Consider the following 103,879-nt stretch of genomic DNA (forward strand, 5'->3'; position numbering starts at 1 on the left):
TCTTGTCTATAGCTTTCTCTTCCATGGTATACCTCATATGTTCTTGTCTATAGCTTTCTCTTCCATGGTATACCTCATATATTCTTGTCTATAGCTTTCTCTTCCATGGTATACCTCATATATTCTTGTCTATAGCTTTCTCTTCTATGGTATACCTCATATATTCTTGTCTATAGCTTTCTCTTCCATGGTATACCTCATATATTCTTGTCTATAGCTTTCTCTTCCATGGTGTACCTCATATATTCTTGTTTTCAGTTTTTATTGCCTTTTCTTGTAGTTTAATCCGGTTTTAATTTTTCGTTCTTTTCAATCTTTTTTCTTCATTCTCTTGATGTTGTTATCTTTCCTTGCTGTGAGAGTCTCATGTTGTATTCTTTATAGTTTTTCACTCACAATTGTTTTTATGAATGTTTGTAAAATGACCATACAACAGTGTTTGCCTTGACAGTTGTACCTATTCGCTAGTAATCTAATGTCAAGAGACTGTTTGCTATAATTTTTTCACGTGTTTCTTTAGCTCTTTGACTAGTATTGCAACTGTTTTTCCAATAGCACTTTTGAAAATATTTTAGGTCTGCTGGCTATTATCGAGAGGGGCGCGTGAATCAAGCTGTTTGGAAAAACAAAATTTTGACAATGGGCGAAAACCTTAAGTTCAGCGATATCAACAATATTCGCAACAAACTGAGAAGTTTAGGCCGCCTCCTCAAGGCCGTGCAGGCAGAGAGTTAAAGTTGGCATGACTTTACATCATACTACTGTCTAAAGTATTACGGTTGTTTTGTGAGGGCATCAAGAAAATCGAGCAAAAAGAGCACACAACTTTGTTTGACACTTGGTTAATATGTGAAGCAGTTGTGCCATCTGAGGATTGCGGTAGCAGTGGCGGCGTCAGATGTCGATGGTGATAAAAGTGGCGAACATTTCTTGAAGCTATACAAGGCGAGGTGAACCACAAACATCACATCGGCAATATGCAAAAGACAGAGTCTGGCAAAGCTTTATCAAGGAATCGACCTTACGCTGACCGCTGATTTGGTGAAGCTCACTAAGTATATAGACCAAGAAGTGAGCCAGCAATTAGCATCCCTTACAAATCGTGTATGGCTGGTGAAGTTAGCAATCTCAGCTCTCATATTGTTTAACAGAAGGAGGCCAATGGAAGTTCAAAATATGAAAGTAGCAGACTATAGGGTTTCTTTGGTGGCTGACGAAGAGCAGAGAGAAGAGATCACAAATCATTTGTCTGTAGTAGAGAAAGTAGTGGCTAGCAGGTCAGTTCTCTTTATTTTAGGGTGATCTTTTATTGAGATTTGATGTGGTAATAATTGTTTATCCTGAAAATTTCTCTAATAATTTGAAGCAAATAGAGATTCCAACTGTTCTATCACACACACAAAAGTCACACAGTTTAGTTTTATAATTGACTACTCAAGTGGTATATAAATGTGCTCATCAAAGTAGCTTCTATAGTATGTGTGTGCTTTGCGTGCGCTTAGAATTGTGCTATTATACGGGCCAGTGTACTTTCAGCTGTTAAACTGAACACTTAAAAGCAATGGGTACTTTGTGATATAATTTTTTTGTAATAAGCAAGGTTATTGTTTCAAAGTGTTTGCCGAGTTTTTATTTTTTACTAAAACCTAATATTCAAGAGTGTCATACATGATACATATTAGAATTAACTGTGTGGCTGTTTGGAATGAGCAAACTAACTATAACAAATTTTTTGCTGCGGTAGAACAGAAATAACTCTTGGGTCAGAATTAATCCTGCAGTTGATTTTTGCAGTTTTCCTTAGTTAATAATTATATTATTAAATAATAGAAATAGTGTAATAAAGACCAAAGTAGATTGTGTGTTAAATAGCAAAAATAAACTTTTCAATTTTTTTGTTAGTTGCAAGCAGTTTTATTGCTTGCAAATATACATAGTTGTTTTTTAAATGGGAGTAGCTCAATTTTTCTTGGTGCTTTTTTAGAATGCATTTGGTTGAAGTCAGGGGAAAGTCAACACGTCAGATAAAAGTGTTTGTCCTTGTGCATGTTCAAATGAAAAAAGCTCTAGATGTTTTGTTAGCCTTGAGACCTAAGAGGTCGCTGACTACAGACTATTTGTTTGCCCGGTATGTATATAGCAATTCTACACTATCTTACATACAGGGCCGTATCCTCCTATACTGCAGCTACTGCCGTGGCAGTACCATTTTTTAGGCTCAAAATCCCGAAACTCACGTCATTTTTGCTTGATCTTTGGCTGGTGAAACGACCAAAATGTTGTTTATCGGTTGCGTGGGGAAACGGCATTTATGTAACTTTCAGTGGACGTTTATAAAGCTGTCGTCTAGTAACGTTAAACAAAGGATATGAATGCTAGTAAGTTTTAAATATCATCAACAAGATATTAGTCGATGAATTACAATATGAAACGATTATCTGAAAGGCGTTGCTTTGTGCTAAAAGCTAAAGAAATCGCGCCTCCTTGGAAAAGAATAAAAGTTGGGAAAACCAGTCAACATCGGCTCGGCTTTCAAAACGGTAAAATAAGAAATTATTTGATCCTGCGATCGTTAGTGAGTTTTTGTGTGATCAGAATAACGATCGTTATGGTAGCTCGCTCGGCAACGTTATAGCGTTGGACTCTACCGAAAGGAATGCTTCCAAACATTTCATACGGAGACAATTGTACGTACATGGTTGTATTTTTTTGTAGTAGTAGATATGTAAATGAATGCTTATGTACAAAAGATTTTGTTCATAGAAATAAATTTAAGTTTGAGCTATGCATGTAACACGCATAGCTCAAACTACTGCTGAATGGTGTAAGAGACTACTCGTCTCCTACACCATCCAGCATTGTACCCGGTGATAATTCTACCTCATGCTAGCTGTAGCCAACCCCTTTAGCAGCTTTCATTCACATTATATTTTTAATAAGCGTTGTTAAAGACAATTTCAATAAACAGTTTTATATTTAAAAAACTAAATTATAATGTCAAATTTGCTGTTAGAACATGCGCCATATCAAGAGTCAAGTGTGCTAGATTTGCATCATTTGGACTAATTATACTAAAAAAATTTCTGAAGGAAAACCCCCCAACCCCGCCGAGAGGGCGCTCGGCACCCCTCTCGGACTCTCCCCGTAACACCATTTTCAAACATACAGATACAGCCCTGCTTACATATTACATATTTTATTTGCTTTAAACCAAAATCTAAATTTGAAGATCTGGAAAGCAAAATTATTGATTGATTTCTGGTGCTGTTCTTTGTGCTTGATGTATCAGGGAATTGTATTTGTCAGTGCAATGATGACATAAAGTAATTTTTGTTGCAGGGTGAACTCTTCCAGACCGTACCGCTGCACTGAAGCACTGAAAGAAGTGGTTTCAAAATGTGAGAACCTAGTTCATCCCCAACGTATCCATGCCCAAACACTAAGGAAATATTTAGCAACTACGTGTCAGGTAACCTTTTGCTGTCTGAAATTATCACTTTTTGTTATTTCACAAAACATTTCTATACGATATTTTTAGGTGCAAGTAAGAAGTCTGCATAATTTATAACTTTTACAATCGGTAAAACTGTAGCCACTTGAGAACTTTGTAATCAAGTCGGTGTATGTAGTTGCTAAACATTTACATTGCTCAATAAATTAGAATATGGAATTAGGGAATTAGGGATATCTAATTTTACTGGGGCGGTACACTTGCATTCCGGAAAACCTTTTAGTAGGTCTGAACAACTGGTAGAATTATGCTTCAAGTTGCTGATTTGATCGCATTACTTTTGCTGTAGTTTACCATGCTAAGCTTGGCTTTGTTTTATATGTGACTAGCTGCATTACCCGTCTACAGGAGCAGATTCACGGGCAGCATAAGGTTCATTGAGAGTTGGCTTTCATACTGTAAAACAACTCCAAATATGCAGTTACATCTCCCTCTCTCCGTCTCTCCCTCTCTCCGTCTCTCCCCTCTCTCTCCCTCTCTCCCCTCTCTCTCCCTCTTCTCCCTCTTTCTCTCCCTCTCTCTCCCCCCTCTCCTCCTCGCTCTCCCTCTCTCTCTCCTTCTCTCCCTCTTTCCCCTCTCTCTCCCTCCCTCTTCCCCCTCTCTCTCTCCCTCTCTCTCCTCCTCGCTCTCCCTCTCTCTCCCTTTCTCTCTCTCCCTCCCTCTTCCCCCTCTCTCTCCCTCTCTCTCCCTCTTTCTCTCCCCCCTCTCCTCCTCCCTCTCTCTCCTCTTCTCTCCCTCTCTCTCTCCCTCTTTCCCCTCTCTCCGTCTCTCCCTCCCTCTTCTCCCTCTTTCTCTCCCTCTCTCTCTCTCCCCCCTCTCCTCCTCGCTCTCCCTCTCCTTCTCTCCCTCTTTCCCCTCTCTCCCCCTCTCTCCCTCCCTCTTCCCCTCTCTCTCTCCCCTCTCCTCTCTCTCCCCTCTCTCCCTCCCTCTTCCCCCTCTCTCTCCCTCGCTCTCTCCCTCTCCTCCTCGCTCTCCCTCTCTCTCCCCCCCCCCTCTCCTCCTCGCTCTCCCTCTCTCTCCCTTTCTCTCTCTCTAACTTAGTTCAACGCAACACTTGCGGATAGACAACATTTTGGGTTTTTCTGTCGGGCGTATGAAGAAACAGTTTTCGGCGTGTGCCTACTTTTGAGCAGGCGACGTATAGCTGGTCATGGCTGATGCAGGGTGACAGTAAGTCGATAGCAGCTGCTCTCTTTTTTTTCACAATAGCGTATCGCAACCCTCGGAGTACTCGTGAAAGTTCTGTAATAGTAAGTTACAGTAGGCCTACTCGTAGCTGGAAAAAATTAGTAACTCGGCTGCTGAAGGAAATGAACATGACCCACTATCACGAACAGCGGCAAATCCAACGTTATTAAGTAGTGGAGATGTGGCAATTCATAGACAATACAACATCGTATAAGAAACACTTACCTTTTTGATGTGGAAATTTAGTAGGTGAGAAATGCGTTTTTCCAGTGGCTCCAAGAAACAAACGTTTACGCGACCTTCTCGGTACACGTTGGCAGTAAATATTAATTGCATGTAAATAACTACTCGTTAATTTATTTTATTTAATGAATAGTACATTTGTATAGCTGTATAGACACCTTTGTATAGGCCGCAGAACTCAGGAAAGGTGCTTTTTAACACGGCAGAAAATTTGCCGTTTAAAAAGCGTGCTAACCGGGGATTTCGGTTAATGCGCCCGAGCGGTGAAAGAAAAACAACAGAATCGCCACCCCTTTATATAAGCCGTTTGGCTCAAATCGTCAGAGAAAAGTAGCAGCTAATAGTCCATATTACGAAATTACTATATTACGAAATTACGACAATTAGTACTCATATTAATTCGGTTGGCTTCGTTTGACCGAATGGAAAAAGAAAGACCGCTCTATAATTTATTTACCGTTACTACACATTAATTCAGTTCGCTTCGTACGACCGAAATTCGTACGACGATAAAAGGAAAGACCGCTCTATAAGGCGGACAATCAATCTATCAGACAGACAACGATTGCCGTTTATATAGTAGATTAACATGCAGACTAACGAAGTGAAGATGCTAGCAGACCACTTGGGACATGATTTGAATATACACGCCGACATATACTTGCTACAATCCAGCGGAGTAGAAAAAGTAAAGGTAGCAAAAAATTTTCTTGCTGTTCAAGCCGGGTAGCTGCACAAGGTCCACAAGCTCGATAAGACTACGGAGCTGAATGGTGTGCAAGTTCCAACTTCAATCCATGGCAATGGTAAGTTATTCTTAATGATAGTTTTAACTTTTGTTGTGTTATAATGCAATGTCACTGTGCTCAACTAATGACCAAATCAAGTCTCCCAATTTCAATACATGTACATACTAGAGATGCCCCGATTCTAAATTCACCAGCCGATTCAGATACCGATCCGATATACCGATCCTAATTGAAAAATAATCCGATTCAGATACCGATTCAGATCTTTTGTGTTGCATAGATAGTAGCTCATTTTATTATGCAAATACAAACATAATGCAAAGAAAACATGAATATTATTGTATTTATTTGTTTGCATTTATGGAAAAAAATATATACATATTCACATACTGATATACCGTGCATGTAGTAACAAAACAGTCCATGTTTCTTGTAATTTGTAAATAAAGGTAATTACTGTTAGTGGTACAGTTCTATCTGTAATAACGAAGTCCCTCTTCTATTGTTGGATGAACTGCTGTGTCTGTACAAGTTTAGAGCAAATCAATGTTTCTTTTAAAAACCGTTAGTGATTCAATTATCTCAGTAAGACGTCTCTTTTCTTCCATCATTATCAATGTAGCCGAGCGTACTGAAGGGGGATTCCCTTGCAACAGATGTTGGAGGACAGGCTACATACCGATAGGGGTAACGGGGGCACAGTGGACATAGGGGCACAGTGAACACCCCTCTTTTTTCAGAAATACAATTAGTTGAGTGGTCTCACACCAGTTATAGTTCATAGGAAATGATGGCAGGGGTTTAATTTTATTATTTGATAATAGATAGCTAAAAAAGGAAAAGCTCAGGTAAGCAAAATGTAATTTTTCATGGTAAAAGTAATGTATGACATGCAAGCTAAAAAATAATGTATACATTACACTGTCATAGTTATGTATCTCTTAATGTGAACAAAGATAGGCATAAATGTTCTCTTCTTTTTTCAATATTCAACATAAACAATGGATGGAAGCTGTAAAAATTTCAGCTCAATTTTTCTCACATGGTATGGTTGGGGCACAGTGAACAATCTGAAGTGGGGCACAGTGAACATGGTTCACTATACCCCGCTTTATTCTCAATGCTCCTACACCAAAACAAGGGTAATAAAAAGGCAATTTTAAGCTAAAATACAAATAGGCTAACTTTGAAACGCTTCCCCTCAGATCTCCAGCCCTATTTGTACCAATAATAATCTCCTCAACCCACTAAGTTTAGTTGCTCAAACTTACTTTCCCTCATATATGAGACAGGTTTTAAAAGGCATTTGTTTATATATGTTATTTTTAAATAAAAGCATCAAGACTGGTACTGCTATTGAAAAAAGAGAGAGATGGTGCGTACATATAAGAAAATGGCTGACAGCCATGATAAAAATTGAACCCCTGCTGCTGAAATTAGGACTGCCGTAAAGATGGTGCTTGAGGAAGGCCTAGCAGCGCACAGGGTCGCTGAGAACCTGAAGATCTTGAGAATTATCATCACTCATTATGTAAATAAGGCAAAAGACAAAGGAATAAATAATGTTGAGTTTTTTTCCAAAAAGAAGCAAATAGAACAGTTTTTACAGTTCATCAAGAACTTTTACTGAAAGAATACCTGCTCACAGCTTTAAGGCATCATCGAGGGCTGACAGAGAAACAACTAAGAAAGTTAGCACAGGCCTATGCTAAACAAAACCATTGTAGCTATCCTCCCAGATGGGATGAGAACGAACGTGCTGGGGAAGATTGAATAAACGGGTAGTTGAAAAGACACAGAGAGTAACATTTAGCTGAATACATTGATTTTTCTTGTCACACGCTTGCTTGTTATCCAGTAAGAAATAAATAAAATTTCATATAACTCACAAAGATAAATAATCACATCAAAATCATTGTGATTTGATAACATTATGACGGAATATAAGTGATGTCCAGCGTGCCCCGTGTCATGGACCACTGTACCCCAGCCATGGGGCACAGTGGTCCAAAATTTTTATCTTATGTAATACGCAATATTTTTTACAAGGATTGGCATAAAGCCAGAAGGTTTTCAGATATGTTAGAGAACATATTTCTTTTGCTTTCCTATCAATTTAAACTTAGTTGATCAACTATGAGCAGGGAAATCTTGAGTAAGGTAAAAAATGGCCCACTGTGCCCCCGTTACCCCTACGCCACTGGGGTTACCGTTTTTTGTACAATACAAACGATGCATTGTATCGTCAGGATCAAGAGAGTGATGGATAACTTTATGCGTCGACTGTTTAAATTACTTTCGTAATGCTAGTAAATAGAAATATTACACTGCGTTCTTGTTTCCCACTTTTGTTATCTTGTTCGTGATTGCTTGCAATAAAACCTATCGCTGTAATTGGGAAATACCACACTTTTTGTTTACGTTCTGGCTAAAAAGTTTCCTTCGCTGTGTTGATCAGGCTATAGACATGAAATAAATTGTGTGGCAGGCCTGAAATTCATTAAGTAAAAGTAAGAAGCTTACAGCTGATGATTTTTTTATTAGTATAGCGGGCTAAAATACAGTTTTCTGCTAAATGGTTGATCTGTAAAAAGTATCGGAAGGTTCAGATTTTTTAAGAAAAGATCGGCCGATACCGATTCAGATACTTGACACTCATATCGGCACCGATTCCGATACCAAAATCGGGGCAACTCTAGTACATACCTACTACGCATAGCTCACTGTAAATCATAGGACTGCTTAAACAAAACATTAGACTACTTAGAGGTGGTAAATCTTAGAATTTGTAGAGGGAAACCGAATTTAAAAGTCATGTTTCTTTGGTGTTATCTCCAGATCAGCTTCTGCCATTTAGTTTTAGTTATTGGTAAAGTCTGTTGGATTGACTAATTCTTCACCCTTTCACTGCCATCCATGTACGAATTTAGCTTTTCGCCTACTGCCAGCAATTTTACTGTTAAGTATCGATTTGGTAGCGTGATACATATCCACTATTTTTTCAGTTTAAACATCAATAGGCCAAATTTTTTTTTTATTTTATGCTTTCAACATGTTTATAAATGCGCCTACGGCAGTGAAAGGGATAAAGCTAAAACAAACTAGGTGTTTTTATCGTGGGTGTCATGTGGAGCGCGGAAATATTGCTGGCCTGTGCTCAAACACACTTAGGCAATTCAGCAGGGAGGGATAACATGGGTACCCTTGCAAACAGCCAACAAAATTCTGGATCACTAATTTCTTAGGAGTTGTTAAACAATTTACGTAAATATGGCGCCTCCTAGAGAACGACGCAAACGACTTCAGCTTTTGTAAAAGCTGATCTCACTTTGACTAATTGCACTCTACAAAAAGACAAAACAAAAAACAATTGATGTATTTTAATGATGCAGTTTAACAATTTGTATATTTCATTTACTTTATTGTAGTTTTTATGATAATAAATTAATGTTTGTCATTCTCAACACGGTCAACATGCACCATTATTTACTCCTAAATGTTGGTTTTCGACTCGATATCTTTGTAATTCTTTCTGATTGTTACGTATTGAATATTTGTACTCCCAATACATATATAAACGGTCCAGTGTTCGTTTTGATGATGTTTCGATAGTAACAAAATTGTGAAATTTGTTGCTATACGATAGTAGATATTATGTTCTAGGAGGAAACAACCAATCAAAGTAGACCTTGGGTGCAATAAAGTGTTGATTGAGCAAATTTAGCATTACCTCTAAGCATCAACTCGCCCAGCAACCATTGGCACCATACAGCATGATATCGTACTAAATTTTACCGAGTGAGTTTGTGCCTTTACTGTGCAATGATAAGAAGTACGGTAATTAGTTGCTGTTATTGTTATTTTTTCAGGAGAAAACAAAACTGATTCCAGTGATATTAATGACAGTGCAGTTGACGAGTACCATACTACTGGTGATGAGACCACCACAATATCAGAAGTCGAAGAACCAGCAGCATGAAATGGTGAAATGAAAGGTTTGTTAATTCTATCACAACCATTTAATTTTTAGTTACCTAAATTGCAATACAACAGTTAAGTATTATAATACTAAATACAAAATAACAAAAGCAAGCATTGATGTTATTATTGTTTACTTATATCTGAGAAAGCCGACAATTCTGTTTTGACTCGCTGCACATAAACTAGCTTACTTAATTTTTGGGTGCAGCTGAGCAATGATATGTGATTCATCAAAATCTATAGCTTATCAGATGTTTTATAAATAATAAGTCACATTGTTTACTATTTCAGTCAGTAGGAAACGATAGAGTGCCAAAGAGATACATTGTAGAAGAATTTAACCAGCACTTGGCTGAAAAATTAGGCAAACTGCCAACAAGATCGGTGTTGGCTGCTATACACCTAATGCTACCTAATAGAAATGTTATGGTGATCCGGGCTCGAGCCAACAACTTGCTGAAGAAGGCTGCAAGATAAAATGACGGCTGAACTTTATGTTGTTGCACCTTTTTCTATTCATTGCGCTTGTTCTGTGAATAAATGTGCTCTTTTGGGAGACTAAGGAAGACCAACTTTACAGTAATGCACTGGTACAGTTCATTTATATCATGCAGTCTTATGTATTATTTTATGTACAAAATATAGTGTATGTGCATAAAAAATACCTATGCTAGATTATGCAACACCTACAATAGGTATTATCTATTGTATTGTACACTATAATGTGTTATACCAGAAACAAGCTCTAAGAGAAATTATAAACAAAGCTTCTAAAGAAAACTAAGTATGAGGGAATGTACTGCAGCGGCCAGCCTGCTGACGACTCGCTATCATATTGATAAGCCCCAAAAATATTACCCAGAACGTTGTACTTGACTAAAAATAACACCAACATACTACGCATTGAGGAATAACTCTTTTTCAGTCATTTTTCTAAAGAAAGTGACTGTCCGAGCAGGAGGTTTTATCAATATTATTACAGTTTATAGCATTATTATTGCTGATCAAATGTGAATAATACCTCTCAGTATTACCATTGATCAATCAAAACCACCCAAAGTCTAGAGATCTAAAGTTAGTAAAAATTTAGTGCTTTAGTGGTTCCAGCCCGGCTAGTCATTGTTAACAATATATTGAATTAAAAAAGAAGTTTTGAAAAGCAACAATACACTCGGGATAGGTTGTTAACGTTTTTTTATTTGTTCTACATATGCAGGTAATCGTTTCCTTTTGGTTCTGTATAAACCCAATGGGCAGGTTTGAAATCTACCCACTATTTGGGGTTGTGGTATCGGGACCATCTCTGAACCTGATGTTCCAGGTTTCATTACCAAGAAGGGAAATTTTTTTTCTTGACGCTCTGTGAGTAGCTTAAGACGAATGGACAGACACAGACAGGCTCTTATTGTACTGTATGTTAGATTGAGTAACTAAGTATGTTATGCAAGTAATTCATATTACTGCAGATACAAATGCACACCAAGCGAAAAATGCATGAGTTTCATCTTAACAACAACAGTAACTGAGTTGTTTCCATGCCTTGCTTCCAACTAGCTTATTTAAATCTGTGTATGCAGTGCAGCTGTGATATGTGACTAAATTAGAAACTATAACAGCACATATTTATAAATAATGAGTTACATTATATATTTATTTAGGTCAGCAGAAAGAGATGCAGCCTAAAAGAAATTGGATAGTTCAAAAAGCCAAGATCAGAAGATTTAGGCAAACTGCCAACAACATCAGAGTTGGATGCTATTCAAAAAATGTGGCCTGTTAAAATTACAATGATGATTTGTGTCCGAGCTAACTACTTGCTCAAAGATACTGCAGGAAAAACTGTCAGCACATTTTTTATGTTTTTGACGCTTTTTGTAATATTTCATTAAACTTTATATCTGAATAAATCTACTCTGCTTGATGACTGAGTAACACCGATTCTATGGTACTTGACTAAGTTTATTTTTCGGTATCAAGTGTAGTGACAGTTGTTGTTTTATGTACGTATTTATTGCACCATACCTTAAAATTTAACATATTATACGATATATAAGTTCTAACAACAATTAAAATACTTTCGAAAAAACAAACATACACAAAAATGTGCAACAGAGGCCAATCTGCCCACAACTCATGATCGTACCAATAGACACCATAGATATATATACCTATATATATATATATCTATATAGATATATAGGTATATATATCTATGATAGACACAAAAATATAGTACCTCATATTTTAAAATGTTGTAATTGTTTTTAGATAATTTTGTTAGTTTTCCGACATGTCGTAAGTCAAAACAGTCACTATGCGTATAAATTGTTAAAGGAAAACAAGGTTTTATGGCCTCTTAGCTGATGTGGGTGAATTATGCTACCTTCCTAACATGGTACATAATTTATGATAGCCTTTTAAAGGATATACACTGTATACGTTATGGGTACCTCTTGAACACGCGTAAGTTGAATAATCTCTTACATGTATGTACAATGTTACATGCTATCTTCTGAATGGTATATAAATTATAGCTGTATAAGTTATAATAACAGTTAAATTATAGCAACCTCCTAAATGATATATTAATAGCAGCAGCCTCATAAATAATATATAATTCATAGCAACCTCCTAAATAATATATGAATAATAGCTACCACCTATGTGAAATTCAAATTATAGCAAACTCTCAGGTGATCTATAAGTTATAGCAACAACCCAAATTATATATAAACCGGAGCAGCCTCTCAAAGACATAAGTTATAGCAACCTCCTAAATTATATAAGTTACGGCAACTTACTAAAGGGTATGCAAGTTATGCCATGCTCTAATACATAAGTTACAATACGAACATTCTAATTTATGTGTAATTTATAGCAGCCTTCTAAATGGTAACCAATATTTTTGCATACTAATTGAAGTATAAATTATGGTTACATTCAAAGTGATATGCAACTCACAATAACCTTCTGGACCATGTCCAAGTTTTGACAGTTTTTTAATATACATGTATATAAACTATGATAAGTTGATGAATATATATGATAATATATATTCTTCTAAAATTTCCTACCTAAAAGTGTCCTACCTAGATACAAAACAGCCAACAGCTAAACACTGAGATTTGTACATGTATATGTAGATATATATATACATGTTTATATTTTGTGATGGTCGGGAGTTTTAATTTCGTGCCCCTAGCTATTGTGTGAACTATTATGTTGTAGATATCAAAAATCCAAGCACTATGATCATTAAACTTTGCTAAAAATATTTTACGGCAGAAATAACAGATCCAATGTTTCCAATGTCAGAAGCTTTTGTCTAGATAATCAGCATAAGTACCTATATCCAGTCATCAGTCATATTCAATATGGTTCAACTAGACATAACCAAAGCTTGTCATCTATTGGACAACTTATTCTTATCAAACGTAGTACTTTATTTTTTACCAGTACCCAATTTAATCATCGTTCAATATGCAAGAGATGCAATCACACAACAAAAAGACTATATAACAAACAATATCAAACAACTATAATTTTCACAGAGCCAAATCAGATTATATGTGCGCATTAAAATATGTAAGGTCGTCAATATGTACGGTCCCATGTTTCACGATGAAATGGATTCTCTAAGGTATGAAACGATGAGTAAGGCTACACTGATATGGCTTTTATTCAGGATGAGTCGTCACATGTCTAGTTCAATGACCATTCTGAGTAAAGCTGCTACTGCATAGCTAGCATTGAACTGGCTCCTTAGTAAAAAACCTCAGGGTAATATTAAATCACTGGGATGAGCAAAACCACTACTGCTCATCAGTCACGGAAATGACTTCTCTCCATTATGAGCTATAATGTGATCTAATAGACTCCTGTGATTGAAAATGCTGCAAATCTCACATTTGAATGGGTTTTCTCCGGTGTGAGTCCTCATGTGACTTGAGAGATTAATGCGCTGAGCAACCCTACTAAGTGCACATCTCACATTGAAAAGTTTTCTCTCCAGTGTGTGTCTTTATGTGGTTCATTAGACTACCATGATAAACAAATTTACTGCTGCAAATCTTACATTGGAAGTTCTTCTCCAGTGTGAGTCCTCAAGTGTCTCGTCAATTGACATTGTCGAGCAAATTTACAACTGCAATTCTTGCACTGAAAGGGCTTCTCTCCAGTGTGAGTCCTCATGTGACCTGTTAGAGCACTGCGGTGAGCAAACCTATTAGTGCACATTTCACATTGAAATGGTTTTTCTCCAGTGTGTGTCCTTATGTGTGTTACTAGATGACTCCGCTGGGTAAAAGTAATGTTGCAAATCTCACACTGGAATGACCTCTCCCCGGTGTGAGTCCTCATGTGACTTGTTAGATTACTACAATGAGTAAACCTGCTACTGCACATCTTGCATTGAAATGGTTTCTCTCCAGTATGAGTCCTCATGTGGGTTGTTAGATTATGGGAGTGAGTAAAGCCTCTATTGCAAATTGTGCATTGAAATGGTTTCTCTCCAGTATGAGTCCTCATGTGTCTTGTTAGATTATGGCTGAGAGCAAAGGTGCTACTGCAAATTTTGCATTGGAATGGTTTTTCTCCTGTGTGAGTCCTCATATGGCCTGTCAATTGACATCGCTGAGCAAACTTACTACTGCAAATTTTGCACTGAAAGGGCTTCTCTCCAGTGTGAGTCCTCATGTGACCTGTTAGAGCACTGCGGTGAGCAAACCTACTAGTGCACATCTCACATTGAAATGGTTTTTCTCCGGTGTGTGTTCTTATGTGTGTTACTAGATGACCCCGCTGGGTAAAAGTAATGTTGCAAATCTCACACTGGAATGACCTCTCTCCAGTGTGAGTCTTCATGTGTCTTGTTAGATTGCTGCGCTCAGTAAAGCTCTTACTGCACATCTCGCATTGAAATGATGTCTTTACAGTGGTCATAGATACTGATTTTATTGGTAGAACATTTTGGTCTCCATGTAAAGATTTCGGTCCACAATATTCACCTATAATGCAAGAAAATGCTTATTCGCCATAAAATGTAAAATTCATTCAGAAGACTGCAAGAGGATTATGACTTCTACCTTAAAACAGTACTATGGTAAATATTGCACGCTTTCCATTAAACTTCAGGACTGAAAAGCTAGAAACATTCTGTAAAATTTTTAACAGTTTTGCGGCACACAGACACTGTAGTATCACACACAAGTATTGTCATTTCAAAAAGTGTCATTTAAACCTTCAAGTAATAAAATGGAATTGTTTAGAGTGCTCATCTCATAAATGTCCAATTTGGGTAACAATTCAAACACATGGTCTAAGTTCAGCAAACAATATCAAAACATACTTATATTATCAAGACCAACCATCTGATGTAAAACTTTCATTATGAAGGAATATTTTAAATGGCTAAATTTAAATATGTCACTATTTTTGTATACACCTTACTTTAAGCTACAACAGCTAAGCCTTAATACAGTCATGTAATTATATCAACCTTTAGATGTATTTTGGTACAAGGAATTTCTTATGCGATACTTAGGTCTATCTATCCTTATTGTATAAGCTGATATATTAAAGACTGTTTTGCTTGAAATGTACCGGTAACAGCCGGTACTTATTATTACTAAAGTAAACCTAGGTGTATAAGTATGTATTCAGAAAATTTTAACATAAAAACTGCCAAAAATGCCAATCAAAGAATTACAAACAGATGAATAATGAAGTTCAAGATGCTTTTAATGAAATTTAATCTGAGTATTCCAAAGCTGACCAATTTGGGCCAGAAGGTGGAGTTTCATCATGTGAAAAACAGCTAAAGATACAATTTTATTGTTTTAAGCAAATAGTTAACTTTCAGTTTGAGCCATCAGCTAGTGAATCACGCTGAAAAATTGGACTAGCTAAGTAAATTTATAGACACCTCTGACAACTAATACTAAAAAAGATATCTATGAGAATGGCAGGTCCCTGATGAGCAAAAGAATGACTCGATAAAAGTGTAGGTATAATCTTCAATCTCTCTAATAGGTCGTTGTGTGAAAAGTAGCTATTAGCAAGTGTCTTGAGATGACGAAAACAAGGCTAGAGTCATAATCACAGTGGTACAATAGTAACAATGAATACAACCATATAATGTCCTCAAAGCAGGTCTACGATGGAGGAATCCATTACTATATTACCATTTTGTGATGGACTTGTCGTTTAAATTGCACTCAATGTCGTGCGACGTTGTGACCTTGACATGGATAAGAAGAGGATATCACGACAGGCGCGGAGAAAAAGTGCCGAGGCAACGAGTATTGAAGATTGGTGAAGATGCAGCGAGACAGAGGGAAGAAAAAGAGTGATATACAATAAAAGTGATTTAGTCAACCATACATGGTGTCAGGAGTGGCATCAGACGGATAAAAAATTTGTTCAATGTCAGTTAAGCGCCAAATTTGCTGACGGCAGATGAGAGATCAGTTCATTAAATTTTTTGTTGTTGGTGTTACTAACATAGGCAACAGAGAGACAACTTACTGGTTAGATATGGATCGAAGAAGGTGAGAAATATGTCTAAATTAAAATTGGAACATGTAACCGGGCTGCAGCGCGAAACTCAGTTAAAAAAAGTTTGAGCTTTCTACCATAGGTTTGGGTTTAAATTGTGGAGGTAATCTTGAAAATAGAGATAACAAGAAGGCAGTAGTGGAGAGGTTCGAAAAAGAAAAAAACAAGCTCGTCTTATATTTGGAGGGCATGGAAGACGTGCGTAATAATATATTTGACTCAATGGAGATTGAGGTGAATGGGATGCAGTACGAGGTGTTGCAAGAGAAGTTCACCAATATTTTTAGGATAAGAAAGTTATAGTGGCCATGAGGCATAGGTTTTAGTGCATGGAACTGAAAAAGAGGAGATTGATAAGTTCATGGAAAAAGTGGAGGGTGAAGCAGGGACTTGCAGATGGAGGCCCTGGTTAATGAGTTGGTGATACAGATTGTTATCAAAGGGATATCCAATGAACAAGTGAGATGTTAGCCAAGGAAACCAAGTCGAATGATAAATATTTCACAACCTTTATCACAAATTGTACGTTTTGCTTGGAAGAAACATGATGGTATAAAAATAAGTATTAGTATGACTATAGAATTGTTTAACATCCCATTGCGTTGGGATTTGTCGGGCTCAGACTATGTCGATGTATGAAGTCACGGCAGAGGTGGTTAGTCAAGCCAGCTATGATAAAAGCAAGTAGAAGAGAAGACACAGCCTTCTTTTGCTACAACACATGTGAGTGCCTCTCTTCATACAGAGATTTTAGACATCTCCATAGATTAGTAATTAAGAGATGACAGCCCAAAGCGCCAGTGAGGTAAAAAGGCCTATAGAGCTTGTTAGGGAAAGCTGTGTGTGGAGATGCAGCAGTATCTAGCACCAGCAGAAGAACCACAACAAGTCCTTTAGACCAGCCTACCATGCTGCTAGTGGTGTTCCTTACAGGAACCAAGAAAAAGAAACACATTTGAAACCACACAAGAAGGTCAGATTCATTGATATCTCAAATGAAAGAAGTCATGCTGAGGTGAGCGAGGGTGCTAAGAAAGTAGCCGAACCAGTATACATAATAGTAAGGTTATGCTTTTTTTAGCTGAGGTGTCCAAAAATAAAATTTTAGACAGACAGAGATAATTATGAGAAGAGGATAGCGGGTCGAATATTGAAGGCAAAAATTCGACCTGTTATAACCTCCATTAAGCTAACACCATATTTGCCTTCATTATTGCGTGTGTTGACTGAATGACTCTCTGTTTCTGAATTGATCTCAGTGTTTACAATATAAGCATATAAATATAACATTGAACAATCTTTTCATATGCAAAACCTGAAAAAAATCATATAAATCTTATAAAGATCCTATAGAAATCTTATGTGATTAAAAACACAGTGTGCCCCCTGGAGTTAGAGATTACAATTTTCTGAAAACAACTCGCGTTTTCTCAGCTCTCTCGAATCTGTGTTAAGGACGTTTAGCCAATAAAATCCTAAAGTCTGATAACTTCAGAATTTTTCATATCTTGTAACTTAATACAGTCGACACTCGTCCCTTCGCTTCTTTAGACTTCTCTTCCCCAGACTTCCCTTCCCCTTAATTATCATATTAATTAACAGGAGAAACCTGACATCGGAGCTGTTCAACAGCAGTTACCACGATTATTTAATAAATCTTAAACTAACCAGTAGGGTAGAGATTATCAGCACCTCCATCAGAGCTTGGTTCTATTTTCACTTCTACGACTCCTACAATAAAGATGAGAGTTTATCGAAAAAGGAGGAACTTGTGAATGATAATAAGTGAATGATAATGAGAAGCTTCTTTTACATAAGTATAAGTTGTCATGGTAACTATAAATAATCCTTCTAATATAATTACCTTGATCACTGTCTATGTTTACAGATGAATCACCAGGGTCTACTTTAACCTCAATATCTAAAATATAATGTAATAATAATATAATGCAATGATAATGATAATTTACTGCCTACAAATAGAATTATAACTAAACTATGTATGCAGAAAACTCTAATAACAAATGTTGGCTCCCAACCTGCTAGTTAAAGAAATTTAGAAGAGTACTAAAAGAGTATGAAATTATGATACACTATGGGCATAGCAAACACGGTTATACCAGGCACGGTAATATAAGACGTGTCTATAAGAAACATAGTTATAGCAGACATAGCTATAAAGGAAGTAATAATAGTGGGCAAGTTTATAGAGGACATGGCCGAAAAAGAAATAAAGAAAATGAAACGGTATAAGCGTGGCTACAGAGAACATCGATAAATAGGAAAGGGGTACAGAAAACATGTAATGCGGAGAACACATTTGGGAGGGTGCTTTATTCGTGACATATATAGTGAATGTATATGAAACGAGTCAGCGAGCGATAAATATAAGATCTCTTCTTTAGCCAATCATCAGCACAAAATTTTTATATAGGTCATAATAAATGTTATCGCTCGTAAACGCCTATTCTGTGATGTCGAAGATTCTCGTTGTTAGGAATTTTACTCAATTACTAGTTCGCGCATCAACATCATTATTTTATTTACTGAATTAATTTACATCGTTAATTTACTGAATTACTGCATTGACACGTTTTATTGATAAACAAAAAATTGAAACAATGCTTCCAGTTCCAACGAAGGAGACTCAGAGTTTTCTGAGCTCAGGTGGTTGAAGATTGAGACAGACAGCTTATGGTTAGAGCTGACAGGCGTCAGCAGCATTATGCTGCAGAGAAAGATAGGAGAATGGAGGCAAATTTATCTTTAACTCTGAGTCTCCTATATATACTTTTGTATACTAAAATAAAGATAATAATTTCAGCACTCATGAATACATTTGCTAATTCATAAAATTATAACCGTTTGCTATCACGAATCATCGTTTCATAACTTTTTTATCATTTCACCTAGCTATAATATTTGCTTCAAATTTTCTTTGGCAGTTTTAGTAAGTAAATTAGATACATGATTAGAATTTATGTTCACTTTTCACTTGTAGAAAGTGAAAAAAATCGATTAACTAATGCTCCTCTTTAACTCCCAGAAATAAAGCTTCGAATTGTTGGCTTGGCTTACTTTGTTGGCTTTCGTTTAACATTTGTTCATTTTGTAATTTTACCCTTTCAATCTAACTCCCAAATTGAAAGCTTTCAGTACATTATTAGATGACATATATTTATTACATGTGGTTTATTGATTACAGAATGTTTATGTTACGCCACCAGTGGAGCAGTTGTGTCAGTATGGAAACTGCCATACATAGGAAAGAAAGACATGAATGTGTGCGGCACAACCATGATGTTTTGTTTGAGTTTACAGCAGTAGAGTAATTTGTCCTATTATATAAGAGCTGAGACTGTGAGTGGCCACGACTTGGATGGATGTTTTTAATAAAACCTTTATGCTGAAAATAAAAAATTTTTGATTTGTAAAAGTTATACCATAAAATAAAATTGTTGAAAATAATGCAAGCAAAACATGATTTGCAGAACATATTGAATACATCAAAGCCCCATTGCCACCTGTGCTGAAATCTTGTCTGATCGATGAATCTATGAGGTGTAATCAGAGCTGTATTGACAGGTACTTTTGCATAGCTCGACTCAATTCCAACGAACCACATATTAAAAGCTCAAAAAACTTTATGCTTCACGTTACTAAGTGAAAACAGGTGAGTCAGCCAACCAGGTGCATGAATGGCTTTATTAATCCTTTGCCAGAATCGGTGGGTTAAATTATTTCAAAGAAATTGACTTTGTTTTGAATTCACAATTTTGGTCAATTCATAAAACCATTTGTTTTGTACTTGAATTACTGTAACTAATAAAATTAAGCATAGTGATAAATAGTGACCAATAAACCTTTTTCTATAAAATAATACTAATAATGACTCGATAACGTTGATGATACATGACTTTTTAGGGAGGCAGTTGGTTTCGCCATATACTCGCACATATTCTTTTCAAAGATGTGGCTTGCTTATTCTATCTAATAACTAGTTTCTGGTGTAGGTAGCAACTGAAAACTTCGCTGATTCAAAGGCCGTGATGGAATAAGTTAATTCGACGACCTAATTACCGTAGACTGGTAGAATTGTAGTCGATATTCAGATGTTTACACAGCATTTAGAAGAAAATAATATGACAAAGTTTTAATTTCTCTAATTTGAGGCATTTGAGACATACAGTCAAACATGGATAACTCGTCCACGGATAGCTCGAACACATGGTTAATTCGAATATTTCCTTTGGTCCGTTCCCACGTAATGATAAATTGCTATAGATAACTCGAACTCAACACTGTTAATTCGAACTGTTTTTTGCCCAACAGCTACCGAAACGGTTGTTTTCGCTTTAGAAAATCACTTTATTCAAAGCCATAGAGGTAAACTTCATCTTTTCGTAATTCATAAGCGTCGTTATTACCACCATCGGCAAAATAGTTTTGTCAACGACTTTTCTAAAAGTTTGGTGAAATTTGATTTATACTGCGATACGATGAATAGCACGGGCTAGCCGGGTCACGCGCGCAAGAATTTTCGCCACGCACATACAAAACAAAAATCGCATGTTGTTTTGTATGTGCGTGGCGGAAATCCTTGAGTGCGTGACTCGGCTAGCCCGTGATGAATAGTTTTCCGACGTTGATTCCATGTTGAATCAACGTCGGAATGTTGAATGTTTAAAACGTCTTAAAAAATGTTGTAATTAAACGTATACGTTGTCTGAGCTACAAAAAATTATTCATCAATTGACCTAAACACAGAATACGTGTGTACATTCAATAAGTATCTATTAAAAAAGCGTGAGTGATATAGAATGTACCGTAAAACCTCGTAAAACTTCTAATTGAACTGCCTCGGAGTGTTGCTCTTAACGAATCCCAGGTAAAGTAAGGTAATCAGCATAAACTTCAAGAAAAAACGGCAAAATTGATCGTGGGTAAAACCCCAAAAGAAAAAAATGTATTTTCTTTTGAGCATTTCAACAACGATCAAGTTTTGCCAATGTCAATCTGAAAAACGTCCTGGCAATAACATCACCTCAAACAACAAACCAATCTCAAGTGATAGAAAAATCTCTATACTTTTTCATGAAAACGTTTTAAACTTTACATTAGAAGCATTTAATTTGAAACAAGCCATTTGTGCTTTTGATTTATATTATAGTTTGTATATGTACATGTATCTACTAATAAATAAGTAAATATATGGACTTGTGACAGTGCTCTGATAACTTGAATGCTCTGATAATTCGAACACTTTTGCTCGGTCCCTTGAAGTTCGAGTTATCCATGTTTGACTGTATATAATAATGTATCTGTAGCTAGATTTAAAACTGTATTCCAGCAATCATAAGCAAATACAAAAAAGAACACCGTAAAACCTCTAATTGAACACCACCTCTATTTGAACACTCCCTCCAATTGACCGCCGCCATAGAGGAGAGGTTATAAAATAAAGCGCCATGGCGTTCAATTGGAGGTTTTACGGTATATGCCAACAGAGCCGCATAGGACTAGACTTTTATCGCAATAGCCAATGTTAATACTGGAGAAAGAGACGGCCTGTTTCACTATATACATCATTTTGGGCAAGTTTGGGCATATCTTGTTTCTGACCATTTTTACCGCGATCAATTTTTGTCGATTGTAATATTCAATTATCTTGACAATGAGATCGCCTAAAACAACAAACAACATCTCAACTGATAAAAAAAATCGATAGTTTCTGTTAAATCAAACTAAAATTTGACGTACCACATCTTTAAAGCACATAAATTACATAAGTTTTTTATTACATATTTCAATACATCAGAGTCTTGGCTTTTGAATGAGCCTATATTCAATACACAAAGAATAATAGAACTATGAAAAACGGCGTGTCAAAAGTACGTCCTGCCAAAAAAACACTTGGTTCAGGTACTCAAAATGTTACGTCATAATTCTCATTTAGCCTTAGCCCTTTCGCTGCCATTGAGGCTGCGTTTTTCTGTGACAGTCGATGCTGTTAAACCCGGAGAGCGCTAATAATAAACTAAGATTCTAGATAATCAACAATGCCCGCGATCATGCTAACGCCCGACCAATACAAACACATGTTCTGGGTTAATTAATTATGCTTCAATAAATGTACTGTCGTTGATAAAGGTAATGAAATCACATCGATTAAATTATGACCTGCGGTTGCGTGGCCCTTGGACTAAATGTCAATCGCACTTTCGCGAGATCACACAATACTTGAAATTAATTAGTCTTAGTCGTCACCCTCAACATCACATTAAAAATAAAGAGCTAGTGCATAATTTCATCGGGAAAATATAGTATGGTTCTTGGAGTCTGAAGTACTTATCATAGAAATAATATGTACATGGAGAACTAATGACACTGATTCCTTTGTCATCTTCATTCGTTCTCTGGAGTTGTCCTACCTTCGCCTGCCACTAGCGACATTATCGTCATTATCGTAGTTGATAAATAAGCGGTAAGAGCACACAACAACGAATATGAGAATTGTGACATCACAATTTGAGACTGTGCCAGTAAACTTTTTCGCGGTAGAGCTCTGGGGAAATCCTATAAACACCAACCAATGTCTGTCTCACCATGGCAAACAATAGCTCATTCAAAAGCCAAGACTCTGATGTATTGAAATTTACAATAAAAAAATTATGTAATTTATGTGCTTTCAGGGCAATACTCTTCAACATATACTGTACGTAGTTTAAAAATACTCTCTACTAACCGGTTGGATAGAGACTGAAACTCAGACCCTCTGATTCTGGGTCCACCTTTACTATCAAAGCTTCCATGACAGACGTTAAATAGAGAGAACAGTTTATCTAAATAAGAAACAGTGAATACAGCCGGATAGCTTTTATGAAGAAAATCTACTAACAAAATGAATAGATAAAAATTTAATTTGTATTCAGCCCAATGATAGCAAACGTCAAAGTAAAAGTATATTATTACAAAAGACAGTAAGGGTAAATAGATTAATTTGAGGATCATTGCCAATGGTTGATCCTACTTGACCTGTTGAAACTAGTGCTGGGACGATATCGAAAATTCGTTTCGGTACAATATGATGGCGTAGCCAACCGATATATCGAAATATCGGGTATGTTATTCGGAGATGTCTTACCTGCCAGAAAAGGCTGCCATGGAAGAACAACTTTCTAATGAATCCATGTACCAGTGTAATTCTTTGAAAAATCGGGTATCAAATCGAGTAGAATATATATTATCATCAATATCGTCAAATATTGACGTATACGATATTTCAATCTGGTCAGAAAGCCCTCGGTACGGTCGGTATCAGAAAGTGGTATCGACGGTATACCGAAATATCGTAATATCGTCCCAGCACTAGTTGAAACTATCATCAAACTTTAGAGAGCTAAATTGTGCCTGTGTTATTATGGTTACCAGGGTTACCAGGCTAGTGAGCTACAAATGTATATGTATGTTAGCAAAACATCATATGCTGAGTTTCCCTACTGTAACAAGCTCTCATGTAGCAATGCAGTATGAACAATCTGTACAATATTATAATAAAGTCATCGAGTAGTGTACGCTCTACAATGTCTCTACTAACAGTTGGATTGCTTTGAAGCTGCAAGTTTTGAAGTATTTATAGAACAGGAGAAAACAACTTTTGGATCAAACAAGTAGCATATAGGAAACATCATGACCAGTGTAGAAAGATCGGCCTGTCATGAGATCAAAGTTGGCCAAAAAGTAAAATCTCAGTACAATTGTGGTACATCTGCTAAATCCTATAAACAGTGGTATGATAAAGCTTGTACCAGAAACAACCAAGATCACCTTAGGTGCCGACTCCCTACTGTACATCAGTTTGTAGTCCTGTTTACATCAGAATATTGTTTTCCATCTGTTTTATTTGTATATACCGTAAAACCTTCATTTTAACACCATGACACTCTATTTTTCAGCTCATCTCCTATAGGAACACTTTATTAGAGATGGCATTCAAATAAAGGGTGGCGTTGTATTTTTCAAACACCTCTGAAAATTTTGAGGTGATAAATTTCGCCCTTTCACGACAAAATGAATGTCGCCTACATTTGCACTTTCCTTCAGGCAGAGCAACATTAAGCCTTATGGAAGCAAAGAATTTACTACCTTACCTCCAGCTTGCCATAAATATTCAAATCATCTAAGCTGGTACATGTCTATACCAATTGATATCTAATTCTCGCAATTAACCTACAATGATCTTATAGCCTGCTTTGCAATTTGTTTGAGCTTAAAAGTTTTTATTTCCTTCTAAATTTGAAGGCATATTTTCATTTTATAACTATGCTTAACAAGTTTAATTTACCAGCAAAAAACTTGTTCAGCTTTTGATAGGTTCTTTTGAAAGAATTAAAACTTCCCATGGTCTATCTTTTCAGTCTAAAAGGTTGACTTGCAACAAAATTCACATTACAGTTATTTGGTATCAAAAGATTCACCGTGTCTTACTCTGTTGTGTTGTAAGTGCCAAATATGTGGAAATGTGATTACAAGCTCTTAAAAGCTCAAAAACGAAAAGCGGCAGTAGATTGGAATCTCTTTATTTCGATGACGTAGCCACGAAATTTGGTTATCGTCTTGTCACGTGATGTTCTCACGTGAATTGAAAGGCCAATGCAAAGCTCAATATAAAACTTATCGTAGTACTAGTTTATGACAAACACTTCGGGTTTTACCGAAGACCTCGTATCAAATATAGATGCTTGCTACTTTACAGTTTTGTTTCGGTATTATTCAATCGTCAAGTCGTTCTCTGATCATGTGACCCAATACTTCGCAAATAATTTTTGCAGCACTTTTCGATTATCACAGGTGACCAACAGGCTCGTCATGATTATCAGACAATGATATGTACTCCTTCGAGATAAGGTTAAAAAGTTTAACAATTTTTTACGGTAAGTTATAAGATATCAGTGCTAAAAGTAACAGCATTACAATGACGATAGAACAGACGCGTAAGAACAGTAGACATAGTTTTATTGAATGCGTGAAATATATTTGTGAAAATATTTCGACGAATAAAGTTGCAAGAAAGTGTAAACAGAAACCATTTCTCACAACTTCATCACATTTGAGCCGTTTTGGAAAAGGAATTCAAACTACGGCGGTCTCGTGTGGTTGCGATTTTCTGTTCGTTTTTGAGCTTTTAAAAGCTTGTAATCACCTTTCCACATATTTTGCACCTACAACACAACAGAGTAAGACATGGTGAATTTTTTCATATCAAATAACGATAATGCGAATTTTGTTGCAAGTCAACCTTTAAAGATTATAGCAGATCTTTAGGGAGTCTGTTTCACAATAAAGATACGGTCTGGTAGCTTGTCACCAGTTTTGGTTGTCGGTGTAATGTCATAGTTTTATAGCTGATGCAATTACTTGTAAGCTCGCTTAAAAGAAGAGGCCATATCACTTAAGGAGATGTTTTTTGATAATAACCGTTGTAAAAACAAAATAGTTTTAATTTAGGGTAGTTCACTCATGCTGGCCATACTTGTGCATTAACACTAATGCTATTCAATCACAAATGTATATGGTAATCGTTATAAGTATCCAAGTAACTGTTGACTGAGCTAAGTGAAAAACTAGGTGCTTGGTCCATAGCATTGTTAGTCTCACATTTTTTTTGTCTGGAGACTTTGCAAAAAATAAAAAATACAAACCTTGCTACCTGTTGCAGGAATTTTTATCGTTGTCTTCCTATGAACAAGAATTCCTACACATTACACGATATTGACTCTAATTAGAAAACATTTCACTATGTATTGTGCTGTATTATTGTATATATTTGTTTATCACAACATCCCTGTCTGTGAATTGGATTTCACGTGTACAAAGTTCAGACTCTGTTTACGACTATTTTTGTGTGCCCAGGTCGGACATTGATTTCAGTTAGAGTTAATCTTCTCAAGACTAATAGCATTGTTTCAAATAAATACTGTCAGAAATCTGACCTGCAGAGCTCTTGACGAGGTGTTCTACAGATGTCTTTAAAGTCGCTCTGGTGAACTTTCGCTATCTACTATTACTCTCTTACTAAACCTATATTTTACATACCCATTGCTAAAATATGTCAATTATGAGCGGCTGTCTACTATTGTAAACACTATTGCAGCATTTGAAAAAACTAAACAAAAACACAGAATAATTCATTTTCGATTGAATTTATTAAAGATTAGTCTTGAATTACAAAGCTGCACACATGGTATGTTTTCGCTGTAATAAAACTATAGCCATCGACCATAGTCACAAAGTGTTTTTGCCTACGCTGATATCACAAGAACATTTGCAACTCATGTAGTATCCGTGACTACTGAATAATATGTAGGCCTAATGTATTGTGATGAATTGGCTAAGCTCAGCTTTTCTAATAGCCATACGCATTGAGCTATCCCGGGATTAGTCTAGTAATGCGCAAGCCAGCTTTCATGAAAAGCCAATGGTCTAGCACACAATTTCATATATAAGCAGCTGTAAGCCACTGTTCAAAAAAAGGGTAAGAATGTGTAACAAGAGAAGATACTTCAGTGAGAGGGAGAACAAAGAGCACAGAGCAAGAAACTACGAGTTACACAGACAAGAACTACACGACTGAGAATTATGTTCTCAAACATCAAAACAGCGCGGTTACATTGATTTACCTCTGTGCAGCTTTGTGTATACATTAGTGCTGGGCACGGGTAGTAATACTCGTTGAACTCGCGGGTTTATCTTCTCTCGAGTATCGGGTAATAGATTTTGGGTATTCCGGTCCTTCGGGTTCGGGTTTTGACTTTCGAGTTCGGGTTTTGGTACACGGATCCGTCGGGTAGTGTGAACAAAAACTCGGTCTATTGCGCTCTGCGCAATAGACTGGGGCCACAGGGCATTTCTGTGTTATTTTTGCTAAGGAAGCACGACAATGGGGTTTAACGAGTCTTTAATTTAATAGATAGAATAAACCATCTCATATCTTATTTACCATACCTATTAGAGATATTGTAGTCAAGCAGTAATTACTTGTCATTAAAAGGTGAGTAGAAATACCTAAATCCAATTTTATTTGCGCAATTAGCCAAATCGGCTTCGTAAACAAATCTATTCCTTTTTTAATACGGCGCGTGTTCGCTTTCACCGATAACACATAGGTCCTTAGTCGGTTTCCACTATCGCCTTGTTAGAAACTGCCATCAGCGTTGGCAGTACAGTAGTAGCAGTGAAAATTTAATAACTCTGTTTAAATGGATTACCACAGCTAGCTATTATGGATTACATAATTCATTATAACCAAGTTTTACTAAGCCAACAAGCCTTACTAACAGAAAAAGCCGATAATGTAAAGTTTTTTCATGAGATCTGGAGCACCATCTACAGAAAGTCAGAGGTCCATCGCAAACCAAATAAAGCCATCATAGCAACTAGGTGTTTGTCTTATGCAAATACCACACTGAATGCTTGACGAAAATTGTTAGTGAGTGGAATAGCCAAGAGTTTCTCAAGTTGCAAAGAATCTCAAACTCCTGAAAAAAACTAAGGTGAGATCATAGCAAACTCATTTACTTAATACTTCGATTAATAATATAACGACTCATCAATCAAAGATTAAATGCATTGCTTCATCGAAAATCTTGCGTTTCCTTCACCTAATTATGCATTTTCTAAAACAAAGCTGCTTCTTGTTTGAGTATTGTTTGTTGGTGTTTACTGTAGTCGGCTGGATCAATGAGTGATAGGTGTTGATTATAATGAATCATTGTCAAACTTCTCAGTCCATATTTTACATATTGATTAAAAGCTATACAATAAATTAATCTTTGCCATATGTATTGTTGCTGTGTCTTTAGACACTCCGTGTTTCACACAATCAATGGCTTAATGCAACTTGTTTAATTTGTTTAGGCTAAGACAGCAGCACTACATAACATTACATGAATTAGCTAGACTTATATTATTGGGCTTCATAAATAGAGTACCTATTGTATATTTTTGTAAAAAACCAGTAATATTGGATTATTTGTTATACAGCATGCTTCTGCTGATCGTTATTTAGACTTAGCGCGCCTATTTATAAAATTGGAGACTGTAATGCTTTTAGAAACGTCAAACCAATTTCAACACAGAGTGTAGTACCTTTATGCAATTGTATGATTATTATTTGACTGGTGGTTTGGTTAGTTTTAAATTATTATATTGTGTCATGCAGAAATTATACTGTATTATTGTGTTATTACATTTTATTCTGGTGTATCGTATTATAATAACTGTATTGTATTGAACTGCGTTGCATTGAATTGTGCTATAAGATTTATGTGTTGCATTATGTTGTGCAATATTATTTATTGATACATATTTCATTGTATTTTAATTTATTGCGTTATATTGTATTGTTATAGTGCTCACATATCAATTATTACCTTACAAAAGTATGTGACCTATGAGTTAACTAAATATTGTTGTGGCAAGAGCCAAAGGGTGTCTATCTATTTTTTTCATGTAGGGCTATGCATATTGCCTACATATCCAAATCAGTCTTGTACCTCTTCCTATTTTTAAGAATGTTTTAAATTTATAGCTACATGCTTTGATAGATCAGTTTTTCTGATGGGTTATGATGTATACTTATTGCACCATAAACATAAGCTCATATATGTCTATATGACAATTTTGTATTTTGAACTCATTGTCTGTAATGGATGTGATTCTTTACTTTGTAGTCAGCCGCCAGGGACACAATATGGCAGACATTTCTCGCCGTCAGCTTAGCCACTGGTCTGCCAGGAACCCTCTTCATACTTTTTACAATAGGACCTGTACAGTTACTGATTGACAGGCTATACTGTATACCTCATTGGATACACTGTGATCTTGTGACGCAGACCAACTAACGAATAATGTTTGATTTTTTTAATTAAATTATTACATTGCTGGGCAACATGTGACAAGCATAAAATATTTATTATGTTTCTTTTAGTACTTTCCGTTAGTACATGTTATTTACTTTTTATTTAACTGGCATTTACATGCGAAATTCTTTGCTTAGTTTTAGATTTATTGTACTGGTAGCATGTTAAAACAATATGTCTGCAGTATGTTCGATGACAACTAACTTTCTGGATGACTAATTAATATTATAGAACTTTGTATGTGTATCTTTGTACATTGTATGATTATTATATGATATAGCACGTTTACCTAGGTGCACAGTCTGTTTATCATGATACATTGAAAACTTTCAATTGATTCTAGAAAGCATATCTTGCAAAGTATTTAATAAAGCTATTACATAATTATAATCTTGAAGCTCATCATCACTCTCTATCTGATTACCATCCTCAATCCCCTCAATCGTTTAATTGCTGCAGTCTACACAGCCACATAGACTTGTACAAACTCTTTTTGCATGGGCAACTGGTCTTTTAGACAAACTGCCTGGGAATAGCTCTGCGCTCACTAGGAAAGCATTGCACAGATTTCCCATCATCGTCTTTACTCTAGCCAGAGTTTGTGGGATCTGGTGGCATGATTAATGGCTGAACTGTCCACTGCCATAATGCTGCTTGGTAATTGATCGTCATTAAATGCTGACGGAAAGAAGCCTCTTGGTGGAAGGGTTTTCTCATAAGATGCCCTTGGTGAGAACAACCTGTATCTGGCATCGGCTAGACTTGTAGAATGAGGCTGGTCATAAAGATGCAGTGTTGAGCGTGTTAGTTCGTTAAACAACTCTTTATCCATTAGACTGTGGTATTTGATTATAGTGAATTATACAATCCATGATAGATAGCTTGGGAAATCGGTATAAATAGTGAATTACAGTTTTCGATTGTTACTACCAATGCTGATGAGTCGCTCGGCTGACCGGAGACATACTACAAACCTAATTGCTATCGGGGTAATTTAATAGCCCCGTACTACAACATGACGTAAATGTAGGTCTACGGCTCTGATTAGCTGGTTAGACTGATTGCACACGGCATAAGAAAGATTTTATTTTTGTATTACTACTCAACGTTTAATAGCCAATTACTCCTAGCTTATCAACTAAAATAGCAGTAGGAGACCGGATTAATAATGACTAGGTTAAAACATGCTTAAATATTAAGCTACCATAGATACTATCTTCTGCCACTTGTTAACAAGAAAATGCCCTGTGGCCCCCAGACTATCTTGACTGTTAACGCTGCGAGTACGAATGTCCGTTGATAAAAACTGTGAAAATAAATAAATTTAAAAGAAATATAATTGCTTTGTAAATTTGAAGATATGTCTGTTTAGAGAATTTAAACGTAAAATCCATATCAACAAACCCGATACCCAAAAAACCCGTAGGCAAAGAAATACCCGAGCCTAGCACTACTAGCTACCCGACACTCGAAAAAACCCGAACAGAAGGGGGCAGGTCTAAACCCGTTGGCCAAGAAGTACTCGTGCCCAACACTAGTATACATATATTGACATTCTTGCATTTACAAGGGCAACTATTTAATTTTTTACATTCATTTCAGCATTACGCTTGATAGCATTGAATTGTATTTAACTGTTCTGTCTTTTCATGCTCTCGCGCGGACAAAAACTCGGGAACTCCGACTTAAGGTCTGGTGCTCTAACCACTACACTACTAAATTACACTATTGTGGTTACACTTAGATAAAGGGCAGCAATTATCTTCACACATTCAGCCAATAAAAAAATATGGTAACAACTCATTCTGAGCATAGTTTTGTTTTTGAAAGTCTCTTACTTGTTATCGTAATTTATTTAATCTGTAGTATTTAAGCTCTATAATAGGGCTTGAATAATACAGAGCCATACTTAGTCACCAGTCACCTTGCTTACAACAATTACAGTTATGCATGAGAGCTATACTTATTTAGTATAAAACAACTTGTACGCAGAACCCACTTGCGAGTAGCTAGTCAGCACAGACTTCTTTCACAACAGTATGCAAGAGCTTATTCGCAGTGGACAGCAATTGACTCAGTCAAAGCATAAAAGGCAGACCAAAAGATGCAAATCTCAACTTGATTTTGACCAAATAGAAATTACACAAATAGAATTACACTGCACACAATTTGTATAATTTTTACATCGCTCGATATTTTAATAGTGGATACATTGTGGATTATTAATAATAAATTTATATGACTTGGTAATTCCGTTAAATAACCATTTGTAGTGATTAATGCAGTATTTTACTAATTTGCTAAACTTATATGAATTATCTTCCCAAAAACAAACAAAACTCGTAGCAGATTCGGTCAATACTTTGTAATGCATGTACATGTATATAGAAAAATACATACAAAACAAGAATTGAAAAATAAGGTGTAAAACGAAGTGCAAAACTGTTGCGTATCCTTGTTGCGTATCCTGGATGCTAATACAAAAAGGTGTAGGCTCTCAGACATTGTAAAAAATGATAATTTAGTTGTCCGATTCGTTGAGCATCAGAATCCCAACCTTTGCTTTCCAAGAAAATTAATTTTACTAAAAGTCATCTGGAGTTTCGAAGCACCTTTTACTACAAATAACCTACGTGATTGTTGGGCTCGTTACGACCTCATTAACGCCTGCCACGGTTCCGTACTGCTATTACTTCGGAAGAGTATAATGTAGTTCGTACGTACAGCGTACATGTACATATGTATACTAGTAGTAGATGCGTGCGGATTTTTGGCCCGCGACTTGTTAAAATCTGAGACCATAAAACAGCGATTCAACTATACAAAGTTGTAGGCTCTATAGAAGTTATGTTCGGTGTGAACCAGATAGTGCTTTTGAGACCCGTATAATAATTATTATCAATAGTTTTTATAGGCTTCAATTTATATTATGTAACATAGATCTTATGTATTATAAAATGATCTTTTTATGGCCAACTTGTTTTATCGTTTTGCTGCTTATCATTTTAGAATGGATGTATTCTAAATTGGATTTGAAATTTTTAAAAAGAATTGAGTTTGGTCTATATGAACTAGACCTCAATAACTATATCTCTTTTAACCCATCCCACCAAACCCGTCATGGAGTAGTCCACCCACATTTTAGGATAGACCAATATAGGCACTCTTTTTATAATAGAATGGCACCGAATGTTGTGGGTCAGGGCGTTGATGACTCCCTCAGTTTTTAATACGATCTTAGTGTTGCAACAAATTAGGTTTTAGCGTTCTTATCAATCATTTTATCTCAAATTTTATGTTCATATAATGCCCTCGGGCGTATTGGACAGATTCGAATATATATATATATTCGCCAACTAACATAGTTTTGTAAATTTTACGATGCACTTACATACTTTCCAATTGATCCTAAGCGCCAGTTCAAGGCATATAGGGTATATTAACCTGTACCGCCGTGTATTAACTGAGCTCTGAGTAAAGTGAATCAAAGTATAGTTGTTTGCATAAAATGAGGGTAATAAAGTGGTAAAAACTATATATATAGGAGTATTTATGTATCATCAGTCCGATTGTCTAAGGCCAAAGGTGATATAAATGATATATATATATGAGTATTTGTGCATATTAGTGAGTATTATCAGTCTGATTGTCTGGTTTTGACTTTGGTTTTGACTGGTTTTTATTAACTTGGTTTTTAATGCGATTGTAAAAGCTAAATCGTCACACATTTGTTCGGTGTTGGTGGCTAAATATCTTAGAATGCACGGTAGAACTACACAATATTAGTATCTCTATAGTGACTACTATTAAGTGAAAATGCATGCTAGATAGTTATTTTGGGGTAACAATACTTTTCATAATTCTGTTATTGACATTAAAAACTGTTTTTATTTGAACTGACAACACACCAAAATGAAACTAACGTATTCTAATAGACATTTAGAACTGGCAGGTCGTCCTATCTACTCTGGGTCTTTTTGCGGGTTGAGCATACCATATAAAACAATCGACTTAAGCATAGGTACAACGCCAAGTTGTTATACTTTTAGCAAACAAGCAGGCAATTAAGTAGACACAAAATAAAGCAGCACATTGTAAACCTTATTTGCACATTAACAATGTTAAATCAGCTCTATTTTATTTAGAAGCGTAACAGTAAGTGCATGAACTATTATATGCGCTATAGTTTCAAAGTGATTTCTCAATTTCAGATACACCACTATTTTTGATGCCGCTAAACGAGTGAATGTGGGAGAACGAGTTCGAAAAACTGGCTACTGGAGAAAGCTCTCTTCGCCTACTCTTTTTCTACTTTATACTCTGGGTTGCTTTGCCAATCTTTCTCACAATATATTACTATATTACTGAGCTTCTCGTAGACTGGGATGAGGCTACTGTAACTCAGACTGTGCCTAATCTAATAGCCGAGAGTGTTTTAATTCTAAATATTTTAGTATCATTTGTGGTACTGCATTCAAATTCTCACCGGATGTCGTCTGTTTGATTGCTCAACTTCTCTTTCTTATAATCATGGCTTCCTATAAGATATTTGATTTGCCAGCAAGTAATGCAATAACATGCATAATATTTTCATGTTGGGACAATACCGCTGGTCCAACAGCAAAATGCATGTGGATTCATCCTTTAACAAGCAAACCCGATCCTGTCAAAGTGAAACAACTTACAAGGCTGGCTTTAAAGACCGAAGTTACTAGAGACACTTTTTGTCCGAATATTGACTGCAACATGTACTGTCTTGTTGAGCGGTCCATTTGTGCTGTTAATTATTTGTTTGGTGCTACATGTAAGCTTAAACCTGCGACTACCATCTACTGTTTGACCTGTGTCTACAAATTGGAACAGAGGCCAGCATACCTTCGCTGGTCAAACATATTGGACAATGTTGTCAAGCAAGCTATATCTGAATACAAAGTGTTACTGCACCAGGTATCTTTTCATGTTAGTTATTTTTCAATCATTTTTCTTTTGCCTTCTGCGTTTCTCTCTAGCTAAAAAGTTAACAAATAATCTTGAATGTTCAACATTAAAATTATTTATACCACCAAAGTATTCATTACCTTATGCTAACAGTGTACACAAAAATTATTGGCTGTGTGATGAAAGTAATTATAAAATTTTTTTTATCCTTGTTGGTAAATAAATATTTATTAAATGGATGAGTTTGTTTGTAATTTAATTTCATATTTGGTCGACAGGACTTCTTACAGGGAAATATGGTGAAATCTAATTCCTTCCTTGGTGAGATGGTGGTGAAAGTTGTAGAACTCTTCCACAGGCTGGAAAAAGCCAAGTTGAATTTACAGGCGCTCAAGGTTTGTTACTATAAATTACAGTCTGTCATTATTGTGTGAACTGTTATTTTCCTAATTTAACCATTCTGTGCCTTTCTATTCCAGTACAAATATTGAGATCTGTCTCAGTTTGCACCTTGTAGTTTGTCCGAAGTTTATGGTTTTCAGCAACCCTGACTACGTTTTCGTGCTAGTTCCACTGGCCCTTCAGTGATAACATTTGATGACTGCAGTGTGTATCTGTACCCTGTAATCTTATCTAAGCCATAACTCTTCTGTTAGATCTCTCTTCATAGTAGAGAACTCACCAGTAATAATATTAGAACCTTAAATTTGTTATCTTTTTTTAACAAAACACGCTGATGTTCCAAGAATTCGTCAAGTCTTGCTTTTGCAAAATCAGAGCTATTTTCCTAATCACTTAAATGTAGGTGGAGAACACTTATTTTAATGATGGAAAGAATAGTAATGACCTTCTTTGGAAAGGAATCAATTCAATGCTGCTGACTTGTGGCAGAGCAATAGTTGTTGGCAGCAATGAGGAAGTGAGGGGTAAAGTTGACAAGGTAAAGCATTGTCTTCATTCTACAATGGCATTCGTATTGCATGAGCGAAATCACCATAAGGCAGTTTGATTTAAAATTTTGATCAAAATTAGATTTCTGGTAAAATTCGGTTATTTTACGTCAATAAACTGTTCAGTTTTGCTGTTTTTTTTTATTATAGTCATGGCAAAGCTCTATTTATGAGAAGTGGTCGTCTGCAAGATTGTTTGATTTCATCTTTTGACATGGTAAAAGTAAGATAATTGGAGAAGGCATGACCACCAACTGGCATAACAGAGTGTGCCTTTTCTACCTTTTGGTGGTGGTTTAGTATTCGCTGTTCTGAAAATTCTTGCTTCATTTGTACTGATTGTAGTGTGTGAGGAGCTTGTCTCTTATAGTACCACGAGTCTACAGAGATCGATGCTTTGTATGTGGGCAGCTGAATCAGCCAGTCATACCCAATGCTCTTGTGCAGGGTGTGCTCTCTAGTGAGGTAAGTCTATAAATCATTAGTGCATGTTGGTCTCAATATTGAGGTAGGTCTATGAATCCCGTTTGTAGGGTGAGTTTTCTAATGAGATAAGTCTGAGGCTCATGAAAGCAGAGTAAGCTTCCTAGTGAGGTAAGTTCATTGTGTCGGATTGTGGGGCTTGTTCTTTACTAAGGTATGTCTATGGCTTTTGAGTGTAGGTTGTACTCTCAAGTGAGCTAAGGAAGTCTATGAGTTTTGAGAGCAGAGCATACTCTCTCTGCTGAAATATGTCGATGGTTTCTAAGGCAAAACTGAACTCTTTTTTCATAGTATATTATGAAAGTATTGGCAACTTGACAGAAAAACAATATTTTTGATGTAAATAATGTTTTTATTTTTTCTACCAAAGGTGGTCAATAGCCATTCGTTGGTATAACATTTAATCCCAGTTTTCTCAAAAGCATCATATCAATGTCAATACCATGATATCGAGGTCAACTTCATGATATTTAGGTCAACAGTGTAATATCGAGGTCAACAGTATAATATCCAGGTCAACAGCATAATATCGAGGTCAACAGCGTAATATTGAGGTTAATAGCATAATATTGAGGTCAAAACCATAATATCAAGCTCAATTGTATATTATTGAACTCATTGGTATGATATCAAAGTTGACAGTGTAATATCAAGGTCAAAGTTGATAACACACTATCAATGTCTTCTTTGTACCAGTCTTTCATGTAGTTGAGATTTATGGCCTCACATAAAACCTCAATGCTGCAGCATTGGTGTAGCGTTAAGCAAAGATCTAGTTTACAGTGCGCCCTCGAGTTACGATGACCTTATTATATGATTGTTTCGCCTTATGATGTGGAACATGATGTTTATCACCCTCGCATCACAGCATGTTTTTCGCCACACGATATCAACAAAAAAGTTTTTCTATCCAAGTTTGGCAGTCAGTGATCTGAATACATCGGAATAACGAAAACGGCGATATGCTATTCGCCGAAATCCCTTCGACAACGCATGAAAGAGGTTCGATGCTCACTCTCTCTCTCTCTCGAGAATGGCGTTTGAATGAACTTGAATGGCGTTCTATTTAACAAACCTTCTTTTATGGTGGCGTTTAAATAGAGGTGACGTTCAATAAAAGGGTGGCATTCAAATTTTCAACTAGCTGCTCAGCATTTTTGGGAAATTAAATTTCATTTAACGAATAACGAACGATAAAATAACAACCAACATACAATTATAATACAATAAATATTTTACAAGACATATAATACAAAATAATAGGGGGATTACTGGTAAGTAATAAAATGTTTACTGTTGAAAATTGAATGATGCACCGCTATTGCAATAGTCCTCATCATTCTTTTGAACTTGCTCATCAGCATCGAATAGTTGGTTGTCATTTTTATTGCTAATGCCAGCATTGGCCCATACTTGTCGGAGACATTTCGGTCCAGTCCTAATCAGGCCGTCTGACCAGAGGCAATGAATCTTGTTATCCTCCGAGCCGTCTAGAGCATCTGTCAGCCCACATCTCTCAAACGACTTGACCATTAGCAACTTCAGATTCGTGCCTGTTCGACATGTCTACCAAAGGTTATAGGTACATTCTCGTACTGGCTGAGGAAGTTTAACACACAACGATGTAGTCGGCTCAAATGAGTAGTACGCATGTTCCAGGTGTGCTAGTTCACATGTTTGATGCGTGATCAGTGCATTTAATGTTAGTCTGCAAAACTCCATCGAAATTGCACTGGTCTTTTAATAAAATACCCCTTGTTAGGTACCTTTGATTACTAATTAGCGTGATGAATGTCAATGTGTAGCTCAAATATAGGTGGCCTTCAAATAAAGGTAGCCTTCAAATAAAGGGTGGCTCTCTATTTTTCAACTCTTATCATATAAGTTAAATTCGACGTTTATGTTACACGTGTCTCAAAAGTAAGAACTCTCTACAGTACATACTGCACCTAGTACATTGTAATGTTACATTTTATTGCAGAGCATAACCATTAAATACACTAAAGTTACTTTAGGTGACTATAGTTACCAAGGTTAACACATTATTTCGTTACTAACTTTTAATATGTACAGTACGTATACAAAACTTGGATGATTTTTACCAGGGGGTGTTTGCATTAGATATTTACTATGGTTTTCTATACGCCTCTAAAAACGACGTTTCCGCTTCACGATACCAACACTGGAACGAATTAAAATCATATGGCGGAGGTCCACTGTAAATGGTACGTTTTTCGTGTTACAATGAGTACCTCTTACTGATTTCATTGCATTTGAAAGACTAGAAATAAATTAAGAATACTTGTTATTTTTTTGTAGGATCTGTTGAGTAACCCTAGTTTTCTGCTCACCTTGTATACGACCTTTGACTACCCTGTCACTATAGTAGATGTCAGCAAGTCAAAAGTTTTCAAGACTTCCAGCTACACGTTTCATGTCAAGCATCAGTCTTTAATTAGAGAGAGACAACTCCTTGAGTTGCTCTACAGACCACTCCAGTCGAGGTACTGTAGGTTTTTTCCAGCTTGTAGCATTAGTATGTACATGTATAGTATGCAAAATAAGTTCTACATGCTTCTAAATTCAGTTTAGAAAATGTGTGTGAGGGACCCTCTAGTATTAGTATTGATGTAAAAATCTTAAAAGTAATTTTTGTTAAATCTTAAAACATGTTTGTTAAATCCATGTATGCCATTAAAGCATATGCGCATGTACATATGTATTTACATATGTGTACATATGCATGTGTATGCATGTACATGTATACACGTGCATATGTGTGAGCTTATGTATATGCATGTATGTATATGCATTCATAAATACCGTAAAAGTTATACATTTTTACATTGTATATTTAATAATAAACTTACCAATGTCCAATCAGACGAGTAGCATTCTATTTGCTATGAAAAAACCTTGGTCTTCAACCCTAGTTGATTAATAATTAATTTATTTAATTCCATAATTTTGCCGTAATAATTCTACGAATGTCTTCTCATCAGCTTCACCAGTGTTTGAATTCATATTTTGTGGTTTTTTTATGTGACTACTCTTGTAGCACTGCTCGAATGTGTTGTTTGCAGTTTACCAGGTCTGTTGAATGACTCAAGTGCTGATGTTTCTCTCTCTACTGACATCTCTCCTGCAATCTCTTCTCTCCGTAAACAGGTTTGTACGTACTCTGCTCAGACTTTACCAGTTGTTTACTCTACTTTCTCTCTTGTCTTCTTAATATATGCATTTTGTCATTGTATTCTGCAAGCGGAAAGCTTAGTCTTTCATTTAAATCGTTTGTCAGCAGATGTGATGACTACTTTTTGCTTTTTTATAGTATCATATGCGTGAGTTTACTAGCCAAATGCTCAGCATTTCACGGGTGGTCAATTAATTACCCAAATAATTTGAGTCAACTCGTTAGCTAGTACAGTGGAACCTCAGTTCTCGAATGCTTCCGTTCTAGACCAATTCGGTTTTGGACCGAAAAAATTAAGATTTGTTAGTCTCGGATCTCGAACATAAATTCGGTTCTCGATCATACCGGAGCATGTACATTAGAATTAAACGTTCGGAACAGCTTCGAAAACAGCATGGAAACATTCGTTAACAAACGGAGAAGCGAGTTACGCTTCATAAATTCTTTACAAAAAAGGAAGGAACCATCTGGGACGACGTCCCTCTACCGAAGAGATTTGCTAAAGATACAACTCTTCCAGTCGAGTCACCCTAAATTGTTTGGGAGGAAAATTCTCCTTCAAAGATTTGAAGTAAACTTGCCATTGCTGTTTATATTTTCTATTTCACACGATTTTTTATGTAACTGATCTGTTGTATTTTTCGCTGTTTCCTTATCAGTTTCTATAATCTTTTGTATTGTATATTAACGTGAATGTTTTCGATGTTTTAAGAGCAAAATGTACGAAATTTTTACCTTTTATTTTCTGTTTTCATCATCATAGATAAAAAAATTTATTAAAAATAAACACGATCTATATCTACCCGTTTTTATTTACTGTACGTAGTATACAGTACAGTTTACGGTGTAAAATATTAAAAAAAATACGTTACCGAAGTGGTTATCTCGGCGTGGAACGAATTAAAATTTACATACATTAATTCTAAAGGGAATAATTGTTTCACATCTCGAACAACTCAGTTTTCGAACAACCTTCTGGAACGGATTACGTTCGAAAACCGAGGTTCCACTGTAGGCTAAATCTTTACTAAAACAATAGCAGTGTTTTAAGCCAGCTTATAATCGTTATGCATAATGATCAACTGTGCTACTAAATAATCCCAACTTGTTAATTTTAACCAATTGTAATCACAATTTTTCATAGCTACTGTGAGTTGAACAATTGTACTGTACACTCCACACTGTATACATTCCACTTAATGTAAAGAATTTGTGAAAAGTTGTTGCTTCGTATTACTTAAAAATTTCCATACAGCGTCAAGTCGAGTTCTAAAATTTGGATTGAATAGCAAGGATCCCATTAAAACCTCTAGTTGAACGTCACCTCCGTTGGACACACCACTTTGACAATCTTTAATCTTTACGAACTCGTAATATCAATTTATCAGGAGAAGTGTCCACAAAACCGTATTTACATCAATAACAATTAATTCTCTTGTTGTCCAACCACGAAGCTTTGCGTTTTTGTTTTTTTTTAACTTTTAAAGCAACACCATAAAAATAATTAATAACTGTCTTAGGCTAATAGTAGTTCTTTGTTTAACGAGGCCTTGATACTTCGAAGTATATGTATTTAAAAACGGTTTACACTTTCGATGGTAGATGAACGACTAGTTTTAGGTTGAAGGTTGTGTTTAGCGAGCAAAGATTTTACGCATCGCATTTGTGCTAAATGCAATGTGTAAAAGTATTGCTCTTCCAAAAAATTGTTTGGATGCAAATATTGACTAGTTCAGCAGCGCAGAAGAAAAGTTGAGGTCTGAAGATGTTGTGGAAGGTATTGGATAACAAGATGTTCGTTCCATCGAAAGCAACAATCAGAATGCAGCTATCCAAGCAAACGATGCAAATATTTTTGTTTTCCAAATGGTAATTTTTGTTTCTGCATGCATTATAATTATGTGTTGTTTATGTTACTTGTTTTTGAATATATATTTGTAGCATCTAATAGATTATTGTATAACTTATAAGCTTGCAGATTTATAGCATACTGTTTGATAATATCCTTGCGGTTATATAGACTCGGCTTACAATAGATCGACGCTCATAACTCTTCTTCTGTTGCACATAAAAAGCTATTTGTGGCTGCAGACTGTAGCAAACATATCAATGAGTGCAATGAGCCTTTATGCAACATTGTTAAATATAGCTATAAAATAAAAATATGTTTTCAAATTTAGAATGAAATAAAAATTCGAAGTTCCAAATAATTGCAAAGGAGTACACCGGCTATAATATCATTGCAGGTTAATTACATGGTTTCACAATAAATTTATATCATTTTTGCAAGGTTTTAACAAAATTAACATACACACTCAAACTTGGTCAATTTGCTGCTCACATCGATGAGAATGTTTGAAGAAAAATCTGATATCAAATAAAATGCTAAAGTAAATAAGGATATTTTTAATAGTTTATTTGATTTACAAAAGCTAGTCTGCTATTAGTTGTATTCCTTTAAAACTAATAGACGTGTTGTTGTCTGCTCAGTTACCTACATATATTACATGGAAACTGATAGATCAGTAGTTGTCTGCTCACAGCTGTAATCCGTTGACACCAATAGATTAGTAGTTGTCTGCTCAGAGCTGTATTTTTTGAAAACTAGTATAATGGTTTTAGTCTGCTTACAGTTGTATTCCATGGAAACTGTTAGCTTGGCAGTTCCCTGTTCATAGTTGTAATCTTTGGAAAATAAAATAAATTGTTGTCTGCTCATAGTTGTACTTTATGACTAATAATAGGTTGTTGTCTGCTTATAGTTGCACTCTATGGAACCGAATGGACGCATAGGCTACATTGACCAGTACCTTTCATACCTCCATTCCAAGGCTACCGCAATCATAGAGTATCTCTCACCGATTATGTAAGTCTTACCTACAGATTAGCTAGATATTGATTATCATCTATGAGTACTAGCTAACAAGAGTAGTTTAAAGTGGCCAACTAGTCATGAGTCTAGTATTTTAAACTTTACCGTGAATCCTCGTGTATAAGCCACCGCCATGTACACGCTCCGAACTTTGAAGGTTGTTTTTTGAGTCACAGTTATACAGTGTGTGTATAAGCAGTACCTGACGTTTTTTCATTCATTTAACACACTTACTTTAACCTAGCCATGTGTGTCATTCGCCGAGTCAACCGTCTCTGTCTGTCGTCACACGCACGCGTTGGCTAGGGAGACGGCATTTAACCTTTCAGTGTTCTAATCCTTGCTGGAGTTGTCTTACGCTTTTAGCAAATTCCGGTAAACAAGTACCAAATCGGTGATTACATTTTATAACACATATTATAGAGAGGGAGAAAATATTATGCCACCTTTAAATTTAAAGTTGTGAACGTTGCTTTGGAAACTACCAACGGCAATGCTGCTACAGTTTTTGCATCAATGAAAAGCACCCCAAGGAATGAATTTAAGTGCTGTAAATGTCGCGTGACAGTGTCCTCGAGTAATGACCTCATTACGTCAGCACAAGTGTTGAATATTTCCTAGCATGTTATTGTTGAATAAATTATTCTATCACTTGCAATGGGTGTAGACCCCGAATGTAGTGAGAAGTTCACAGATATAATTTTTAGATTGCCTGTCTAAGCCACAACCTAAATTTTTAAACAAAATTTTAGGTTCACAGGTGCTGCTTATACACAAGAACATACGGTTTAGGGCATATTACTATAGTTCATCTCATCTGATGCATTCATCTTCCAGTCTCTCATGCACCTAATCCAGATTATATTAATATACATCTAATCCTTACTATTTTAGCTTACCATTGTTAGTTCAACTTTTATTATACAGGGTAACAATTGGTTACCCTGTATAATACAAGTATTATAAGTTTGCATACAATCTTGAAACTAAACAGATCTGAATCAAAAATTTTACTTAGAACTGTCCATGTTCTGGTACATAGAACCACAGTCTATATCTTGTTATGTAGAACCACAGTCTTTGTTGTGGTACATAGAACCACAGTCTATGCTCTGGTACATAGAACCACAGTCTGTGTTCTGGTACATAGAATCACAGTCTATATCCTGGTACATAGAACTAGTCTACATTCTGGTACATAGAACCAAAGTCTATATCCTGGTACATAGAACTACAGTCTAAGTTCTGGTACATAGAACCACAGTCTGTGTTCTGGTACATAGAACCACAGTCTATGTTTGGTACATAGAACCACAGTCTATTTCTTCTTACATAGAACCAAAGTCTATATTCTGGTACATAGAACCACAGTCTATGTTCTGGTACATAGAACCACAGTCTATATTCTGGTACATAGAACCACAGTCGATGTGCTGGTACATAGAACCACAGTCTGTGTTCTGGTGAAGGGCAGCTATATTTCCTTACAGGCCTTCATCATAGAGTTTAGGTCTGTAAAATATTTGAACTTCATTATAGGACGTCACGTCATCATTAAAGAATAGAGAAAGTGTGAATATTATGATGCTTTATTATGTATCTTGAGGTGTTGACTGATGTTCTAAAAAAAGAATCAAGGAGATTGACCCACCAGAAGCTGAGATATAGCCAGCCAAACACAGGTCTACCTAATAACGAATCAGAGGAAAAACCCTTCAAAAAATCCCGAGAATTGTGACATATGAAATCGACTTATTGGACATGTGCCGGAGCTGCGCACCCTTACCGCCGTTACGTATACTGATTGTTTTAGTCTACGAGATGTGAAACGCTTCTCGCGATAGTAGAGAATTTACAGACTAGCTCTGGTTTCTCAGGGAAACCAAGCAAAAATTGTGTGGTAAAGGCAGTCGCCCACAACCTCTTGCCTTGATTCTTCAAAACAGAAGAGCAAATTTTGACTATTGTGCCTCAAATTTTAACTTGATCTCCACGGATGCTCCGAAGATTTTCTGTTCAACAAACGGCGCGTGTATAGTCTATGTTATACGATATCCGTGATTTGCAGTTTGTTTAGAATAAGAAATGGGAATGTGAATTTTTGTTCATTCATCATCTTTCTTCTATGTACCTACTGCAGCATTCAGTTGATTTTCATGATTATCGTCACTATTAACAGACTGTAAGTTCACTACAGCCATAATTTTAAAAAGAATAACTTGACCGTGCTGCTCCTGCTGTAAGATAGGAAAACGATAACTTGTGATTTGATTTTTCTATTTATCTATTATCTTATCTATGATTATTTTTATGATTAATATAATAATCATAATGCATATTATACAAAATAATAATATAACTGCGTATAGAATAAATGATGTAACTAATATAATTTGTAGAAAATTCCAAATGATAACTGAGATTGATGATTGATTCCATTATTAGCTATAGATAAAAAAAGTCTGGACAGCGCTAAAGATGAGTCTGAATAGGGAAGCTAAGTGGGAGAACAACAAAACTGAGCTGAACTAGCAAGATAGCGAAATATTGCGAAATAATAGATGCGTGTAATTATTTCATGCTAAAACTAATCTACAAAGCAATGATTCTCAATCTAATTGCAATCTAATTCTCAGAGCAATGATTGTTAGGCCCAATTTGATTGTTCTATACTTCCAAGGATTAAACCCATTAAAACACCGTGATTGTTATAGGAGACCTTAGACATTAGTTGGTTTAATTGACCAATGGCACACAAGTCGATTTCATACGTCATATATTGATGCTAATATGAGGATTACCAAAACACTTATGTTTTTTGGTAGACCTGTGTTTGGCTGGCTGTATCTCAGCTTCTGGTTGGTCAATCTCCTTGATTGATAAGTAAATAAATAAAGATAAATAATAAAGCATAATAATATCATACTTTCTCTATTCTTTAAATAGTAAATAGGTCTACTTATGAGTTACTGTAAAACACTTGAAAAATGATCATCAGTCGCTACACGTGTGTCTTCTAGGCAGGAGGGCAGTGACAAGCTTCCTAAGTCGCATCTGATCAAATACCAGTTCATTCATAAGGATGATGCAGACGTTATGCTTGCTTTGGCTGAGTTTTTGCTGCCAGGTATTTCAAATTTAATAATTATTATTTAATAATGGGATAGCTTCATCACTATGAGGGTAGCAGTTCATCTGTTGCTGAAATTGCTCACATGTAGACCCGTTCCTACAGTCAGTTGCTGGGTGTGTAATTTTGTATTGCGTAAGCAATATTCTCAGTCATTAAAAACCCTTTCTATAGCAGATAATATGAGGTGGGGTTTTTGTCAAGGAATAAATTTATGTTAGAAAGAAGGGTGTCACTCTGTCAATTATATTGTGGTATTTGAAATCTCACTATGAAGTTACGGTATTTCGTTGTCTGTAAATGATTTGAATATTCAATGTAAATATTTGAATGTCTACGGTCTATGATAGTTCTATGTACTTTCAAAATGAAAAATTTTATGATTTCAGTGCTAACTTTATATATTCCTATTATGTAGATGTCTATGATAGTTCTATGTAAGTAATAAAAATATGATCAAATTTTGATTAACTTCACATGTATTTTGCGACACTTTGTGGAGGATAACTTCAATTATTATTTACATTAGACCAGCAGTATGGATAATCAAATAGATGGTGTCTATATGCTGAGTTGTTTCTATATGCTGGGTTGTTTCTGAGGCTGTCTTTAAAAAATAAATAATAAGATTGGTTTAATATTTTGTCTAGCGTTTGATATTTTCATCTAGTTCGCTTAACCCTAGGGCGGCCCAAGGCTGAAAAATCAGAAAAAAATTTTTGCAGTGATTACGTCTTACAATCAATATTTGACAATTTTTGATAGTTTTACAATAAAAAAGGACTTTTTCAATGAAGTCAAAATTAAGCTTTTTATATCAGCAAAAGCAGCATAGTATAGTCCGGCCAAGACTCATGTTGTAATGCTTTAGTAGACTTCATACAAAACGCTTCTGGTTAGTGAGTCAGGTAATTGGCTGATCATATCTTTACTTGAATGAAAGGAAATGGCTATCTGTATGCATTGAACCAGTAGGAGATACAGTAGACCCATCGCATTATGGCCTCTTTTTCTTACAGATTTTTCGCCTTGCAACGTGGAACACAAAGTTTGTCCGGTGCCTCGTTACGGCATTTTTCCACCATACGACATCAATAGGTTTCTTCGGAATTCAAATTTGAACAGCATTACTAGTTCGTTCTTGCTGAACTAGTTTGAAAAAGTTTTATTAAGGCCGGCTAAAAGTTATAGTGAAAGAGAGGCAAAAAGCGCTACAGGTAATAGAAAGTTGAGACGTTGACAAAATTAAGTTTAGTAGAATGTTAATACTTAGCTTCAAGTGTGTGTTTAATAAGCTAAATTCATATTAGTTAAATATAAAGTTTGTGTTACGCAGCGTCACAAAGGTGTAGTGTACCGAGCGCTTTGCTGTCCGAGTCTCCCACACCTCGGTTACGTCTGTCTCTAAGGTGAGAACTCCATACCGTACTGCGCAAGTAATGTTGCATTTTATTGCAGTTCATAACCACCGAATAGGTAACTATAGTTACTAAGGTTACTATACCATTTTATTACTAATTGTTAATATGTACAGAATGTATATAAAGTTTTGATGTTTTCTCAGGGGTTTGCATTAGATAATTGCTATAGGTTCCTATACCTCTCTATACTACATTATTGCCTTATGATTCTAACCCCAGAATGAAATAAAGTCATCTGGTGGAGCTACTGTATGTTTACAAATAATCCGGAGAATAGTTTCGCTTTGCAAAAACTTTATTTTTTATCGCAATTTATTTTTAACAATAACCAGTCGTGTCAGACGCATTACAGTTACAGAGGTTTCACTAATTTTAGATCTGTGGACTTTGGATGATTTTTATTAAACAATAGTACTACTGGAAGTGATTGTTTTCATTTCAAGCAGTAATAATAATGCCGTAATCTGTAATAATATGGATAACTCACCTGACTTGGACACACTCACGATCATAGCAAAAATGGCCGACATATTGTTTGAGCTCATTCTCCAACCCGTTTGTGGTATTTTTATGTCATTGGCTCATGTAAAATTTTATGGTGATTAATTTGGTTAAAAACATTTTTATAGACTGCGGTTCGAAATTTATGACAATTTATTCGCACTCTTGTCAAGTATTAGGTTTTATTGCATATGTAATTATGTCCCGTAAAGAAATTAATTTGGTAACAAAAGATTTAAGCTTTTCATGTCAAAAAGAGTCAAAATTCAATTTTTTAGCATTCAATTTCCAGAATAACAAACTTCTTAAATAACAAACAAACAGAATAACAACCAATAAGTTTTTATTCTTAGTTCGTTCAAAAATTTCCAATCACTCTGCTCATTGCTGTTCTAATTTCGGCTTGATTTGTTCATCTTTTTTCACCTAGTAATTCTAGAATGATCAGTAAAAACTGGAATGTTTTCAGATCAGAATATTGATAAGTATAGTTGTGTGAAGTACAATATAATGCATTTATGCTGTGAATTTTGATAGATATTCTCTTTTTACATCTATCAGTTAGTGGATTTTTGTCAAAATATAGTTAAAACTATCTGCTTTAGCTAATTTTAACCATTTTAAAAGTCAATTTTTAACACAGCATCACAAGATTTTGGGTCCAAATTTGTGCTACTCTGCGATATCACTATCACTTGTCATGGCCATGTCTTACATGTACTAATACAAACAAATGCTGACAGCATTTTTCTGCTGCCTCTGCCATATCTATTAATAGCTGTTGAAATAGTCCCCACTTTTGCTGAGGTGTTCAGAGATCCATGTTATAGTCTGAAGCTTTATTGGGCTTCCTGCATGATTTCATCAACAATTACTAGCTATGATTACCCTATGAGGATAAATAATCTTACTTATGCTCATCTATAACTTGCTATGGTATCTTATGCTCATCTATAACTTGCTATGGTATCTTATGCTCATCTACAACTTGCTATGGTATCTTATGCTCATCTATAACTTGCTATGGTATCTTATGCTCATCTATAACTTGCTATGGTATCTTATGCTCATCTATAACTTGCTATGGTATCTTATGCTCATCTATAACTTGCTATGGTATCTTATGCTCATCTATAACTTGCTATGGTATCTTATGCTCATCTATAACTTGCTATGGTATCTTATGCTCATCTATAACTAGCTATGGTATCTTATGCTCATCTATAACTTGCTATGGTATCTTATGCTCATCTATAACTTGCTATGGTATCTTATGCTCATCTATAACTTGCTATGGTATCTTATGCTCATCTATAACTTGCTATGGTATCTTACGCTCATCTATAACTAGCTATGGTATCTTATGCTCATCTATAACTTGCTATGGTATCTTATGCTCATCTATAACTTGCTATGGTGTTTTATGCTCATCTATAACTAGCTATGGTATCTTATGCTCATCTATAACTTGCTATGGTATCTTATGCTCATCTATAACTAGCTATGGTATCTTATGCTCATCTATAACTTGCTATGGTATCTTATGCTCATCTATAACTTGCTATGGTATCTTATGCTCATCTATAACTTGCTATGGTATCTTATGCTCATCTATAACTTGCTATGGTATCTTATGCTCATCTATAACTTGCTATGGTATCTTATGCTCATCTATAACTTGCTATGGTATCTTATGCTCATCTATAACTTGCTATGGTATCTTATGCTCATCTATAACTTGCTATGGTATCTTATGCTCATCTATAACTTGCTATGGTATATTATGCTCATCTATAACTTGCTATGGTATCTTATGCTCATCTATAATTTGCTATGGTATATTATGCTCATCTATAACTTGCTATGGTATCTTATGCTCATCTATAACTTGCTATGGTATCTTATGCTCATCTATAACTTGCTATGGTATATTATGCTCATCTATAACTTGCTATGGTATCTTACGCTCATCTATAACTAGCTATGGTATCTTATGATCATCTATAACTTGCTATGGTATCTTATGCTCATCTATAACTTGCTATGGTATCTTATGCTCATCTATAACTTGCTATGGTATCTTATGCTCATCTATAACTTGCTATGGTATCTTATGCTCATCTATAACTTGCTATGGTATATTATGCTCATCTATAACTTGCTATGGTATCTTGTGCTCATCTATAACTTGCTATGGTATCTTATGCTCATCTATAACTAGCTATGGTATCTTATGCTCATCTATAACTTGCTATGGTATCTTATGCTCATCTATAACTTGCTATGGTATCTTATGCTCATCTATAACTAGCTATGGTATCTTATGCTCATCTATAACTTGCTATGGTATCTTATGCTCATCTATAACTTGCTATGGTATCTTATGCTCATCTATAACTTGCTATGGTATATTATGCTCATCTATAACTTGCTATGGTATCTTGTGCTCATCTATAACTTGCTATGGTATCTTGTGCTCATCTATAACTTGCTATGGTATCTTATGCTCATCTATAACTTGCTATGGTATCTTATAATCATCTATAACTTGCTATGGTATCTTATGCTCATCTATAACTTGCTATGGTGTTTTATGCTCATCTATAACTAGCTATGGTATCTTATGCTCATCTATAACTTGCTATGGTATCTTATGCTCATCTATAACTAGCTATGGTATCTTGTGCTCATCTATAACTTGCTATGGTATCTTATGCTCATCTATAACTTGCTATGGTGTTTTATGCTCATCTATAACTAGCTATGGTATCTTATGCTCATCTATAACTTGCTATGGTATATTATGCTCATCTATAACTTGCTATGGTATCTTGTGCTCATCTATAACTTGCTATGGTATCTTATGCTCATCTATAACTAGCTATGGTATCTTATGCTCATCTATAACTTGCTATGGTATCTTATGCTCATCTATAACTAGCTATGGTATCTTATGCTCATCTATAACTTGCTATGGTATCTTATGCTCATCTATAACTTGCTATGGTATCTTATGCTCATCTATAACTAGCTATGGTATATTATGCTCATCTATAACTTGCTATGGTATCTTATGCTCATCTATAACTTGCTATGGTATCTTATGCTCATCTATAACTAGCTATGGTATCTTGTGCTCATCTATAACTTGCTATGGTATCTTATGCTCATCTATAACTTGCTATGGTATCTTATGCTCATCTATAACTTGCTATGGTATCTTATGCTCATCTATAACTTGCTATGGTATCTTATGCTCATCTATAACTTGCTATGGTATCTTATGCTCATCTATAACTTGCTATGGTATCTTATGCTCATCTATAACTAGCTATGGTATCTTATGCTCATCTATAACTTGCTATGGTATCTTATGCTCATCTATAACTAGCTATGGTATCTTATGCTCATCTATAACTTGCTATGGTATCTTATGCTCATCTATAACTTGCTATGGTATCTTATGCTCATTGATCACGTTTAACTAAAGCTGACAAGAAAAATCACCTTATCAACTGTTGGGAGTTAAAATTGGACAATTATGCTGCAGCATCCTTTGATCTAACAGGTCTGCCTCTTTCCTTAGCTGAAAAATCATTATACAGTATTATTGAAAGGAGACATGGCTAATTATGATAGGTCTACATTTTACGGATGTTCCTGTAGGATAGGCAATAATTTATTTATTATAAATACTAGCCAAATACCTGGTGTTGCACGCGTAATAAAATAGGTTAACTACACAATGAATTTGAGTAACTTACCTGGTACGCTAGTCTAGGTAAGCATATGTTTACTAAAACAATTGCCGTGCTTGCAGACGAATTAATAATCGTTCCGCTATGCGTAACTGTCGACCGTGCTATCGTCGAGCGCTTCAAGAATGAGTATTTTAACCGATGTAATGAGTATATTGACTATTATTAATCACTATGCTAAGTTGGACATCTAGTCTAATGGTTAAGATGGCTGTTTCTAGGTCAGGAGGTTCCGAGATCAAATCCAGTTCAATATGGATTTTCATTACTAGATTTTAATCTCTCTTACTGGATACAAGGATGGAAACAAAAAGACAAACAAACATTGAGATTTATATAAATAGGTGTTGTAATTAAAATGTACTTTAAGGAATGGTATTGAGGCTAATTTCCATAATGCACGTTGTTAGCTCGGCAAACTATTGTTGTCTTTGTTAAAAATGTCTACAATTATAAACTATTTGAATATAGTTTAATAGCACATATGTTTGCTGAACTAGTTTTGCTAATTCAAAGAAAGTTCAGCAATTTGGTGCATTTTACATTGTAATTATATTTTCATTCAGGTATAAGTTTGGCTGTGACTGACCACTTCATAGACAAACCAGACAGAGATTAGCTCCTTTGCAACAGTTGGGGTCGAATGCTCTAGCCTATAACAGACCATTTCTCTCAATAATATAGTGGATATACTTGGGTTTATCCGTTCAGAATAAAAATTCCGATTCAATTGCATGTAAACTAATAGATGTTCGTCTTTAATGGAGTTACCTTCTCTTTGGAATAATTGATTTTCAAGCATTTACATGTACTGTACTTGTAAAGCATGACAACTGAGCTGATCATAAACTGATCATAACCGAACCATGAATCTAGTAAGTCAAAATCTGGTCAATTTTTTAGAACTTCTCATATTACCTAATGCCTAATTATATGTATTTTAATTGCTGCTAAATTATATATTTGCTGCATAATCAGAAGCTGCAGTCAAGTCAGAACTGATCAGGTGGTTGTTGAGTATGAAAATATATATTATTTTTTACACCTGCTACAACATGTCAGAAACTCGAGTTATAATGATTGTCACATTTATTGTATTTAGTTTTTGCTAATTATATTTATTTTTACTTTTTGTCTGTAATTCCTATTGAATATATACACTACAGAGTACCAATTTTAGTAGTTGGATAGATATAACTTTATTCACGCCAGTCAATTTTGTTTGCAGCAAATTAGACCATGAGACAAAGAACAAAAATAGTCAAGTAAATTATGTGTATTGAAAGAAAAAGCTCCTTTTGCATTCTATAATGTCACTGCTCTATAATGTATTAGTGTCTAGCATAAGGTGTAGTAGGGTTCTTGGGGAAGTAGGAATATAATTGATGGTCAGGCAGATTGGAGGGACGATTTGAGTATTTTAAACAGCAACTATAAAAAAGCACATTTAGCTCCTCAACATTAAGGGTCAAATGTGCTTTTAAACATTCCCAGTTTAAAATACTCAGTAATATAAGAGTAGTTAGCTAAATATCATGGACGGTCATCAGCTATTCCGAAAGGGTGTGTATGAATTGGCAATTGTTTCCTTACCTTTCTCTGCTGATGTTTAGACACCCAGTTTCACCTTTGTTGCCATGGCAATAACATTCGCTCATGATGGTTGTTGTTTCCTCTCGCATTCATATGCCATGCGCAAGAGGAATCAAGTAGCAGATGAGCCAGAGGACTTGGCTTGTATTAGATCTTTTCAGGATGTTTGCGACCTTCGCAGTTTTGATTGTTTTCGTTACCTTCATGGTCACCTTCTGTCAATCAGGTATGTAGTTTGTAGCTTTATAGAAACTAGAAATAAGTTACTTGAACATTTTGCCACCAAAGTTGTTGCTGTTGTTGCACCAATACAAGGCTAATAAAGTAAATACTTAAAAATAGATAATATTTTTTATCGTGTAAGAGTCCTGTGGTAGGAATCGTTTATTCATTAGGAAAAGTATGTAATGCCCTACATGGTTAGAAGAGGCTACATAGCCGTGCATATTATATTAAATGGTTTAAGTAGCTCAGTGCTGTCAAAAATGTGTAGGACAGCAAATCTGAAAAAATATTGATTAATCTTTAGTAAAGAGTTCGGATTGCGCATCTTGTAGTGTGATTTTAGATTTCTTAGTTGTTTCAATGATAGGCATGTTTATTTGCCTTCTTTTAATTTCAGCTTGTTTTAAAAAGAACCTAAAATGCGCCTGTAAATAATTTTTACATTGCTTCTGTTTGTATTAAATCGATTTCTAACAAAGTAGTCATTTTGACATTTGTTCTTATAGATGCCTAAATTGTGCAACTACTAACTAAAAATGCAGATTTTTACGATTCAATGCATTTATGAGATCAAGTAACCTGCTGTAATAGTCTTTGTAGACAGATTTGTTAGAAAAACTGCAATGTTTGTTGTCATGAATCCAAACAACAGAAGAGCATCTATGGTGTTATTGACCAGATTTTTTTAAGAGCTAACTTTGTGTATTTCATACGGTAATTCAATTTACCAGTAGTCATCATTTTCTCTTCTAGATAGTCCTAACATCATATGCAGCGATGAAAGGGATAAATCGTTTGTCAATGTCTATTCTGGTGTTATTTCCGACGAAGAAAAAAAAGAGGAAAGGGACTGTAAGATGCGACTAACGGTGCCAGGAACAGTGAGAGTCGAAATCTATGTCAACTCTTTACACTTCTCTTCTAGAGATTGTACAGAGGAGTATTTTACCATTAGAGATCCTTTTGGAAGCATAGTTCCCAACACAACCCTGTGTGCCGGCACTCCAGCTGGAACGGTAGTTGTCTACTATTTTTCTGCATCTGCTCAAACTGGTTCACATGTTACTTTTCATCTCAAAATGGACAAAGATGGTGACTTTCCTCGAGATCTTCAGAGCTACATTGATCTCTCATTTAGCAGTAAGTGTGGCAGATGAGTATCTTTAGTCGAGAAGTTTTAATTGATTTTTAAAAACATAATTTTGATTCTAGTAAGGGGCGTTTTTCCAATTATCTGCACTGTAACATACAGTGTACTTAAAATATGTTCAAGTCTCAAGAGATGCAAAATATCAAATCTTTTGTTAGGAAATCTTAAAAGGTGATAACACTATTTGCATTACCTGTACTGCTTTCACAGTTCGCCTCATCATCATAGCTTGATGTTTGCTAACCAAAAGCTCCGCATCTTGTTGTTAATTAAAGATTGAATACTAACCTTTCTAAAATCTGAAAAATAATGGACCCATAATCAATAAAATATTTAGTATTGCAAAATCTGCAAATTGTAGGGTGACACAAAGTCTTCAGCCACTGCCTATCCCACTGCAGTCATAAGCAAGCCCATAGACGTATTTTCGTCTAAAGATGACTGGAGAATGTTGTGGAAAATTAATTATTTTTCCAATTTACATAAATTATCGATTAAGTTATTGCTAATAGCCGTGTTTATTTATGCCGTTCAGGGCATTAAACCCAGTTGAGTACCAGCTCAATTAAGTATGATCTACCCTACGTATTACACAATCACAAATGCATACTCAATATCGGTGTATCAGTTGGATCAAATTATTCTGCTGACCAAAGAAATTTCCTACTGGCGAAGATAAGAAGAATGCACGGGAAGAACAGGAAAACTTTGTTCTCTGTGAATTCTTTTGCGAAGAGTGAATCAATTTTCTTATGCTTTTGATGCAACACTGGAGATGAGATGTCGCCATGGAGGGTATTTATATTTTAGTTACAGATGCGTCAGCGTATACTCAAGTCGTAACAACTGCTGCAAGTGCTGCTGCTAATGGGGTTGCTGTTACACAAGGTCAGTATATACCAGCAACTCTTTGCAGAATTTGCATTTGGAGGGTTTGTCGGTCATCTTACCCGGGACAAATTCAACAAGTTGCTGTCAATGCATTAAGTTTTAGTGTATATGTTTGTCTGTTGAAATTGCACAATTGATTCCAAATATGGCAGGATTAAGATGTGCAATCACACCTTTACATGTAGAGGTTAGTCATTCCGATGTCTACTTCACATATTTAAGTCATTGTTTGTTTAAAAAAATGTTTCCATAATAGTATACAACACAGTAATTTGTTTAATTCATTCTATAACCTAAAACGCCACTTTTTAAATATAAACACTGCAGATAATTACCCATTACAACAACTGCATTACATAAAACTTTTTTCAAAAATGAAAAGTAAAAAAATTAATGAAGTAATAATCAAGAAAAAATGATTCATTTTTTGTTGAAAAAATCTCTTCGGGTGTGGAGACACATATCTGCTTAAATGTTATATCATATGTTGAAATACTCACACACTGTTGTGATTTGCAACTAGGAGTTTAACTGTACAATAATCATAATAAATGTAAGTTATATAAATTACATGTTCCCAGCTTAATCAGATATAAGCAGTTTGTTTGAGTTGCGCAGTGCATCATGTTTCTCCTATTCAGCAGGTTCTTCAGGAACAAGTACAACTAACAAGTTCCTGCCGGCAGCCATTATCACCCCTAAACCGACACTCGCTGGTTACACCACTCCTACTATAATATCATCATCTTGGGCACCTGAGAACCCTGCTAGAGGTGCTGTAACTCCCACCGATGAACCAATCCGTACAAGCAGAGCGACTACCACAGCTCCTGATTTAAATAGAGGAGGCTCAATTGACGATGATGGATGGAGAATGGACAGCAAAATTCTTGGCATTTCTATCGGGCTTGTGTCGACTGTACTCGTCGTTGTATTGGTTGTGGTTATAGTACTTCTTGTGCGCCCAAGTAGGTAAGTTGCTTACGGGGGCCAAGACTACTGTTATAAATAAGATATGAATAACTATGGATAACAACTTATAAAATAGTTCTATAGGTAGCATTTGGTGTGACGTGTGTTCGGCGTTGAACAACCTTGAAATTTGCAAAACTTATTTTTATTTATTCAAATAGCATGGAATGCATGTGGCTAAAACCTGTTTTGTTTTAACACGCTAGCAAAGCCTGTGCTCCTTGAATAGCAATAGAAATCATAAAAAGCAGCATGTTTTTGTAAAAAGGAAATGCAGTTCCAGGCTGATTAACATCGTTTACAAATTTTTCTGTTTGACATCACAATGTTTGCAGACCTTTTATAAACTGAACTTCTTAATCTGATGGTAGTTTGGAGCAGTGCGCAAGATTTAAAGCAGAAAGCATATTCGCCAGCTCATTGGCCATTTAAAAACCATTTTAGCTTACAAGCATAGGGTGGTTATTAAGATTAGGGAGTGTCTAATGGCCTCCCTTTTATGGTTTCATCCACTAACAAGACGTCTTGTATCCATAGACAATTAGGGCGGACAGGTGGAGCAGGTTTGTAACCAATGACACTTTGTTGCTGGTGCTCTATGATTTGAATGTCTGGCAACTGATTAGCATAACATTGTACTTGTTACAGCCAGAAGCCTTGCCGCTCCAACAGCTCTTGTAGCAATGCAGAGAGAGCTAGTGGTATCAGTCCCAAGGAAATTAACGTACACGCTATCTGTAAGTGTGGTTATCCTCCCATCAGTCCTAAGAAAGATACATGTTGACATCTCTCTGAGCAAAGTCAGTTGCTCTTATTATAAATTTAGAATGACCACCAGCTAAAAAACTGTTGCTAGCTGATGGGTTTATAGCTTAAGTACCAGAATAGGTATTTTTGGAGGTGAAAGTAAAAGTATTGAGCTATGTAGAGATAGTAGAGTCGTTAAAACAAAGAGTGGTAAATAATATACATTTAGGTAGCTTTCGTGGTATTTGAGCAGTTTGAAAAAGAGGCTTATCCAGACTTTTATTAAAAATGTTTTAAATCTCTCAGCTGTGAATCTGTAGCGCAGAAAAAGGGTTAACAGTACTAAAACTGCATAATGAGATGAAGTGCAGTATTAACTCTCTGTTTAAATTGTGTCAGATAATGTTTTTAAACCTTTCAGCTGCCTTCTATACTATCCTTATCGAGTATGTTGATTGGGGTAGCGGGACTCTTCGTTATAATCGCTCTATAACTTCCAACAATCTACATTTTTACGCAAAATCAAATCAAAATGAAAAACAGATTGTCCTTCAAAAATGAAGGTAAAAAAGCATTTGATGCTTGCTTAGAGAAAGGACGAAAATGTTAGTTGTTTATAGGATATATCTAAACAACTAGCATGGACTATCATCTTATTAGGGTAGTGGTTTTTATCGTTTCAGCTCGTCGGGTCCAGAGAGCTGTACCTGACCCACACGCGGACTATAGCTCCTTGTTCAGACATTCAGTTCCGGCGAGGTCTGGTCCTGTTTACTACTCAGAGATCGCCGAAGGAAATGGACATCGCGCTACCATTGCTACGGGCTTCAAACATCCAGCCACAAACATTTCTCAGACCATTAACGGCAGGCGTCAGACCGAACGACTTCTAGAGGCTGACCTTCTGAACAGCAACAACTACCATCGACTCGAGTCGCTAGCCGAAGGTCTGGCTTCACGCAGAGGTCAGTTAACGGGAATGTCAGTGAACTTCGGGGGTGGCAGCGCAAGGATAAATAAGCTATCATTTGACAGCAGAACGGGAGAAGACTACGCTGACTTATCACATGTCAAATACACTGATACCCCCTATTCGCAAGACTGTCAGCAAGAGAAAGAGCGTAAGGGCAGTAGAATAGAGAATAATAACGTAGTTGGCAGCAATGAAGATCAGTTTGGCTATGTCGTTGTGTTACCTGCTCTTCTAAGCGAAGGTAAGGGTGTCCAAGTTTTTTCTTCCAAGCATGATCTTATCTAAAATGTTAGATCAGCAGAATTGTTAGTAAACAAAATATGACAAGAGACGACAATCATCTCAGTTTAGTTTAAACAGATACACTAAACTGTGTGTAGCTAAAAATGTCAATCAATGTTTTCAAGCTTTACCATGTCTCCCATCTTATTATTATAACTTTTCTCATCTCAATATTAACTTTTCCTGCTGTCAATAAACATTCAGCAGTGAAAAAATATGCTAGAATTTTTTATAAAAAGCTGAAACCTTAAGTTCGCCAACGATAGCAATAATTTATAAAATCATTGTTGCACCAATTGACCTAAGGAGGGATGTCTGCTTCAAGGCCACTCGGCAATGAGGCAATTTATTGCAGATCCATTTTAAAACATATTTTATTTTGTTTGTCAAAACAATAAGTTATCACTGTAACAACTTTGTGTTTTTAGTGAGATGGTGCACCAGAGCTTGTGTTTTGAGTGAGTTGATACACCAGCGTTAGTGTTTGGTGAGAGGTGATACACCAGAGCTTGTGTTTGGTGAAAAGTGATACACCAGAGCTTGTGTTTGGTGAGAGGTGATACACCAGAGCTTGTGTTTGGTGAGAGGTGATACACCATAGCTTGTGTTTGGTGAGAGGTGATACACCAGAGCTTGTGTTTGGTGATTTGTTGATGTAAAGAAGTAGCTTATTCTTTTGAGTTTCCTTATAGAAACTGAGGACAAATCACCAGATCATCATCTAAGCAAGCCAGTAGAGGAGTCTGATGTCTGTGGCTGTACAGACTCACAAACTTCTTGCGAGTAGTTTAGTTGTTTCTCATATCTACACGAATATCTTTAAAACTTTATTTCAACTACTGAAATCTATAAGAGGGGAGTTTTGTGCTCACTCTGTTTTCACACAATACATGATGTTATCTCTTTCCATTCACGTAAATTCGATTTTTATTTGATTTTTACTTTTATTGCTGTAGGTAATAGTTTGCAAAACTACTTTCTACCTACACCATATTTTAATTTAATTCAACTGTTTTTGTATTTTTTTCATAAGTCCACCTGTTTTGGTCTATTATATTTGACACATGACTGTTTCCTGTACGTCACTCATTATACCTCTGACTGGGTGTACCTGATTGATTATCCCTGAACTCTTTGCTCCCTCCAGTCAATGAATATTAATTACTATTTCATGACTAGCAACATAGCAGCGAGTCGGGCCTTACCCAGACCAGATCCAGGGTCCACTGGATAAACTTGTCACAAGGCCGATGATGAATTCATCATATGAGCTACTGCTCCATTGTTTTGTTATTGTGAAATCAGAGCGTTTTCTAAAATATATAAGCGTGTTTACGTCATACTATTTTACTTCTGATAGGTTTTTGACATAATATTGTAGTGCACGAGCACACTTTGTGGAATGTCTGGATAAATATGGGCTTTTAAACAAAAATGGTCAACTCATAAACGAAATCATGGAGAACCATTCATTAAGCCCCTCTAGCAATAATGCATACAAACAATAGCTACTATTATGGTAGATGTCTGCCGAGATTGGCGTAAAGTTGGGGGCGGGGTTAATGTTACCCGCTATTATTTGAACTCTTCAAATCTGTCTGTGAGGTTTATCAGTTTAGATTAACAGCAATGTTGCTCAGTACTAGTGAACTCGTATCTCTCTCTTGCAATCGGTTGTTTCGACACTGACTGTCTCATAGCTTAAGCTTTATCACTGACCTCTGTCCAGCTCTGTCTTCCAAACTACCAAACTCATAAAGGATAGATCTAATCAACTTCATTGAGTGAGCAGTTGTCAGTCCTTGTACAAAAGAAGGGAAATAACTCTATCAATGATTGGTAATCAGTAATCAATCAGTCATGTTTATATGTATTATTATCATACACATGGTAGCTGTGATGACTAATGACAAACGTAATTCATGGCTGACATGTCATTTCAGAGTAGTGATAACTCCAAACATGCACTTAGATACTGGCAAGACTAAACATCAGTTTTGCCAGTATCCAATACCATTGCTTTTGCAGCTTTCTTAATTGATCTTTAATATAACCTTTGACCTTTGCTCAAAAGAAGGCTTATCTACTAGTTATTGGTCAACTGAGGTGATCATCAGAAGACATAAGACAACTTATTAGGCTTACAGACAACCTACAACGTGCAGGAAGAAGATTTTTGTTTAATGCAGTGAGTTTACAGCTTTTGAGTCCAAGTTTGATTTTGAGTCATGTCTCAGATCAGTTCGGACTGATCTGAAATAAAAACATCATGGACATTTATCTAAGTAAATCTAGTGCAAGTTCTTGAGGAAAAATGAGGGCATATTTCTGGAGAAACTGAGCTCCATTCATCAAGGAGAGGTCATTATCTAATTATCAAAGCAAGAGCATATAAAACAGCAAAACATAGCTCGCAAAACATATACATATAGCAATGTTTAAGCTTTCATATGATTTTAAGAACTTTCTATTGACCCAGTTTTGGCAACGTAGCTACAGTATTAGCAGAAAAGTCATCAGCTAGCAAGAGAAGAAGACCTTTCAACTACCGGATGAGAATTGTTTGGCTCTTCAACTTGTTAAGCAAGCAATTGCTATTACAAACTTTGCTGTTATGATATACTTATTATATTAGATTATGTGATGTTGTATTGCGTTGCATCGCATTGTAAGCTATATCGTACTATATTATGTGGTGATATAAAACTCTATATTATATTACTTTGTATTGTATTGTATCATATGGTCTTGTATTATATTATTTTGAAATACAGGCATCCAGAATAGTACCTTTGTCGCCATAAACTAAACACATTTCAATGTTTTTAGTTTAGCTAACTTACATTAACCAAGGTCAGTGTAAGGTCAAACAACATAAGGTCAGCAGCATATGTTGAACTAGTGAGGCTGATTATTTCTTGTAATTTTGTGTTGGATTGTACCTAGTTGTGTTGCAGTGTTTTAGATTTAGACATCACGCTCTCTCGTTTTAAGTTCTTTAAAGTTTTTTTAATTGGTTAGCATTGTGATTCAGGAATTTTAGCTGGAATATTGCGCTGGTATTTCACAAGACAGACTCCTAGATATGAACTACTGTATCGTTTTTCTCGAGTCGAAGGATGCTTCAAGAAACTGCCAAAAGAACAATTTGAATGCAATACCGTTGTATTCGGCAATTATAAATAAACTTGCTGAATGAAAAATGAGCCGAGCTGTGGGCCCCTACAAAAGAGTACCAAAAGGGAAAATTAATCATTTTTATACTTTTTCCGTATGACAATCATAAATCAAGCAGTGCATCAAGGTGTGGTAAGCCTTCGGCGCAACAGAAAAGCTAATAAATGTGAACCAACACAGGTTGAACAGCTTAATGCCGTTGCTGTGAACTATTTGTTCCATGAAGTGGTTTATAATGTATTACTTTTGCTATATTGAAAGTGACCACAAATTCATTTGGTATAGCAAGCTGTAGCTTCCGTTTGCTCATGAACTTTCAGTACTCTCCAACTGGGCCCCTATAGTTATACACATTTGGTAACTACTTGTATATGTCATGGTGATTGGATGGAGAGCATCGAGTCCTGTTTGAAAATATGTGTGGAGTTTGACATTTTGTATGGATAAGCTAGAGTCAGCAAACCTCTACAGTTGTCTTCTTACAGTAAGGGATGTATCTAAAGCATTTACCAAATATACTTTTATATCATATTATATATATTATATTATAATTTATTATATTATGTTATATAGTATAGTGTATTATATATGTTATTATATATTATCTTATTCCATGTAATATTATTGTACTTGTAAAATTGTCTTGTTAGTATTCTGCTGAACCATTTTGTTGCAGTTAACGTTGAACAAGAAGCTGTAATTAAAATATAATTTTATATGGTGCGAGTTCACACTTTATCGTTGGAAGAAACTAATTGTGCATATTTGTTATTCAACGAGTCTTCCTTTCACAAAGACCTTATTTCCAGCTGCTGGTTTCCTGGAAAGAAAGGTGAAGGTGTCATTATCTTCAAAGAGGCAATATAATATTTATGTTCTCCTGAACTAAGTGATTCAGTGCTGTTGGTTTAAGGGAAAGAAATATTTAGGAAGCTTTTTTTAGGTTTAGTGGATATTTGAGGTTGAGAAAACAGAAGACCCTGAAATAAAATTTAATTTAATTTAATTGATAAAATAAAATCAATCAAACATGATTAACTAGAATTGACTAAATTCATACAATTGCATGTTTATGAGGAAGCTGGTAATATTTATTGCGTCTACAAAATTAAAAAAAACAATAAAAATGTTTCTTTCTTTGACTTAGAAATTCTCAAACTATCTATTTTCAGCTTTTTAATTTATTGTGAATCGCTCATGAACCTGGTGTGAGTTGACTTAAACAGATAAATAGACTGTATTTTATGCAGATGTAGTACGTAGGTAATAGTCTACAGTGAAGACTGAAGCAAGCCCACTCGTATCCTACCCACTAGTCCTAACTTACGCTGTCATTTAGCTGATTCTGGCTGATCTTTCGGCTACCATAATACATAAAGAAAAGGTTTGCTTCCATCAAACGTCTTAAAAAATTTTTGGTAGTATAATTTCTTAGTAAACATTTACAAAGCGCAACATTATGTTTGTATATAAGTAGTATACGTCTGTATAAAGCATTCTAGTTTGGCAGGCCATACATTGACTTAATATGCATCATCACATTATATTAACAGTTTGCCTTTTGCCATATTATTATTATTATATTATTATTATTATTATTTATGGTAAGCACATACACTAGAATCTAATTGCAAGATATGTCACTAAAAATGTATTTCTGTTGCAAAAGTGAGCATTCTGACTAATTGCAAATTTGCGTCATATTCCAGCACATCTTATTCCAACAAATTATCTTTCCAAATCATTGCCTCTTTTTTGCTGGCTATTCCAAATGTCTGTTTTACGTCAGAGATAGGTTTTATGGTCCTTCATGGTTTGTGTTCCATCTTTTAGACGGCCGTTACAAGTTTTAAACTTATTTCAGCTTACCTAATGTGGACAAATTGTATACAACATTTAACAATTATTTTAAAAATATCATTGCTAGCCGCTTAAACTATACTCCACCTAATCTCTGTTCTTTTAAAAGAAAAAGGGATTTTAATGCTTTACATGTATGTCAAACCATTTGTCTCATTTTATTGGCTAATCATTGCCCTGTTTCTTTATGTAGTGTATAATTCTTGCACTAGGTAATGGGAAAACTTTTTGTTTAATAAAGTAATACATAATAAAGGACACTATTGGAAACAGACACACAGTTCATATATCGATAACATAACGAAAGGCAATACATTATTCCTTAGAGCTATTTATGCGTGTTCCATTCCCTGCTGTTTAATTGACTTTTGTCTCACTAATATTTGCATTTGCCTATAGATACCGCTAATACCTACGGATTAAGTTGTGGTGTACATTTGTTTGGAAGGAAAGTTTGTCACGCTCCGTGGATATGATTGCGTAGAGCTAATATTAGCACAAAGAGAAGACCGAAGTATCGAGTGTTTTATGGCTGCCTTTCGCCTGTCTGTCGTTGTATTTTACTGCAGCGCTCAAACAATGGTACACACGCAATATTTACTATAAGCAATCATGCTACATGATTCAAAGGATTATAAACACACGAATACGTGTGTGAGGATCGTATAAGCTGCCATTTGTTGTAGTCTTCATATGGCAACCATGGAGTCTTTAGAAGCCTGTCAAAGGGTTGCTTCATCTATAGGAGGTAAGGCATGATAATTTAAATAATTCTCAAAGCAAAGTTTATCAATTTTAATCGAAAATCAAGAGAAATACTGACTATAAGTGAAGTTGCTTTAACACTGAACTCACGTACTGTAAATACTTCATGTTCACGGTTGAAGTTCTATTTGTACCACCTACAGGCTCGAAACTATTGTTCAAGTTAGGAAGCTGAAAGTAAGTCAAGAAATGGGATAATGTTTGTTTGTCTGATATCAGCTGATAATAGCTAACCCTATCAGTAAAGTTTAGATAAACATGTCATGGTGAAATAACTGAAGATGTCCTAAACATAGCTGTACTTCAGCAAGAATGTTTCCTCAAATCTTTCATTCAAAAGAAATAAAAATTGTAAAAGACACCAGATTACATTTGTTGGCCATGCGGTTCACTAACGCTGTCCTGTCCAGTGTCTTTAACAAAGCTCTTGTTTGTTCAAGCAAGCATTTTACATCTGGTCATACCTTAGCTAAATTTTTGTCACTTTTAATGTAAGGTGCATGGAATGTAGTATTGTTAGGCATAGAAAAGCTTTGGCGTCTGATAGAAAATATAAAACAAAATTTAAAAAATTGGTGAGAAAATGCAATAATTTGCAGATAAGGATCAATAATATTTATAGATTCTTAGAATTGTAACTATAATTAATCTACTTCATAGTTAAACTAGCAATCATTAGCAGATTTAGTGACGATCATATTCGTGATGCTCTTTGCTTTTTCCTAATAAGTTCACATTGACATAATTTTAGATTTTTCGTTTAATTTTCATTTAAATCTGCCTAGTGGTATGAGTTTCAGTGTTGTTATAGTTTTTTTATTGTTTTTAGAAACAAAGTTATAAGTTTGTGATGTCAAACACCTTTAGTTGGATAGAGTTGAGTTAATCTTAAAAAAATTCATGGCTGCTTCTTGATGAATTCCTTATCATTACCAGCTGTAGATCGCCTTATCTACAGAATGCTTGCCTCATGGCTTGATTGTCACTGCCACTGTTAAAGGTTTTCAGTTACTTCATTTCGATATAGAGTTGTAGTCTGATCTTAAAATGTTGTGAAATAAAACGTTTGAAGTTTTGCATGTTTCTGTAATAGCTGTTGGCAGTTGATATAAGATAATGCTGATAATTAGCAGAAATCAAATGACTCTGATAGGCAGCACTTGCATAATTCATCAATTTACTTGTTACACACTCGTCATTTTAACGGCAGCAATCATTAGATATTAGGCTAAGTCAATAAGCGTAAATAAATACATGAGTGTCTAGTATTTGTATTTTTAAGTTAGTCTTACCAATTATTTAGGACACAAAATCCATAATTTCTCAACTGCAGGTCAAATGCTTAACAAGCAGCTGTCGGTTATATAGATAAATGCTCAATACGTATATTGATCAATGGCTGCAGAACATGTTATAGCTGCCTTCTCTATTTTTATCATTCTGTATAAGTATACTCTACTATTTCTTCACTCAGAGAAAATATAACAAATGAAATGAATTTAGCTATATTTCCAATTAATAAATTCTTTGCAAAATTATCTTTTTCAGAAAGTCATCATTTCCTGTCTTTAAGCTAGAATAGATATATTGCTTCTTTATGAACAAATTACATTACAGAGAATGGTACTTTAAATGCTATTTGCAAAAAACATTTATTCGATTAAGGGGCTAACAGTTGTCCTTTTTTGTTATAGGCTATTATTGCTTTATGCCATAATTTTGTAAATATTTCTATTTGAAATGAACTTATCGCCAATAAAGTAATATATGTACTTAAATAACTTATAGACTTTGTGTTTATTTACAGACAACTCTAGTATGCACTTGCTACAATATTTTGTCATGTAGAATCTGATTGTTAGAATTTTTACTTGAACCTATATGTAAAACTAATGCCTTTATGCGTGTCAGCACTTTGGGCGAGTTTAAACTTAGGCCAAACCTGTGTCTGCGGATGTCATTCTTGTTGATTTCCTTAAATAAAGTTGAGATAAATATAAAAACTTTATCCCTAATTAAAGGAACAGTTAAAATGGTATAACTTATAACAGCTATATCTGTTTTGTATGGTGCCAGATATTTTTAATAATTTTATTTTTATTATAGAGCCAGTATTTGCCAAACATTAACAAAAGAACTTTGAAACTTCACAAAATGCTAAGAATACACTGAGGTTGTTTCCTTCTGCAACTTTACTGCTCAAACTTTTTAGTTTGTGACAAAGTCGTAACAATTAACCTATCCAAAACAACTATTCAGGTATATCGGTAGGAAGCTTGCAACATGAAATCTTAATTTTTTTTAGATTGCTTCGAGCTGATGTTGATAAAATAGTATAATATGCCACCCTGTCTCTTACTCAGTGAGAGCATTACTTTACAGACTAGCAGTTTACCTCTTACTATTGGATTCTATCACCCGCTGCCGTTTCACTTTCAATTGTTAACCCATTGATTGCTAGCAACAGTCAAGCTTACCAATTCCTGTTGTATTATAATTAATTTGTGTATTTTATATACCAGTACACGAGTTATTGGAATAATTCAGTCAAGTACGTATGACTGCATTGATTTTGCTCAAGTGGCTAGCATGAATATGTACATGTATACCCATTACAATGAAAGCTTCCTTCTGTTTTAGTCTCAGAGACAATGTGGCGGCAGGGAGGTCGTTGGGTAAAAATCAAAAGGCAGTGTAGCAAAAGCCAAAGGCTGTCAGAAAAAAGTGGAACCGATGAGTCTTTTTATCTTGGAACAAGTGATGGTGAGCATTTATATTGTAGTGTAGCGATGTGTGTTGTTTATATCTATACTAGATGAATGCTCGTCGTTGCCCAGCAAATACAAAAGATTTTGCACAAGAAATTTATTTTTATTTAACATCTACAACATTTACCATGATAACTTTTACACTTCATATCATGAGTAAAGTGTTTTGTGCAGATCAAATAAACAAAGAGAACAACTAAAGCAACTATAAAGGTGTTTGAGTGTAAAATAATTAGCAAGTAATAGCTAGATAAAGTATTATTTGTTACAATGGTTACAGCCAAAAGTAAATTGATTCTGATACAGTTACAATGAACTGAAAATAAAATAAAATAAAAATTGTGAATATTTTGAATTAATATGGTGAACTAATAATGACAAAGAGTATATGGAAGTGTGTTCATAAAAAAGGTTACTTTTACTGCGAGAGCTATCTATCAAAATTTTGAATACGGCTATTCTGGTACCTCTCGATAGTTGGTACACAATCGGTAGTTGAAATTAAATACATCAGTGAAGCGCAGGAGGGTACTGTGTCGGATCTAACCGAGAGAGAATATAGAGGCAATTCCTACTCGAAAATGTCCACATGAACATTTTGTAGTTTTACAATGCTCTGTAACAGAACGTTTGAAATCAAAACAGCTCAATTGAAAGTTACAAATAAAGAAAAATGTATAATGAATTTTGAAATAGCTTTTTTCTTATTTAAAAAAAACGCAAAAGGTAATATTGCGTCGTAATAAAACATACATATTTAGCTTTAATCGCGATAAGGATACCGTAGACGAGCTACAGTAAGCCAGATAAGGACAGCTTAACTTTGTGGTTAGGTTTGTGAGTTTGCATGGTTGCAATTGCAATCATCGCGAGTTCGATTTCAGAACGGTGGGGTTCTTTTATTGCTAGGTTTTAATCGTTACAGCTGGGACACATTGACGACAGAAAACAAAAGACCAACAAACGACAAAAGACAAACCTTAAGATTGGTGTATATAGATGGAAGATAACACTGATTGACTTATTTTCTTCAACTGTGCACTTGCACAAGTTCATTTATTGATGATAAAAATAAAATGCAAACCATGGAGTATAGCCGTATAGTGGTATATATATCAGATCTCAATCTCTGATTGACTCTACTACCAATCTGCAATCTTTTTTCCTCCAAAATTGGGACTTCATTACATGCGATAAAAATGGCAAATGTCGACCAATAGCGGCAGGTGCGACTGATACAGCTGATTTGACTGTTTCCAAAATATGAGTCATAGTACTTATTGAACATTAATTAATAACCAGGAACCGCTACTTGAACATGAAAAGATATGACTAGCTAAAATCCTGGACAGCAGTTATAAAGGCTTGCCAAACCAAAACGAGTCTTAGATATATAAATACGGTGAAACATGGATAACTCAAACCTCACGGGACCGAGCGAAAGTGTTTGAGTTATCAGAGCATTCAAGTTATCAGAGCACAGTCACAAGTGAATGTATTTATCAGTAGATACATATACAAACTACATGTATATATAAAACTAAAGTATAGGTTGTTTGTTGTAAGTTAAAGGGCATCTGATGTAGAGTTTTAAAGTATTTATCAGAAAGTATAGACATTTTTATACACTTGAGATTTGTGTGTTGTTTTAGGTGATGTGACTGCCAGAACTTTTTCAGATTAAAATTGGCAAAACCTAATCGCGGTTAAAACGCTCAGAAGACATTTTTTCTTCTGAGTGTTTTACTCGAGATCAATTTTGCCAATTTTAATCTTAAAACGTCTTGTCAGTCACATCACCTAAAACTGCAAACAAATCTCAGCCCAATAGAAAAATATCTATTCTTTCTGATAATTCTTAAAACTGGACATAAGTAAACATTTATGACCAATGCAAAAAAGCATGCTTTACATCTGATCAGTTGTTTCATTTAAAAAACTTATCGAGTGTAGTCTGTGACAAGGTATTTTTTTGACAAAGATCAACAGTGTGACTTATTGTAGAAATAGATTTTAACCAGTTATTATAGTCCTTAAAACTTGTTAGCCTGTTCTAACAAAATTGGCCCATCGATAGGTACGCCTTCACTACGCACTTGTCTAAACCAAGTCAATAATACACCATCCAAATCATCGTGCGACGTTGAACGATCTCTTAGCCTTGATGAATTTTGGTCCCATAACGATCTTATTCTTTCTTTTTGTTTAATCCATGTTGACACTGCACTTTTTGGAAGATTTTCTCTTTTTGATAATGCTGATAGCTTTTGTCCTGCTTCAATTTCCTCGAGTACTTTAAGTTTGTCAGGTTTCCACACTTTTCTTTGCTTGCGTGATGCCATTGTAAAGCGGATGTCTGTTGTAGCGGACACCAAGCCACGAGCCTATTTGTGACATTTCATCTTTATGTATCCGCATATAATCACTGTTACAATATGTTTTTTGCAGGCTGTGTCTATCTTTATTAAATTTTTATCGCTAATACCTTCTAACGTTTATAGCTTGGCCATAACTAAGCGAACGTCTTAGCGACCCTATTAATCATTTTTATACGATTTCTTTTTCGGTTCCATTATACGGTACGGGGGAAGTTATACGTACACTATACGCGTACTAAAAGCGCTTTCGTTAAGAAAGCAGAGTAGTCTCAGCTCCGCGACTAGTGGAAACTCCTTCGAAATAAATTGAACGGAAACCATTTGTGAATTCGGCAAAAAAGTGTTCAAGTTAACAGTGCCGAGGTCGAGTTAAATAAAGCCATTTATAATTGCGTGGGAACGGACCAAGCAAATCCATTCGAGTTAACCGTGTGTTCGCTATATCCGAGGGCGAGTTATCCATGTTTCACTATATATAAAAAAGTGGTCGGTCACTTGTAGCTTTAGAGTATCGTATAGTAACTGAAACTAGTAACTATAGTACTAGTAAGTTATAGTAACAAATAGTAACTGCAAGTATTATATTCCAGCATAAATTGCCACTACAAAAGAGTGACAACTTAACTTCATTTTTAGGTCTCTTTTGTCCACGCGGTCCACAGCCTCTATAGGAAACTAAAAAAGTCGTAGTAAAAAGCTTGTAAATAATGTAAACAGAAAACTCGTTCACAAAACTTTGAGCATGAAACGTTGGCTACTGCAAATTGAACAGAAATCTAAACTTTACCTTTAACTTTTTATTTTAGTGTAAAAACTATAATATGTTTAATTATATGTAGCCAGATTACAAACAACAGTAACGCTTTATAGCTAATCATTGGATGCAGATTTTCTCCTAAAATCCAGCACAGATTTTACCAAATTTGCTGTTGTATAAACAAGATCAAGCTTATATATGTGTGCGTAGATGATAGATATGTTACTGTTGGCCTCATCAAAAGGTTGCGCATGATATTTGCTTGCATAGTTTGCAAACTGAGGTTGTGTGCGGGTAAAAGTATTCTAGCACAAAAATGGTTCTATGATCTTAACACAAAAAGTTCTTTTTTGTGTTTTGTGATCTGCAAGCATTAAATGCATGTTTAATGCCTTTTCTATTACCACTGATGGCCTTTTAGAACTTTAATTTTATCTTGTTGGCCATAAGTCTGACACTCTAAGCTACAGCTGCTGTTCTATACCCGAGATAAAAACTCAGATTTGTATATGGACTAGCTGTGCCACCCGGCATTGCCCAAGTATTAAAAATCAGCTTATAAACAATGAGAGGTACTGAGAGTCGCCTGTCACTTGCTATTAGCCTGGCACATTGCCAATGGATAATTTGCGTAAGCTTACTAATAAGAGTTAACGCTTCTCTTGACGTTATGCCATCACATTACATCATGACAGGAAGCGGTTGCGTATTTGCTCCCAAATAGTGACATAAATTGCCTAATAAATATATCAAGCTCGTGTGGCTGCATTGGTAAGGTGTCAGGCTGTTGAAGCGGGGTGGGGGGATCCGATATCAAATCTTTTGCGATTCAGATTCTTCATTCCAAGATTTTAATAGCTATAGCTGAAACGACACGCATACCAACTTTGAGAAATATATACCAGCTGTACTACCGGGCATTGCCTGGGTAATAAAAAGCATGGACAGAAAATTTATTTGTATTTAGCATATAACAACATTTACCATTCTAACTTTCAAACTACATATCATGAGAGAAGTGTTTTGTGTAGTTGAAATAATTAAGGAGAAAAATAAAAACAACTCCAAAGGTTTTAAAACTTTGTCAAATAACTGCACCTTTCGAGCTATTAGCTTAGCACATTGCCAATGGAAAATTCCACTAAGCTAGTTAATAAGCTAGGCTTCTAATGCCTGTACTCCATGACCTTGCATCAGCATTGTCTAGCTATAGCTATTCCAATAATAGCTATAGCAGGAGGGACACACATACATATTTTGAGAAATATATACATGTATATAAATAAAGTGGAAGCAAAGACGCTGTCGTATCAGACAGCAAACACATTGCATTTAGCTGGTCACATGCAAATTCTAGTTTATCAGGCATAAACCACAACAGTGACCTCTCACTGCTAATATATACTCTTCGAATGCTGTATATCGGCTGATTTCATACTATTATTGCTTTACTTTTAGCTTTGGCTCAGCTCTAGGGAATCAAATCATTATAGAGTCTAGAAAGCTCACTTTTAAAGCAAGATAACGAACTCACTAAATCTTGTTTAGACAAATTCCTAAAAACTTTAGCCAAACTTTCACTTCATCATAACTTCCATATCTATCAGTTAACAACTTGGCTCTCATAGTGTGTCAAACATTTATCCAATTATCAAATTCTATCACAAGTTTTACTGAGATCCAGAATTTACATGACAAATGTAGTTTATTCTTCAATAAAAACAAGTCGTAAATGGTTAGCATTTTTCATTTTAGTAATAAAACAGCTGATCAGCTGGTTGTATAATTGGAATAGTATTCTCTTTCATAGAAGTATTACCCTTGATATCATGAATTAGCTCTATTGCAAGCTGACATCTATTAGAATGTTGTAGCCTAAGTTGGCAACTGTCTGACCATAAATACTAGGGGTCTAGTGTATGTTTGCTATGTAGTATATGAAGTAGAGATACAGTTTTTTGCAAAGATGGTTGGTACTTCTATGGTGTCAAAGTGTATTGTAGCTGGACCTTGTTGAGGCAACATAGCATAGCCTGAAATGATTTACTGCTATCTGGGTTATACTAAAACTTCAACCATGCACAAGAATGACTGGTTAAACCCTGTCCCTGTGTGACAATACTTGTGTTCTGGCTCAGAACAAGTTCTTTCTCTCAGGTAGTGCAGGCATGCTGGATGGAACAACAATGAGCAGGAAGTCTGGCTTAGATGATCATGAGAGTACAGATTCTGACTGTTGTTATCTGGAAGAGGATTTTAGTGACAACGAAGGTAAGGTACTTGCTACCTTGTGTTAATGCCACTAGTGGCGTTATGTGGCTTTCTACTGCTTCAAACTGAACTTATTTGAAAGTTGCAAAATCTAAGGCTTTATAGCTAAGCTTTAGAGCTAGGCCTTATAGCCAGGCTTTATAGCAAATATTTATAGCAAAGATTTATAGCAAAGATTTATAGCAAGTATTATATCAAGGCTTTACAGCGAAGCTTTATGCCGAGGCTTTATGCCGAGGCTTTATAGCAAGACTTTATAGCAAGGCTTTATAGCAAGGTTTTATTGCAAGATTATATAAAAAGGTTTATAGCAAGGCTTTATAGCAAGGCTTTACGGTAAGGGTGAGAAAACGCTCTGTTCCAGGTATCGGTATATTCATCGGTGTCACTTGTACTATACATATATAAATTCAAAATACAGCCACTTTTTAATTTCATCTCATATGCATATCTGTTCCATTTATAATGCAGTTGTAGAATAAAAATAGTTTCAACCATAAAATGTCAAACAGAGCTGTGGAAGTTGGTAAGTTGTGATGCTTTCATTTAGTTTTATCATCTTTGTTAAAATTTAATACCATGAAAAAAATAAACATTTTTGAGCAAGTAACCGTTGTTTGTGCTTTGAGCTGTCATACTGTAGAAAAACTCACAAAAATAACTTTGTCAACTATGCTGATGCCCAAGGTTTGTCTGATTGGTGTTCATAACACCTCAAACAGTGATAGTATGCGTTATAATAGGAATTAATATAAAGTTTTTATTTATGGAAGCACTATTACTAATTTATTCATGCTTAACATGTAACGTATACTTTTGCTGCCTTGCAATACTGACAAATGGTATGAAGGTAGCAGGGTGTTACAATGATCGTTTACAATTGCAAGTGCCAAAGGTATTACTATCCTTCTCTGGTAGTCCTAATATGGACAATATAATAATTGTATGAAAAGTTTTCAATGCGCACATAGATGAGCATGTCGTAGTAAAATGCCTATAGATTTCCTAAACGGTACTTTACTTCTGTGGATTAACAGCAGCCATATTTTATCACATCCTTCATTGTATAAGACCTCGCATTAAATTGGTTGGCAGAGCAGTTCACCCTTGATGTCTTGTCGAGATTCGATTTGACAATACTGGCTTTTGTTCAAGCAAATGTAAGACATCTCATCATCATTTCAATTTTATTTCAACCTTCATTAATGCAAGGTGCTTTGTATGTAGTGTTGATGTCTGCATGGGCATCAACACTACATACCAAGTGCCTTGCATTGCAACTTGCTGCATAGAAATTGTCCACATAATAATTACAATCCAACATCTCTCACACTACCCAGGACTGCCAGTGTACTAGTTGTGATAAGAAGTAATATTTAGATTTGATACTTAAACTAGAAGTCAGTTGTGATAAAAAGTTGGTTTAAAATAATATTAAAACTTATTTTCTTCACCCAGAAAAACTGTGAAATGATTGTAATTAGTTTAACTCTAAAAACTCAATGAGTTGATAATAATTAGTAGAATTTTATGCTAACAAAAATGTCTAACAATACCGAATAACAAAATATAAGGCAACTTTACTTTAACTTGAATCAAATCACTCATTATTATAAGTAATTAATAATATTACTTAAAAAAATAAGTAATTACTGTTATAAGTAATAATAATAAGCTTTGATAAGAAATTATAAGCATATAAATTATTATCAAGGTTAATCATAAGTGGCCTATCAGTATGTTGTTTGTATGTATAGCTCTTTATTGGCAGCGGTAATCATCAACAAAAATATCTTTTTTGTTACGTGTCAAAGGAAAGAAAAACAATGAAAAAATGAAAGTCTAGAATTATTGAGTAAGTTGAACAGAAGCGATTTAAAAGTTGATAATCTAATAGTATTGTGGAAGAGTTTCATATAACTCAAGAGCCTAACACGCAGATGGACAAAGACCCAACATCATGATGATGCACGTAGTCTGGTATCATCGCCGTATCATGAAACAAGTTAACCATTATGTTAACTACACTTTATTATGCAAATTATGCATCAACTGTATAAATTAATTTATAATTTACTCAACTTTAATTCTCTTCAAAGTTCAGGATAGGTGATTTATTCCTTTTGTGGGAAACCTGAGTTATCTGAATTTGGCAATTTTAAGAGAAATCGCTAATTTGTTAACAGTGACAGTTTAAAAAAAATTAATTGTTCTGTCATAATCTTTTATTTAAAAACAAACACAAAGAAATAAATAAAGCAATGTAAAACAATTTTTTATAAAATTCACTATTTTATATGGTTGTTAAATTATTTTGCTATTAATCCGTTGCTGATTTTAAGATTTTATGATTTCTAAAAGCTGAGTTTTATGCCTTGCTGGGTTGCAGAGCCAGAGAGTATCCATGATTTAATGGAATGTATTTCTATTCGCTCGAGATCCTTTCACCTGGAGACAGTCTCACTGAGATACAACCTTCTGAGAGATGAACACGTCAAGACACTCTGTGTGACACTCATGGTCAGCAACTAACGATAGGCTATTTTTTTAAATCTGCATGCTTTAACATGTAATTCAGGAAAACTGTTGAGTGATGTGATGGCAGTGGGATATTTATAGTATGAGATAGCAATTGTCCATCATTAGGTTAAGTCTTACTAAAAATGTGAGGAAGCAGAGACCAGGGATGAGAGAAGACAAGAAAATGTTGTTAGGCATCGAACAATCGAAAACAAAAAATGAAAAATACCAAAAATAGTTTTGCTTGGTTTAATATAAAAGAATATAAGAGATCTTAAAGTGGCAAAAAATGTTGGAAAAATCAGAAAAAATTTAGGAATGAATATTTGCAATAACAAGTCATAATGAGAAAGTGACATATAGAAGCTTTATAACACTTAAATATTACATCTCACCACTCAAGACTGAACATTTTTTTACTACCACTATTTGTGATCTGTTTATTAAGCCTTTATCATATGATAACTGGTTTCGTTTCTGGATATTCATATATGTATATATGTATAATAGCTTTTCGCAATAAGCCAATCAAATAATGTTTTAGTACAACAAAAGTGTGAAGCAGTTAGATTTGAGATGCTGCCAGTTGAGTTCTCAATCTTGCCAGTACGTCTGCGAAATGCTGTCACACAATCATGTCATCACTAACCTTGACTTGTCAGAGAATTCTTTGAGGACAACTGGTCTCATTATGCTGAGGGATTGTCTTCTCTTAAACATGTGAGCTAATACATAGGTTGTATATAAGTATAAAAGGAAGATATAAGAATAGTCAGGACCTTGTAAGAGTAGCTTGGAGCAAACTGAGAAAAAACAGATAAAATGGAAACATTACTTTGTCTATTCTTAGATTATAAAGATAGTCAATAAAATAAATAGACATGCTAGTCGTTGAAATAGTCTATTCGTTTGTCAGTTGATTTTTTCAACAATTGAGTTGCTTAATATAGGATGTCTTACACTTCTATCAATAGAAGTTTGCTGCTTCTAGCACCAAAGGCTACACTGAACAGCTCATTTATATGTAGATATTTACATGTATTAACTGTAATGCATACATATTTTATGCATTCAGTTCCAACATTATTATATTAGTATTATATTATATTAGACTATTCTCTAGTTTTTTAGCTAGACTATAGTTTCTTTTGCGGTCTTTTTTATTTTTTGTTGTGCACTGCTTTTTAGTTAGTTTACTTGCTGTGGTACCTCGTGAAAAACATATTGTAAAATATGACTACTGATTACTTAAATAAAGATTGCTCATTTATATTCATACCCCTTAAAAAGAATATTGGAGCTGGAGAGGGAATTGAACCCAGGTCCTGATGATTTGTTTGAACTAATTACCTAAATAAAAGTAGGTATTCAAGGTTTAATGTGTTATTAAACTCTCCACACTCTCCAATCAGGGTGAATTCTTCTTATTTCAGTGGTGCTGCCTTTATTAACAGGCCTGAGTTAGTGCAGCATTTGCCTTACCTTGGATATATGGCTATTCAACCAATGCCATGAACTAACAAACATTATGACATATAAACTTTATTTTTAAACATAGGATGGATTTAAAAAGCTGTAAAACGATTTTGCTCTGCCTTTGGTAATATTTCATCAGATTAGTAAACTCAATTTGACACAAACTAGGAGTTATCTGTTTTTCTCTTTTCAGGGCAATTTCAAAATTGTATTTAGATTTCAATGACTTCACAGACTCTGATGCAATTCATTTGTACGCAATACTTAAGGTAAAGTATGATTCTAAGCAAATTATATGCAAATGATTTATTTGCCTAATTTTTAACCAGTATTTGTACAAAGCTTTAGTAGGTTTGGTCTACACAATTGTTCAGCTTTTTCCAAGTTTTTACGTATGATCATTGTTACAGAGGGTCAGATGAAAGAAATTGCTTCTCCACTACATTGTGTCTTGCTATATTTACATGTTGAACAATATATATATTCTTTCAAAATTATTTTGGTGTGTCAAATATTTTCAAGTACACACTGGAAGGTTTTGACTACAAATAATACAAAAGTCGGGTATGATAGAGTTTTCTTTCTTTAAAAAAATTTATTATTTTCAAATCGATTGTAGACCAGTAATACCCTTCGAGAATTAAGCATACAAGGCAACCAAATGTGTACAATCGCTGGAGAAGTCTTCCACAAGGTTTTGAAAGAAGATTTTAGCCTAAGCTCTCTGAACATCAGCTGGAATCACCTGAGAATGGATGCGGCAATTGCTCTTGTACAAGGATTAGGGGTATGTCATACAAAAAATGGCTATTTTAAGTTTTAAAAATCTTATAGAATTTTATTTCTTAGTACTCTCTTTACTATTTTGCTCACTGTTGCATTGACACATATGGAAAGTCTGTAACATATAACAGATCATACAAACAAGCTCTTGAGCAACTAAGGACTAAACTTGTAACTAAAATTTAACTGTATAAGTTGTATAGGACCTAGTAGCATAGATCACGCGCAACTAATGCTCTACAAAAAATTTTTCTATGCAAAAAGTGTTCATTGAAGGATACTTGTCTGGTTGATTCTTTCAAATATAAATTATTACGAATTTAAAATGGTAGCTGCTAACAAAAACCAAACTGGCTTATTTTTTCAGATGAACAGCAAACTGGTAGAACTAGATCTATCATGGAATGGCTTGGGACTTCCAGGATCTAAGGCTATGGCGATATGCCTTCAACTAAACTCCACACTTAGATTTCTCGATCTTTCATCCAATAGAATTTCTAGAGAAGCTTTCACCTGTCTACTGGAGGGTCTACTGGCCAATAAGGCTTTACAAATACTGAAGGTTATTTAACATGGGCTATTACTTTGAGGAAAACCTGAATGATTTGATTTCAGTACTTAACCAGAATGGAAAAGTAATACAGAAGTTGTATTCTCCATGTCTTAAAAGACAAAACTGCCCCATTAAAAACTGAAATTAAGAAGCATGCATGAAAAAGTCAATGTAATATAATTTCATATAAAAATTTACATATTTACAAATTTATGTATCAAAGAACAATGAAAAACTTATGCAATGGCAAATTTTAAAATAGTCTCCACTGTTAGTTTGGTGTCTACTTTGAAATATTTTGATTGCTTTATTCACTAGCAATTTGGTAGTTCCGCGCCCCATGAGAGATCTTCATGTATAGTCACTATATGCATCACTATTCTAGACAGTGCCAAGGTGATCAAGTGGTACAGCGGTAGCACACTTGACTTAAAATCTGAACATCTGGTTCAATTCCTGTGCAGTGATACTATTTTTCCCTAATGTTCTAAGTGTGGTTTTAGACGGACAAACATGACTCTTGTTGTGGTAAATATTCTAATTATTTAATTGTAAGTACTTAGCATGAACTCCTAGAATAAAAAGGGGTTATTGTATAACTATATGTTCATATTATAATTGGAATTGTGTAAATAGGGAAGCTAAACTGGCTATAAAGATCACCTAGCTTTTATCCCATTTAGCTCAATGTTCTGTCAGAGCAATGCAAGTACATGTAAGCGCATGAAATGTTAATTTTCCGTCAAAGGAAAAAAATGTGAATTTGTTAACACTACTGTGTCATAATTAATCGTTTTTAGTTCATGCTAACAGTTTATAAGCGGGTACCTAAACAAAAATCGCTAAATTGTTGGGTCTTTTGTATCTAGACCATAACTTGGAGGCCATGTTTACCGGTGAAAAATCCACCTTTGTCGTTCGCAAATTTGGCAAGTGTAATAATGGCTATCTGGCTCTGTCAGACTGGACGAGTTGCAAAATGCGTTTTTTCGGGTTATTCTTACAGTTCCGAAAGCGGTAGATACTGATAACTAGGTCACCTCTACTCTACCATACTGTTTGACCCAAGCATGCATCGCTAAGATGCAAGCCATTGTCGATTTTGATGAACAGTCACACAGAAAAATTAAAAAACCTAAGCACAATCTTTATGATCTGATTGTTGCATGAATTTCAAAATTGAAAACCTCTTTTTGCTGCTAAAACTTTTTAAACAGCCATAGTTCTCAAGCAGTGATAATGTCAGGGCACTCATTTTCCTGTTTGCGAAACCTTCCTTACAGCAAAAACATTTGCAGCAGATATCAATGCCGAGATATGAAACTTTCGTTTAATGATGGCTCATTATATTCATGTCAATCTTTAAAATTGTCAATCATGTTACATGCCCACATATATGCACAAAAACAAACATCACACACTCTTATCATGTGTATTAAAACAAACCTTTAATCAGCTATTACAGCAAGCCATGATAGTATAGTGGTTAGTACTTCACGTTGTGGATGTGAAAACCCAGGTTTGAATCCTGGTCATGGCAATTTATTGTCTTGCTAACCAAATTTTACATTAGTTTGCAAAAATGATCTCCAGGGTATTACAAGCAATCCACGACAGTATAGTTGTTAGCACTTCACGTTGTGGCGTGGCCTGTTTTGATAAACTGTTGTTTTTGCGGAGTTGTCCCTCGATGAGTGGAGCGATCAGTACAACTGTTGTTTTGCTCGCATCTGCTCGATGCAGGTCAACTCCGCAAAAACAACAGTTTGTCAAGATAGGTTAGTTGTGGCAATGAAAACCCAGGTTCGAAACCTGGTTTTGGCATTTTATTGTTTTGATAACAAAACTTTTACGTTAAAATACAAAAAATATTTTTAGCTAGTTTAAACGCAAGCTATAATAGTATTATATTACCATGATAGCAATTAGTAATTCATGTTGTGATTGTGGAAACCCAGGTTCAAATCCTGGTCATGGCATTTTATTGTTTTAATAACAAAGATGTAAAATTGGAACACAAAAATATCACTGTTCGAATGATCAAACAGTCAAAACATAGGCCGCCCTCTTTCCTGAGCATGCATGCAATGTTGTTCCACTAGTGTTGTTTGCATTTAAGCTTCAACTGCAGCATTACCTGGGAGTGTTTTTCATCTCATTTTGGTTTTTACTTTCTCATTCAGTCATGAGAAGACAACTAATCATCATTCATTGTATATAACTTTGTGGAGGGTGGTGTACCATAATTTCCTTGTTTTTAAAAGAAGTTATGTTTTACACAGATTGGAGATAATCCCATAACTACGGATGGGGTGATGGACTTCATGAATATGCTAGCCAAAGCTAAGTCAGGAGAAATGATGCGAGCTTGTCGGGAAGTTGATTTTGCTGTAAGGGTCAACTATGTACATCTAACTCGGTCTATGCAGGTTTAAGTTATTGTGCTGTTGTAGGCTATTCATCAGGGTGTTTGACAAAAAATATGTTGAAATTAGATTCTCAGTTGGGCTATTGCTAGTGGCAACAAAGTCATCCAATCGTAAACTGCTCCTTCTGTAGGTAAATACAGCAGGAGCAGTTTACAGTTAAATTAGAGCCCACATTAAGGCAATCTAGTAGTTTCCTACTTTCTCATATGACACCCTTTCTGTCAGATGTTTTAGCAATGCCTCTATTTTGAAGTAACAAAGCTTGGCCAATGCAAGCGTTTATCTAACATGCTTACATGTTTTTACAGTTTTAAATTTATTTCTCTAGTATTGTCAGCCATGACAGATGCTTGTTTAAACTAAAATGTAAACAGAAACTATCTTACTAAAATAAATTTTTTATTGAAAATTGGATTCTTAGCAATAAAAATAAACATTGTGGATGTACTCGAATAACCGGACTGCACTGAATAATCAGAAAACTAGCGCAATGATCAAAATGTTTTTGCTTAAGGTTAGTTATATTGTCATCAGACTTCAACTGTTTGAATGAGTTTTACTGTCTATTCAATGAAGGCAGCTAGTATGAGGGCAGTCAATAAGTCAATAGTTCTCCTGCTACTCAACAAACCATGTTTTGAAAAAATCATGTATTATATTACTAGTACGCTGGCAGTCCGGTATAAGATCACCATGTGTAATAACTATGTGCACAATTATTCCTCAAAGTTTCAAGGTGGCTGAGTGCTGCAGTGGTTAGTGGATTGTACACTAAGCAAACTATCTGAGATTGATTTCTATGTGAGGCCATGTTTTTTCCTCATGCTTTTAGCTTGGCTTCGGGCAGACAGACGGATACAGCGCTTATTATTGTAAATATTATACTCTGTATTATTATATATTATTTTTCATCATCTCTTATAGACTGCAGGTCGGGTGTTAAAACAAGCCGGGTGTTTGCTCATTACTATAAAAAGCTTTTCTTTTGAGCAACTTTCTGAGAGTAATAAGAAGATTAGAAATGACAAAAATAGAAGAATAAAATCTCAAACTCACTTTGATGAGCTACAGCTACTGAGATTTCTTCATACGCCTCATTGTGTTGTCTTTCAGCAAAACAGTTTTTTTCTAGTTAACTATCTCTCCTAGCTTCATCAACTGTTCAAACTAGCTTTTTGCTGATTGTCTGTCTTGTACCGAAATATGTAGCACCAGAATGACTTCACCTTGTAAAAGATACCCTTGGCTGAAACCCTCTAGCTGTTGAAAAGAGGTCTGTTCTGATTGGAATCGTTAGACTTCAGTTTATTCTTGAAATCATAATATTTAATCAACGCTGTAGACTTTCGCTGAACTTTAGCATGAGTTTCATTTTCCTTTAACCGTAGACATGACTTTTTTCATTTAGAGTCAACAATCTTCGAACTCATCTCTTGGAACAAGCGCACTATGCTCGTTAACAGAAATATGCAGAAACATAAAAATATGTGATATAGGGTGTTATTTTCAAATAGGTTAACATGTTAAATATAACTAATGTAAAATAATGAATTATGATGGAAAACAAACAATATCCAACAATAAACTACTGTTTTGCGACCCAAGTATCTTGTAGATTATTAATATATTAATGTGCCAACATTGATGTTTGAGGTATTATTAAATGCCTCTTGTACTGAGGTAAATACTTATAGCATCGGTTACAAGTGCAGATACATACAAATATGGTACAGTTTAAACATACAGGCCAATAAATGTATAGTACAGATTAAAAGTCAAAATATATGTAAGTTTATTAGAGGTCTCACATCCAGGCACAGGGTAAGTTTATACAGGTTACAAGTCCAGGTACAGAGTAAGTTTATATAGGTTACAAGTCTAGGTACAGAGTAAGTTTATACAGGTTACAAGTCTAGGTACAGAGTAAGTTTATATAGGTTACAAGTCTAGGTACAGGGTAAGTTTATATAGGTTACAAATCCAGGTACAGGGTAAGTTTATATAGGTTACAAGTTCAGATACAGGGTAAGTTTATATAGGTTAATAGGTTGCAAGTGTAGATACATATAAGTTTATATAGGTTACAAATCCAGGCACATGTAAGTTTATATAGGTTACAAATAGAGGGGCATGTAAGTCTACAGTAGGTCACCACACAAAGTTGGGCTATTTAAATCAGGGTGATCATATTGTCTCAAAGCTTTCCAGATAACAATAAGATGAAATGTGATTTTTTTTTCTTATTTCAATTGGGAAGTACTTTATAGGTTCTATCAGCCATTTCAATAAAATGCAATCATTTTTATGCCTCCTGCTAAAAATAATGTTAATAAGATTTATTTTAGTATTATTTTAATACTCAACATTAAATCTATGAATACACTTTTTTCTAACTAAACGATCCTGAATCTGAAAATCATTACGAAGTTTTTAATCTCTGTTGTATCTGTTTTTTAAGGACATCTGTGTTGGTAAAGAGTTTGATGCACTCTATACTGAGATACGAAGACTCAGAGACATCACGATAAAACATGGCTCCACTCTCAGACAGGTAAGCTCAGCTTACTCATACATGTATAGTTGGCTGAATCGATGTCCTTTATTTACTGTATAATCCTACAGCAGATATTATAGATAAACTTACACTAAGGTTCAGTAGATTTGATCAGAAAGTATCGGTATTTTTCTATCATTTGTGATTGATTTTGATGTTTGAGGTGATCTGGCTATCAGGATGATGTCTCAAAATTAAAATCGACAAAGCTTGATTGCGATTAAAACGGTCAGAAAACCATTACGATCAAATAGAGGCGATCATTTTGCACTCACTGACTTTACAAACAATTTTCTTAGTTCTTATGCTTAAAAAGTAAATCATGCGTTACATTAATAACTTACAGGGTCTATTTGTACTGAGATAACCTGTTAACCTACTGACCAATGTTAAATGTTCACTATCTTTACATGTTTGCTCAGTTCTTATATGATTTATTTAATATTATTTTATGGTAAATCTTAACTTGAAATATTTAAGCAAATTTACAACAAATTTTTAAAAGCTATGCCCATTCTGCACATTCATTCTTTACTCCTATCGGCTTAATACAATAAACTATTATTACCTTCACGACAGTATTGAGTGGATCAGTAATCACACTGAATGATATATGAGTGATATATAATGATGTATGATCACAACATTTAGTCAAAATACTATTATGGTTGCATGATCTCTCTCAAATACCAAATGCTGTAGACTTTCAATTTTCTAAAAATGTCTTCAGTGTTTCAATTTAATAAGATTTTGAGATAGCATAAATTATGACTTGCACATTTCAAATCTTTTACTAAAAATGACCTGGTTGTATTAAATTTTTCTCAATAGGCTCTGCTATGAAAGTTACATGTGCAAAGTGTCTAGTTTGCTGCTACCAACACTATAATCAAATTAAGTTGGAGGGTTTTATAAGCAATACAACCATACATACAGTTATGATCTTATAATGTTGCATGTCTTTTAAAAGCTAAAGGTGGAGCCTCTCTGACAGGCAATAGCATGTGATCACTGTTTGCACTGCGTCAAGAAAAGTTTAAAATAAATTTAAAAACTTTGATTTGATGTACGTATATAGATGTGATCTGCATGTCACCAACTTGGCTTTTTAATGTGAAGTCTCTTCATGTTCTATGAGTAAATTATTAAATTCAAGGTTGCCGATTGTATATATTACTTTACTGACCGTAATTTCATTTTAAACAAAAATTAAATAAATGATTTGACACATAGTGTTTAAAATACCTTTCTCTATTATGATTGCTGTTGTATAGTTTATAGAAATGCTTGAATGAACATAAGTTTAGAAAATATGTTAGAAGTGTTTGGTTGGATTAAATTTCTCTCCAACATAACCAATGTAAGCTGTGATTTTTTGTGGTGTCTAATACTAACCAGCCTTTCCTGTAACCTGATTCAATATTGTACAATAGTGAGTTGTTTGTTACAGGCTGATATGATGCAGATTGACTTGGCAACTGTAGTCCACAGTGAACAACCCATCTTTGTTCTCTTTGACTGCATGAGAAAGAGCAACCTTAGAATCGTGGATTTGTTTCACGCATTTGATAAAGATAAAAACGGCTCACTGACAAGACAAGAGCTGAAAGAGGGCCTTCTGGTATGAAATGTAGTTTATGCTATAAACAACCTTGCAAATAAGTCCTGTAGGACTTACATTAATCACTTCAGTTCTTACATCATTGGTTATAGATTTACAGATTAATTTCATCAAAAGAACAATGACTGGCAAGGGCTTTAACCAAACAAAACAAGTAATCCTTGATGATATGTTTTAATTGGTCAAGGTATCTGAGTTTGTATTAATGTGATCTTTGGAATCAAAGGTATGCATACCCATGTTCTTTTTGTAGTCTATGAGCATACCATTGAGCTCAAGAGCTTTGGATCTACTAATAAAGAAAACAGATACCGACAATGACGGAGAAATAGTTCTAACGTAAGTCCTAAACATAGCCAATATGCCATAAAAAACTAAAATTTGCTAAGTTCACATTGGGTACATCCTATTCTTAGACGCAACAACAAAAACACAAGCTCTACTGGTGATTATAGTTCCGTTTAAACTTGTGAGCTTATTTTCAATACATCAGTGTGAAGAAAACTCCCAATCACAAACAACTTTGCACTTCTGAATGCGGGTTATTTGATCGGTCTTAGCTATTAAAGCGAACAAAAATATACCAACACCCGCAGGTGTAACGCATCACAAGTGGATAATGAGAATGTACAAAAGAGATGCGCCGCCCTTATACAAATATTATCTGCAATGTTTGAAGCCTTGAAAACAACGATATTAAAGTTTTCTAGCGTGAATGCCATGAATATAGGCAACCATTTATCTAAATAATAAGAACTCAGCTACTTTTGGTTAGTAAGAGCTAAAATCATAAACAGTAATTTTTACATTATTATTAGTAATGGTCTCATTAGTTTTTTAGTAATCGCCACCTATATTTATCATTATTATATTTGTTTATTAAAGACATATATTTTATCCTGAATTATTTTGTACTTGCTTCAACTACATTTTTCATTTGAGTTATTGAATACTTCTTACTCAGTACAAAACTATTTAAATCAGATAAAAATAATGCCACCATATTTGATGTATTTGTGTTACCAGCATATGTCATATTATAGTGTAAAGTTGTAAAACAACGTCCAGTGTTAGTACATAGTTAAACAAGTAAATATGAAGGCTAAGCAATCAACAGGAACTATAACTAATCGGTGACATAAGATGTTATTTATCTTTAGCAAAAATCCATTGCACAAAAATGACCATTACGGGTATTAAAAATGCTGGATAACCAGCTTTAATTCACTCTTAAGTCTTCAGAACCCAACAAGCACTTTGCTGAATCCCAATGTTTGATGTACTATTCTGCGCACGGTAGGTCCTAACCATGAGATTCCTCATTTCTCTGACAAGTCACCAGTTTTCATCTTTCCATCAGCTAAGATGAGTTGTTCCAATGTTCAACTGGTCTACCACTTCTACCTTCATCCTGAATCTCAAATCTGTACTCCTTGAATGCTCTGGCCCATTCATAACAATATGTTTGACAGACAGCTCCAGTCATATTGTGACTTCATTCCAAAGTGCAGCACAGCCGATTTGATACTTTTAGTTTGTAAGTCTTACTGCTGCCCTTTGTTCCCGACTCAAGTACTCCTTCAGTTTGGTGGCCATGTTGAATATTCAAAAATGAAAGAAATGGAACTAGTATGATGAGGTTGTAACTCTGCAATTATTGAGTGTTTCAAATTTGAACATCCTGCAATGAATGGCACATGATTTGTGACAAAATTCCAGATACTTTTTGACTGAACCTCGTATATGTTTGTAGATCTCAGGCTATGCTACCGAGTAATTTTTACATTTTAATATAATTACACCAATTATCTTTAAAAACCAAATGTTGTCAACCAATAATATCAGCTGATATACTGTTTTAGTGACCTGATGGCAGTGCAGAAGGACTATCAAAAACATTTAGCCAAGAAGCGAACTCAAGAGCAAAGAGAAAAGTCAGCATCAACAGAAAGACGCGGAAAGGCTCTAGTCGGCTTCAAGCTTTAGAAGACATATTCTAAGTTTCATTAAGTAGGAGGGGTATGAATAGATCATTTACAGAGGCTATAGGGCATAGAGCTTGATGAGAATGAACCAACCAGAGCTAATATTATTAGATGAAGGACAATACCCAACACCATTTGTGAATACAATGTATAGTTATTATGTATGAGGTTTAAAAAAAATATATTTATGTATCTTAATAACACAAGAGCAGGTCATACAGCCGTAGATCACAAAATAAGTAAAGCAGATTCATAAGTTCAAATGATGGGATATTTAATGTGAGAAGAATGGGCTTCATGCCTTAGTCTCTACTTCTTTCTGTTTCCTCCGCCAGCCATGATCATAGCTACTCTGATAAATATGTTAATAGCGTCCATATATATTCCCATGCAGCTGCAATATAAATAGTACACCAAGGGTTAGTCAGCCATTTTAAAGAAATAACAACCCCTGCACACTTTATAACCACTAGTAAGTACCCCATCAGATGGTCAGGTGATCAGGGATGCCAATAAAGCATAGAGAATAAGTGTGTGCACAACTATTCTACAATCCATGTAGGTAAACAATTATTACAGGTGGTAATGCACCGGGCTGGGAAGTTAAGATCGCAAGTTCAAATCCGATACTATGCACAATCGTTTTTCCAGCCTCCAGCTGTGGCTTCAGACGGACACGATTCTTATTATAGCAAAGACTAGATGAATGCCCGGCATCGCATGAATAATAAAAAAAACGTCTTATAAACAGCAGCAGCTAATTTAGTTGCCATTGGCCAGTTGCCAATGGCAACTACGTTACCTGCTACAGTTTATAAGACGTTGTACTAAGACTATACTAAATGAATGCCGGCATTGCGCGGGTAATAAAAACAGCTTATAAACAGTAGCAGGTAATTTAGTTACCATTGACTAAGTTGACTAATTAGCCAATGGCAAATATTGCAAAGTGGCTAAATTGAGTAACTTAAGCTTGTACATTCCTAAACTTACTATGATAAGAGCCGTGAAGCCAAAGCGTATGGCATTATGCATCATGCTTATTTTAATCGATGTAATGACTATGTGCATAATTAGCCCATTGTATCGCAACAAGAGCCCATGTGGCTTAATAGGGTAACTTGCCGGTCAGCAGACCTGGAGGCTCCGAATTCAAATTTAGTGCAAAATGGATTTTTAATTCCTAGAATTTTATCGCTATAACTAGACAGATTAGATGACAGACAAACACTGAGAGAGAAAGAGATCTATGTATATAGTGTATACATTTGCTTACAAATTGGCTATGTAGACGGATACTTCAAAATACCAATTATTGTTAAGGGGCACCAGGATGATCTGTTGTGAAGCTAAACAGGTAGAGCATGCATGTATACTTATGGTTTGGTCATGATGTTTGACACGAAATTGTCCGGCTATTGGTCAAAAAAACTAGACACTGAAGGAAAATTTCATTTTCATTTTCAACATAACTAGCCCAATGAGACAAGAGCAATGCAAAAGGGCTCTGAACAAATACCAACATCCTGGACCTTGTGTCACTGATGTTAGGAACATGTAATTGACACATCAGTATAAAATACCGGCCTGTGTTACCATTTACAGATATAATATCGACAATTAAGTAGAACAGCAGAATCATCCCACAAGACGAGTTGGTGAAGAAATGATTGCTGAATTATGTTTAACTCTTTCCGCGAGTCGCTACCGCGAGTCGCGTTAGCAAAGTGTTTGTGAGTGACCAAAAGCCCCATAATGCAGCTTTAGCAGGCTTTGTACAAATCATTTCTGATTAATGAGTAGTTAATTAATTAGCCTGTAGTATTTGTACTTAAATGAAAGGAAACAATTATCTGCATGCATTGAGCCAATATAAAATATGGTTACAACCCATTCTGAGCGTAATTCCGCTTTGCAAAAACTTAATTTTTCTATCACAATTTCTTCTTAGCAATGACCAATAGTGTCATTGCTAAGAAGAAATTCTTCTTAGCAATGACACTATTGGTCACTAAATGACATGTGACATAAATGTGTCATTCTACTTACCACAACTACATATTTTCCCTAATTTTAGATCAAGGGACTTTGGGTGACTTTTATTGAACAATAAGTCTATCGAGAGAGATTATTTTTAGTTTTAGCACTATAATGATGCCGTAAGCTGTAACAAGATAAATCTTCCGCCTCTCACACGGTCGTACCAAAATGTTGAAAAAGTGTCTGAGCTCATTCTGCAACAGACATGGAATTTTTAATGGCTGATTTAAATTTTATTTTATAAAAACTAATTTTATAGACTACTACGTAGTTACACACAACCTTGTCAAATATTAGATGTTACCGAATATGTAATCATGTTGGGATAAAAAAATTAATTTGGTAAGAAAAGAGTTAAGACCACCCAGGAACCCAGGAGAAATAACTAGAGCTTACTTGTTGATGGGGTCAAAGGGCATCTGTGAGTTGTAGGGTGTAAGCTCCGCCCTCTTCATAACCTTCTGAGTATTGTAGAGCATGAGGCCAGAGAAAAGAGCAAGTCCTCCGTAAACGGAGATGGAGTAGAGACCAGCGCCTAGAGCGGTTGTCGGGGGCAACCACATGCCAGCTGCAACATTAGCATTACGCCGATGTTTCATGCACTATTAGCAACACCTGCTACCAATTTTATAGCACCGAAGGTTCCATTAATGTATTTTGACGTTAAAGAGTGAAGAGGGAGAGTTTGCAGCAAAACGTCTAAAGCAACGAAATGCTCAAGGTACTTGATGAATACCCAGGTAGCTATCATATAATTATAAAACATTTATAACAGACTATTCCTTCATAATATAAATAACGATTGGTCATTAAAAATACCAAATTTGTCCAAAAGTCAACGGTCAATGCTCTCATAAATTGAAATTTGAAATATTTATACAACTAGCATGATCACTAGGAGAGAAAATTATTTCTCATAAAAGGCAACACGGTTACTTACCAAGAGAAGAAACAAAGACAAGGCCAAATCCCATGCCAAGAGGTGCACCCCAGTTCAGGAACTTTTCGCTAGGAGCGCAAACAGCGATTGCAGACAGACCTGGAGAACAAAGGTTCCTTCATTGCATACTACACATACATTATACAGAACATTTAAGGCCAGATAGAACTTGGTCTAGCACCAGGATCTACGCTGAAAGCTCTTTTCACGTCTTATATGCAGCCTTACCCAGAATAAAAAGATTATATTGAATGTCTTGACAAGATGACTGTATTCAATACCAATATTCAATACCAATACTTAATGCCGATATTCAATGCCGATATTCAATGCCGATATTCAATGCCGATATTCAATAACGATATTCAATACCGATATTCAATACCGATATTCAATACCGATATTCAATACCAATACTTAATGCTAATATTCAATACCAATACTCAATACCAATACTCAATACCAATATTCAATACCAATACTCAATACCAATATTCAATACCAATACTCAATACCAATACTCAATACCGATATTCAATACCAATATTCAATACCAATACTCAATACCAATATTCAATACTTATTACAGGCCATAATAAACATATATAACAATGAATAATAATACCCATAAAACATAGAAACAGTCTATAAGCATATGTCAATAAATACTATGACATAATATTAGGTATCATCTACCTCCAACTATTCCTGATGTGTAGAGGGCAGCCCTGGTGAGCAGAGGGCCACCAAGGATACAGAGAGGAGCGAGTACTGCACCCACCACACCGCAATGTACCATCCAGGCTAAATGCTTGGAGCCAAAGCTTTCTGTGTAGGGAATGGAGTGACAAACCATAGATGAGCCGTACATGGCCGCCAGGGAGACCAGCATGCCCTGCAGATGATCATCTGATATGATAATGTATAGCAAATACTAATTTTAAAAAACGAAGACTGAATCAGCCATTGGCCATGACCTAAACTAGGTGGATTTTCTGACAGACGAGTAATTATAAATGATAAAATAGCAATATTTATCAGTTGATTTGTGGACACTACGCGCGGACATTTCCCCCAGACACTTCCCAGGATCAGTCAATTTTTATACAACCCATGACACCTATCTTATGTGTTATAATCATCAAAGTACCTACTAGCTGTAGCAGTAACTAAATGGTGCCTCAGGGTCAGTACCAACAACAAATGACTCATCCTGGTGTGTCTGAGATTCTCCAGATTTGGTTTTTTGGTTTAAATGTGTAGGCTACTTTCAGGGCAGACTTTATGAAAAACTTATTCTGAAGCAAACTATCCTGATGACTAATTGTTTATTCTCTACGGAGTCAGCTATGTAGTCAAGTACAGTAAAATAAGTAGTCAACACAAACCTGCATGCCTAACTATAGCATAAGGAATTGAAAAATTCATTTCATAATTTCACACAAAGTAGAACTGACTGAAAAGACACCAAACTAAAACTGGATATCATGATATATGATAACTTGATAAGATGTTTGATAAGCTAATGTTCAACAATCGTCCAATACCATTCTGCAGCATTGAATGTACAAACTATTGAAGGCTTTTAAAAATCTAAAAGGAGTTGTCAGCTCTTGACGAGGAAAACTGCCAATGGTTTCAAAGGTCTTCTTCCCTAAGCGCCCTGATTCAATAACTATTGCCCAAACATTGCCAGAGATGTGCACTCACAGTAACATGCTTACTCGAGCAAGTCTTAAAGCTGACTTCCTCAATGATATTGAAAAGAATTGATTATCTGGTATCTTTTACCTACTGTAGAATTGTATTGACTCGGAACATCCTACCAATAAGAATTGAATTGAGTCTTCACCATCACCATAGAGGTATTGACTCGATTTTATTTTTTTAATAAGCAAAACGACTCGCGTCAAAATGCATCAATGCTTCCCTTCATTATTACTGCATTTACGTGAAATCAATCCCCAACATGTCCTAAGTGGAACTAATAACATTGCGATCACGGATCATAATGTTATTAGTTCCACCAAAAACTTTGCCACAATAAATTTAGGAAGTTAGGTTATCTTTGTCCCAAAAACGAACCAGTCGCATAGTTTTTCCTTTCTGGAAACACAGCATAAAATTTTTGTTTCAATTTTTTTTAATTTCCGGTTTAAAATGAATGAAATAAATATTGTAAACAGCGACCTAAGCATATTTCTGCTAGTGAAACCCGTCAACACTAAACTAGTGATATTTCTGGCTATTACATTTTTATATTAGGTTAAGTGTATCTGCTTTGTGGTCAAACTGCAAAAATGATAGCGTTTTTCTTTTGCAGCCGGTTTTACTAAACTACAAAAATATTAAAAATTTCTTTTGTTTTTCAAATACATGGATTCTTGTGCAGAATATTTTGCTGATTCTGAAAATACTTTAAATTGAAGCTATATGACAGAATCTCTGCTTTTACAACCAAAATACCAAGTGTATGCCAGCAAAAATGGTAGGCATGACTTAATTCCACCAAAAAAGCAATGAAATCACTAGTGAAATAGTTGATATTTGATATACAAACAGCCAATAGACTGAGCTAATGCGTGTAGCTAAATTAGCAATTGTGGGTTATTGTTATTTTGACATATTGTCATAAATCAATTTTGTAAGAATTGATAGAGAATTGATTTTGTTTATTTGGAAGAGTTGAATTGAGTCATCGAGGTTAGGATAGCTGAAGAATTGAGAATTGAATTGCGATGTTTTGGCAATGAATTGTGAATTGAATCAATTCTTATATGACATGATGCTAAAGAATTGAGGATTAAATCTTTGATGAATTTTTTGATGAGAATTGAAATGAATCGAGTCATTTTTCCAAACCTTATAAACATCTCTGATGTCTAGAAACACAGCATCGCCCTCCCTTTATACCGATTATTAACCTTGAATAAAATGTTTATTTAAAAACTCTTGTAAGATAAAACTTTGTGCACATTTCAAGCATTAAAAACTAATTAAAAACCCGTTGTATTTATAGCGACAATTCCCTATATAATAAGCCAATAGAATTTTTCTTGATTCACTTTCAGTTAATATATTAATTTCAATCCCAGTAATTTAAGCCAGATAATGCACTTATGCAGTATGTACATAGTTTGAACTTAATCTGGTCTGAATATTCGTGTTTGAGAATAAGAGGAAGTTGCATGTTTGCAAGCGTGAGAGAATAACTCTTGGTGATCACAATGTGCATGTCCATATGTACATATAATTCATGAAGAGAGCAAGCTACGAGACTGGCAGCGTGTTCAGCCCATACTTTGTTGCTACAAATTGGAAGCTATTGTCTGCTATCATATCTAATAGAGTCACTTATTCATGAGTTCTCTTTTTAAGTCCATTAGAAGATGTTGAGAGTCGAGGGAGTTTAAAAAGATGAACTTTAATAAACGTAACAGGAAAATTTCAACCTGCTACGACTGCTGGCACAATGACGCTTGCGGAGGAATCTCCATGGGCCAGAGTATGAGAGAGATATATGTATTTTGAGTATTCCATTTTTTTACTAGTTTTTAATTTTTCATTTTTCAATGAAGAATTTTTGACCTCGTACAGTGCCTGAAACCAGAAAAGGTGAACAGTGAAAGATGAAACGCGATGTAGCAAGGGATAACTGTAACAAGACGCCGAGTTTATCTCATAAAATAAATATTAAGCCAGATCGAATATACATAAAATAGCATAAAATCTTACAAGCATTCCCTGGTAGGAGACAATACGAAGGAGGGCCGGAGTTCTAAAGACGCCTATTGCTGTGGCAGCTGTAATGCCTAAACTTCCAGCAAAATAAAGGTAGGTTGTCTTCACTCTATCCTTGATATACTGTGGCCACATCCTATGTTGAGAAAACAGGCTTACTTGAAATGAGAAGCAATCAGTATACAACACAGCATACACTGTACAATCTAACAGTTGTTGAGAACTGTACATTCTATTGTATGTTACACCGAATAAATGCAGTCTCTAGTGCTGACTTTAAAAAATGCTGCCTAAAAAAACCTTCCGAGTTGTCCAGTAGAACAGAAGATGTAGCAATTTGGGAGGGAATATTAAAATAATATTAATCAGATGTCCTGAGGTGAAATGAACCAAGATCTCTTCAGTTAGAAGCAGTGCGAGACAGTCAACAAGTTGCAAGAAGGATGACAACGATGTTGTTGTTAATCGGACTATGAATCTAGTGTTTACTCAATAAACATATCAAGTCTGCATATTTATATACACTGTGAGACTCGGATGAATTTTTATGTAAGAACAATACTTACATGGATTTCTCTCTGACTCCAACAGAGCCGCTCATGCCAGAACCATATACGCACAGAGCTCCAACCCCGAAAGCAGCGCAGCCGGCCACAACACCTCGACCAATCCCGAAAGCTGGAGACAATAATAAAAACTAGAGATTAAGGAATGACAGCATTTCAGGAAGCATGAATATAGCTCGTGTTAGTTATAATGGAAACTGACTAGCGCAATGCTTCATATTTAAACCATTATTTCATATATAAGGTGGGATTTATGAATTAGAGCTTTTAAAGAGCTAAGATATAATCATGGCCTCTTGTGCTACTAAACTGCAATAGACTACCCAGTGACCAAATACGATTCCTTTAGAAAAGTCAAAAGTTGGCACAGCTAGATGTTAACCAGAAATACCTCTAACACTAACAAATCATCATGCTCTTATGAGTATGGCTAAAATGCATTTCATAATCCACACAGACAAATATAACTTACGATTGTTACCAACAGGAGCCATCAACTTCTCTTTCAATGTTGTCTGTTTCGCACCCATTCTACCCGCAACTCTTGCCGCTCGACCAGTATTACAGGCGTTAGATGTTGTTGTGAAATTCGTCTTAAGTGGTGCACTTTGAATTCGAAAAACTGTCTGTCTAGCAGAGCTACTGCTCAGACTGCAGAACCTGGCTGCGAGCATTTTGTTTGAGTGAGAGATGGAGCTTCTAAAATGAAATACAAAACTGAGCATAAACTAAAAAGGATTTCACTTTTGTGGGATTACAAATTGATACCTAAGCTACTAAATCCACCAACTTATAAGAAGACTAATCTATTGGCAAGTTTTATGTCAATGTGACACGGCTTAAATAGTCTGTTTCATATTATAACTACTAAATAATTGTAAGGAAATAATCATGATGAAATTCATGTCTACTAGTGTGCTATACCGAACTTAGCAATACAGTATGTGAGGTGGCTGTTAAACACAATCATTTGACTTAGTTCAACTAGAGCGAGGTTAGCCAATGTGATGAGATCATCACATTATTTATATCAAATACAATTTAATGAGATAGAATAGAACACTGACATGCAATCGGTAAGGATGACAAGCAGATTTTGAAGGAAGACACTTAACTGTATCATTGTATATTTTAAATAAACATTCATTTTTCACATGATGTTGTTATGGTTCTTGGCTCATACAATATGGCGGTTTCCATATATCGCAAAGTAAGCTTTCAACATACCAGTTCATGAAGTTTGTTAAAAAACCTTAGATCTTAGAAAAACAAAGGCTTAAAACCATCCATGCTGTAGAACTAAGGCCTCGTACTGACAAACAGTCATAGCAAATCAAAAATTTTGTTCTAATGGTTCTACTGACTCTTTCGAGTTTTATCAAAGTTCGAGATCGCAATACAAATACAATTTATTATGAAATGTCAGTTGGGCTTGTATTATTATGACTTGTTCTATGACTTGTTATTATGACTATGTATTATTGTGAATATTATTAAGATTTGTTCTTTTATGAATACGCTGTAAGTTATTTTCTCCATAAATTTAGCGGCTTCGCGGAAACTAAGTTTTATCTGTGCAATGTCCAATTACTTGTTCAAAAGCAAAAGTAGTGTTTGAAGGAATTCCAACCACTTCAATAACATTGCTTGTCTCTCATTTTTCTTACAATTGTCAGGGCATGGTTTCGCTCAATATTACTTTTGGTTGAGTGAGATCAAAATCCCTAAACTTTTAGCATATAGAGTCAACGACTATTTCTAAAAATGAAAAGTTGAAAATAAAGAAATCAATGCTTAGGCGATCAGATGTACATTTCATCTCATCATCGAAACAATCTTCCAGCTTAATCTTACTACCTAGGATAAAGAAATAGCAATTAGAATGATGGATATTTAACCTAAAAGCTCAAATACAGCTAGTTACAGACGCAAACGAGCCGTTCAAAGGCCACACATTAATGAAAAACTGACTATTTGCTCGGGATTCCTCGTTCAATAATTCGAGCAAGAAACCAAGGAATTTGAATGAGGAGCCCACTTATTGGGTGACTTTTCAAACTGCAAATGTCCGAAACCATCAACCATAACAATAATGATATTATGATTTTGGTATGAATTTTTGAACCAATTATAATTTATTAATATTAATAAAGGCTTATTAGCAAATAACTGTTCACTATATACAAATTACAAAGCTATTAATAGCCAATAACTACAGGCTTATGTGCTATATACCCTATATAAGTTAAACCTATCTGCTAAAACATTACATAGCTCACCGACATTTCCCCATATGGAGAATAAAATGGTGGTATCTCGTGAGTGATTTCGAGCAGCATTAACTTTGGCTGCCCTTTGTTTGACAATTAACATAAAAATTTGTAAATAAGCTCATTACCTAACAAATATTGTATACATCAACAAAATTGCATTTGAATTATTGGTTTTTAGTTGCTTTAAGGATGACTTTGCACTCATTCATGTTCATGTTAAAGTAGAGCCTCTAGACCGCCCCGAGGCGGAAGGGGAGACCATCAGGATCAATTGGTAAAAAATGGTTAAATTCTAAGTTCGCGAGTGGTTCTCGGGATAAAACTATTTAAAAATTTATCACGGTTACTAGAAATAGCCAAAGGTTGTCCCTTGGATTTGGCCCAAGTTTGTGGACGATCATCCTTAAAGAAAGTGTCAATAAAATCATTTAATTCCTTCAAAGATGGGTCTGTTGATTTTATAATAGTATGTAAAGTTATAACCCTTTGGACCTGTCTATGTTCTTCCAAAGTCACAAGGCCCAACTGTTCTTTTTCCTGTGTGACTCCCTCCCTTCCCCTCAAATTATTTATAAAACGCGTTGCCTAGTTCTGGACCATTTCAAGCAATTGTAAACATTTCTTTTCGCTCGGGTCCCATACCTCAAAAGCAAACTCCATTTTTGGTCGACATAAGGTCTTATATGCGATTAATTTGATTTTAGGTGGTGCTGATGAGATATTTCGTTTGAGCATGCCGAGAGTCTGAACAGCCTTTGAATTTTTTTTTACTATATGCTCACTCCAATTAAAATCATTTGTTTTTGTAACTCCTAAATATTTGATACTGTTTAGGCCTACAGTGTTTAAAACTACATTGTTTAATCTGTTTGAAATCTTGGATATTAACAGCTTTGGTATTTCCAAAAATAATTATTGAACACTTAAAAGTATTAAAAGACATTTGCCATTCACTCGCCCATCTCACCAGGCTATCCAAGTCCTTCTGAAAATCTTCCATAGAAGATGAACTAGTAATCGGGCAGTGTAACAATGCGTCATCCGCATACAATCGTATCATAGATGTCAGAGTAAGCCCTATGTCATTGATATTACAGTAACCTTTCCTTAAGTGAATACGTCCAACTATTTTACGTACAGATAATCTTGAGTAGTAAGAACACTCGACATTCCACTATGTTTACTCACAAAATACAACCAAACTGTGTATGAAAAGTCATTGAATCTAGCTAGTACAAATGCAATATAATCATACAGAAACGCTAAAAAATCAAACTTAATAACAATTAGCTAGTTTTTACAGATTACAGCTAAAATTACAAGTCTCAAGCGATGTTTGAGACAATTGTAAAAAGTAATTGTATAATTAATCGAAGCGCTATAAGTAGTTTTCCAGAAACTTTATAATCTCAAAATGCTTTTTAAAACTGCAACTACGACTTCCAATACGCAGCAGGCGCATATGAGCAAAGCTATAGAGGGCGACAACAAGCGTACAACTACCAACATTATTCTGATGCAAATCAGTCGTGAATTTTCGCGAACAGTTGGTGGCCTATGGGTCTTACATCTGTTTTAGCTTAGTGATTAGGTGCTACATTATATGTTGATTTTATGGAGCGGAGGCATATAAATTTAGCGACTCAAATGAATGTTACTTCTTTTTTTCTAGCTGCATGTTGGACCTTACGTTGATAATACCGGGCGCCCATCATGTGTAAATTGATCGCAGGCGTATGTAAAATATGACATTAAACTACCGGTTCGACGCGACAAACTCCGACGTTAGTTCTTGGTACATTCGGCGGGCCCCCTCGTTAACTGTTGTAGGATAACCCACAAAAGCTCTATCTGCTACCTGTTCATCCTATCTGCTACCTGTTTATCTATCTGCCACCTGTTCATAGTTAAAAAATACTATTAGTGATGCCCCAGTCGCAGTGAAATTGATTGCTTATAAGCAGCTGTGTCGACCTGTTCTTGAATACGCAGCCGAGGTCTGGGACCCTCATACAGCCACGCATTCCGACATGCTGGAACGCATACAAAATAAAGCTGTGAGGTTCATTAAAAATATTAAAGGCAGAGATGTGTCCGTCTCAGAAGAAAAATTCATGTGTGGCTTAAAGTCTTTAAAACACAGAAGACAGCAACAGAGATTGTCTTTGTACATTAATATCGTATCAAACAAAGATACGTTTCCATCCATCCATGACACACTGACCGAAATGAACGCATCTACTCACTACATGACCACACGTTCTAACAATCTGAACGCCCTTTCCTGTGACTCTGGTCAGTTTTTGCAGGGATTCATCCTCAGGACATCTCGGGAGATCCGCACTGGGGAGATTGTAGCGGACTAACAAAAAAAAAAAAAAAAAGACCTAGTGATCGGAGGGTCCCTCTCTTGCTTCTCATGAGGCTCTAGGGACTAAACATCATCCAGATCCAGATCCAGATCTACGTTTGTTTGTCGTTAATGCATGCTACAATGTATACCCAACTTAATTGGGTTTTTGCATGAGTAAATTTTGTAATTTCAGGAATTTGTTATTGCCAGACGGGAAAAAACACAATGTTTGTACATTGAATTCAGTCAGTTAGGTTGGCATGCAAATTGTAAAATTTTATAGACTGAAGTGTAAACAATTTTTGCTTTTGGTGTTTCTAAGTTACTTTTAATACCTGTCAGCGGACAGCCAAGACAAGGTATCAAGATATCCTACCTGTCAGCGACATTCAAATCAGCAACAAAGAGAGCCATTCGTTCCCCATGATGTACCATCACTCCCGTGCAACAAACTAGACATGGACATACTAGAGTTCAATTCCAAGAGCTACCTAGTTGCAGTTGACTTCTATTCTCATTATCTAGAGCTACGTCTATTGAAACAGAAGAAAAGTGAGGATGTAATTTTGGCCTTAAAATCTATGTTTGCTGTGCATGGTGTACCACTGGAAATAGGTGCTGATAACATGCCATTCAACAGTCACGTCATGAATGAGTTTGCCAAGGAATGGGGTTTCATTATAACAACATCGAGCCCCCGATATCAAACATCTAGCCCCCACAAGAAGGCAGAAGAGCTTTCTGCCTTCTTCAGGGGACCTTTCTGCCTCCTTGAAGAAGGCAGAAAGCTCTAATAGTGATGTTTATGCAGCTCTTCTGGCTTACCGTCAGACTCCAGTGTCTGGACTTCCATACAGCCCTGCAAAGATGTTATTTAACAGGAATATTGGAGTACCATTGCTGATGACTGAGGAGAAACTCATACCGGTGGCCCCTTAAGCAAAACACCCTTTGCTTTCTCGTCAGGCTAGTCAAAAGGCCGATCCTGATCAGAGAGCCAGATCACTGCATGATGGTGAAGAGGTGCTGATGCGAACCAACAAGGAAGATGAGTAGACACCTGGACAAATAGTGGCTTCTCATGATGCTCCCAGGTCATATATTGTTGACAATGGTACCTCATTAGTCAGAATAAATAGAGTTCATCTTAAGCCAGACATGACAACAAGAGACGAACAAGCGATCATTGATGACACAGACACACAGCTGCCTGACTTGGGCCAAACAATATTGGCTACACCACGCAAGAGTAGTTGCGCCAATAAAGGTGTACCTTCTGTATGGTACAATGACTTTGATATGGACTAATCCATTGATCATGACATCTGCTGATGGTTTCGTGCAAGTTACATTAACGTTTCACCGTTAGGCCCATGTTATGCCTACGTAGTTAACTGTTATTATTTTCCAGACTTCTATGATAAGAGGAGGGATGTTATATTAATTAGTTATTATAAGCGTCGTAAACATTACCTCCGAGATACAAGAAACCGGAAACGGGTTGCACATTTTTCCAAATTTAGAAAAAGATGACTCCGATGTGAACCTCTAATTAATCTATTAACATCCATGGACATCGGGCTGGCCAGCCATATATGTTCAAGCTTTAGACAACAACATCTAAAGATAATTATAAACACTAATACAACAATATTGACTCCCTCTGCTTAACTGAAACCAACAGAGTGCCTCGGATCCAACATTTCCTTTTGTGCAACCTGCTGAAACCAACAGAAAAGAGCTGCAGCCAGCTCACCTGTTTCTCCTGAAACTAGCTCACTGTTTCTGCTGAAACCAGTTCACTTGTCTCTGCTAAAATCAACAGAGTGTGTTGAACCTAATGCGTCCTTTTTCACTATTGTACAACCTGCTGAAACCATTTACGTGGTAATGATCAGAAAGTAATAATATTTCATTAATCAAAAAGCGATGTTTTTCAAGTAAAATATTCATGCAACTTTCTCAGGAGCAAAACTTAAGCTGAACTTGTCTAACAATTGCAACAGTATTTATGTTACCTAAGCAGGCAGGCTAGAGCTTGGCAAAGCTCTAGGCTAAAGCAGCTGGGCTAGAGCTTGTATTTTCCCATACACAACAACAAAACATTGTGTAGCAACTAGCCATCATGGTGCAATAAATCAGATACTAGCAAAACATCATGAATAATTGCATTAACCACCTAAAAAACAGCGCTCTCGAGTAACGGGAAGTCATATCCTGAGTACGAAAAGTAATAAATACAGAATTTCATCTCGAGAAAAATTGTAAGCAAAATAGAAAAATATCACTTAAAGGAATCCCTAGTAATTAATAACTAACTTGAATAGATACCTCTATTATTCTAGCGCACAACCATGAACACAAATAAATATATGAACTTGTGAACAGTTTACATAAATTCATTAAAAATTGTCAATTGCATAAAAACTTTTATTAATCTCTCCAAACAGCGTTTTTCACCTTTTAGGTGAAAAGGTGAAAAAAGTGACCTATCTAGGTCAACTTCAGTCCTAGCTATATTCCTTATATATACCCTACATAGTAGCTCGGTTGTCTTATTCTCCGGCTAACTCTGTGGAGATGCTACTGGCGGCCCTTTTTAGGGTCACCACTCATTTTATAGAGTTTGTTCCTTGAAATACCTCTTTCAATTTCTTGTTTTACTACACAAATAACAGCACAGACAAACATTAGCTGAAACAAATATCAAAAAGAAAGAATGTAGAGTCTATCGAGTTTCGTGAGAGGGCATGCTAGATTGAGTGAAGTTTGTAGCTAAGACTCCTTTTATGAGCTATCTATCAAATACTTTTCAACCTTGAGTCAGGTCAACTCTTCTGCTACCAGTATCTGGTTTTAAACTAGTATTGCTGTACTTGTGTTAGGAGGCAGCTGTTAAGATCCTAAAAAAATCCATTTTTCAAAATCAACAGCCATCTAACTAAAATGAAGTCAAAGCCCATAAAAGCATTGAATCCCTAGAAGGCAGTATTCTCCTACTTCTCAGATTACCTTCAGGCATTGATTTTGTTTTTTTTCTACCTAAAGATGCTTCCAGGCTAGTGTTCAGACCACCCAAGGTAGTTTAATTTCATGATAGCTGTATGTTTCAGGACTATCAGCCAAACAACAAGGGGGACATCATATAGACATGTAAACTACATACAAGCTGTAAAGCTGACCCAAAGTGAAACCCCGACTAGCTTTTGCTAAGTTTCCTTGATAAATCTCAGTAATGAAAAGTGAAATAAACCATGCATCGCCAACTATAGCATGCACATGTCATGCACTCACAAGCACCATAAGTTGTGAGGTAATGGCATTTATAGTAAAAGCAGGCTCCTGTCATAATACACTCTGGGTTAGTGTTCTTTGTCACATTGTGAAGAGCAGATATCTAGATATACTGATGCAAGCTGGTCTCCAATTTGGCAGCCATATCATGATATATGTGTAGGTTAAGAGCGCAAGCTGCTCATTTGGCTGTATAAATATTTCATTCTCAAGGCTTCCAAAAAATTTAAACTTTGGGCTTATATGAGTTTTTGGAGACTGGTACTCAAATGTACAGACTACATATGAACCTTTTGACAAGTGTATTAATGAAGCCATCGAGCAAGTTCAAAACCAGGCAGTTTGCTTAACAATAGCATAGAAAGGAAAAGTGGCGTAATCAACAATCTTATGGACCTTAAAGTCATTATTATCAATGACAGAAAAATAATTCATAAAAATTTTTGCTGTTGAGAGTAGGACTCTCAAATGAAAACAATCACCTATTTCTCTCACCTTCCAATAGTTAAATAGTCAACCATTGAAAAACAATTGTTGTTACCTTCGCCATTCAACATCTGAGCTTCTCAGCTCTATTGCAACAGTTTCTTGCAACAATCTGTAAGAGATCTGAGGAATGGTTCACACAACTCTTAATCAGTATAAAATCAGCTGAAATACTATTTGTAACATCCTATAAACCGTTGAGCCAAATGAGGAACTGTTATATGTGACCCTTCCCTCTCTCTCCTTCCCTGCTGAAGCATTGTCTCCCCTCTATGAGTGTCTATTCGTCTTCAAGTAAGAATTGATGTGTTTAGCTTTTGTGCCACACTTGTGCTTGTCCACAGTTTATGGTATGAGTTTAGCATTAAAGTTTGTCACATCAAGATAGCTAATCACTAAACGCCAACAGTTGCGAGATTGCGTCGAATTTTATTGAGATTTTTCATGAAACATTGTTTTCTGTTTGGAGTATCGTAGATGTTAACTAGCGTGCACTTGAGAAACTGTTTAATATTGATGTAGCTCGTACCACATATTTTTCAAGTACGCTTGCAACCTTTTCTTGTTTCCATATTTGGTTGGATTTCTGTGTGCGGGCAGAGAAAAGAGAGAGAGCCAATTGTAACAAGTTTAATGAACTACTGAAATTCTGCAAGGCAGTTAGGACTATAGAGTATTGGCCAATTTTTCCAGCAAACCAAATTACGCATTGTACACTAGCCGTTCTGTGTCAACACTATTTACATTAGGCTAACAAGTCGGGAGTAAACTAGGCTTTGCTGATAAACTAAGACACTAAATTGAATTGCTCACAATTTTTGAAGACAGCTAGTCTTCGTGAAATCTAATTCACCACTGTGATCTATGTCTCTATCAAGATACTTTATGTTTGAGAATTCCAAATGAACATAGCAAAGTTACACCTGCTACATACCTGCATACATGCGTGCAGCCATAAACATCTAGGTCAAATTATCAAGACAATAACGAACAAAAATTTGAAAAGTAGTTACTAAAAATAATGGAACAATTTCAATGAGTTTACCTGGCCAAAAAAATTTAAATATTTTATTAGAACTTTTAGCCTAATAAAAAAATTTGACACATTCAAATTTGACTCTGTAAATTTATAAAAAAAAATTCGCCAATAATTGCTTGGTTTCTCGCCTAACTCACATGACTGCGCTCTAGTGTTATTTAGAGTTTTAGACATCAGCTAGTATCTGGAAAGAATTAATAATGAACAATTTTCATAAATATGTTTATTCAGCAATCTTCAGAGTTTGAATGTTGACATATTGAACTCTGCAATCAATAATAATTAAGGAGTGTAGCCCAACATTTTGCAGCAGATGTGAGAAATGATTAAAAACTTGCTTTGCTATAAATAGAAAGTTTCATGCTGTTATTTTATGGGCTACATATTTTATAGGAAATATATCTAAATTATAGGTTACCCCCTAAATAGGTAATTACATTTCATTTTATAATTATAAAGATCCTTTGGCCCAAATCATTTTGAGCTATTGCAAAGTGTTAGAATCGATGGCAAGTTATGAAATTAAATAAATCAGATTTCCTAAATTTTAGTACTCACTAATGATAATACCCTTGCTGAAGTAAACACAAGATCAAAGTATTCTGAAGACTTGCTTTGCAAGTAAAACATCATCATCATAGAGCACCATCTTGGTAAACCAATAAACCAATTCTCCTGTTTAGCTTTTGTTAATGTAGCTTCAAGCCTATGTTGTCGAATACATTGTGCCTGATATAATCAACCTTGGCTTTGGCCGATCATTGTGAACGCAAACAAATTGTACACATGGCAAACCTTTTGGCACACATTGAGTAGAAGTGAATTAAGCTATGTACGATTAATTAGACCAGAATAGAGACTTTTGATGCGGTAAGAAATAAACACTGGATGTGGTTAGTTAGTTGATTGCTATGATAACAAATTTTATCATACCCTGTTTTTTATCAGGTTTATTTTGTGTCCTCATTTTAGTGTAACATAACCTTTTTACTACTCTAACGAATAAAACCATGTTATGTAAGTGAACAAAGCATTGTTCCTTGCAGTCGGAATGCTGAAATTTCTGCCCAGGTCCATCTTTGCCGGAAAAACTATAGTGTCCCATCTTCCAAAGTCAGCACTTCAAATACCATTCTACAGGAGCATGTCAAACACTTCAGGCAATGAGATAATATCGCATGAAACAACATTGGATGGTCGAACGATTTTTTGGGAAAAGGCTGGCATTGGAACTCACAATGCATTATTTCTTCCTGGAGCTATCGGCTCAACCAGAACAGACTTTGGTCCTCAACTTTCAAAGATGGACGGAAGTAAGCTGTCTCTGTACTCATGGGACCCATCTGGGTATGGAAAAAGCAGACCGCCCAACAGAACTTGGCCTGATAAGTTTTTTGACAGAGATGCAGCAGACGTTAAGGCGTTGGTAAAAGATATTGGTAATATTTTTATCTTCATCCCTTCGTCTAAATTTATAATTTTTTCATTGTTAAGCATAAAGTTTTTGTACTTTTTACTGTATTCTCTGTTGTCTACTTGGCACACAAGACAACTAATATATTGATAATACATATTGGTTGTGCCATAACACTTATGGAAGTTAAATATTCTAATGAATAATATTTTGGCCTTGTAATTCAAAGAATAATTTTATTTTTGTTCCACAGGCATAATTTAGACAAAAAAGAAATATTTTTAATTGATACCCCATTTAATATGGTAAAAATTAAAGTAAATTTTGCTAGGGATGCACTTTTAATTGATGTTTTTTTGGCTTCTTGATAATATTTGCGGAGACCAATCTGATGTGATTTTAAAAATCTACAATCTGTCTCCAATTTTGCATTTCAAAATTTCTTTCTTTCTCAAATATTGCTGTAAGGATTATATAATTGTAAAAGATTAGCATCCAGATGTCTAATACTGAGACATATTTGCTTTTATAATTTTATAGGTTTGGAGAAAGTTTCATTAGTGGGCTGGAGTGATGGTGGTATCACAGCTTTGGTAGTAGCAGTTCTCTA

At 35.3% G+C, this 103,879-nt stretch overlaps 7 protein-coding genes and 1 non-coding gene across 11 annotated transcripts in view; 6 read left to right on the forward strand and 2 right to left on the reverse strand.

Annotated features, from left to right (window-relative positions):
• Positions 1 to 12,991: 12,991 nt before the first annotated feature.
• Positions 12,992 to 23,064, reverse strand: LOC137386791 (gastrula zinc finger protein XlCGF57.1-like). The gene is made up of 4 exons (XM_068072939.1): positions 22,973 to 23,064; positions 18,092 to 18,148; positions 17,896 to 17,958; positions 12,992 to 14,678 (listed from the first exon to the last, which is right to left on the reverse strand). Exons 1-4 carry the CDS (start codon positions 23,037 to 23,039, stop codon positions 13,744 to 13,746), a joined length of 1,122 nt encoding a protein of 373 aa, XP_067929040.1. The 5' UTR covers positions 23,040 to 23,064; the 3' UTR covers positions 12,992 to 13,743.
• A 10,299-nt stretch (positions 23,065 to 33,363) lies between these two features.
• On the forward strand, positions 33,364 to 51,561 carry LOC137387496 (guanine nucleotide exchange factor C9orf72-like). Of its 2 annotated transcripts, none has more exons than XM_068073934.1 (9): positions 33,364 to 34,094; positions 34,364 to 34,480; positions 34,891 to 35,025; positions 35,381 to 35,500; positions 37,838 to 38,022; positions 38,602 to 38,686; positions 41,474 to 41,577; positions 44,604 to 44,710; positions 50,960 to 51,561. In XM_068073934.1, exons 1-9 carry the CDS (start codon positions 33,678 to 33,680, stop codon positions 51,010 to 51,012), a joined length of 1,323 nt encoding a protein of 440 aa, XP_067930035.1. In that variant the 5' UTR covers positions 33,364 to 33,677; the 3' UTR covers positions 51,013 to 51,561. The 2 variants fall into 2 exon arrangements, with proteins under 2 accessions (XP_067930035.1, XP_067930036.1); XM_068073935.1 differs by having other exon boundaries at positions 34,376 to 34,480.
• A 531-nt stretch (positions 51,562 to 52,092) lies between these two features.
• On the forward strand, positions 52,093 to 58,568 carry LOC137387555 (uncharacterized). Of its 2 annotated transcripts, none has more exons than XM_068074012.1 (7): positions 52,093 to 52,212; positions 52,965 to 53,351; positions 54,172 to 54,249; positions 54,894 to 55,224; positions 55,873 to 55,961; positions 56,655 to 57,185; positions 57,919 to 58,568. In XM_068074012.1, exons 1-7 carry the CDS (start codon positions 52,110 to 52,112, stop codon positions 58,011 to 58,013), a joined length of 1,614 nt encoding a protein of 537 aa, XP_067930113.1. In that variant the 5' UTR covers positions 52,093 to 52,109; the 3' UTR covers positions 58,014 to 58,568. The 2 variants fall into 2 exon arrangements, with proteins under 2 accessions (XP_067930113.1, XP_067930114.1); XM_068074013.1 differs by having other exon boundaries at positions 54,897 to 55,224.
• Positions 58,569 to 62,965: 4,397 nt separating this feature from the next.
• Positions 62,966 to 75,503, forward strand: LOC137387923 (leucine-rich repeat-containing protein 74B-like). Its single transcript, XM_068074439.1, has 6 exons — positions 62,966 to 63,011; positions 65,669 to 65,791; positions 71,089 to 71,202; positions 73,592 to 73,722; positions 74,267 to 74,442; positions 75,392 to 75,503. Exons 1-6 carry the CDS (start codon positions 62,966 to 62,968, stop codon positions 75,501 to 75,503), a joined length of 702 nt encoding a protein of 233 aa, XP_067930540.1.
• A 385-nt stretch (positions 75,504 to 75,888) lies between these two features.
• On the forward strand, positions 75,889 to 85,214 carry LOC137386819 (leucine-rich repeat-containing protein 74A-like). Its single transcript, XM_068072973.1, has 7 exons — positions 75,889 to 75,985; positions 76,349 to 76,543; positions 78,817 to 78,924; positions 81,422 to 81,514; positions 82,968 to 83,138; positions 83,392 to 83,477; positions 85,001 to 85,214. Exons 1-7 carry the CDS (start codon positions 75,950 to 75,952, stop codon positions 85,122 to 85,124), a joined length of 813 nt encoding a protein of 270 aa, XP_067929074.1. The 5' UTR covers positions 75,889 to 75,949; the 3' UTR covers positions 85,125 to 85,214.
• Positions 78,003 to 78,074, forward strand: Trnah-gug (transfer RNA histidin (anticodon GUG)). Its single transcript has one exon. It is a non-coding gene; the product is annotated as a tRNA-His (tRNA).
• Positions 85,215 to 85,287: 73 nt separating the features above from the next.
• LOC137386818 (growth hormone-inducible transmembrane protein-like) lies at positions 85,288 to 93,105 on the reverse strand. The gene is made up of 7 exons (XM_068072972.1): positions 92,883 to 93,105; positions 92,411 to 92,522; positions 91,839 to 91,980; positions 88,800 to 88,998; positions 88,104 to 88,202; positions 87,560 to 87,731; positions 85,288 to 85,517 (listed from the first exon to the last, which is right to left on the reverse strand). The coding sequence occupies exons 1-7, from the start codon at positions 93,082 to 93,084 to the stop codon at positions 85,433 to 85,435; spliced, it is 1,011 nt and encodes a 336-aa protein (XP_067929073.1). The 5' UTR covers positions 93,085 to 93,105; the 3' UTR covers positions 85,288 to 85,432.
• Positions 93,106 to 102,405: 9,300 nt separating this feature from the next.
• LOC137387437 (valacyclovir hydrolase-like) overlaps positions 102,406 to 103,879 on the forward strand; it is a 9,640-nt gene continuing 8,166 nt past the window's right edge. For both annotated transcript variants that reach the window (XR_010977908.1, XM_068073862.1), the window contains exons 1-3: positions 102,406 to 102,508; positions 102,902 to 103,294; positions 103,810 to 103,879. The exon at positions 103,810 to 103,879 is cut by the window's right edge and continues 77 nt beyond it. Coding sequence is in view for 1 of the 2 variants with exons in the window: in XM_068073862.1 (XP_067929963.1) it covers positions 102,907 to 103,294; positions 103,810 to 103,879 (458 nt within the window). In the remaining variant the exon portion in view is untranslated. The remainder of the gene's footprint in view (positions 102,509 to 102,901; positions 103,295 to 103,809) is intronic.

This window comes from Watersipora subatra, chromosome 2 (genome assembly GCF_963576615.1).
Source record: "Watersipora subatra chromosome 2, tzWatSuba1.1, whole genome shotgun sequence".
In the NCBI taxonomy this organism is placed as follows: Eukaryota; Metazoa; Bryozoa; class Gymnolaemata; order Cheilostomatida; family Watersiporidae; genus Watersipora; species Watersipora subatra.

Coding starts and splice junctions, on each gene's coding strand:
- LOC137387923 (XM_068074439.1), top strand. CDS start 62,966: ATGGAGTCTTTAGAAGCCTGTCAAAGGGTTGCTTCATCTATAGGAG. Junction 65,792..71,088: donor TTATCTTGGAACAAGTGATG/GTGAGCATTTAT, acceptor TCTTTCTCTCAG/GTAGTGCAGGCATGCTGGAT. Junction 71,203..73,591: donor GGATTTTAGTGACAACGAAG/GTAAGGTACTTG, acceptor GCTGGGTTGCAG/AGCCAGAGAGTATCCATGAT.
- LOC137386818 (XM_068072972.1), bottom strand. CDS start 93,084: ATGCTCGCAGCCAGGTTCTGCAGTCTGAGCAGTAGCTCTGCTAGACAG. Junction 91,981..92,410: donor GGAGTCAGAGAGAAATCCAT/GTAAGTATTGTT, acceptor TTCTCAACATAG/GATGTGGCCACAGTATATCA. Junction 85,518..87,559: donor CCCTTTGACCCCATCAACAA/GTAAGCTCTAGT, acceptor TTTATATTGCAG/CTGCATGGGAATATATATGG.
- LOC137387496 (XM_068073934.1), top strand. CDS start 33,678: ATGGCTTCCTATAAGATATTTGATTTGCCAGCAAGTAATGCAATAACA. Junction 34,481..34,890: donor TGAATTTACAGGCGCTCAAG/GTTTGTTACTAT, acceptor ACTTAAATGTAG/GTGGAGAACACTTATTTTAA. Junction 35,501..37,837: donor AGGGTGTGCTCTCTAGTGAG/GTAAGTCTATAA, acceptor ATTTTTTTGTAG/GATCTGTTGAGTAACCCTAG.
- LOC137386791 (XM_068072939.1), bottom strand. CDS start 23,039: ATGGAAGCTTTGATAGTAAAGGTGGACCCAGAATCAGAGGGTCTGAGT. Junction 18,149..22,972: donor TTTCAGTCTCTATCCAACCG/GTTAGTAGAGAG, acceptor ATTATATTTTAG/ATATTGAGGTTAAAGTAGAC. Junction 17,959..18,091: donor AAACATAGACAGTGATCAAG/GTAATTATATTA, acceptor TCTTTATTGTAG/GAGTCGTAGAAGTGAAAATA.
- LOC137386819 (XM_068072973.1), top strand. CDS start 75,950: ATGGATGCGGCAATTGCTCTTGTACAAGGATTAGGG. Junction 81,515..82,967: donor ATGGCTCCACTCTCAGACAG/GTAAGCTCAGCT, acceptor TGTTTGTTACAG/GCTGATATGATGCAGATTGA. Junction 83,478..85,000: donor GACGGAGAAATAGTTCTAAC/GTAAGTCCTAAA, acceptor ATACTGTTTTAG/TGACCTGATGGCAGTGCAGA.
- LOC137387555 (XM_068074012.1), top strand. CDS start 52,110: ATGAGCCAGAGGACTTGGCTTGTATTAGATCTTTTCAGGATGTTTGCG. Junction 52,213..52,964: donor GGTCACCTTCTGTCAATCAG/GTATGTAGTTTG, acceptor TTTCTCTTCTAG/ATAGTCCTAACATCATATGC. Junction 53,352..54,171: donor CATTGATCTCTCATTTAGCA/GTAAGTGTGGCA, acceptor TTTATATTTTAG/TTACAGATGCGTCAGCGTAT.